This window comes from Corythoichthys intestinalis, chromosome 17, assembly GCF_030265065.1.
Source record: "Corythoichthys intestinalis isolate RoL2023-P3 chromosome 17, ASM3026506v1, whole genome shotgun sequence".
Classification (NCBI taxonomy): Eukaryota; Metazoa; Chordata; class Actinopteri; order Syngnathiformes; family Syngnathidae; genus Corythoichthys; species Corythoichthys intestinalis.
In genome coordinates, this window is record NC_080411.1 from 22085439 (window position 1) to 22207334 (window position 121896).

General features: G+C 37.8%; 3 protein-coding genes across 7 annotated transcripts; 1 reads left to right on the plus strand and 2 right to left on the minus strand.

The window, feature by feature from the left end:
* Positions 1–10794: 10794 nt before the first annotated feature.
* LOC130905690 (dynein axonemal intermediate chain 2-like) lies at positions 10795–18117 on the minus strand. 4 transcript variants are annotated; one of them, XR_009061143.1, is made up of 12 exons: positions 17816–18117; positions 17565–17726; positions 17349–17470; positions 16950–17266; positions 16744–16883; positions 15483–15605; positions 13982–14205; positions 13697–13832; positions 13481–13627; positions 13209–13379; positions 12209–12342; positions 10795–11117 (listed from the first exon to the last, which is right to left on the minus strand). XR_009061143.1 is itself a non-coding variant. In XM_057819293.1 (12 exons), the coding sequence occupies exons 1-12, from the start codon at positions 17996–17998 to the stop codon at positions 12331–12333; spliced, it is 1677 nt and encodes a 558-aa protein (XP_057675276.1). In that variant the 5' UTR covers positions 17999–18117; the 3' UTR covers positions 10795–12330. The 4 variants fall into 4 exon arrangements, 3 of the variants coding, with proteins under 3 accessions (XP_057675276.1, XP_057675275.1, XP_057675277.1); XM_057819293.1 differs by having other exon boundaries at positions 10795–12342; positions 16950–17063; positions 17124–17266; XM_057819292.1 differs by having other exon boundaries at positions 10795–12342.
* A 7672-nt stretch (positions 18118–25789) lies between these two features.
* On the plus strand, positions 25790–71858 carry lpar1 (lysophosphatidic acid receptor 1). Of its 2 annotated transcripts, none has more exons than XM_057819352.1 (3): positions 25790–26096; positions 48957–49712; positions 65918–71858. In XM_057819352.1, the coding sequence occupies exons 2-3, from the start codon at positions 48974–48976 to the stop codon at positions 66232–66234; spliced, it is 1056 nt and encodes a 351-aa protein (XP_057675335.1). In that variant the 5' UTR covers positions 25790–26096; positions 48957–48973; the 3' UTR covers positions 66235–71858. The 2 variants fall into 2 exon arrangements, with proteins under 2 accessions (XP_057675335.1, XP_057675334.1); XM_057819351.1 differs by lacking the exon at positions 25790–26096 and adding an exon at positions 32254–32804.
* Positions 71859–77877: 6019 nt separating this feature from the next.
* Positions 77878–116351, minus strand: musk (muscle, skeletal, receptor tyrosine kinase). The gene is made up of 17 exons (XM_057819056.1): positions 116198–116351; positions 111496–111622; positions 109658–109809; positions 109412–109539; positions 109198–109339; positions 108635–108759; positions 102967–103126; positions 102550–102556; positions 98393–98656; positions 98059–98252; positions 97182–97205; positions 97005–97093; positions 90221–90395; positions 87886–88072; positions 87625–87816; positions 84246–84394; positions 77878–80308 (listed from the first exon to the last, which is right to left on the minus strand). Exons 1-17 carry the CDS (start codon positions 116268–116270, stop codon positions 79608–79610), a joined length of 2889 nt encoding a protein of 962 aa, XP_057675039.1. The 5' UTR covers positions 116271–116351; the 3' UTR covers positions 77878–79607.
* Between the last annotated feature and the right edge of the window lie 5545 nt (positions 116352–121896).

Genomic DNA, 121896 nt, shown 5'->3' on the forward strand with positions numbered 1-121896 from the left:
ATATATATATTATATATATATATATATTATATATATATATTATATATATATATATATATATATATATATATATATATATATTTTAATCATTTTTAAACAGCGAAACCCTAACCGGAGCATGAGACAGCATAATTAAAGACGCCATAATTTTAACAAGATATTATCGCGTACTAACCTTGTTTCAATCCAAAAACTAGGCATGGGCGATACCAGTGATTTTGGATTCGATTCGATACCAAATAATACCAAGGCCAAATATTGCGATCCCGATCCGATATCGATACCGGAAGTTCATATTTTATATACACACAACCCTGCAGAGTTCTCAGCCATTCTGATGATATCTAATGTACAACTACAGCAAGCACTCAAAAACTATTAAAAGTCTCTTTGTGTCAAATATGCATTGCAATGAAAAAACTGCTGCTTTTAATAACTAGCAAAGCAGTTTCCCTACAAACTCACAAACCAATCTATTATCAACAAAATCTGATTAGTCAGTCTCACTCTTTAACCATGACCCTTAAATTCATATGCACAGAACATTTCCCTGCTACACGTTGTATTTGATCAAATTTTAATCTACCCAAGTTAAATATTTTTGATCCAATTAAAGAACGAATTAATAGTAGCATGTTACCGCCCTCTAATGGTGGATCATTAAAAACAAATCCAATAAACAATAGTCACTTGCTGTTTTTGAATTTTATTCTACTAACACAATTTTCAAACAGATTTTGAAATAATTGAAACAGACCTTTAACAAAATAAAAATAAATAGCAACAAAACATAAGAAATCAAGCATTTAATTGTTTGAAGCAAACAATATGGAAAAATATATTTCACAGAAAAATAAATAAAATATTAAACAAAATAAATACTAAATATAAATTAAGAAATAATAATAAATGAATAAGAAATAATAATAAGGTCAAGTAAAGCATTAGGTCAGTAAGTTTCCTCGAGAATCTTGAAGTCTGCAGCAGGATAGTTTAAATCTCTAAATATTTAACAAACCATTCACATAACACTTTTATTAAAGTCCCTATACCAGATTTTTTTTTTGGTGGAATAAGATAAAATATGTATTTTGTATTTTTGAGTTTGGACAGGAAAATAATAATTCCCAATTTGTGTGAGCCTGAGGTAAAAGTAGTACAAAAAGTGTGCACAAAAATATACCCAAAAAATAGACAAAGAAAATATAATATATTAATTCCAAATATCGATACTTTTGCTTGGGGATCGATACCTAAAAGTCAACGCGCTGGATCAAAGTATCGATCTGCCACAGCCCGATTTTTGATCAAGGACATCAAGGAGTGGTTGAGATTCTCTTCTTCACATATAGACCCTTTTAAATGTTTTTTTTTTTCCAATTTTCTTTGTTTGGATCAATTATTTATCATCTAACATATCGGGGAAAATGCAACAGTAACAAAAAAAAACAAAAAAACAATTAAGCGATAGTTATGGTAGATATCTGTGACTTATTTACAGACACCAATTTTTTCCATTGTCACGTAATTTGTTTAAAAGCTTAAAATATGCGAGTGATTAATTTTTTTAGTCTTTTTTTTTGTTTGTTTTGTTTTAAACAAAATATCAGACATTGATTAATGATTCTAAGCTAAAAATGACAGACGTTTTGCATAAAAAATATAAGTACTCACCTTCTTTTTACGGCTGGGTTGAAACAAAAGCGGTTGCGCGACGTCTGTAAACGGGGGTTTCCAGGGTAAAACGGACAAATTAAAAATAGTTTAACTTGGCTTAACGTGCCATGAATCTGCTATGGCAGCATATAGACATATTGTTATATCAAACACAACAGTTCTTTTGGCATATATATATATATATATATATAATATATATAATGCATGTCTAAATGTCAAACAAACCACAAACAGCTTCTGTAATGTTCCTAATCTCACTTTTCTACTTTTTGCCATTTCCTGTTTTTATTGACAAATAACTGCGTAAGCAATGATTTTAACATGCTTAAATAATGAAGACAAACCAAGAAGTGCAAGCGGTCACAAAAATTATGTGCAGCAGAGATGTGTTTCTACTCATAATGTGTAGTAAATCACTTCCGTATTGAACACTTTCAATTGACATTTCCCTATACAGGTATATATTTTTTCCATCTATGGAGTATGAAACAAAATACCACTTGAATTCTTTATAATTTATTTCAACCTGGAAGAATATGTTAGTAGCATAATGACCTCCTTGTTAGCATGTCTGCCTCACAGATCTAAAGTTGGAACTTTGAATCCAAACTTTGTCTCACCCGTGCTTTTGTGGGTTTTCTCACACATTTCAAGAACATGTCTGGCAGGACAATTGAAGATTCTAAATTGCCTATAGGTGTGAATGACATTGTGAATGGTTGTTGTTTATATGCTCCCTGCAATTACCTGCCATCCAGTGCTGGAATAGGCTGCTGCTCAACATGACAAATGGGAGTGGGGGGACAGGCACTATAGAAAATGGGTAAACGTCTGTTTTATGGCAATGCTGCCTGTGTTTTGTTAGTCTGGGTTTCAAGGGAAGAACATTTATTCTTTCTTAGCCTTGGGAAACCATGCTTACAATAATTGATATGTTTTATTTATGGTTTATGAGCATGTACAAGCTTCACAAAGTATTGTGGTTCAGAGGGCGTTCTGATGGTCAGAATAGCAGTGGAAACCATAATGACTGACATTTGTAAAAGTTGATTACAATACAGTAAATGACCCAAATGTACGTATAAGAAGAAAAGAAGTCAGCAAGGAAGACAGATTCAGTGATTGTGAGATAATGACAAATGATGGAAGTGGCTACAGGATGAAGAACACATCATGCACAAAGAAGAAAGTATGAATGGTTGAGGATTACAATATGCATGAAACGGAGTAGAATGTTCACAATGTATAACGCCACAGGGCTTTAAAGCAAACAGCTGAAAAAATATACCAGTATGTAGTTCAGTAATATTGTACAGTTAGATTAATATCTGGCGTTGTAGTTTTTGGATCTAGGCTTGTGTTTTCCAAAATGATCCCCCTGATTAATTTCCATGCACGCCGCCATATCAGGAATGGCTGCAACACCAAGTTATTAACAGACTTTCCCTCGGACCCACCAGTTGTTCTTAATATGCCGTATGGTTGGTATTGCCATATTTTACGCAATCAAAAGAATGTTCTGCATTAAAAGGTTTAGGCACGCAAAGCAGTGGTCATCCTTGTTTTTTCGTTTTTTATGAATGGCAGACTCAATTCTTGAGGCCGCGTCATGATTTCACCTCCTCCTAACCAAGACGCAACAAATATGGATGTGTGCTTAAACTGTCATGGTATCTCGGAGAGAAAATTCTAGCGAGCTTTTCGACATTAGCCACTAGAGGGCGCCATACACAAAACTCTACTCTGATTAGTCAAGAGGCACAGGCCAGATTGTAGCAATTAACAGATTATTTATTATTTGTCTGCAGCCAGGTAGTAAATGCGTACCCGTCCTCGGTCCGGTTGTTGGTGATCACTGCTTTAATGACGTGTTTAATTTAGGGCTGTCAAAATTATCGCGTTAACGGGTGGTAATTAATTTTTTAAAATGAATCACGTTAAAATATTTGATGCAATTAACGCACATTCCCCGCTCAGATTAAAATGACAGCATAGTGTCATGTCCTCTTGTTACTTGTGTTTTTTGGTGTTTTGTCGCCCTCTGATGGCACTTGGGTGCGAATGATTTTTGGGTTTCAGCACCATGAGCAATGTGTAATTATTGACATCAACAATGGCGAGCTACTAGTTTATTTTTTGATTGAAAATATTACAAATTTTTAAAACGAAAACCTTAAGAGGGGTTTTAATATAAAATGTCTTTAACTTGTACTAACATTTATCTTTTAAGAACTACAAGTCTTTCTATACATGGATCGCTTTAACAGAATGTTAATGTTAATGCCATCTTGTTGATTTATTGTTATAATAAATACAGTACTTATGTACAGTATGTTGAATGTATATATCCGTCTTGTGTCTTATCTTTCCATTCCAACAATAATTTACAGAAAAATATGGCATATTTTACATATGGTTTGAATTGCGATTAATTACGATTAATTAATTTTTAATCTCTGATTAACTTGATTAAAAATTGTAATCGTTTGATAGCCCTAGTTTAATTATGTTGATGTGCGTAGTTGACAGGTAAAATGATGTAATACTGTAATATCCATCCATTCATCTACAGTCCCTGACTTGTAACCCCAGACCATGATTTTGCCACCACCAAACTTCACTGTTTTGTGGCATAAGGTGAATTTTTCGGATGAATCTTCCATTGAATTACACAACAGTCCCGCAAATATTGCAGGAGACCTACTGGAGACCGCATGGATCCGAGATTCACTCAGAAAACTGTGAAGTTTGGTGGTGGCACCACTTTCTTTGATGTTCCTGATGACTTGTAAGAATTCTTGCCGAACCGCATGGAGGCAGTCTTTCAAGCCCATGGAAGTCATACAAAATATTAAATTTGGATCTCACAGCACCACTACTTAATTCGCTTATGTTATGTAACGTATTTTTGTATTTGAAGTACATTTTTTGTTCAATTTTCACACTACTTTCTATAGGCGACAAAACTTCTGTCTTGCCAAAATTTTACCTTTATGTCTTCAGGAAATGATAAATATTTTTTCTGTGAAACAAATATATTTGTGTACATTCAACATCATTTAGGAGAGTCTTAACTTTCATATGAGCCATTTCTGAAACCAATTGAATAATTAAAAGTCAGGTTATTAGCACTTGTTTCTACAAAATGGATAAGCGACAAGACTTTTGTCAGGGACTATATCCTTTTTTTTTTTTTTTTTTCAAATCCACATTAATAATGTGTCTGTGTGAGAATAGCAATGCATGATGATGTATTCCTTTCTCCCGAAAAAGAATCTGCGTACAGACCAGACAAGAATGTGCTGAATCTTAGTCCCTGGTGACAGGTCAAGGTATATTTTTCTTTCAGAGTGCAACACTATCAGTGTTTTTCTTCATTGTGCACAGTAAGCGAGAAGACGAGGTAAAGGGAGCTGTGGGAACATCCTGAAAACTGTGGCAGTGCCGCAAATAAAGCTCGCGCGAACAAAAAAAAAAAAAATCGGGGCGTTGAAAAAGCATTTGAATTGGGGGTCAGTAACTAGAGGAATGAGTCAACGAGTTTTTAAAAAAGTAAGGTAAGTTTAGCAGGAAAGGGTGGGGGAGAAATGAGCGAGAGGATATGGAGACAGGAAGGAAAAGGAGGGATAGCAAAAGTGCTGAGGAGCCTGTGTGATGCATTAAAAGCAGAGAAAGATGGAGAGGAATAAAAGGGGAAAAGACAAGGATGGTGCTAGCGGCCTAGGACGGAGAGAGGAGATGAGAAAAAAGGACACAGAAAAGGTGGGGGGTAGTCTCTTTCTTCAGCTGCTCTCTGAGGCGAGTACTTGAAAGTAATTGGTTCCTGATGTGAACCTAAGCTAGGATGCCCAAAGAAAAAGGCCCCTCTGTAACAACCTAATGTTTTTTCCATCCTGATCTACTGGATTTTAGTAAAGCCCTGGTTCTTTCCCAGCTACAGTAAACAACAACTACAGTGGGGAACAATATGTACTCTTTATTAAGCAGTCAAAAGCCGGTTAGAGTTACAAATACCAGAACATTAACATGTGATGTGACCTGCAATCTACACGGAATGTGCATTTTCAGGCACATGGCTGTGTGCCGTAACATAGAAGGTTGGCTTCTTTTCAGACATTCAGAGTGAGTAAGCTCACTTATTAGGGGTGGACTTTCAAACCAGGACATGACTTCATATCTGTGGCATACACCCAAGTTTGCCAAAGCACACCACGCTTTCAAATATGGACAACAGAGCAGCAGACATAGTGGCGAAATCATGTGGTCATCTGCTTGACAACCGAACAGATCCATTTCAATTACCAATTAAGTTCTGCTCGAATGGTGTTTGTGAATGCATTTGGATGTATAAAAGCATGTTGGAGTTGCTTGGCAAAGCTGAACATTTCATCAATGGCAGACATTTTGATTGCATGTTTTATTCTGCACAACATTTGGGAGATCAGGAAGGACAATTATTTGACTAATTAGGAATGTTGACAACTCTGAGTACTTACCTAGACCTGAAGCAGTGTCTGTATATGTAGCTCCACGTTGGAAGCACACAAAAGGTACAAGCAGTCATCATGCCAATGCTTTAGAAAAACTATTAATCTGTCTACCACATGAATCACTCACTACTTGCTGTATTTCAACAACTGAGTTGGTTACTTTATACATTCTGCACAAGTACTTACTTTACTCACTACTTTACTCACCTTATTGCTTAACCACACATTATTTACAAAGTGAGATATTGTACGATATACACTCGCCTCTTGCAAGATAGTGGCGTTGCAATGATAAACCTTTGTCCTTTCAATTCCTCAGCCACAAACCTGAGCAGTTGTGAGATTTCGTTGCCGTTCCAGTTTGCCATCTTGATAGTTTTTAATGCTTATCAAATGTTTCGTATTGCAGTGAATGAGAAGAAGAGTGCGTTGTTGTTGCATGATACTTACGTCATCAATCTGCACGCTCCCAAGCTGCACATTACAGTTTATATTCCGACAACACAGCATACAGTAAATGAACCGTAATTGTCACTGGGATATTACACATTACATTAATGTATAAAGTTGATGTAAACTGAAACAGCAGATTCTGTTCACACATTATGTAGGCTCTAATGCGCGAACCGAGTAAACACAAAATTACTTCACGGCATCTCTGAAAGAGGCCAAAGTTGAACCTGTCTTTTTGGTCAATTAGTAGTTTGGATAATGATGGCCAATTAATTGGGCAGTTAAGTAAACTCTTCTTAGCTTATATCACACACAATAACTTTAGAGAAGCAAATCACCACCATTGCTTATATACTGTATAAAAAAACCAAAAACGTATCTAGGGATGGGTTCCTATATAGAACCGGATCCGTGTGTTTCAATTCCATGGAATCGTTTGGCAATTTATCTAACAATTCTCTTATCAATTCCAACCAGCACGAATTACGTCACGTAACTTCTGTGTTCTCCACTGCTGGAGACACCATTAAGTCCAGAAAGATCACGACATGTATCCTTCCTGAAAAAGCAGGCATGCTTATTTTTCTGCAAAAGAATTGTTAATTTTGCACATTTGCACTACGAACTGTTCTGTTGTATTTGACAGGTTTTTTTTTTTTTTTTTTTTTTTTTTTTGAGTGCTATCAGTTCATGTCCTTTTGAAAAGGATGATTTTTAATTTATATTAGAAAAATGTTTCAGTAAAATGTTAGACATTCTTGTGTATTTGCCACATATTGCCATAGTTAACATTAAGGCTTTGGGCCTCTTTTCACCTCGTTGTGACTTGTGATTAAACAAACTCTATGCCAATCAAAATGTCTGTTCTTCTTTTCCCCCAAATTAGAATCGATAAGAGAATGGAATCGTTAAGCAATATCGATAATGGAATCGGAATCGTAAAAATCGTATCAATTCCCATCCCTAAACGTATCTGTACAACGCGATTGTGTGAAAAGTGTTTGTATTGCTGCAATAAATCCGGCAGCCTGACCGTGTTGACAAAGCTTAAAGGGTAATTGCACAACAGGTTGGAAAGTGTCGACAAGAGTGCTTTAGAAAAGGAACACTATCGCCGGCAGTGAAGCTTTTATCATCTGTCACTACCTGAGATGAAGGAAGTCAGCATGGCTCATCTGTCGTCTCCAGTTCATAATCTTTCCTGCTCATTAAATCAGCAAGAGCGACGCTGTCTGCTTGTCATCGTTTACTCTGGACTTTGAGACTGCTATAAGTCCAAATCAAATACTTTAGATGAAAAAGAATATAATAAATAAGGGCGAGTAAATAATTATCTGCACATTGGACTGTAGCAAACTTTTTTAAAGCACAATTTTTCTTGCACACGCCGACTTCTAGTCACGTGATCTGCTTGCTCATAAATGTTTACAGTTTTTTCCCCTTTGGAGATGACACAAATGGTCGCTCCACTAGCGCAATAAAGCAGAGAAGAGCAAAACGAAAATATCTGTTTTTTACTGTTAGAAAATGACAGGAGTCTTTTAGAACAATATGTGAACAACGTTTTACCAATTCATATCATATCATCATATTGTACAAATGATCAAGGGGGAAACAAGCAAATCATAAAAATAAACCGATATAAATCATCTGGTCTAATTCCTTGGTATTTTCACAGGCATTTTACTCATTTGACCAAAAGTTGTCCGATGATAAAACAAATGCCAGATTTAACATAAGACAGCATTCATAACATGCTATATGTCCAATGAAACATAGTTTAGACGTTTTGTCAGCTGTTTGTTATCACAAAACTCTAAATTAAGCTTTATATGAGCTTAGAACTCAAAAGAACCAAAATAAGTCTCAAATGTTTTTCTGAGCCAAATTCCATTATACTGTATGAGGTGATATGTTAATCAATACTGTGGTCCTCAGTTTAAATCCTCAATTCCCTGCATTTACAGAAATTTCTGAGGTTATTATATGGTCATTTCTGTTGATCATTTTAGGGTATTTGTACTTTGTACTCCCCCCAGCGTCAAACTGTCTACACCTATCCACACCGACTTATGCCATGGCTCCAGAAGTGCAATAAAGCTTGCCTGTCACATGCTCACTAACTGCTTTTCCCAATCTCTTTGAGCCCTGCCTCACACCCCATGTGAAAGGAACCCTGACCACCTCTGCTACAGACTGAACTGGATTTAATCAGCAATGCAGTTTGTATTTAGGTAATGGAGGTCCTTTGGTAGACTTTAGAACGGGGGTCAGCAGCCCGCGGCTCTAGAGCTGCATGCGGCGCTTAAGCGCTGCCCTAGTGGCTCCCTGAAGCTTTTTCAAAAATGTTCAAAAACAGAAAAAGATGGGGAAGGGAAATATATTTTTAGTTTTAATATGGTTTCTGCAGAAGGGAAAACATGACACAAACATTCTTTTAATTGATGATGTTATAACTAAGTTAAACTTGAGGCAGCATCATACAACAGAGTAGTTACATGCTGCGTTATTGTCTATAGGATTCACTGCAGAGAAAATAAACATTTACCATATTTTCCACACTATAAGGCGCATCGGAGTATAAGGCGCACTCTCAACGAATGGCCTATTTTAAAAACGTTTCATGTACAGTGGGGCAAATAAGTATTTAGTCAACCACAAATTATGCAAGTTCTCCTACTTGAAAAGATTAGAGAGGCCTGTAATTGTCAACATGGGTAAACCTCAACCATGAGAGACAGAATGTGGAAAACCCCCCAGAAAATTACATTGTTTGATTTTTAAATAATTTATTTCCGAATTAGAGTGGAAAATAAGTATTTGGTCACCTACATACAAGCAACATTTCTGGCTGTCAAAGAGGTCTAACTTCTTCTAACGAGGTGTAACGAGGCTCCACTCATTCCCTGCATTAATGGCACCTGTTTTAACTCATTATCGGTATAAAAGACACCTGTTCACAACCTCAGTCAGTCACACTCCAAACTCCACTATGGCCAAGACCAAAGAGCTGTCGAAGGACACCAGAGACAAAATTGTAGACCTGCATCGGGATGGGAAGACTGAATCTGCAATAGGTAAAACGCTTGGTGTAAAGAAATCAACCGTGGGAGCAATTATTAGAAAATGGAAGACATACAAGACCACTGATAATCTCCCTCGATCTGGGGCTCCATGCAAGATCTAAGAAGCAAAAATCCCAGAACCACACGGGGGGACCTAGTGAATGACCTACAGAGAGCTGGGACCACAGTAACAAAGGCTACTATCAGTAACACAATGCGCCGCCAGGGACTCAAATCCTGCACTGCCAGACGTGTCCCCCTGCTGAAGCCAGTACACGTCCAGGCCCCTCTGCGGTTTAGAGAGCATTCAGATGATCCAGAAGAGGACTGGGAGAATGTGTTATGGTCAGATGAAACCAAAATAGAACTTTTTGGTATGAATACAGGTTCTCGTGTTTGGAGGAGAAAGAATACTGAATTGCATACGAAGAACACCATACCCACACCGAAGCATGGGGGTGGAAACATCATGCTTTGGGGCTGTTTTTCTGCAAAGAGACCAGGACCACTGATCTGTGTAAAGGAAAGAATGAATGGGGCCATGTATCGAGAGATTTTGAGTGAAAATCTCCTTCCATCAGCAAGGGCATTGAAGATGAGAAGTGGCTGGGTCTTTCAGCATGACAATGATCCCAAACACACAGCCAGGGCAAAAAAAGAAAAGCTTCGTAAGATGCATTTCAAGGTCATGGAGTGGCCTAGCCAGTCTCCAGATCTCAACCCCATAGAAAATCTGTTGAGGGAGTATAAAGTCCGTGTTGCCCAACGACAGCCCCAAAACATCACTGCTCTAGAGAGATCTGCATGGAGGAATGGGCCAAAATACCAGCAACAGTGTGTGAAAAGCTTGTGAAGCGTTACAGAAAATGTTTGGCCTCCGTTATTGCCAACAAAGGGTACATAACTAAGTATTGAGATTAACTTTTTGTATTGACCAAATACTTATTTTCCACCAAGATTTGCAAATAAATTCTTTAAAAATCAAACAATGTGAGTTTGTTTTTTTCCCCACATTCTGTCTCTCATAGTTGAGGTTTACCCATGTTGACAATTACAGGCCTCTGTAATATTTTCAAGTGGGAGAACTTGCACAATTAGTGGTTGACTAAGTACTTATTTGCCCCACTGTATGTTGAAGATGGTCAACATAAGTGAATGTAGAATGTAGTGCATGTAGAATTTGTTTCTATTTATTTTAAAACAACTGCTAAGTGGCATATTAAGTACAAGAAAGTGTAACAGTGATCAGAAATAGTTCAATACTTGAGCAACTTGAGTGGTAAATGATCTTGAGCATTTACATCAGAACATACGGGTTACAGCATCGTGAGGACTTGTTTATAAAATTAAAATGAATTCATTTGTTCAACTTAGGGAAATATTTTATAATATTGACACAAACTGGAAGTCTTGTTCAGGAGTAGTGTTTCCACTGCAACAAAAAGGGAGGACAAACAGTTAAGCAAGTCAAAACAGGGAAAATATTTTTGTAATAACTTCGTTGACAACCATGAGCACTTCCTTCCTGGAGAGAATTGACTGTCAGGGTTATAGCAGAAGTTATTTTCCTCTTTCCCTTGTGTTTTCCTTGTATTCTGTAATGCCATCTCCTCTGCTTGCTTATCAAAACCCCAATATACATTGTTACTCTGTGGTCTGTCATCTATTTGTTGCCCTTAACACTCTTAGATGCTATCCAATGTTATTTTAAAGCTCTTCACTGAATACATAAGTTTCAAGATAATTACTGAAAATAAGTGCAATGACTGAAAACTGCTGAAATATGTCAATAAACCCTTTTCACCTCCTTAGTGAGCTGGATTTATTTTGGCCAGTGATAAAACAGGGGCTTCATGATGTAACCAGAGAACTGGTATGAGTTGGCCCTTCTCCAATATATATTCGGACTGAACGCTGCCATTCGTACAGTAGTTATGTGGAGCATTTACTACTTCCTCCTTCACAATAATTTTGCTCATCAAGCAGCAACAAAGTAAAATATCCATTTCATTTTCAAAATAGAATAATGTCTCTAAATTTTAAGACAATACATCTTGAATAGCTTGTTAAGCAAAAATGCATTGAAAACATCTTGTTTTGAGTCATTTCTCAATTGTTTATTCTCATTTTCTTGGGTGTTGCTAAACTTATTGATTTTACACAATACTACTACAATGATCTTAAGTACTTCCCAGTGAAGTTTCACAGACATCAGAGTTCTTCACTCTTGGGTCTTTTAAGTGTTATGTGATCTGAAATTAATGTATTCTAAACAGTCTCTGTCATGTTGCAATGTAAAATGTGTGGTTTGACATGAAACATGCGCTTTTCAATAAAAAGGACATATTTTTCTTAAAACAATTTGAGTCTAAGGCAGCATCTTTGTGTAACAGTCCTGAGATCAGATGTTGGACTTGAGCATGTTTTTTGCTGGACTTTTTTTCTTTACTTTCTTTTTATGACTTTTTAAAATGTAGTATACGTAGCAATAGAAGAAAATGTTAAAGAAAAAACTGATCTTACAGCATAACTAGTGGTCGACAAGAAGTTATGACTGCCTTGCTAAACACCACATTGCAGCTCACTAGTAGATCTACTTCTTGGACTCTTGCTGTTGTCTGTTTTCTGCTTTCTGTCCCACCAATCTACGGGTAATGCTGTGATAAGATAAGGAGAGAAAGATTACGAAAGATGAAAGCACAGTGTAGATGTGACAAACAAGGTAATAAAAAGCCAAATTGTATGTCACAGTGAGAAAGCAGTGAGTCAAGAATTTGGTTCAGTGGTATTTAAATTACTTCTTAAACTGACTCTAATCATTTATTGGGGTGTGTGAGGGTGGGTGCTGACAAAGGCATCTCGTGTTTTCAAGACCCCTAGTAAATCTTCCCAATTGTTCTCAATTTTGGTGCCCTGGTGCCAAAGATGTTGCAGCGAGAGGCCCAGTCATCTGTTAGAATTGGGTCTCAAACCAATTCCACAAAGGGACACAGTGGGTGCATGTTTTCATTCCAACAGAACAAGAGGAATCTTTTCGCCGATATGGTGTCTTATACAAGTGCAATCAGTTGATTTAAGTCAGGTGGTGCTTGTTTTAGGACAAACCTCATTGGTTAAACTATGCTGGATCTGTTAAAATGAAAACCTGCACTCACTGCAACCATTTGTGGAATCAGTTTGAGACCCCAGCGATAGAAGGTCAGAAGAGAGTCACTACTCCTCCATGTAAAAAAGTGCTCTGAGCACATCCCACTGGGAGCAGACCTTTAGGATGACCCGGGAAATACTATAGAGACTGAGCATCCTGGTCTGCTTGGGAATGCCTCGGATGATCCCGGAAGAGCTAAATAAATCAGATGGGAAGAAAGAGGTCTGGTTTCCCTGCTTAAAGCTGCTGCTCTGGCAACTCAAATCCAGACAGTAATGAGTAATGAAATGGAAGACAGACGGATCGATGATAATGTGGGACACATACTTTCTCTCAGGATTTCACTTTTAGGCAGTGACTTCAACATGGCCTCACCTGTGTTCTAGTCTCCCATTGCCTCCTCCTCTGCTCTGATTCCACTACATTGTGAAAGTCATACTCAGGTCGGAGGATCAACTCCTTTTGAGTATCCTCGCTGTTTCCACCCTCGTCCCCTCCTCTCTGAGCCCTGAGGACCTTTTCGCGCTTGGTCTCACGTTCCAACATCTATAACACGAGTATGGACATATCACAGTCAGTAGTTTAATTTAAAATCCATGCTAAACGTTAACTATTGAATAAATTATTCAACACTCGGTATATCACACCTCACCAAGGAGTTCCTGCTCATTATGCTGTGGGGTGCAAAGTCCTGATTTGATATCTATTAGTGTTGCAATACCCTGCTGAGAGCCACAAGCTAACCTGCATCCACCCTCATGCACATTGAGGCTACACAGAGCTTCATCACGTACCTGAAAACATCTGGTTGATTTAGCAAGAATAAAATACCATCACAGAAACATGAGAGATCTTCTCATCACCTTGAGACTTAGAGTGGGATCATTCTGTTTAAACAAGATGTCCCAGATATCCAGTACACCATCCATCTTCACGGTGAAGAAGACCGAGGGTCTGACAGGACTCCAGCAGCCATCTGTTAAGTAATCCGTCTGGTGCCTGATCACACCAGAGAAAGTGATCATAGATCTCTCCCCTTTATACTAGAAAGGTAATTAACTAAAAGGTTGTGAAAAGCAATGACAATGACAGATCTTTAAGCCAGTAAATATAAGATTCGGATATGATAACACAAAATAAAATTTTACTTAGTCCACATGACAGATGACTCCTTGATGTCCTGTGACCAAATGCGGGCTCCCCAGTCTCCCACGGTGAGGAAATTTTGGGAAAAGAAAGGGTTTCTTTGAATGGCATAGACAGGGCCATGGTGGCCATCGTATGTACGGACAATTCTCTCAGCCGGCGTTTCCGCTGCCTTGTTGCAGTATACAACAGCCCCCTGTTCCGTACCCACCAAGAATGTGTCTGGCTGTAGACAGAGAATGACTCTAGTGAGAGCTCACATTTTTCTGATCATGCAGGGGCAACAAATGAAAACAATGTCAGGTATTGGGTTTTATAGAGACACTAAGTGAGTAGGGCATACTTTACTCGGACAGTCCAGATCAGTTATGTAAAGTTTAACATGGTACACCTCATTCTCTCCTGGACAATTGAGAAATCTCTATTTGAACATGGTAAACTTCCAGAGGGCGGAAAACTCTCAGGTGACTTGAAGTTCCGCTCTGAGACCCCCAATTTGGCCAAATTTGAAAATTGTCCGATATGCATGTGTGATACATCATTAGAAATCTTAAAATGTCAATTTTCTGGGGGAATAAAAATTTTGAACTGGAGGGCATTTTTTAAAAATGTTTTTTAAACTGCAAAACCCTATCTGGAGGCGAGAGCATGCGAGAGCAGAATTACAGACCCCATGACTTTAACGAGATATTATCCCGCACTTACCTTGTTTCGATTCAAAAACTGCATGTAGCATGTATCAATGATTGTCAAGACACAGCTGTGAATGGTCAAAGCTGGATTTTTGGGGGATTTTATGGGTGAAACATGGTCATATAACAAGGGTCGCGATGCAGAAATCGCAGACATCAAGGAGTGGTCGAGATTGTCTTTTTCATATATTTACCCTTTTAAATGTTTTTTTTTTTTTTTCAATTTTTTGTTTTTTCAAAATGCGACAGTAGATATCCGTGACTTTTTTAGAGACACCATTTTTTTCATTATGACGTAATTTGTTTAAAAGTATAAAATATGTGAGTGAATAATTTTTTTGAGTCGATTTTTTTTTAAAAACGAAATATGAGACATCAATTAATGATAGTAAGCTAAAAACGACAGACATTTTGAATAATAAATATAATTAGTTACCTCCGTTTTATGGCTGGGTTGAAACAAAAGCGGTTGCGCGACGTCTGTAAACGGGGGTTTTCAGGGTAAAACGGACAAATTAAAAAAAGTTGGGGGGCTTAATGCGCCATGAATCTGCTATGGCAGCATATAGACATATTGTTTTATCAAACACAACAGTTCTTTTGGCTTAAAATACAGCAGTTTCTTTTACAGAGGAGCGAAAGAGAAGAAACTTCTTTTTCAGTCTTGTCTGTGTTTTCCGCCAGAGGCATGCAACGTAACCTGACATACTTTTTAGTCGAGTGTGAATACTTCTTAAGTTTGTGACCCACTCTTGTGTGCTTAGCTTCAAATGCAAATGATGCTGAAAATTGTGAAAAGACAAAAACAAACCATGGAAACGTTATGATCCAGAGAGATGGCTCCTAAAGCTTTGTCTTGGTTGTCCTTCCTACTAAGGTCCAGAATCAGTCTGTCTATTGGCTCATTCAACTGGCGGACATCCCACCAGAGAATCTATTAGAAAAGACAGTCAGTGTTCACTCTATCAGGCTGAATGATCCAAACAAAACATATGATTTATGTATGGAGTTGAGACCATATTCTATGTAAATTTTTTAAACTTTTTTTTAGGACTGTCAAACGATTAAACATTTTAATCGAGTTAATTAGAGCTTAAGCATTAATTAATCGTAATTAATCGCAATTCAAACCATCTATAAAATATGCCATATTTTTCTGTAAATTATTGTTGGAATGGAAAGATAAGACGGATATATACATTCAAAATACGGTACATAAGTACTGTATTTGTTTATTATAACAATAAATCAACAATATGGCATTAACATTATTAACATTCTGTTAAAGCGATCCATGGATAGAAAGACTTGTAGTTCTTAAAAGATAAATGTTAGTACAAGTTATAGAAATTTTATATTAAAACCCCTCTTAAAGTTTTCGTTTTAATAAAATTTGTAAAATTTTCATTCAAAAAATAAACTAGTAACTTGCCATTGTTGATGTCAATAATTACACAGTGTTCATGAAGCTGAAACCCATAAAATCAGTCGCACCCAAGCGCCAGCAGAGGGCGACAAAACACACAAGTAACAAGTGGACATTACACTGTGCTGTCATTTCAATCTGTTTGAGCGGAGCATGTGCGTTAAATGCGTCAAATATTTGAACGTGATTAGTTTAAAAAATCAATTATCGCCTGTTGACGCGATAATTTTGACAGCCCTACTTTTTTTCCCCTTCACTGTCTGACATGAAATCAGATTAAACACATCAACACGAGATCACATGGGATTACTGAATTTATTTCGATTTGCTGGATAATGGCGTAATGAAAGGATTTTTGACAGTTTCTTAATTTCTTTTTTCAGTGCATAAGTCAACATAGAGCAGGGCTTCAGGTTGCCCTCAAGTGGAGGTTTTCCTAATCCTAAATTCACTTCTGAGTCAATTTGGGGTTGAATTGTTTTCTGAAGGCATGTTTTTAATGACAAGAACTACAAAGTAGATGCTATTAGGGACTACTTTTTTTGTGACAAGATTAGGTAGACAGATGATGGTTGGACGGATGGACGAGATGAAAGATGGACGGACAGCCAGTATATGTGTATATATACAAGTATATTGTAACAACCTGTCCATCAGTGGAGGCAGAGAATGCGTCTGTCCCAGAAGAGGATTTCAACCACAAGACCTTGTAAACAGGATCTTTGTGAGACTCTTCCGAAGGGGTAATTGCCGCAGGACAATGGCCATTACGGGAATCCCATAACACTGAAAGAAACAAAACCTTACTGATGAGAAGCATGTAGAGAGAGAGACGTTCAAATGTGAACCCACCAATTTGCCCATTAACGCCGCCACTGATGAGAGCGTGCATATCATCTGGGTTGTATTTCAGACAGATGAGTTGAGTTGTCGAATTAAGAGTAATATCAGGTTGGGTAGGGTTCTCTGCAACACATACACAGTACTCAAAGACTGTATGATTTTCACTCTGTCTGTTGTACCCACCGATGTCCCAGATGTAAGACTCTTGGCTCATGTCTATATTGGCTTTCTGCAACTCAAGGCAGCAGTAGGCACCTGCCAGCTTTGTGCCTCCCTTTGGTTGCCAAGAAAGGCAGGTGACGTGTCGTTTCACCAGGTGTGGGTCTCTGAATTAAGATAATCAGTAACATTTTCAGAGACTGTAGATACAGTGTGAAATTTTGGTTAGTGCTCCTGCAAGAACTTTACCTGTATACATTAACGATTTTTACACATGGTTTTTCCTGAGTCTCATCCAGCAATTCTTCCTCCTCAAAATATTCTTGGTAGATATCCACAGCATTATTTTGTCCAACACATTGTCCTACAAGCTGTATCGAAGAATATTTATTGATATTTCATGATGCCAAAAAACACAATGATTGAGTAAAAGTGCACATAGACTCATGTTGTATTTCAACTTACTGTTCCTAGCACTTGGACGCTATTCATGTAGATTTCATCTTTCTCTATCTTCTTCCTAAAACGTATAGTTTGTTCCATTTCTAGGTGGTTGATATCTTTGGGCCAGCCCCCCTCCACGTGATTAATCCCTTCGTTGTCATACTCAAACCTTTCTGTATTGACCTTGAAGGAAATATCATCAACATGCCTCTTTAACATAGATATTTAAATAGGTCTATTCAACATGACAGCAGGCGAGGCCTTTCATTCACCTCATGCTCCGACATTTCCCAGCAGCCCTGGACACCCAGGTCTCTTGTTTCCTTAAGAACAAACTGCATTGCCAGCTTTTGATTTGGAGGAACATCGATTAGCAGCTCCGCAGGACGGTCTGAAAAGAGACACTGGCGGCCAAATTCACTGCGTAGCTTCACATATTCATGAATAATCTCCATTCTGTTGATTCCACTGCCTTGTGAATGCTGAAATGGAAAAGGGATTTATTTAGAGAATTACAAAAACAGTCAAATATTGTTACTTTCTAAACAAATACAATAAAAAAAGGTGTCCTTGTTGCAACAGCTAAAGCACTAAGAAGAAAATAACATTCATCAAAGGCACACTTACAAAAAAAAACCTATCAAACTTTGAAATAGAGTTATACATCACTGAGATTAACATCATATCAAAGACAGCAATTGTGACATGTTGTGATGTAGATGTTCTTTTACAAAATTCAGATTTACCGTCCACTGGTTTAGAACAGGTCGTTTATTTACCACATAAATTATCCGTGAAATATACTGGACTATAGACAAGTTTCCTGAGCGAAATATGGGCGGCGCCATCTTGGACAATGTCTGCCTGAACTTCCGGTTCGGAAAAAACATGAATTACAGTTGAAGTAAGCAGTGTGTTGACAACGTTAAAAATGCAAAATTAAAGCAGGGGAACTCACGGACTCTCCAAAAATGGATTCAGCATGATGTAGATGAGACGTACTGTAGATGTGATTGTATGATTGTTCTTATAATTTTGTTGATCATTCGAGGACAAAATTATAACAACCTGTCAGCCTATGTTGCCGTGAGATATAGATTGATATGCCGGCCACTTGAGTGACCAAAATGAGTTGAAATTACAAATTATATTACATTTGCCGAATGCAGAAGGGCTGACATGGATTTTGTTGTTACAAGGAAATACTACAAGGTATGTATTGTACATATAAAGAAAAATAGTATGTCATTCTTTTTTATTGCAGATATTGATCGCAATAAATTTGTCCAAGATGATTCCATTTATTGGTTTATTTAAAACAATTAGTGCATGTGCAAAACAGGTCAATAAATTACAATTTATGAAATAATTAGAAGAATATTAACCAAGGTTGAGCATACGAGGAATGTGTTATCAGACAACAGAGCCTAAGGGAGCCAAACTTTCACCCGATATTAAGTGACCCTTGGCGGCATTCAGACAGGCGTTCTCTCGCTGCCCTCGGTAATTCCAGCTCCAATAGCATATCTCAAAGTTGCTGCAGTTAAAAAGCTTGTAGTTGGATCTCGGGATCGAGCTGACGGTCCGCCGCGAGGCGAGCCACTGTCTGTCCCAGTCCCTGCCTCTTGGCCGCCCCCGGGAGTCAAGCCTTCCATCATCATAGAACGCACGTAGTCTCGATATATGTCCATCAACGTACAAGTCAAGTTGTCTTCCCTTGCCTAACAGCGTTTTCCAGCGGTAAACAAATGAACAAAAAAACTTGTTACACTTGCATTTAGCGTTGACATAATTGTGCCATCTACATGGACTAATTAGCAACAGGCTAGCAGCAGATACAGTAGTTGTAGTAAATAATATTAAAGATCATCATAATTAGGGAAGGGAATCGAAATCCGATTCCAATTCCGAACCGGTTCCTATTGTTTCGAGGCCTCGACATCACAATGAAAAAGCCTTAACGATCCCTTTAACGATTCTTAAAGACGCGTATTGCTTCCTGACGTGTCTTGTTGTCCAGACGCGTCAAACTAGCATGGCGCCAAGAACCACTCGCTCCAAAAATTGGCTACACTTCACCAGGAAAGAGGGTGAAAATGAAAGGTTACGATGGTTTAGCACGAGCATTGCAGCCGCAAACATAACAATGAGAACACATAGGTTCAAACGCTCAAAAGTGTGTCTTCACTTCATGAGGAAAAATTACAACAAAGCGACTTGCAGTCATTGCAAGGTGGAGATAACTGCATCGGGAGGGAATGCGACTGCACTGTCCTCACCGAGGACACTGGCTCAGTGGTAGAATAGTTGTCCCCCAACCCAGAGGTTGAGGGTTCAATTCTCAGTCCTGATGAACTCGTCAAAGTGTCCTTGAGCAAGATACTGTACCCCACATTTCTCCTGGTGTCACCAGTAGGTGGGTGGTGAGATAGTGTAAAGCGCTTTGAGCGCCTTGAAAGGTGGAAAAGCGCTATATAAGTATAACACAACACCACCACTGAGATGCTAAGGCTCAGTCCTGGCTATACAGCTAGCTAAACTCCCAAATGATGATGCAGAAGACGCTGGTATAATTTGCTGACTTTATTCAACCATCACTTGAAGAGTGAAAATAAAAATAGAAATGAAACAAATCAATATCGTCCCCAATAACAAACAGGATCGCATCAACGTAAATCAGCGATGATTAGCTGCTAATACAGTAATAACACAAACGGTTAGCATGCGTTCACTAGCATTAGCACATCGTTCAAACCACTACATAACTGGATTAAAGGTCCGATCGCGAGTGGAAACACACAACAACAACACAAAAGATGATACATACAGGCGTTGCCTCTGTAGATATTTTACAAACATTAACAAATGTTTGAACAGACTCGTAGCAGTGTTTCCCTCTCTCACTAACTCCCTCACTCACTTGGATGGGACACTTCTTCTTCGCGCGTTAGCGCGCTCTTCTTCAAGTGAGCGCATTCTTCTTCGCATCAGGAAGCTCAAGGGCGCCCCACTTGAGCGTGAAAGCACCATAAAAACTAAAAGGCATGCATTTCAATATAATGGCAAATAATACACTTTAACACATATTGCCAAAGGCAGAACAACGACCTATATGCCAATATTTTTTATTTCTATTAGAAAAATGTTTCACTAAAATGTTACACATTCTTGTGTATTTGACACTTATTGCCACTGTTAACATTGAGGCTTTGGGCTTCTTTTGACCTCGTTGTGAGTTTGTAAGGTTGTGATTTCTGATTAAACAAACTCGATGCCAATCAAAACGTTTGTTCTTCTTTTTCCCCAAATTAGAATCGATAAGAGAATCGATTAAGAATCGAATCATTAAGCAATATCGATATTGGAATCGGAATCATAAAAATCGTATCAATTCCCATCCCTAATCATAATAACAATCATCATTGTAATAACAATATCAAAAGCAGCAGGTCGTTGAATGCGAAAAAGATTTTAGCTTTAGTATTTTTTGAGCACAGGACATGAAAATCCATGGATAGGAAGAACAAACCTTCCATAACAACAGCGGCAACATGGCTACAAAAACACCAAGTCTTTGTAGTGGCACGAGCTTGGTTCCACATCTGCCTTCATGAACATGTCGTCCTCCCCTGTTGCGATGATGGCAGATGGATGCGGTATTTCCAAATTGTCTTTTATAAGGGATTTCAATGAGTAATGTTACTCCAGCTCCACTGTTGTTTTGAATGGAGAAATTCTAAAACGGAAACTGCTGGCAAACATAAGGAAGTAAAGCGGAAGTACCTCGGAAACTTGTCTATACAGGATGTCTCAAAAAGAGTGTGACAAAATCATCACACAAAATTGTATGTCAAACATGGAAAATATTACGAAACTAATTTGGACTCGTGTTGAACATAATGTAAAAATGTATTTCATTTTTTACAAGTACTCAAACACGCCCCTCAAACGGCAGCATGGACAACATTAAATAATATAAGAATTCGTCCCAAACACGCCTCAGCATATTGCAGTCCACGGTGTTGATTGCAGCTGTTATTCGTTCTTTCATGTCATCGATATTTGCTGGACGTCGCGGTGTTCCGGCAGGAAATGGTGTTGTATGTGTGTTTTGGCACATTCTTTTTGAAACACCCTGTATTACTTGACCACGCACTCAGATAAAAGTGATTTTCATCCAGATGAGGACTGTCCAACAGCAGCATTTCAAATGTTTTGCCGCTGAACAAAGTTCAGCCCCTGTTCATTGCTGGCAAAAATGGGCCTTCGAAAGACAGAAGCAGCATTTTTTTAAACCTAAATAATGTAAACAACATGTCTATTGTTATGAGACAAATGAGAACAGTACAGTACGTTGTTCACTGTTTTGTAGCTTTAACACTTTATTACATGAGAAAAGCAGCAGGTTCAACACCTCAGTAAGTGCTCACAGATGGTGCTGAGTTAGCAGATTTAAATGTCCAAAAGGCAAATACTTTCTTGTGGCACGAGGAATTGAATACAAGACCATTATACCAACATACCGGTAGTCACAGGAAGAAATATTTTACAGATAAAAAATGGAAGGTTAATAGGAAAGGAATATAGTCTCTCTTTTGTGTCTCTTTTTTTCTTCCATCTCCTTTGCTCCAGACTTCACTCCCTTCCTGTTGCTCTCGTTTAACAAGTTACTGAGGAGGGGGGAAATGTGTTTCCAATTAAGCTCTAGGGGAAAAAAGAACAACTTGCAACTGCTGGGCACTTGGAGAAATTCCTTTCCTTACCAAAAAAAAAATATTCAGATGAATTGCTTGTGAAAAGTCAAAAGCACAGAAGCACAGCATTTTATTGAATGAAATGTTGCTTATATTATTTTGACTTTTTTTGTTGTTTTTGTTTTTTTACAACAATATTGTGTATGTTCGGAAAAGCGCGTTTACTGAGATAACGTCATTTTCCCGCGTAAAGGCATATGGACCACGCGGACGCGTCAGGTATAAATCCGCCTTAATTCGATTGCAGCCATTATCTCGCAAAATCTTTAATATTATATTTCGATATTTTTATGCATGCAAAATTTCTTAAGTGGGTAAGTTTTCAAAAGGTGCTATAAAATAATACACTTTAAATATATTAATCACTTGCAACAAGGACAAGGGCAACGACATCGAACTCAAAATGGTAGTTCCATCGATGGATATTTGACCGGTGATAACTCCTGGTGGGCGTGGTGTCCATGCGCATGCTCAGTAGCGTTTCAGAGCACAATTCGACGGGGAGCTGAAATCGATAGAATACTGGCCCAAAAATACTGCTTAATGATTAAGTGAGAAGGTGTTAACGGCTCCAATTTAGCAATTTAGCAATAAATCTCGGTCTGAGCGCAATGTAAAATGATTTTAGAGGACCTTTGAGGTGGTGGTCAAGGAGAGACTGGTTAATACATATATAATTTATCCTCATGGACAATTTGTTGTCTTCTATTAATCAAACAGTCATATTTGGGTATTTGTGAGAGGAATTAAAAAAAAAAAAAAAATTATATTTAAGCTGGAACCTTTGATGCATTTTTTTGGTCTAAGTTTACTTCCTAAAAAAAGTTTAGAAGTACTTTTTCGCAAGGCTTTTTCTAATGAGCCTGGTCCGTAGGTGGAGTTTGACTTTTGGGGCAGGGGGTGCACAACATGCTGATGACCACCAAACGCAGTGTCAGCAATAAAATTAATTTAATTAACAAGAATATTTATAATAATAAGTTGAAAATGAGCGTTTTTTTCCCCCCCATCAATCTTAAATTAAATACGTTAAATACGTTCTGAATGTAAAAATGTTTTACTCGAGTTTCTCCAGTTTATTAAACATCGATGTCCAAAATATATAAGTGTGGTTCATTTCTCGCTTCAATTAATTGTTGAAGTCGACATAACTCATAACTAATGTGTGTGCGTGCGCTCCCGCGTCCAGGCCATACAATTTTTGACGGGGGTAACTACATTGCCAAGACACCGGTGGTGGCTCTGTTGTACAATTAGCATCTTTAGTGGGGCAAATTGAAACTCCGCTCACCATTTTGGCAGCGCTCTTTGGCGGTTCGTGGTCCACATTTTCAATCCTTGGTTCTTGCTCGTTACTTGTTGTCGCTTTTGAAAGCTTAGGTTTGAAAAAAATACGTATATCCATCTTGCCTCTTCGGTCCCTGGTTGGTTTTGGCTAAGCAAAGCAAATGACCGTCTAAGGTGCTAGTCATATTATCAGTTCGAAAAATAATTTCGTGAGAATGTGTGCCTAGTGCAGTTGCAGAAGCGATGCGTACACAGCGAGTCCATTTCTCTTATCCAATAGTTTATTTTTGCGGCGTCTTGTAACATTACTCAAATGCTCTTTATCCAAATAAAAGTAACAAAGCAAAAGACTCAAAAACGGAACAGACAAAATGAGTACATTGCTTTCGAGCACAATACACTAAGCCACGGTCAAAAACTGTTTTGCCATCCTAACTACCAACCCTTGTGTCATGATTAGCTGTCATTTTAAGTGTACCGTGGCTGACTCCAGGTGAGTGGAAAGAAACGTTTGACAGCCCCTAGAGGTAAGGAGTAGTATCACAAAAATAACACAATCGGGAACATGTCTCATACAAATTTTGACCCATTATAAAAAATTTTTTTGTTAATTTCATTCATTTTTGTTGATTATTTTATTGCTTTGCAACTTTTATATACAATTTTTACTGAAAAACTCTTAATTTAAAAATCATATATAGGAAAGTCAATTACATGCAATGACACTTTTCGGCCACCAGGGTGGGTCTGCCCCCTCCCCCACCCTTAAACTCCGCTTATGCCCAGGTCGTCTATATATTTACCGATGTGTTCTTCTACATGTTGAAAATATGCATGAAGTTAAGGCAGGGGTGAAAGTGGGCCAGAACAGTCAGGAACAGAGTATATCGGTATAACATTCAGGGCCAGAACGCAGTTCCAGTATAAGATTCAGGGCCGGAATGCTGTTCCGGTACACGGTGCTTTTATTCCGAAAATATGACAGCAACTGTCAAAACGCTATGTAAAAAAAAAAAAAATGCTAAACTGCCACACATGCAGTTCAGCTCCCAGAAGAAAACAATCTACCAACATCAGATTTACATACACAAGTGTTAACAACAAGAATAATAAAGTGTTTGTGTAGCGTAACCCGTTTCTACCAATATTTATTATTGATTTTATTCCACGGACGGCATGGAGGTTTCCCCAGCTGCTGCAGTTATCCGAGTCTGACGATGATGAGTCACGTCAATGTGCGAACGCACACAGAAAAGCAAAACGCCTGGACCCATTCATCCATTCAATTGGCTGACATACTGACATGTGATCAGCAGAGATGGTTAGCTCTGATTGGTTCAAGTGTGCATGTTTTCTGGAATAGCAAAAAAAAAAAAAAAAAAGAAAAAAAACATTGTTGAATTGATGCGACAAAAAAAAAAAAAAAGGGCAATGCAACATAAAATGGATCAAATCTTTAAGCACAACGAAAGAGTTGAGGAGGCTCATTTATCATATATAGTTTTATTTGCTCTGATGGAGGGGTTCAGAACATCTTAGCTGTCAATGTGCACTTTGGACTTTTATTAGGTTACTTATTCATTTCCTTATGATTCAAAAAAGTCAATGTTTGCACGATCTTCAAAATATATTCCATTTTACTCTGCATAATATAAGTCATTTGTACTTATTTCTATGAATGAATGTTACTTATATCTTTATTATTAAAAAACAAAAAGTAAATGTTTACATTAAATTCAATTTTAATATATATCCTATGTTCTTAAGTAGTTAAAATTGAGATTTGGCATTTAGAATGTGTGGAAATGAGGGGAAAAATTAGGAGATGGAAGTTGGGGTTATTGCTTTTTTTGTTAACTTTTATTTTGCAAATCATTGAAAAAATACAATTTTGAATGAAAAATAAATAAATACATTTTCTGGCACCGTGGCGACCTTCACGTCGGGGAGTTCCGGCAAGAAATTCTAGCCACTTTCACCCCTGGTTTTAGGCAAATGCACACATTTTTTTAGTATTACAGCATTGCACACTTGCACACACAGCAAACTGAGTACACTCTCACTTTATTTACCCGTGTCATTTTCCACTGTGCGCGTGTGTGCGCGTCGGTGACGTCATATGCAGACTACAGGGTCTCTTCGCGGGTCGTGTGCGCGCGCGCGCACGCAAAAGGGAGGGAGGGAAAGAGAGACAACGAGAGAGAGCGAGCAAGCGGCGCGCCAGGCACCAGGAGGAGAGCATCAAGCGACTTCATGTGAGAAGGAGAATTGCAACTTTCCGCAGGAAAAACAAGCGGTGCGTGTTTATTTGGACACACGATGAAACTCCCCGGCTTCATCCTGGATTTCGGCTCCACACCACTTTGACAGGAGTGCACCCCGTAGTAAAGAAGTTGTTAGAGGAATTTCAGGTTGTCCTGACACCAACTTTTTGGTTTGGACATCAAGGAGCCACTCGTGGACTATACTGATCTATACCATCTACCTACTGTCCTCACAGGGAAAATACACTGTAAGTATACAGTATGTCTTCTTGATTCATTTTTTAAAATTCCCTTAATTATTACAAATGAGGGAGAGGGGAAAAAACGGACATTCAGTGCCTCTATTTATGAATGTGGGTATTTTTACATAAGCATACCTGCCACGCAGACGTGTATGACAAGCATTTGATTCTGATAAAAGTATGCAGTATATTTTTTTCTGTAAATAGTTGCATAAGCAGAGGCACTATGCCCTGCACTGGGATATTTGGATAGATACCGCTCGTTTGTGCGCAATTCAGTAAAAGGGGGCGCAGCAGTGAGGGGACTGTTCTGCGCCAGGAGACTGGGATCTTAATCGTGGAACCAGATAAGTGGTCTCAAATCACCGAAATAGACATATAGAAGCCTTACTGTTTTGGGCTGTGTTTTAAACTCCTTGTAGGAAAAAAAAAAAAAAAACTTGCATTTTGATATTCGCCCCATTCTCTGCTGTCACCATCAATTTCAAAACACTTTGCAAGACAAAGTAAGGATGAATTAGTGGACAAGTAGATGTTTAATCTCAAAGGCATATATGTCTGTCAACAATCCCCTGCTGGTGCTTTTTGGCAATACACACATTTATCTTTTAGCGGGAACTTTGCATCAAACTGTTGTCTGCAGGCATACTTTTTTGTCAGGCAAATTAATAGTTTAACTGTTAAATGTTATCCTAGAAAACTGGAATCTTTAGTAAGGATCACACTTCAAGCATAGTGTTCCTGAAAATCGATGCTTAAAAAAAAAAAAAAAAAAGAATAATAAAAGTGTTATTTACATTTTATTTCTGCTTCAATAGGAGTATTAATAGGATGTATTTAGATGTGTTAAATCAAATCATTAAAAAAAAAACAAAAAAAAAACTGCCTTCCACCCACCTACACACAAACTGTTAGATGTATGATGCATTAAAATCGAAGAGGCTGGACGGTATCCGTACATCTTTATTGTAGTCCCCCCAAAATACCCTGGATGAAAAAGTGCGTGCTTTGAATGTAAATATTTACAGTGAGAGATAAAGACTGCATGAATTAAGAGGCAAGATCCTGTGGGCTAGACCCCACCCACCTGAATGGAAGACCATGAGAGAGGAAGGGGTTGAGGGGGCCCACCAATCCCACATCATGAGACATGACACCCACATCCCCCCACTCCCTAAAAAAAAAAAACACTACCCCAACCCAGCACCAAGGCAAGGCACCATGTGCCCACAAGAGCAATAGGGGACCGATCACACCCCCCCTCCCCCCAGCTGGAGGCGCCAACCCCCACCCCAAGCCTGAGAATCCCCGGAGCCCCCACAGGCCAACCTGAGGGGGAAAAGGGCAGAGGCAATACCCTGGATCCCAAACAGATGGGAGGAGGTATAGGCAGGGCATCAGGTATGGAGCACCTCCCTGGCATCCGTGACTGTCCAATAGTTGTTATTTAACGGTATTGAAAAGTAATTTCTCCATTCTGCAATTTTCGAGTGAGAAGTGTTTGTACATGAAATTAACTTGTGTGAAAAAAGTGTAATATGTCTTTGAATCGAGCAGATCAAGTATTTCAGGTATGAAATCCATAATGTCCAATTTATTTGGATGTAAACACACTGAATATTGGAATCTTAATCTAAATCATAGTGCATTCAAGGACTTTGGTCAAGATTTCTTTCGAGTCAAAAAGTTAAAATATACTTTGTATCTCTTAATTTTTTACATGATTAACTTTTAGTTTTTAGGTGTAAAAAATATCACTTGAGTGATTCAGAAACTATGGTGCAGAGGGAGATTAGTATAGTTACAAATGGCCTTAAACACCAAATGTAGGACACGTGTGCTGGTGTAAATATTACTTTATCCATATTGTACTGAGCAACATGACAAATGTGTAACACTTTTCTTTACATGTGCTGGTTCATTGGTTTATATAACATTACTGTGCGGCACTTTTTTAAATTAATTACCTTATCTTTTATAAAGCTAGCATCTCGTTGAATGTCTCGTGTGTCTCAGGGCACTGTTTACTTGCCACCCATGACCACAAACCTCAGGGGGTTTTGATGATCTGGTTGAGTGTTAAAATTTTTTTACACTTCTGCTCTGAGTGAGGGTTAGTGTAGTTTCAAGATGTTTTAATTAAGGAGATTATCTTAACCTTCCAGAACCTTCTTTTCATTTGTAAAGTCAACATTGATTTGCATGCTCATAAGCGGTTCAGAAGATGAATGAATGAATGAATGAAAAAGTCAATCACTTATCCATTCAACCTCCTGATACATTGTACATGTATATTATTCCATCCACAGAAAAGATTGCAACCACAGTATAGTTGTATTTGTATATGTGTGCAGAACTGCAGATATGATTCAAGATCATTTGTTGCATGATAGTTTGACAACATAAAATTGTCCAAATGGTGAAGGATTACAGTTTAACTTTCTTGTTCTAATGTGATACTTAGAGACTAAGACAACTTCACTGTTAACATGTTAAGGGTTTGAATCCAGGTTCTCCCTAGAAAATACAGAGCATTCATCCCACAATTTGAAAACATGTTGATAAAAGTTGAATATTTTAAATTGTCCTGTAGGTATGAAAATGAGCACAAATGGTTGTTCCCTGGTGACTAGTTGAGTTGGACCTCCCAAAGTGGGATAAGCTTCAGTTTTCCCGCAAATTTAGTCAGGATGTGTAGCACTGAGAAAAGCTGGATGGATGTTGTCATGATTGTATGAGTGGATACATACAGTGTCGCCATGGATATAACAGACCAACGGTCAAAATATGATGGGAGGCTTGTCTTCAGGACTAAATTGGTTTCCTTGGCAACTAGAGAAACTACACAGAACATTATTTGCGCTTGAAAGAGTTGTCCTAAATTAAAAGCCATGTTCAAAGAAAACAAAAATTTACAGTGCCATTTAATGCCTCTGACTGCTCACACTCTCAGTCAGACTTAAGTCCCTTGAAAAGATGTATTGACTCTTCTTGAGATGACTGTTTTATGTTTCCTGACATGAGCTCTGACATCGGTCATGTGGGTCTTGGAATCATCACAACACAGATGTTTCTAAGTTTCCTCCCTCTTTTTGAAGACTTACATTCCACTCATTCCTCTTCAGATTACTTTCTCATTCATGCAGGTAGTAGAGTTGCATTTTGTTTGCTAATGCAGCATTAAGTAATTGTGTTTCATGGGCATCTGCACTAAATGTTATTTAAAGGCAACATGACTCCTTAATTTTAAAACAATGCTTTAAAACCCTGGAAGTATTACTTTTATAAACACTTGAGTACTTACTTGGTTTGATTTCTCATCTTTTTCGTCAGGCTTTCTTTCAATGTCCCGCAACAGAATTTCTATGCAACATTAAAAGTTCAGGTCAGAATGTTCTTTTGCATTTTCATTGTGAAATGTGGAATTTTTGTCTGCCTAATGCTGTGAGACTGATAACAGTTGTGTGATGTGTTCATTGCTGGAGATGCAGTGTGTTTCAGACCCGCTCACATTTGGTGAAAATCCTCAATAAAACACAGAGGACATATTGAATTGGATTCTTTTTACCCTTCACACATTGAAACGTACTTACAGTGGTGTACTGTAATGTTTATTTGTTCCTGTACAAGGTGTTGGGCTTGGTAATGTGGTGTGTGATTTTGGGTTTAATTTACTTGTGTGTCTGGGCAAGAGCTGTGGTCAACAGTAGCATGTTGGTGACTAATTACATTGGGTTTGTGTATTATATTTATTATTACAATTATTTTATTAACTGCTGAAAATGTGAAGGCTATTGTGGCTTTGTGTAGACATTATAAAAAAAGAATCCATGGATAACAAACAGACAAAACCTTATTACGTCTTAGATGTGGCCAATAGATATTCATCAATGTGCACTGTTCCTGTCAAATGAATATATATATACATACACATACATATACATACATACATACACATACATATACATACACATACATATACATACACACATACACATACATATACATATACATTATATATATATATATATATATTAGGGCTGTCAAAATTATCGCGTTAACGCGCAGTAATTAATGTTTTTAATTAATCACGTTAAAATATTTGACGCAATTAACGCATATGTCCCGCTAAGACAGTATTCTGCCTTTTGGTAAGTTTTACAGCAAGGTTTTTAGTGCTGTCTAACAGCGAACTCTTGTGGTCGCTTTGCGACATGGTTTATTGCTTTCTTGCCAGTTCAATATGGCTGCACGACATCTCGGGCTGAAGCCTACGTTGTAATGTTGTGCTTATGTGATCCTTGGACAAGATTTGTCCGTAAGTATGGTTGTTGTAAAGAATGTACATATTATGTTAGTAAGCGAAATGTTATATTTTATGTATGAGACGCTTTTTGTTTATGTTTAGTGAACCTGTATAGCGTGCTAAGCTAACGTTGTTGCTAATGCAATGCTTGTGTACTTTTTTTTGTAGTTTCACTACGGTCTAAAGAGGACAGTGGTTTGAGGCCATTTTATTAATAAATCAGATGAAAAAGGAAGAAGTCTGATTATTAAGGCGTCGTTCACTAGCTGTCTAGCTTTGGAAAAAGTAGACGCTTCGGAGTGAGGACAGCATAGACAGATTTAAATGACAGTAGAGTGAAATGCCCACTACAGTCCTTATGTACCGTATGTTGAATGTATATATCCATCTTGTGTCTTATCTTTCCATTCCAACAAATTATTTTACAGAATATATATATAATTTACAGAAAAATATGGCATATTTTATAGATGGTTTGAATTGCGATTAATTGCAATTAATTACGATTAATTAATTTTTAAGCTGTAATTAACTCGATTAAAAATTTTAATCGTTTGACAGCCCTAATATATATATATATATATATATAATTCCGCTTTATAGCAGGAGCATGACTAATTACCAGCAATACAAAGTGGAATTTTATATTTACATTATTAATCATTATTTATATACATTTATTGTTCATCTCGTTAACCCAGGCCTATGTATAAATATTCATCATACTAAACTGAACCTTTGTCAGTAAAGTGGGGACACAGAGTATACTATATATGTAATATGTACAATTCTACCTATAAGCTCAACTACATTATGGGAGAAAAATGTGCACCTATGTAACAAAACAAACAAACAAACAAAATAAATATAATATATATATATATATATATGGCGGAAAACACAGACAAGACTGAAAAAGCAGTTTCTGCTCTTGCACTCCTCTTTAAAAGAAACTCATGGATTTTAAGCCAAAACAACTGTTGTGTTTGATAGAACAATATGTCTATATGCTGCCATTGCAGATTCATGGCGCATTAAGCCCCCGAACTATTTTAATTTGTCCGTTTTACTATTTACCCCCGTTTACAGATGTCACTTTTGTTTCAACCCAGCCATAAAACGAAGGTAATTAATTATATTTATTATTCAAAGTGTCTGTCGTTTTTAGCTTAGATTCATTAATTGATGTCTCTTTTAAACAAATTATGTCACAATGGAAAAAATGGTGTCTGTAAAAAAGTCATGGATATCTACCTCACAACTATCGCTTAATTGTATTTTTTTTGTTGTTTTTTTGTTACTGTCACATTTTCTTCGATATGTTAGATGATAAATAATCAATCCAAACAGAAAAAAACAATTGAAAAAAATGTTTAAAAGGGTAAATATATCAAAAAAGAAAATCTCGACCACTCCTTGATGTCTGCGATTTCTGCATCGCGACCCTTGTTACATTACCATATTTCACCAATAAAAATCCCCCCAAAATCCAGCTTTGGCCATTCACAGCTGTGTCTTAACACTCACTGATACATGCTACATGGAGTTTATGGCTCGAAACAAGGTAAGTACCCGATAATATCTCATTAAAGTCATGGTGTCTGTAATTCCGCTCTCGCGTGCTCTCACCTCCAGATAGGGTTTTGCTGTTTAAATTTGTATTTATTTTTTTTAAATGCCCTCCTGTTCAAAAATTTTCTTCCCCAAGAAAATTGAGATTTTAAGCTTTCCAATGATGTATCACACATGCATATCAGCCAATTCTGAAAGTTGGCTAAATTGGGGGTCTCAGAGCGGAACTTCAAATCACCTGAGTGTTTTCCACCATTTATATGAGTCACTAGTTTGTTCTGTTATCATATGTGAAATACTGTCACACTTGGACGAAATGGAGCGGACTCAGATGCAGAATTTGTTCTTTTATTAACACAAATGTTCAGAGTCAGGAACAAACTGAGAGCGCTCCGGAAGGATGGAATAACAGGCTATGAAACAAAATAATACAAACGAGAAACAAGGGAGCCAGGCAAAATGCACTGCAGTAAGTGACTACAACAAAGGAGTAGGCATGAGGAACAAAATGACAACAAAATGTAGAAGAACACTATGAACAAACTTAGTGTGGACAATTATCTGTGGCTATGTATGCTGGCTGTAGCGGCAACAAAGGGTGAAGACACTTTGGCACGAGACTAGGGAGTAACAAACAATTTAAGCACATGAGGAATGGGGCACAGGTGGCAACAATAGGTAATCACAATCAGAGACAGGTGATACTGCTGCAGTATCACGCAAGTCATCAGCGCACCTGAATAGGCCTGGGTCATGTATTCGGTTGTGAGTCATTGTCTGGTGCCCTTTCAAACCAACGTTTGACCATCTTCGCAGAAATTTTGGTCACACTTGAGGTAAGACTGACGAGCATGATAGTTTCTTCCTCATAATTCCTAAAAATATACTTGTACAGTCATCACACTCTTCAGATAGCAACAGTGTTTTGCTCACCAGTAAACAAAGTTTTTCCAAATAACTTCCCAACAGCATCCAGTATGTCATCATACATGTTTAGAAGTCGACCAATGTCGTGTGTGCTTAAAGGAGACTGATCCTCAAATGGTGACAGACACAGCCAAGTGAGCTACGCTCTGTGTGGCGCTGGCTAAGCACTGCAAAGATGGGCCAGCCACATTTAAGATGAAAGAAACAAAATCAGTAGCCAGACTCAGTCTTTTGGATGGTCTTCTATCAATTGGTCTGATCATGACTGCTGTTTGAATTTTGGCAATCGACATATCTGTCTCACTGTCCTCTTGGCACAGTTGAGTCAAGATTGTCAATTTTTCACTAACATGCTCACCTTATTTATTTTAGTCTTAATACAATGAAATGGACATTAGTTTTCATTATCATCAATCAATTTTGTAGCAATCTGTAAGTTATGGGTCTTCATCAAAATGGACACGCCCCCACTGCTCTTGTGGTCCAATGTGTGACATCAGAGCAGCCACTGGAGACAATGTTTACATTGGAAAACACTGTAAATTATGTCGCTTTCAATGTTTGAAAAATGCAATCAATTGACAATGAAACTTATAGTATGTAAACACTTTCACTAGTACCTACTTCTGCTTTATAAAATATCTCAACGATAAGCATCTCCATGTGTTCACTACAAAGGAAATGACAAATGTCTGGGTGAGCATCGGCCGAGTCACATCAAACCAGCCGGAAAACTTATGTCGCTTATAATGAATGAAAACAGTGATCACATGTCATTAAAATATCTGTGTGCATCTCTACTAATTCCCACTGCAAGTTCAAAAAATATCTCTTCGGTAAGCCTTTCCATTCATTCAACATAACATAATTCATAAATGCAGAAGTCAGTGCTACTATAACCAGCTGGAACGTCATTTATACTAATTAATACGTTGCCATTGAATGTCTCCAAAATATATGTGTACAACTCTAAATACTGTATACCCACTTCAGATTTGAATAGGAATTTTGATAATGATTGTTTACAGAATGAAACAGCCACATAAGCTAAGTACATCATCTGGCCCTGATTTGCTAAATTACTTTAACAAATGAGTGCTGTTCCTTAGCTGATTTTACAGTTATTTTATTTAAAATCAGGTACACACATTTATAAAATAGGTTTTGAAAAATATATTGCTTCATGCAAATTGTGTGCTTATATCATGATGCTCATATATTGCACTTGTATTGGTCAAATTTAAAGGACCTACCTAGGGAGCTTATTGTATGCATTCCTGGTTACGATGCTGTGACGTATTGCCCCCTTGCCATAAAGCTTATGTGGTTTTTGTAGTTTACTCACCTTTATCATTAAAGGTCATTTAACAGAAATCAGACAATATTATCCTGAGATGTAAAATTGAGTTATTAAATAGTGATTTCATCAAAGGAAATAACTCATCAAAACTACCTAGCCCTACATGAAAAGCAATTGCTAAACCATTAATATACTGTACCAAGCATGTTTTTTGAAAAGTTCATTTTCACTGACCGCACCCAAGCCTGATTACCTCCAAGACTTGTTCAATGGAGTACCGCAAGCAACATGTCACTTTTGCTCATGAATATTAATGACGTTAGCAATTGTTTCTAGGCGGGTCAACCTCCCGTTTCTCCCTAATAATATTAAATGCAAGGAAATAGTGTACGAACAAGATATTTACTGAGCTAAACCTACAAATTCCGTCCGAAAATGATGTCCCTGGGGCCAAATTCACTGGTAAAGATGTGGAAGATGGCTTGAGTGACAAGGGCTGAAAAAGACGGGAAGAAGAGCTGACCAGATCCAGAGTTAGCTTTTTAATCGACACCTTTTTCTTGTGTGCATTGTCTTACGCCACTGACAATGACATTCTCCTGTTTCAACAATCTATCCTTTACCACCATATGCCCTGTCTTTCATATGTATTATATCCTCTGGTTGTCTTACATCTCTGACCGTTCTTGGGGCAATTTACATAGCTATTTTTGTGTAGCGATCGCAAATGCTACTCAGTGACAGCCAACGAAGACTTTTAATGTTTTCATTAATAACAAATCTTAAATCTATAATTTATTTACACTTCCCCCTTACTAAAACAGTTTTTTCTTTTACAACAGAAAAGGTAACGGTAACAGTCAGATACCATTTTAATTTTTTTTCAGGTCATTCATTGTCTAGAAAATAAGTATCATATCAAAATGGCTTACCTCTTCATCCTCTGTAGGACCATGGCCCCCAACAAAATGTTTACTGCATATGAAATGTGAATAGCTTTACTTTGCTGGCGTTAAACTAGTCTTTTGGACGTCCGCGCAAGTTGATCCATTCTTCACATTTTTCCTCTGAGTTTTTGGTTTCGGGAAACGTATGAAGAAAACATCCTTCATATGTTGTAATGTCGAGAGGCTTTTCTACAAGTTCCATAGCAGCAGTGTTTGACAGGCATGTTCCTTTTTTGAAAGATTACCGAAGAAAACAAGCAGACATAACATGTGTCTATAATGACCCACTTCCGCGTTACGATGGCGACGTCACGGTCTAAAAATAGCTTTCGTGTTGAACGCTATTAAAATAAATCACTTAAATTGAATTTGTCAGGCAAATCGCAAATGAAGTGTTCCAGATGATATCAAAAGGGTGCAGCGAAATGCTACCATCCAAAGAAATTAAGAGATTATCCACCAATGGAGAAAACATAAAGCAGTGTTGAACCTCGCCAACAAAGAATGGCTCCAAGAGCTGAGGGACAACTCGTAAAGTCAATGTTCATGACTCAACAATTAAGAAAGGACAAAAATTGCATCCGTGGCAAAGTTACCAGGAGAAAATCACTCCTGACCCGAAAATAACAACTACGCCAATCCAAAATAACACCTCAATAATTAGGTAGTTTTGTTGCATAGCTGTACACAGTCACCCACAACATATATTCTCTAGGATTTGAGGTAACATGTTTTGTATTGAGATTAGAATGAATGCATAAGTTAAATGTTTACACAATCTATTATTGAGTCTGGCGTTCCTTTAAAAGATGAGCAAAAGTTTACTGTTTAGCACACAATGATTGGAAGGAAACCAAGAAAGCACTTTAGTGGCCTCAAGCTCTGTCCCTTAGTGGTCTGGCAAAAGCTTTGATAAACACTTGCTGTAAAGTACTGAAAAAAAGGCTTTTAGAAAATCCAATACTTTTGTATTTTGAAGAGATGATCCTATTTGTGCTTTTAGTGTAGTACTTTGTGATGTGCTTCCTTGCACTCATGCTGCACTGGAACATGAAAAAACCCATGTTGACTGACAGACTGGCTCGGGTGAGCTAATTGGGCCGGCTAGCCAGGAACATTCCATTGCCAGTCTCCGACAAGAAGACCCTCCTTGTGTTCTATATACAGTACATTTTGTAAAGTATTTAATTTGACAGCTAAAAAAATTAAATCTTTGGAATCCGCTTACCGTAGTTTCTTCTTTAGAAGAAGAGATGACACGCTAACATTAAACAGTCGTTAAATCTGACACGCTCAGTGAAGTTTATCTTGACCCAGGGGTTATTAAAATATCTGGAGCAGAGGTTGCGCTAGACATTTTCGTTGTCTGTCATTTTGACTGACAGGGTCATAAAAATCCGGTCATAATCTATTTTTACCAGTCACTGAAATTTTTAAAATGATAATATATATATATATTAGAGCTGAAACGAGTACTCGAGCAACTCGAGTAACTCGAGTTTAAAAACTGATCCGAGTAATTTTATTCACCTCGAGTAATCGTTTATTTTGACAGCTCTAAGCATCACGTTTTGCTAGGACTACTTTTAATGCGGGACAACGCGCTGTCACGTGCGGAGAGGAAGAAGGGAAAGAAAGAAAAAACTTACCGCAGCCGACAGCCGCCACAAACGACGCCGACGTTGCTAAATACTAGCCCGCACAATGCTACATTGGTAACAGGTAGCATCTGGTGCGTCTCATAGAGATCACATGTATGTTGAACTAGATGCGAAATGACCGACTCGGCCGCGTCTGGGCAGCGTTTGTAAATAGCCGCCATCTTAAAGCAGTACAGCGCTAAGCGCTAATAAAGAGCGCTAAGCGCTAATAAATAAGATTAACGTTACTGTCGCTACTAGCTCACGTAACGTTAGCCCTGCGGAGGGCTAGGTTTCAATTAATTATGACCACTGTCGATGCATGGCTAACGTGTCTTACATACAGGCTTTAACATAACATAGCATTGTGGAGTGATGAGGGTGTAAAATAAAAACTTAATCATGCTAACTATCAATTTTAGCTCAGTAGTCATTGCTGGATAAAACACCAAGTAGCACTGGTCCCTAATGTGCTCCAATACAGCCTGTATCATACATTTATTTTGAACACTGCAAAAACTCAAAATCCTATCAGGACTTCAAGTTTAGACTAACTTAAAACTTAACTAGAACTTAAAAATGGCTTGACACAAAGAGAAATTCAATTGAAACACATGGGGGGAAAAAATCCTAACTTTTAAGTGATGTGTGTTATCAAGCGTAACGGCATTTTTAAGTTAGATATATATATATATATATATATATATATATATATATTTTTTTTTTTTTTTTTTTTTTTTAATAAGATCTAAAAGTTTTTTGAGTGAAAGCAGTGAATTAGTCTTTTTTTTTTTTTTTATTCTAGTTACATCTGAGATGCAATTGTTGGCTGTTTTCAACAATATACATCGAAAATAAAGACATTGATTGACTGAAAATGGTTCAAGATTAGATGAAATGTCTTGTTTTCTCATGTATATGTATAATTGCTCTTCACCTAAAAATATATTTGTTTTATCCGATTACTCGATTAATCGATAGAATTTTCAGTCGATTACTCGATTACTAAAATATTCGATAGCTGCAGCCCTAATATATATATATGATCTTTATTCCGGAATCTCACAGTGGGTCCATAGCACACACACACCAACAAAGAAAAAAAAAAAAAAAAGATGATGACATAGAAGATAATGATGACATATTCAATAGTATTTAGTTTTCATTCATTTTTAATTTTGTAACGCTTGCTTGGCGGCGAAAAATTAGACACTGAAGTTGTATTTTTCTCCCTCTTTTTACTCTGCTTACCGCCAACAACACCAACAAAACAACTCCACTCCCAAAGAAAAAGAGGCAACCATATAGACCCCAATCACCAACGTCACACAATGATCTTAATTGTGGTTGTCAGCCCAAAATCTTCTAAATATATATTAAATGCATCTTACCAGATATAAAATGACTACTACATAGTCTGTGGTGATCGTTTGGTGCCCCGATTTCTTGTCGAATTACAGCAGTCCATCTCGCTCTCCTCTTCGGTAATTCCAGCTCCAATAGCATATATTTAAAAATGCTACCGTTCACAAGTTCGTAGTTGGATCACGGCGATCTCGGCGAACCACCGTCTGTCACAATTCCTGCCTCTCTCGGCCTCTCCCGGGAGTCGAGCTGTCATCATCATTGTGGAACGCAAACTATATATGTTCGATATATGTCCATCAACGTACAAGTCAAGTTGTCTTCTCTTTTATAACAGCATTTCCCAGCTGTAAACAAACGAATAAAAACTTGTAACACTTGGATATATGCGGTGCATTCAAACATGATTAGCAACAGACGGCTAGCAGCAGTAGCAGAAGCTAGTTGTTGTAAAAATGATTAAACTTCGTAATTACAATCATCATCGTAATATCAATAGCAAAGGCAACAAGTCGTTTCATGCGCCAGATTTTAGGTTTCGTATTTTTAGAGCACATTACCTTCCATAACAGCGGGGGCATGACTGCAGGAGCTGTCAGTTTTGTCCAACTCCTTATGACGAGTACGAGCACCCATGGTTTGGAAATCGACATGGTACGAAGCATGGAGGCCTTGGCTTGGTTCTCCACCTGCCTACATCAAAATAACATTCCCGGGATCTTGTATAAAGACCTTCCAACTTCGATTCCACCGCCATTGACTTCAATGGTAAACAGGCGGAAACGGAAGTGGAAGGAAGACATAAGGAAGTAAACCGGTACCTCGAAAACTTGTCTATACACAGGCGGCAATCTAGTCCACCAATTGGATCACGCGCTGGCACACCGGGTGCACCAATAAGAACCTCGCGTTGATGTGTCAATCACGGTGCCGCCGCCAGACCCCGGTTACGATACAATATTCTGACAGAATAGCCAACGACGTCATGCATTAAGAGAGACAATAGCTAATTAATGTGCCACCCTGTGGTCTGGGGTGTGACTTGCAACCTGTCAAAATGACTGACGGACTTCAGTTTTTTCCGTCACCGTTTTAAAAAACCGGTCAACGACGGAAAATTTCCGGTTAACGTGACCCCTGATCTGGAGATGGTGAGTTGTTGCAATGTAGCCATTTAGTATGGAAACGACGCACATGGCTCAAGTCCTTTGTGAACGTAAATGGCAATTAGAGTATGACCATTACTGTATCAGGGAAATACACTAGGGCATAGACTTCATAATGATATTGACGGGTCAGATTCGACCTTCAGTGTGCCACACCTTCAAGTAGAGGGCCATCCCACAATCTGCTTCAGCTATTCGCAGTCGGTCGCAGCGACACATGTATCGATCCGACGCCGGATTTATGTTGAAAAAGTACGAAAGCTGTACCGCATACAAACAGGAAGGATTGTCTCAGAAGTAATTTGTCCGAGGATTCAAAGTAATTATTTTTTTCGTACCATGCATGCATTTTGAAAGGTTGTGGAAAAAAATCAATGGGAGAAATTAGGCGCTACAGCATTGGCATCATACTTTGCAATATTTTCGTACAATATATGCTACCTGCACTTTTTTTTTTTTTTTTTTTTTTTTTTACATTTAACCAAGAATCGAGACTGTTTTACGTCCATATCAATAAAGAATTCAGGGATTTAAGCATTCATTCAGAAGAATTTTCACCAGAAAAGCTCTGTTTACAAATTGCGGCCACCACATTGACTGACACTCTCATCGTGCTTCGACATATGTACCTAAAACAAATGCTACCTGCACGTGTTTTTTGCTTTTAACCAAGAATCAAGACTGTTTTACGTCCATATCTATAACAAATTCAGGAATTTAAGCATTTATTCACAAACATTTTCAACGAAAAATGCTCTTTGTCTGTGATTCCACTCAGTCAGCTTTGACGGCCACGCCAACAATGCAGGCCCCCTATTAATCGGCCCCGCGCTCGTGTCCCATCAATATCATTAGGAAGTCTGTGACTAGGGATCATATTTTTTCATGTCTTTTTCTCTTAAGACAACCTACATCATACGGTAAATAAGTGCAGTATGTTTGTAGTATTAAAGAGATATGCAGTATAATACTTTAGGGAAAGCCGATGACATTTGTCTTGTCCTCTAAATTTCCTTGATCAACTAGTGGTGAAATTATTATTATTATTTTAATGTTCCCTCACTTCAGCCTAAGCTGTTTTGTAATAAAGCGAAATACAGTGGTAACTCTACGTACCAAGTTAATTCGTTCCAGGACCGTGTTTGTAAGTTAAAATGGTCGTATGTCGAGCAGGATTTTCCCATAAGAATACATTACATTAGAGAATACATTATAATTAATGTATTATTGTTATTATAATTCCATTAATTAACAGCCCTAAAACCTACACTAAATCCTTAATAAATACTACTGATACTATTACAAATGGCAATTTCACATAGCAAAATAAATAAATTATTGATAAAAAATGGGATAATATAATAACAATAATATTCATTCATTCATTCATTCATTTTCCATGCCGCTTTTCCTCACGATATTAATAATAATAATTCCTGTAATAATGTAACGAATCATGTTGTAATGCGGTGGACGTGTTTTGCGTGCTGTACCTCAACGCACCGCGTGACGGACGTGAGAGAGAAGGAAAGGAGCGCTCTAGATTTTACTTTCTCTTTTAATGTCTTGTTAGGAACACCGCCAACTGCGGTGGACAGCAGGCGTGTTGTGTTGGACAAGTTATGAAATAAATGATAAAAACCCGAGGAAGCTGGCGATTTGTTTGGCGATGATAACACAATAATACTTGTCACCTGAACTTATAAAGACCGGCGAACGGAGGTTGAAGGAGGAACGTGGAGATCATCGACATTCTATGGCCGTATTGTTTAGCCAGTTCACGGATGCGCACCCCACGCTCATATTTTTCTATCATTTCCATCTTCATTTCAATGGTAAGCGTCACCTTTTTTCCTTGTTTTACCACCAGCATTAACCTTCCTTTAACCTGTGTTGATTCCTTTCACAAGAAAATCCACCGTGCGTCCGTCTGCTGTGCTGTCATGTCCTCGTATTTCGAGCGTGTCGTCAGATGTAGAAATAAATGGCGAGTCAAATTTTACGTCGGATGTGGAAATGATCGTGTGTTGAGCGATCGTATGTCGAAGTACCACTGTTAAGCCTTTTGCACATTATACAGTACTGGCTATTTTTGCTTATAAAATAGAAGTATTTGTATGTTATTGCAAAAATAGTTAAGTTTGAGTGTATAATGAGTATTCTGAAACTTGACACCACCATGAAACCATGACATGCATGTTGTTTTTGTCATGAGATGTCTAGTAAACATGGGAAAGACAGCACTTTCCTTCAGCGTGATTGCTTTTCATTGTCTTGAATCTGTTGCTATTGGGAAAACAATGGCAGGCTTGTTGAATGTGTTTCTTCACATCCTGATCTGCGACAAAAAGGGGCAAACTGCAAAAGTGATGAAATACATTGGAAATAATTTGAAAAATGTGCTGACAAAAAAAATACCTTTTAGATGTATTTTAAAGCTCCTTGTATAAAGCAAATTGAATCTGTAGTGTCACACATATTTCATTGTATTTCATTCAGTACAAAACAAAGCAAGAGACATACTCTGAGGAATGGAAAGAATATACAATGCTTTGTTAATCCCGCCCCTGTTATCAAACAATTTTATTACTCATTCAAATTCTTCCACTTCTTTAAATCCGATAACATTTTTTAATGAAAAGGTCCATATTTGTTTACAGACTTTATACAAAGACAAACACTCATCCTCACGTACACATTTTTCTTGTGTGCTCTTTAATATACCAATTTACTAGTTAATTTGTATATGGCGGAAAACACTCAGGTGACTTGAAGTTCCGCTCTCAGACCCCCAATTTAGCCAAATTTCAAAATTGTCCGATATGCACGTGTGAGACATCATTGGAAAGCTTAAAATCTCAATTTTCTGGGGGAAGAAACATTTTGAACAGGAGGGTAATTTAATAAAAAAAGAAAAATTTTTAAACAGCAAAACCCTAACTGGAGGCGAGAGCACGCAAGAGCAGAATTAAAGACGCCACAATTTTACGAGATAGTATCTCGTACATACCATGTTTCGATCCAAAAACTCCATGTAGGATGTATCACCAAGTGTCAAGACACAGCTGTGAATGGCCACAGCCGGATTTTTTGGGGATTTTATGGGTGAAACATGGTGATATAACAAGGGTCGTGATGCAGAAATTGCAGACAACAAGGAGTGGTTGAGATTTTCTTTTTCATACAGTTGCCCTTTTAAATGTTATTTTTCCAATTTTTTTGTTTGTTTGTTTGTTTGCATTGATTATTTAAGATCTAACATATCGGGGAAAATGCGACAGTAACAAAAAAATAAATAAATAAATACAATTAAGCGATAGTTATGAGGTAGATATCTGTGACTTTTTTACAGACGCCAAATTTTTCATTGTGACGTAATTTGTTTAAAAGTTTAAAATATGCGAGTGAATAATTTTTTTTTAAGTTTTTTTTTTTTTTTTTAACTAAATATTAGACACCAATTAATGATTCTAAGCTAAAAATGACAGACATTTTGAATTATAAATATAATTACTTGCCTTCTTTTTATGGCTAGGTTGAAACAAAAGCAGTTGCGGGACATCTGTGTATTGTTCTATCAAACACAATAGTTCTTTTGGCTTAAAATATAGCAGTTTATTTTTTTATAGAGGGGTGCAAGAGCAGAAACTCCTTTTTCAGTCTTGTCTGTGTTTTCCATCATATATTTGGTCAAAAAGCCATCAAAAGCTTGGCTTTATAGTTATATAGCTTTCTCTTAGGTTGTAATGGTTGTTAGGAATGACTTTGCCTTTAAAACTACTTTAGCAAGTTGATCACAGCAGGGGAAAAAAATCAAAATGAAAGGGTGCGTCTTTGGCTCTTCCAAAGCACCGTTGGTCAGATTGCAGCTGTCACGACTCTTTTCCAAGATATTATCTTTGGGAAAAAAGTGAAGTAAAATTAAAGGGTTTGTTTAATATATGTATGATGTTGAATGTTGTTGTGAAATTAGACATCACTGTAAATGGCAATGGAGGAACAAAAATGAACTCCTAATTAAAAAATAAAATAAAACTAGTTTTCTGGTGCTTTGATAATTACCTGATTTAATACTTTAAAGAGGACATTTGCATTTATTTTCATCCAAAATGTTTGCCTTAACAAATTTAGAATGATTTCATCACAATACCCTAAGGATCAAGCTAAATATTTTTTCAGGTTTTTCCTTTCCCTGTTTCAGTGGGTCAATTGTGGGCGCCGCTTAAGTTAGACAAGCATGCTGATCTTGTCAGCCCATTTCTTTGTACTGTTGCTCATCTTCTCTTCGATCTACAGTAAATCACATTTGGATGCTTGGTTCACTGCATTTTTGATGGGAGGAAAATCATTTCTCAACTCACATCAAGTGAAATACTTTCAACAGTACAATACAATAGCTATACTACGGACATGCAATTTAACGACTGCACCACGTGTAGTTGTAGCTGGGATAAGTGTTTAGGTGTACCATACGATGACGAGCTGTGAAACCCGTCACGGTTCTAGTCACGCATGACTCACCTCAGACTCTCAATCCATCCCTTGTGCTGAACTCTGCCACTAATCAGCAGAGCCTATGTGCGAGTGTGAGGGTGTATGTGTGTGGTTTATGTGCATTTGGTTCAAGAGAAAGTTAGAGAATGAAAAGCTTGTATGAATGTATGCTACTGTACTGTATGTGTGTGTGTGTCTGTGTTTGTGTGCATTCTGGGTTGTTAGACGTCCACGTTTCTTGGTTTCTGGAGTAGGGGAATGTGAACAATGCGCACATTGTGTGGAGGGCGGAGTGGGCCGGGGATGAGGAGGGGGAGCGCCAGAGAGTACCAGAGGGGTAAAAGGAGGAAACACAAGGAGAAAGCTAAACGAATGTGAGGGACAAGATTGACATAAGCAGTGTTCCAAGCAGAGGTTAATGTTGTTAAGAGTGGTAGAGCGTCGTTGCAAACATAAACATAACATAAAAGTGAAGTTTGAGTTAAAAATCACCACTCTTCAGGATTAGCATAAATGAGTGTGTCTTATTATGCTTCTCATTGGAATACCTCTTGTACGTGAGGATGTGAGATAAAATTTGTTTTTGTACCTGTTTTTGTATTACTTTATCTTCTGCAGTGGTGTCAAATTTTGGGCCCACGGGTCAGAAGCTGCCCACTAGGGGGTCCAATCTGGCCCGCGGGTTGTTTTGCCTGACAAGCACATTGCAGCTCATTCATACTGTACATAAAAAAATCAGATGCTTTTTTTTTTTTTTACATTGGCACCGCAAAACTAGATTTGTGCGATCAAGTACATGCACTACTACACGTGGCTCACTTTTGTGTCCGCAGTTACATTTATTCATTCACTCCCTTGCAGTCAAGATGGATTGGACATCTAGCACTGTCACGGGCAGCCAATTTACAAGGAAGTAACCCAAAAATGCCCCAAAACCAACAGGAAATGACGCCAAATCAACAGGAAGTAATATGGAAATGCCCCCAAATCAACAGGAAGTGATATGGAAATGCCCCAAAATCACCAGGAAGCAGCCCAGAAATGGTCGAAAGCAAGTGTGTGGCCACAGCCTCCACACTTGTCTCCCACGGGGACAGTGCATTGCCCGGTTTACAGTTAAAATGCGACCATGAATCCTTGCGCTTGCAGCCACCATTGTTGTTGATAGATCACTGCTCATCTGCACTGCCTCAGGGGAGAGTGGCGGCATGCGCAAGTCACGTGAATGACTGCTCGGAAGCAGGCTGACTGACTACAGCACCCAAAAAAATATATATATATATATATGTATATATATGTAAATACAATATATACAGTGGGGAGAACAAGTATTTGATACACTGCCAATGGGTTTTCCCATTGACTGTGTATCAAATACTTGTTCTCCCCACTGTATATATGTGTGCACAACTATCAATGTCACGCTTTGTGAACATATGACAGGTATTTTCATGTCGTTGTCGTCTCGTCAGACGTAAATTGGCAACCTTTTCGTCACGTTTGTCATCCGAGACGCGTTTTCCGCTCGTCATCTTGACGTCATCATCATGAAAAAAAATGTTTGTTAACGAAATATTTTCGTTGTCGCTGTCGTTGACGAAAACAACACTGCAAGGAAGTGACACAAAATTAGCTCATTGCCTGCCATTGAACACGATAGATGTCCAATTCACTTAAACTGGCAATTAATGCTCATCTTTCAGTGCCAGTGGCAGCGCTAGAGGTCCAATCCAATTTGATTGGGAAGGGCGAATTCGCCACCTCTCAGTCAAAATGGAAGGACGTCAAGCACCATCAATGGCAGCCAATGAGTTAACTTATTTGGCCAAAAATAAACTGGCCCGGCCTACATGAGATCTAGTCGCCATAAATGTGGCCCGCAAACCAGAATGAGTTTGACACCCCTACTCTCCTGCAAAAGGAAAAAAAATGATTTAAAACAGTTACTGTAAAGTAAATGAAAACAACAATGTGAGGAATGAGGCAAGGTTATGAAATGGAAAAACAAGGTTAGATAAAGCAGGACAATAGGAGGCAAACATTTGAGGATACATAAAGGAAAGAGAGTCAATGAAAGATTGAAGACATCTGGTTCTCAGTTACACATGTCTTACAAACAGTATATAATCCATTTAGTGACAACACAGCCCAGATGGAATTTACAGATTATACAGGACACAAAGAACATTTGGAATACTTTGGAGATTTGACAAACAAGAAGACTTGATTCAAGTTTACAATGTGCATCCCACCCGTGGACATTTTAATTGTTTGTTCCAGTACAGTTTGAATTGCAAAACTAACTCAAACTAACTTTGGCTTTGTGGCCATTGTCACACTTTCCCCCACCGTTCTTTCTCTCTGGCACCCTTTATTGGTGACGCCACAAGCAAGAAACTATGGTCTCGTGAGACATGCTGGAATCTTGTAAGATATGCAAAGGTCTTGCGTGACGTCGTGCACCATGACCTTTTGAACTCCGGGGTTTTGTGAAAAACAAGAACATCCCACTCCTCAATTTTGGGGCTATTTTGTAATGATAGAATTTGCCACTTTTGACTTTAAAGACTCTACTGTTGAGGATTTTGGATGTGAATACTTGAATCATGACTTCATGCAATTTGTGGGTGGTCCTTTAATTTATGCTGACGGCTCAGACGCACACACACTCTATTCCCTAGACAGCCAGGCTTTATCACACATTACTAACAAGCATGCAGTGCGTGTGTTGACACACACTTGGGCACAGTGAGCATTCTGTTGCCTGTCTTTCACACCGATATTTCAGGTTATGCACACATACATTACATGCATTGCTTGATGTTCTGATCCATTTTGCTCAATCTAACTTGAGTGTTTGGTTTAATTCGTATTGATTGGTCTCCATCCTATGAGTGGAAATGAACCACTCTGCAATTGTTGAAACAGAGTAGAAGTGCACTTAGATGTCACTACAACTTCCTGTTCCACTTCAATATTGACATGTAACACCTAACTGCTCCCTCCAGATACTTAATGGCCACAACCCACAGATTAGAAGCGGACGAGATGGCCTTTCATCTGCCGTGGTGGTTGTCATAGACTCCGCCTCATTATGGATCTATCAGGCATTAGCCCCGCTGCTGTCATTCATCCTCTCATTTCAGTGCTCCTAATGGCAAGGCTGCAACTTCCTCTGGAGACACAAATGGAAATTACAGGAATATTGGATATTTTTCAAGTTAACTTCCATTAAGTACCTGAAAAATAACTCGATATACTTTGTTTCATGATTTTTTCCCCAATGACTGCTTATTCCACTACAAGACCTGGATAAAAACTCAATCTGTACAGGAAGTTTTCATTTGATTATATTTTAATTACATTGTTTATCTAGCTGGAGAAGAACTGCATATTCGATATGTCTATAAAAAAAATGTCAACTTAGTTGTCAATCAAATAAGGGAACGGTAGTCTTTGTCTCAGTAGTATTCGACAGGTTCACCTCAATTTGGAAACTATGCTGTAATTGCTGTAGTGTTGTACACTAGCCAATAGTCAGGATTTTCTGTCAAGACTAGCACTTGAATTTAACTGCGGTGATTTTTCAGGAAAAACTGAGTTTAAAAATGCATTTTCTTATATTGGTCTCAGTGAATCTTGGCCACGGATAGTGTGGTTTTGAACTCAATACTTACTTGCTGTGTCCCAGTGGTAATATTTTAACAATGTGTGTATTATTGTGGCTGAATCATTTGTTAATTCAGTGAATGAAACATGATTTTACATCCATCTCTGACAAACACAACTGATAGAGTGTCCTATCTGCCCAACTTGGAAACTGGATACATAAACAAACATGAATGAAGTTTATTTCATTGATTAGAAAGCCTTTACTGTTTTTGGTTGACTGCCATGCCAAACACACACTCGTTTTGGCTGACAAATAGTGGGCCGTAGTATGCTGCCAACATTCCTTGCCTGTATATTGGTCAGTACTGTATTGCCGTTGGCTTGAATTGGGGTTAATAAGTGAGTTACATTTGAACTTCATTGTTGTGCATAAAGTCTTACACTTTCATATGAGGGACACAGTTCGGGACCTTGAGTTTTTAGGTTTCCATTGCAGTCAACATGGAATATGGAACATAGGAATAAGAATTTGCTAAATTGAGTGAAAGGGAGGAGGAAAGGCGAACCGTCCATATTGTTGTAATAAAAAAAAAATAATAATAATAATAATTTAGGAGGCCTGAGCATTTTTTCGTCCTCTCCCTGAATGCTGGTTGAGCTCTGGGACCACCTGTGTCGTGAGGAGCTGACTGTGTCCCCATTCGCTAGGGCTGTGGGTGGAGGGATGTGCTGTGCTCACACACCACTTGGTTGGAGGGGCATTGCCAGGTCTTCCTGGCAACCCCCAGACAGCAGTTTCATTTTCTGCATGACTAACACATGCTAGAGTGGGTGCACGCATAACTAGGTGCAACCAGGCACATATAGGTAAATAAAATTGGATCGTCATGATTAGCAATCAGAGAGCAAAAAGCAGGATGTCGACTCATTAATGCTCACAGGTGATTTGTCCAAGTACTGTGTTCCCTACCTCACTTTACTGGCATTGCTTACACACTTACCTTGCCCTATCACACCCTTATCTGAGCTATCTTTCCTCCTCTTGTCCTTTGGTTGCTGGTAAAATGTGAAACTACACATGAAACATTAGCACTAAGTGAAACCTTGTTTTCCAGGAATGCTACTGTTCCGATTGTTCATGTTATCATTCTGATCACGCAATTAGATTCCCTCTGCCATATTAGTTAACCAATACAATTAAACATTGACTGACAAGCATACCTCCAGTTTCTGTTTCACATCCTGTTGTGTATTCTGGATGCAATTTGTGTCCGTCAGTGATTAAATGTATGTTTAAATGTGTTGCATTTTTCACTGGCCTTGGAAAAGTTATAGCATGAATTACACGTTTGTTTTGGCAAAACAACTACTACAAAAGATATATTTTCTCGATTAAAAAAAGGACAGGAAATAAAAATGTCAGCAGGGGATTCAAACATGTCAACCAAAATATGCAATTATGGTAGTCCACTGAGAAACAAGAGTGTAAATGCTGTGAACAAATGCAATGACTCATAAGGTATTCTCTTTTTTTCAGAGACTTTACAAACAATCATGGACGAAGAGCAGTGCTACTACAATGAGACCATTGCCTTCTTCTACAACCGCAGTGGCAAGTACCTTGCTACTGACTGGAACACGGTCAGTCGCTTAGTGATGGGACTTGGCATTACAGTCTGCATCTTCATCATGCTCGCCAACCTCCTAGTGATGATTGCCATCTATGTCAACCGGAGATTCCACTTCCCCATCTACTACTTGATGGCTAACTTGGCAGCTGCAGACTTTTTTGCTGGACTGGCGTACTTCTACTTGATGTTCAACACTGGACCAAACACGAGGCGTCTGACTGTTTCAACATGGCTACTCCGGCAAGGCTTGATTGACACTAGCCTGACAGCCTCTGTGGCAAACCTCCTTGCCATTGCAATCGAACGCCACATCACAGTGTTCCGCATGCAGCTGCACACGCGCATGAGCAACCGCCGGGTGGTGGTGGTGATCGTCATAATCTGGACCATGTCCATAGTCATGGGAGCCATTCCAAGTGTGGGCTGGAATTGTATCTGTAGTATCAAATCGTGTTCCAACATGGCACCACTTTATAGTAACTCCTATCTGGTCTTCTGGGCTGTCTTCAACCTGGTGACATTTGTTGTCATGGTGACGCTGTATGCTCACATCTTTGTCTATGTTCGCCAAAGAACAATGAGGATGTCACGTCACAGCTCCGGACCACGGCGTAACAAAGACACAATGATGTCATTACTGAAAACTGTTGCGATTGTTTTGGGTAAGCATCATCTTCCTATTATGAAAAATATTTAGTTTTTACAATGTTTCTTTTTATTTCAATCAGCAAACTCCGAAATACATTTTACTGTGTATTGGATGGTTTGGGATGTGGAGTGTTTTCAATTAAATTTCAACTCTGACATCATATGCCACATACCCTTTTATGATAGACTATGACTGTAGGGGGGTATAGTTATGTTTACAAAACCACTTCATATTCAATCATACTTACAGTATGTATGGCTAGTTGTGTGGGGGTGGGTTGTAAATTGCCAAAGCTGAGCTCTGATGGTGCCTGTTTTATCTTCCAGCTGAGCAGTGTGTGACGTATGACAGTTTTATGGTCAAACATTCCATAGGCATACTGTGTCTCCCATTTTGCAGGCTTTCAGCACTCTTTGGTTGCAGTGAAAGCTCGTGATTAAAAAAAAAATAATAACAATAAAAAAAATGAGGGCACACTTGCAGGCAGTACTATACGGTGGCCGAGAAGTGTCAGCAAATTGCGTGTTCAGAACACTTTGCAAAAAGAATAAAAATAACATGAATGCCATATGCGAGAACATAAACATGAAAGGACAACAATGGAAGTCGACTATATAATGGATAGATATGAAAACAAGAATGCCAACTGCCAAAACACAAACGCAAAAGGACGACAAAGGAAGTACACTTCAACAATAGAAGTAGACATGAAAACATGAATGCCAATTGCTATGACAAGAACACAAAAGGATTAGAACAGAAGCAGACTAAATGAACAAAATAAATATCAAGACAAAAATTACCACCACACACTTATATCCATACAAACTACTGTACGACTTACTAACAAATGCTAACCGCTAACGTCATACAACAGTCTTTGTTAGTTACTAAGGCAGAAAATGAGCAGCATTCAATAAAAGGGAAATATAACGCACAAATTAAAATTTCACATGTTGCTTGTGAATTTGTTAGGCTGGTTACCTTACCTCCACAAAGTATCCAAGAGGTTGTAGGGGGAGTGTGCTGTGAGTAAGTCAGTAACAGAAACTCGCAAGCAATGATTTAAATGGTGAAAATTGGCATTGCAGGTGATTGAAAAAATCGCGTTTGGTTATTAATGCACATGATGAAGTACCATGTGGCATTCATCGAGAGAGCGCCACCGTAGGTATGTCGCGACGCTGTCACTGCTTGAGTGACAGGTATATCTCAGTTGCCACGGTATGGCAATGAACGTGCTGATTTGCAATGGTCGCATCTCTCTATGCCCTGGGCAGGATCGTTAATTAGTCGATTAAAGACCAGCAAAAAGTAATATGTTAGCCAAAAATTCAAGCACCTAAATGCACATCCGGCATCCCTGGCCGTGGAAACATAGAACAAGCCAGAAAAAGTTAGTTTATCCTGTTTCCAAAATCAACTAAAACTAGGGTAAGATTAATGTGCTTGGTATTGTGTTGCATAGAATTGAGTACATCTATTCATTCATCCATCCATTAATCCGTAATTAAAAGCTTCAAAGTTACTCAGGGTTGGAATAATAAGAAAAACATAAAAATATTTGAAAAATGTAATACATAAAGTAAATGTCAAGTAAGTCCTATAAAATGTTTATTTGCCAAGAGATTCCCACCAATAGACAGGAATGTGGTTCCCGTTGCTTGACATAGCAAATAATACCACAGTAGAATACTGTACCCACTGATTGATTGTGTGTCCCATTTGAACAGAGCTAAACAATACTGCTTGGTCAAAGGGTTATTTCCAATGCTGTTATCTCGTTCAAAATAAATGGTTGAACAACACAGAAAACAATTATACAAGAGCAAAAATTGATATTCAAACACAAGTGCAGACCACGATTTAGACTAATACCAACTCTCCTCACTAGCCATAAAACTAACCGCTGAGCAATACAACTCGATAATGTGTCAGTGGCAAAATTGAGCTGGCAACTATTTAATATTTGCAACGTTTTTCCCCCCAAAAAACACACGTTAAATATGTAGTAGTTTTCTTTTTTTATGATAACGTTGCTAAAATAGAACTAGCATGCTCATATCTTCAATCATCAGAAGAGTTTCTAAACACAATTGAAATCTGAGTTTTGCTGATGTTTCCTTTTGAGGTAAAGGTTAAGAGGTTCTTGAAAATATACCCCTTACAGATGCCCTGTCATGCTTCTCCCATCTGTTGGCCAGATGATGTCTATTCGCCTGCCAAATTTACCACTTGTTGCTTTCAGGATGCTGTAAAGCCACCCATGACAGATTTTGGTCTCTGAAGCAATGAAAGAATGGGAAAGTAGTGGGCCAAGTAGGTTGTGCACACTTAAACACATATTGAAGAGTGGACATGTGCTGTAGCTGTGCCCTTTCACAAGTCTCTTTACTTTATATAGAACTGTAGGCCAGTAGATCTGCTTCTTTCACATAAACTCTGATGCAGATGTAATGTCATCCAATGATGGGAACACAAAACCACTTGATTGGTTTAATCATAGACAGATGAGCTTGCATCCTGTTCAAAGATATGCTTAAGGAACTGGAACAAATTGCATGACATTATCGGAGAAAACACATTTTGATCCAACTCTATAATCAGCTGGAGAAAGTGGAAATGCATTATGCTACAAACATGCTAAACGTTTGGATATTTAAAAAAAAAAAAAAAAAAAAATCCACTCCTTAAAATATATATTTTTAGTTGTTCAAAAATTTCAAGGAACTAAAATTATTTATTTATTACAGATATCCACCCTCTCTTCACTACTTACGTCATGTCACATAACTGTCTGAGTTACACTGTCGTAAGGTATAGTGGAATGAAAAAGTATCTAAAGCTTTTGGAATTTCTCACATTTCTGCATAAAATCACCATCAAATGTAATGTGATCTTTGTAAAAATCACATAGATGAAAAAAACACAATGTGCTTTAACTAAAACCACTCAAAACATTTATAGATTTTCATATTTTAATGAGGATAGTATGCAAACAAGGACTGAAGGGGGAAAAATAAGTATGTAAACCATCATATTTAATATTTTCCGGCTCCCCCAATTAATATTTTCCGGCTCCCCTCTTTGGCAGCAATAACTTACACCAGACGCTTCCTGTAGCTGCAGATCAGTCTGGCACATTGATCGGGACTAATCTTGGCCAATTCTTCTCTACAAAACTGCTGTAGTTCAGTCAGATTCTTGGGATGCCTGGCATGAATGTGTGTTTTTAGGTCACACCACAGCATCTCAATGGGGTTCAAGTCTGGACTTTGACTTGGCCACTCCAGAACATGTATTTTGTTCTTCTGAAACCATTCTGAAGTTGATTTACTTCTGTGTTTTGGATCTCTGTCCTGTTGCAGCATCCATCCTCTTTCTCACAGCTTCAACTGTCTGACAAACTGCATCAGGTTTTCCTGAAAAACATCCTGATAAACTTTTGAATTCATTCTTCCATTAATGGTTGCAAGTTGCCCAGGCCCTGAGGTAGCAAAACAGACCCAAATCATGATGCTCTATCCACCATGCTTCACAGTGGGGATGAGGTGTTGATGTTGGTGAGCTGTTCCATTTGTCCTCCACACATGAAGTTGTGTGTTACGCCCAAAAAATTAAACTTTGGTTTCATCAGTCCACAAAATATTTTGCCCAAACTTCTGTGGAGTGTCAAAGGGCCTTTTTGCAAACATTAAACGAGCAACAGTGTTTTTTTAGACAGCAGTAGCTTCCTCTGTGGAGTCCTCCCATGAACACCATTCTTGGCCATTGTTTTACATATAGTTGATGTGTGCACAGAGATATTGGACTGTGTCAGTGATGTTTGTAAGTCGTTAGCAAACGATCTAGGGTTCTTTTTTACCTCACTGAGTATTCAGCGCTGAACTATTGGTGTAATCTTTGGTGGACGGCCACTCGTTGGGAGAGAGGCAATAGTGCCAAACTCTCTCCATTTGTAGACAACTTCTCTGACTGTCGATTGATGAACATCCAGACTTTTAGAGATAGTTTTGTATTCTTTCCCAGCTTCAAATCAACAATATTTATCGCATATCTTCAGTCAGCTCTTTTGACTAACCCATGATGCACACCAGACAATGCTTCTCATCAAGACAATTCTTACCTGGTGTGAGTTTTATAGTGGGTAGGGCAGCTTTAAAGCACTCATCAGTGATTGGGCACACACTTGACTTAAAATGTTTGGTAAAATTGGTTTCAATTGCTCTTTAAGTCTCCTTAGGCAGAGGGTTCACTTACTTATTTGCTCCCCTTCTGTCATTGTTTGCATGCTATCCTCATTAAAATATGAAAACCTATAAATGTTTGGGTGGCTTTATTAAAGCAGACACTGTATTTTCATCTGTGTGATTTTGACAAAGGTCAAATCACATTTGATGGGGATTTTATTCAGAAATGTGAGAAATTCCAAAAGGTTCAGATACCTTTTCATACCACTGTAAGGTAAATGTATGTTCCAATAGAGTAAAAAAAAAAAGGCCAATCCTGAATCATTAAGATAGACATGCAACAGGTCAATGGGTTAAGAGGTGGCAAATACTTAAACGTATAACTCGTACAATAAAAAAGAAACACAAACCAATTCTAAAACACTCGATTCATAGTGTATCAATAAATCTATTCAGTCAACAACAACTAGAGGCTGCAATTATTCCTCATGTTGCACAAGTTTCCTGGCTTTGGGCAAAATCACAATGCTCAAAGGGTACAGCCTCTTTCCCACAGCATTGCCTGTAAATTGGCCTATTAGTGCTGTAAGAGGAGAGACTGGGTTTATCCGCTTGACCCTTTCAGACAAAAGTGGCCATGGTGGGATGATGAGTGCATGTTCACACAGTGGATGTGGCTTTATTCAATTAAATAATATGATTTCAATGTAATAGCTACAGACACTTCAACACAAAGTGGTGTAGACTATAGGTCTCTGGTGGTGTTCTGAAGCAAGCAAATTCACATGGACATCAACCCTCCAAGTTCTGAATCAGTTTTGAAAGTGTGAGGAAGAAGAAAAGTACGGTAGCAGTAGTAGAAGTGGTGTTGATACTCTTAACACACCCTACAAGGCAAGATAATCGTGTCTTCTCTCATTAGGGTGTATAACGATATTTCCAGACATATATTTTCAAGCAGAACATCATTTAGGGCAGTTCAAATTTCTTGACAGACAATTAAATTAATCAAACTGGTATCCACGACCACTGTTTCATCTATGACCGCCGTCTTCTCTTGCATTTTTCTTATAATTCACTTAAAAAAGGATGTGTGGATAGTCATAAAAATCAGTTTTTAATAACCAAAATCAGTTTTTTCATCATCAGTATTGACTGACTTGTGAATGTAAATGACCTTGAGAATCTTGAGTTAAAACCTTGCCTCTTTATTACATGAAGAACAGTTCTATCTATTGAAATCAACTAGATATTTTACTCTGTAGCCAGATAAAACTTCCACTGCCACATGTGCTGCGCCGGGCGGAATTGATGCATTTTGCTTGCGGCGTCTAGCAAAAATATAACTCTGCGTCTGGTGCAATCCTTCTGGGACAGACGCACAGCTGATGCATCCTGTTTTTTGTAACTACGCACATTAACAGTGTTGTTAATAACGGCGTTAGAATATAATGGCGTTACTAAATGGTGTTATTTTCTTCAGTAGTGAGTAATATAATTAATTGATTTTCTCATCTTGGCAACGCCGTTACCGTTACTGAGGCGGGAAAGGCGTGTATTACTATGCGTTACGATGTTGGTTGACTGACGCGAGAAAAGTCTGAAAAAGACGGACTCATGGAGAAGAGAGAGAGCAGAGCAAGAGTGGGGAGGAGCCAAGGGATGATGACGCCGTTGCAAACGCGATGTTACTATGCTACATCTAGACCCTTAAGGTCGTCTGGAACGGGTCTTCTGCATGTTCCAAGAACAAGAACCAAGCAGGGTGAGGCAGCATTTAGTTATTATGCTCCTCACCTCTGGAACAAGTTACCCGAAGGTCTGAAGTATGCTCAAACCGTTAGCTCATTTAAATCAGGGCTAAAAACGCTTTTGTTTAGCACTGCATATCCATAACTGTCTATATATTTCAATCTACCTGCCTTCTATTCCTCTTGTGCTTATCTCCATTGCTGATTTCAATGATTATTATTAGTAGTAGTTTTTGCTTTATTTCTATTTTTGTTTTATTTTTATTTATTTATTTTTATTCTGTGATTAAATGCGATCTTTTGTCTTGGTTTTTACGTTGTGTTGATTTAAATGTGATTTTTATGGTTTTCATGTGATGTAAAGCACTTTGAATTGCCTTGTGTTGAATTGTGCTATATAAATAAATTTGCCTTGCCTTGCCTATGCTAGGTGGCGCCAATACAAACTACGCCCACATGATGCTTCGGTAGATATCCCATATATACAGAACTAGATGCACATGACAGACACTGCGGCATTAGCAACATGTATAATAAAGAACTAGATGCGTTAGTAAACAGCTGCAATCTTAAAGCAGTAGACTTCTCAGGAAGGCTCTGTTGTAGAGAACCTTCCTAGCGAACCGAAATAACTTTTTATCTAAAATGCTCCTAAATTGGCAAAACTTAACTTAAATCTATCTTTAAATGATGAAACAGTTTTAAAACTTACACATGTCGAAAATAGACGGAAGGGAACTAATTCAATAACAGGAGCAATTTTAACAACTTTAACGGTTGATTCACAACATTAAATGACTTCCACACATAGCAAAGGTTACTATCTAGTTATCGCAATATCCGCAATACCCCTGTGTCTAGTTAAGTTTAGGGTAAAGAATTGGGCTAGGGCCACTTTTCCCAAAAACTCTTTGAACTTCACATTGTGTGACCTGTTTTTTTTTTTTTTTTTTTTTTGAGAAAAAAAACATGAAAATTATCACCAGTTACTTTGCCAAGTAACTAATTACTCTTACATAGAGATAACTGAGTTACTAACACAATTACTTTTTGGGAGAAATAATTTCAAAATGTAATTAATTACTTTTTTTTAAAGTAAGATTAACAACACTGCACATTAATTATAACAGTTGCAAATTTAATTCGCCTGGTGTTCGCCAGCGGATCGCAACCATTCCCTTTGCGATGTAATTTAGCTTTTATACTGTATACAGAACAGTGAGCTGTCAAAATTCCGTGAACATAATGGTTCAGTTTCTAATGTGAACAAATCTAAGTTGTGGCTCTCTAAGCACTTTATTTCATCATTGCTGTTTGCCCAAAGAAGCTTTTTCCTCTCCAATGGACACACTTGCTTGAAGTGCATTGAGCTGCTGGTACTTATTTTTGAGTGACACCAACAGAGTTCATTCTTTTCTTGTGTCTCCTCTTAGTCAAAAACTCAACAGCTTTTATCCATATGTTGTGTGTTGGCTCGTGCAGAGGCCATTCTGTGGATGAATCATCTGATTATCTCGGACAATGTCGCTGTATGCCAACACATTTGTTGTACAAGTGTTTGAACACTAATGCTATGAATGCTAGGCATGACCATGAAAGATATACTTTTACTCTGCCACTTGAAGGCATAACTTTGCCACCTACTGCCAGAGACGATAATGCCTGGTATACATTTGACACTGTCACCTGTTGTGTGTGTGCAATGTGCATGGACTGTATGGCTGCTTTCGGAAACAATAATATATTGTTACATTACAGCTATCACATGCAGCCTTGTTGAAGCTTTTATTGCAAGGGATTCATGCTCAGTGTGCTGCTTTTCTAATCCGGAACAATCATATCATATCCTTATGGTTTGTGTTTAAATATGCATCAATTGCTAATTTACTGCACACTCTGTAATCTTCCAATTTAATTTTTATAAAGCAAGTATTCCTGATATTTACTGCTTAAATATCTAAAATGCAGTGCGTTGCATGAAACTTAGTGTGCCTTTTTTTTTTTTTTTTAATCTGGCACCATGGCAACTCGGTGGTTTTGGTTAAAACTGGTGTAAATTGCTAATTTGCAGAAAACTATAATCTCCCTCAAAATGTATCATTAACATATTTCCAAAGCAATTTCTCACATTTTCTAGGCTCTGCTTCTTTATTATAGAAACACAGTAATCCTGCAACTTTTTTGAGCTGTTATTTAGTACTAAAATATCCTGAAGTATTATACTGTATATTATCCAGGTTAACTTGGTGAATGAAAGCCATAATTATCCTCTGATACCAAACTGACAACGCCTATGTAATATAAAAAAGGAACGCAAGCTTGAGTCACTTTCGTAGGAAATTGTACAAAAGTAAAACGTTTGTTTTCAGTTTTGTTTCCGCTTTATTCAGATTTGATTTGATTTCTCCCAATTTCTTATTTTAGGGGCTTTCTTATCAAGTACCGAATTCAAACTGAAAAAGTACAACGATGTTGAAGTAAAAGGTCATATCTGTATGTTAACATTGGATTGAGTTTTTATGTGAGGCTGTCTTTAAATTTAAATTTAAACTTAAAGGGACTGAAGCTTGATGTCCAAATTACATCTGAATTTTAAAGATTTGTTCAGATGTGAAAAGTCAGACTAAATGTCTGTATTGGTGAAAATCTTCCATCACGCAGGGGCCTTAAATATTGATTTGTTTTCAAGGAACTCGAAAAATGTGACTAAAAAAACAAACCTTAAAATGTGAAAAACTTTATTTTTTTATTTTTATTTTTTTTATTTTATTTTATTTTAAATTACTGGTGGAGCAGAAGCATTCTTTATCACAATTTACAATTAATTATTTGCGTGTCATAATCACACCAACGGGCTGTTTATCAATCGTGCTGAAAACTTAGAAACCATTTTGATTATATCTTATCTACAGTGTGTATGTGTGGAAGTTGTGATGTGGAGAAAAGGAAAGCGAAAAAAATATTTGCTGGGGACAAACGGGAAACCACAGAGCCATTTCAGGAGCACACAGTAATGCTTTCTGCTGACTGACTTTTTTTCAGTGGCATCACGGCCATGACCTCAGCTGATTACTGGCTTAAGAAATCACAGAATGAGATAAACACAGAAAGAGTACTACAGGGAAGAAGTGAAGCAATTAGGGAGGAAAAAAACATGAAGTGAGGCATGACCAAGCTTGGCCACTGCTTTAAACAAATAACATAGAGGTGCTAACAACGTGAATGATAGAAAATGGGGAAACTGTAGTGAAATACAGGGGAAAAACAACATGGCCAAGTTCATAGAAAGACTGATTTGGGGAATAATTGAAGACAACTAAGAAATTTTATCTGAGGGAAAAAGCAATGAGGCCAGTCATAAAAGTCCGATTGATGACACTGATACAGTCTAGATATCGTACAAACAAAATAATCAACCAGGTGGAAGGGTGTTTGGTGATTTCATGGACAGGCGTCAAATATGGTGGGACGCGTTGGATATGGGAGTGAACTCTAATTTGCACCAATAAGCAGGCATTCCATTCCCTTAAATAACTGGCACCTTATCGCAGCTCATCCAATACAAGACAGAATTGAGAAACTGCTTTGCTCAGTGGAGGGTAGACTTGCATTTCTTAATTTATCAGGACGTACAGCTGACCTACTTGTCAGAAAAAAATAATTTGGAGAGAGACATTTGTGCAGTGAAATGAGAACTTGGAGGCTGCCTTCCACCTGATTATTCATGTTCATTTGTACCTCCCCGAAACACACACACACCCTCAGCCTCGACGACTTTCATCCCCAATTGTGTCGTGGGCAGTGGGATGATTTATAAATAAGGATCATAATAGCATCTACAGTATTTTTCGGACTATAAGTCGCACCAGCCATAAAATGCCCAACAAAGAGGGAAAAAAACATATATAAGTCTCACCGGAGTATAAGTCGCACATAGAGCAGGTATGTCATCTTGAAAAGCAAATTAAAATAAAAATACAATAGAGAACAACATGCTAAATAAGACAGTACAGTATGATGACGTTACATGATGCATGAACAACGAAATGCGAGCGTGGCTGGTCTGTTAATGTAACATAGCTATAGAGAGTTATTCAGATAACTGTAGCATACAGAACATGCTAACAAGTTTACTAAACCATCAGTGTCACTCCAAAACACCAAAATAACATGTGAAATGATATAATATTGTGTTAATAATTTCACACATAGGTCGCTACAGAGTATAAGTCGCACCCCCAGCCAAACTATAAAAAAAAAAAAACTGCGATTTATAGTCCGAAAAATATGGTATGTACCTTCACCCAGAACCTGAGTGAGGACAAAGACACAGAAAAGTTTTAAGGAACCTAAACAACACGCAATCAAAACAAAAACCTGAACCAGTGTCATGACATCCCAGTAAACCACAACCCTAATGAGGTCAAGCGGTTGAATGGATGATATTTCATAACATTTCATGAATAACCAGAAGAGCTGTTTACCAACTTTTTCTGCATTTTGTCTTCCATGAGACCAAATTTATCCCAAACAGACACAAATTCATTTGGGGAAAGAGGCACATTTAAAACAGGAGGAACATTTTGGCTACACAGACTTGTTATCTAACAAAGGCCTTGACAACATGTGAATCGTGTCCTCTTTGGTAAGAAAAAAATAACATAAACAGGTTAACTCCAAGACTTAGCATGCAAGAACTAAATGTTTCCACATGAACTTGGGAAGCTCTATTGCATCAGTGCTATTATGTAATAAAGTGTCGGCATGTGTTTAGCCGGACACATGTCTATTGTGTGATCTTGTGTGTATACATTGAGTGATCAAGTCTTATTTTCTTCTTCAACTTAAACCGAAAAATAGTAAATACTGGGCCCAAATTATGCTGATTGCATTAAAAATTAAATCAGAGTTATACAAAACAGCTCATCAATCTGAGTACTATAAGGACTATAAGTCGCAGATTTTTTCATAGTTGGGCTAGGATGCGACTTATGCTCTGGAGCGACTTACAGTGGGGCTAATAAGTATTTAGTCAACCACTAATTGTGCAAGTTCTCCTACTTGAAAATATTAGAGAGGCCTGTAATTGTCAACATGGTTAAACCTCAACCATGAGAGACAAAATGTGGAAAAAAACAGAAAATCACATTGTTTGATTTTTAAATAATTTATTTGCAAATCATGGTAGAAAATAAGTATTTCGTCATTACCAAAAGTTCATCTGAATACTTTGTTGTGTACCCTTTGTTGGCAATAACGGAGGCCAAATGTTTTCTGTAACTCTTCACAAGCTTTTCACACACTGTTGCTGGTATTTTGGCCCATTCCTCCATGCAGATCTCCTCTAGAGCAGTGATGTTTTGGGGCTGTCGTTGGGCAACACGGACTTTCAACTCCCTCTGCAGATTTTCTATGGGGTTGAGACCTGGAGACTGGCTAGGCCACTCCAGGACCTTGAAATGCTTCTTACGAAGCCACTCCTTTGTTGCCCTGCCTGTGTGTTTAGAATCATTGTCATGCTGAAAGACCCAGCCACGTCTCATCTTCAATGCCCTTGCTGATTGAAGGAGATTTTCACTCAAAATCTCTCAATACATGGCCCCATTCATTCTTTCCTTTACACAGATCAGTCGTCCTGGTCCCTTTGCAGAAAAACAGCCCCAAAGCATGATGTTTCCACCCCCATGCTTCACAGTGGGTATGGTGCAATTCAGTATTCTTCTTCCTCCAAACAAGAGAACCTGTTTCTACCAAAAAGTTCTATTTTGGTTTCATCTGACCATAGCAATTCAATTCAATTTATTCACACACACATTCATATTTACAAAGTGTACATCATATCTCAGTGCTGAGCCAAGATTATGTGTGAGTCAGGTCTCCTTAAGAAGCTACTAAAAGCTTATCGTCAGGAGCCTGCATACATCAAGACAATCACAAGAAACATTATCAGATCATTATCAGATGAGCAGAAGGGTGAGTTGCAGTATTTTACAGTGTTCTCATACAAAACATACTAATGTACAATAACTCTATATATACACACATAGACACACACGCCCACCCACACACACAGAGAAAAAAAAGAAATACTTCCCTAGAAGACAATTTATAACCTACGTATGTTGGAATTGTTATATTTACTGATCAGAATGCTTTTTAGCATCATTTTAAAAGTGGAGATGGATTTCAACACTTTTAGATTTTCGTCGAGCTCATTCCAAATCTGAGGGCCTCTAGTTGCAATGCTCAGGCAACTTAGAACACATTCTCCCAGTCCTCTTCTGGATCATCCAAATGCTCTCTAGCGAACCGCAGACAGGCCTGGACGTGTACTTTCTTCAGCAGGGGGGCACGTCTGGCAGTGCAGGATTTGAGTCCCTGGCGGCGCCTTTGTCACTGTGGTCCCAGCTCTTTGTAGTTCATTCACTAGGTCCCCCTGTGTGGTTCTGGGATTTTTGCTCCCGTTCTTGTTATCATTTTGACGCCACGAGGTGAGGAGGGAGTTGAAAGTCCATGTTGCCCAACGACAGCCCCAAAACATCACTGCTCTAGAGGAGATCTGCATGGAGAATGGGCCAAAATACCAGTAACAGTGTGTGAAAAGCTTGTGAAGAGTTACAGAAAACGTTTGGCCTCCGTTATTGCCAACAAAGGGTACATAACAAAGTGTTGAGATGAACTTTTGGTATAGACCAAATACTTATTTTCCACCATGACTTGCAAATAAATTCTTTAAAAATCAAACAATGTGATTTTCTTTTTTTTTTTTTTTTTCCACATTCTGTCTCTCATGGTTTTTCCCATGTTGACAATTACAGGCCTCGCTGATATTTCGCATGTTCGCATTTCGTTGTTCATGCATCATGTAACATTACCATACTGTACACTTATTCAGCATGTTGTTCTCTATTGTATTTTTCTAAATTGCCTTTCAAGATGACATATGTGTTTTATGTGTTGGATTTTATCAAGTAAATTTCCCCTTATACTCCGGTGCATCTTATAAGTTTTTTTCCTCTTCGTTGGGCATTTTATGGCTGGTGCAACTTATACTCAGGTGCGACTTATAGTTCGAAAAATTCGGACTATAAATTCGGCTCTAAGTACTTTATGTATAGAAGCTAAAGTTAAAGAACCCCAAGTGTAATGCACCCAACTGAATCTGTTGTCACAAAGTCATGCAGACAAGACCTGGAAAATGTCTAAACAGTTTTCCAGACATTTCAAGATTTTCCAGTCATTGCCGGAGGGTGTTTATTTACATTTCTCCGCAGACTGTTCTGCTTCTCCAGTTTCTTTCCCTTATATTTTGCATTTTCTACCAGTGACAAGGCAAGAGGGGAAGGCACCTTTGTCCACAAAGAAGTCTCACATTGTCTCACATTCACACGTTTTTCAGCGTATGAATTGATTGCAAGGTTAGTGCTGTCTAAACTACGCCTTGTTGTGTGAACTAATAAAGTTGACTCTGGTGAGAGGCAAAACGCATTCTAAGACAACCAGAAAAGTCCAGTTGTGATCGATTCCAATATCCTGAGAGTTAAATGACTTGGATGACTGAGAAAATTCACAGGGATCCACACACAGTGCTTCTTAGAATATGCTGTGACAATAAACTAGATTTCAGATCTGACGTTACAGACATTTTTGAAGAAAGGAGATTATGTTGTGATCGGAGTTTAATATCAGTTACATGACAATGGAAATGAAGGATGATTGTGAGAGAAACTTCTGAGAGAGATGCAGACTCTTTGCGTGGGGAAATACAGTAGGACATGAGCAGCCAATTGTCCCTTTACTTTTGGTCTTGTAAAAGCAGGGAGGCATGTGGGAAAACCGTTAGAATTTATACACAGCCAAAGAAAATCTTATGTCTCAATTCCAAACCAGCACAGGTAGCAGTTGCTCATCTTGTAACAAGTTTGGCTTTGGAGGACATTGTTTTGATGGTATACTGTGTTGTCAATCTATAGCAGGGGGTTGCAGGTGTTGTCCTGTTTTGTAAAGAAATCCTGTACCCACTGTGGCCCGATGTGGAATAGTTTGGGGAACCCTGATCTATGGCCTGTCTTTTACACATCTACAGGACCTGGGATGAATGGCAGACAAAACACCCTAAATTGGTTGGCAGTCACTTGTAGGGCACTTTAAACATCGTACATTCTCTCAAGTTCTGTTTTTTGGAATTCAATGAGCTTCCGCTGAAAAAGTGTCCTTATTACTGTTTATCGTATCTGTTGATCTATTCTTCACCGTTTTATGACTTTAAATAAAGAAAAGTCTTAGAGATTTAGAAAGAGAAAGGTGATAATCCCATTACAAGGTTTAGGTGGTAATAGTCAGTGTTGTCACCGATTAATTGAAAAAGTAATCTAATTACTGATTACTAATTTCGCCTCAAAAAAGTAATCTAGTTACTTTATTGATTACTTCATTATCAAAGTAACAAAGTTACTTTAAAGTAATTTATCAGTTACTCCTTACCAATTGTTCTCCCTTTGCTGCCTCAACATAGGAATGACAACAGAAAAATGCCATCGCATGTATTTGACTTTCCGAGAATTGAATTTAAAGGAGAATATCAGAATGTTTCACATAAGGCTTAATCTTTGAGTTTCGCGGGTTTAATTAGTCAGTGGAGTTTATTTTAACCATCACTGACTCGCGCTAGCTTAGCCACTCCAGAGCCCTGAAACTAACAAATAACTGACAATCTGCACAGAATTTTGTTCAAATAAACTCTAGATTCATATTTGTTGTGTGACAGGGAATAATTGGCCCAATTTTTATTTATTACATTACCTGTAAATGCCTTTTTTCGTGTTCTGCTGATTTACTAACTTGATGCGTCATGTGCCAAGGATTGCCATGATCAGAGAAGGATGTTAAAAAAATATGTTTGCTGCTCAATCTCGAAAATGAATAAACTGTGTAGAGACAGCCTGCATTGCTGAAAAGTGAGTCAAACCTTTTTTGCGCAGCTGCTGCTTCCAAAACACTAACAGACAACAGGCGTGCCATCAAGGAGTTTGCTGTTCTCATATCTCATCAATATGTTTTTTGTGCTGCTGTCTCCAGAGGTTAATGTGCTAAAGTTTAGTCACAGTTAGGGCAAATGGCCTCTGTGGACTTAATTCACTAAACTTGACCTTGACATTCATGAAGAATGACTCAGATGCTACGATATTCTGCTCTCAGTCATACTTGTTGCCACCTAGTTGGATAAACATAATTCTACAGAATTTCATCAACTGATATTGTGGATGTCCTAAACATTCAATAAAGCATTCACTTCATATGGTTGGTTTTGGATGCCACTGAGAAAATCTGATTCACTTCATGTCAACAGTCATATGCTTGTAATATACCCACATTGAAAAGAAATACATTACCGTATTCGCCCGAATATGAGACGGTGTTTTTAGCATTGAAATAAGACTGAAAAAGTGGGGGTCGTCTTATTTTCGCGGTCTACACATTATACCCATTCACGATGCTAGATGGCGCCAGATATCATTGAAGCAATGTTCTGTCATGACAGATCTCAGCTACCCTCAAGTTTAACCAGTTTGCATTATTTTATTGCAATGTGCCTTATTCAGATTTGTTTCAAGACTACAGTTACAGTTAGACTTTGATGGTTAATGCAGTTATTGCAATTTTGTTTTATCACAATAGATTGGTTGATTTACATTTCAAAAACCAAAAGCCATTCATTTACGAATGGGATTGCACTTTAGTTTACATATTTAAATATTCAGATATTAAGATTTGAATGAGGCAAAATACCATGATTTTTCTTTCAAATATATTGTTATAATCATTTGTTTCAGATTTACTGTAATTTTCAGAATAAAAATTAATTTGGTGTCCAAAAAGTCTTTTTTTTTTTTCCAAACTTGAGTCTTGGAAAAATAGGGGGTCGTCTTATAATCAGGGCTGTCTTATATTCGGGCCAATACGGTATATGAGGGGGATTAATACTTTTTTTTGTACTTATTTCACATGTTGTTAAGTAATATAGGATTTTGTCAGGTTAAAGACACAATTAAACAGGGTGCATTTGGTCATTGCGCTATAATTAATTTGTATGTATGTAACCTACTTCTTGTCTAGCATAGCCTTTTGTTATTTAATGAGGACAAGCAGTAAAAAATTGATGGATTTTTGCCTCCAAATTCAGTAACTTAGCAGTTTTATTATCCATGCTTCAGTGGCGGATATGCAGCTTTTGTGGCCCCATTTGAATCCAATCTTCTGTTTTTGCATATCCACAGGTGCATTTATCATCTGTTGGACCCCGGGTCTTGTCATCCTTCTTCTCGACGTCTTTTGCGCCAGCTGCAATGTCCTCACCTATGAGAAGTTCTTCCTACTTCTTGCCGAGTTCAACTCTGCCATGAACCCCATCATCTACTCCTACCGAGATAAGGAGATGAGCGCAACCTTTAGGCAGATTCTGTGCTGCCAGCGACAGGAGAACGTCAACGGGACGGCAGCGGAGGGGTCTGATCGATCAGCGTCGTCCATCAACCACACAGTGCTCAGTGGCGGAATGCATCATCACCACAACAACGAACACTCTGTGGTGTAAAGGGTGAAAGTGAATGGTTGAGAGATAATTAACGGGACAAGAAGAATCTATAAGGTCAAGCGACTCTGAACATATGAAGACATGGTCTCATGTAAGAGATTGCGGAAGGAAGACGCTTTAGTGTTGGATCCCGGGAGAACACTAATTATGAAGGATGAGGAACGATTAGACATCCTCAATGACTCTAAAATGCTGTCAGTATTTTTGACATTTTCAATTTGTGTTACAAGTGTTTCCATGGCCAATGCTAATACAAACTATTCCTTATGTGAAACTACAATAACACCATAAGATACAGCCCCCTCTCCAGTTTACACTATCTTAATATAATTTAATGGCATTTGCGGATCCTGCATGCTCTGTGAATGCGAAACCCCACCGCTACCACATCTCTAATCGGGAGTAGAATCCACTGCCTTCTGAGCTAAAATCCCTGGCTGACAGCTCAGCCACAAGCGTTCTTTGTAAACGTAACGGGGAGTCAGGTTAGCAAAAATACTCTTGCACAGGTCAAGGTGGCATCTGTTGCAACAATAATGTGTGAAGGCAGGACTTGATGTTCAGATGTTGTTTGTCGTTTACTGGTTAGTTAACAGGATTACACAAAACAACCTGTCTACTACCACATATGTACAATAGTAAGGCGGTCCACTACGATTTTGTTAACAATTTGGCTTTCACAAAGGTCTATGGGTCACTGAGGTCATTTTTAGTTTCAAATCTGGTTTTGTCCATTGTGAACAAGGGAGTTCCATTACATCATCCATACATGTAAGGAAGCTATAGCTCAGCGAAACAATAACAATAATGATGACTTCATTGATTAAATGACTCACTTTTTGGATCGTAACCAGACAATTGTCTTAATTTGATGTCTTTCACCAAGTGGACCTAAATTGACACACAATTTGAAATGAATTGCTTATCTTGTGCAACAATAACAAAGTAAAATGTTGAATACTCAAAGTTGGTCATAACAGGGTTCATAGAGAATGTAAATGATCTTATGCTGATTCTAAAGTTCAACTCTTCATCTTTTGATCCCCAAGTAGCATCCAGAAATAATCTCATATTTCATAGTTTCAGGCTGTCATCCAATTTCAATACATAAAGAAGTCAAATAGCTGCAAGAAATGCTAACATGTTTATTTCCCTTCTAAGGCATTAAAGGCAACTTGTTTTGGAGATCTTACCAAAGAAGGGGGAGGAGGATGTTTGCAGTTTACCGCATGCAGGCTCAGGCCCACTGTGTTATGCTGAGAGAAGGTGAAGGCCATCTTATTAGTGTTGCGTGTTGGCAGACAGCCGATCATGGCATGAAATATGATGACCTCGGTGCTTTTTTGCAGTATTATCTTTTGTTTTTGTGTCCGTGAATCCATAAAATCTCTGAGGTCACGTTAATGCAAAAAAAAAAAAAAAATTACCAGTAAAAGTCTCTTTCCGTCAGTGAGATGAATGTTTTGATTCTGTTAGAAAAGAATGAAGTGTTTTTTATTTAAGGCCCTAATTTTGAATTTCACAAAATCTACATTCCTACAGCACGTCTCTTCTGTTGAATTTTTGTTTTAATGTAATCCTTTTATTTGGAGGAAAGGTCACTCATATGAGATCACAGCTTGGCTTTAGAAAACACCAGCACTGAGCAGGGCTAACGTATTTCTGACCTGAGGTTGAATGTTATCCACCAGTATTGTCAAAGAAAAGTTTTGTGTACATAGATTCATGAGCTATGAATTCTAATATATTAAATGGTTATAGTGATGGTAAAGTTGATCTTTACTTTTTGATTTTAATTGTTTACTGCAGCATTTCTATAGTCGCTGACAAAACATAAATCATGCAGGGATTAAAAAGGCACATTTCTGCCAGTACCATTTCTACAAGTACAGTTCAGTGCATTTAGCCTCAGTATAACCCACTACTGCTTCCACAGATCTGTGTAGGTCTGATTGTTGTAGTTATGTCCTGTAAAGGTAATCAAATAGTGTGAGATCACATATCTTCTTTTTGTTTCTATACCTTAGATTAATTCAAGAATGCTATTTTCTGTTGCTAAACTAATACAGTGCTGGCCAAAAGTATTGGCACCCCTGCAATTCTGTCAAATAATGCTCAATTTCTCCCTGAAAATGATTGCAATTACAAAAATGTTTTGGTAGTAATATCTTCATTTATTTTGCTTGGAATGAAAAAACACAAAAGAAAATCGCAAAAAAAAGAATCATTATCATTTTACACAAAACTCCAAAAATGGGTCAGACAAAAGTATTGGCACCCTTTGAAAAATCACGTGATGCTTCTCTCATTTGTGTAATTAACAGCACCTGTCATTTACCTGTGGCACATAACAGGTGGTGGCAATAACTAAATCACACTTGCAGCCAGCTAAAATGGATTAAAATCGACTCAACCTCTGTCCTGTGTCCTTGTGTGTACCACATTGAGCAGGGAGGAAAGAAAGAAGACCAAAGAACTGTCTGAGGACTTAAGAAGTAAAATTGTGAGGAAGCTTGGGCAATCTAAAGGCTACAAGTTCATCTCCAAAGACCTGAATGTTCCTGTGTCTACTGTGTGCAGTGTCATCAATAAGTGTAAAGGCCATGACACTGTGGCTAACCTCCCTAGATGTGGATGGAAAATAAAAATTGACGAAAGATTGTGCGGATGATGGATAAAGAACCTCGACTAACATCCAAACAAGTTCAAGCTGTTGAATGATCTCTGGTCAGATGAGACAAAAGTAGAGCTATTTGGAAAAAGGCATCAACATAGAGTTAACAGGAAAAAAAAAAAACAAGGCCTTCAAAGAAAAGAACATGGTCCCCACAGTCAAACATGGCGGAGGTTCCCTGATGTTTGGGCTTGCTTTGCTGCATCTGGCACTGGACTGCTTGACCGTGTGCATGGCATTATGAAGTCTGAAGACTACTAACAAATTTTTCAGCATAATGTAGGGCCCAGTGTGAGAAAGCTGGGTTTCCCTTAGAGGTCATGGGTCAATGCAGCAGGACAATGACCCAAAACACACTTCAAAAAGCACTAGAAAATGGTTTGAGAGAAAGCACTGGAGACTTCTAAAGTGGCCAGCAATGAGTCCAGACCTGAATCCCATAGAACACCTGTGGAGAGATCTGAAAATGGCAGTTTGGTGAAAGCACCCTTCAAATCTCGGAGACCTGGAGAAGAATAGTCCAAAATTCCAGCAGAGCATTGTAAGAAACTCATCGATGGATACCGGAAGCGGTTGTTCGCATTTATTTTGTCTAAAGGTTGTGCTACCAAGTATTATGCTGAGGGTGCCAATACTATTGTCCGGCCCATTTTATGGAGTTATGTGTAAAATGATCATGATTTTTTTTTTTATTATTGTCTTTTGTGTTTTTTCATTGCAAGCAAAATAAATGAAGATATTACTACCAAAGCATTTGAATTGCAAGAGAAATTGAGCATTATCTGAAAGAATTGCAGGGGCGCCAACACTTTTGGCCAGCACTGTAGCAGAGTACATCACCATTTATTAAACAGAGCGAAATGTATCACTGTGACTGGTGCTTGAATGAGTACAAACAGGATAGATAATTTGGGTGGGGTATTTAAAAGTATTTACCATGAAAATACAGCAGGATGCAGAATGTACCAAACTAAATTGTAGAGGTTGATGTAAACCTGACTTCAGTGTTCACAGTATAATGTACATATTTGCAAGTTGTAGGAAAATTTAACAATCATTAAGTTCCTATATGATTATTTGCTGCATGGTTCCCTGAACTGTACCTGCATTGTGCATATTTATGCACAATATGATATACTTACATTGTTCATCAAGCAAACAAACATGATATATTTTTTATAATTTCGAATGACCTACTAAATTATTGCCAGAGTTCGGTTTTGAAATAACAGCGTTATATTTAGCTTTTACAAGGCCTCAGTATTTTATGCCAAAATTTATATAAAAGTAAATGTGGAAACTTGCCTTCCTGTTGTTTTGTCCTCATTTAATTTTAAACACAAAAGCACTTAAGGTATTGTTTCAAATAGAGTAAATCGTTAAAAGGGTGCCACTGACTAAAACCTTCTTAGGAGAGAAACCTTGTCTATTTTTTATTCCAAGGTCAATGATACATTTTTAGTTGCTTGCCTTTTCAAATGTTTTCAAATAAATTCATTCATGCCGTTTGTTTGAAGTTTCAACTATATTATGTAACTACATCCATAGATAAGTAGTAAATGAAGGTTTTTGCTGTGTGTATTTGGATTAATGTTGCTCAGAAGGAATACTGTTAGAATCCTATTCGTGCCTCCAAATCCGACTCATTTTACGATATAGGCTGCTGTTTTTTTGTTTTTTTTTTACTGTTTCTTCTTTTTTGCTGTGCTGTGTAAGTTGTGTAAAAGCCTTTATGGTCACTCACTGATATTGTAACTATAGCAACAGATATCACCTTACCTTACTTAAATGCTTAGTTTTTCCACCGTATTACCTCGCTAATTTAAATTTCATCGACTTTGTAAAATATTCCATGGTTCCCTTAAAGTAAACAAAATGCTTATATTAATATTTTCTCACATACACAGAAACCCAAACTACCATGTATTGAATTGAAGAGCCACTGATCATGCTTCTGTACAATCTAAACCAGGGGTGTCCAAACTATTCTACATAGGGCCGCAGTGGGTGATGGATTTCATTCCGACAAAATAAGACTTGTTTTAGCAGAAACTTCATTGGTTAAACTGTCTGTGCTCGATTGGTAGGAACTAAAACCAGGACCCACAGCGGCCCTTGAGGACTTGTTTGGACACCCTTGAATTCTAAACCTTTGTTTCAGCAGCTTGCCACTTATTATAAGACTTATCCTGATGACTTTTACTTGAGTTGATCCGAATTATGCTCGTCTGTACCTTACCCTCTGTATTTGTTGTCCATTTCAAAAGAAAATATAACAGATATACAATATAGTCAACCAACTATATGTATTAGAGTTCGGTAAGTCAATGTGTGTACTGTACATATTCACGATGTACAGTGTGTGTGTATATATTATTCAAAATTGAATCAAAAAGGGAACTGACTTTTACATGTACATTTTAACTACTATATCCTGTCTACTGTAGGGGTTTTGTGCCTTGAGCTCTTTTGTAATTAAGTTTTCATAGACATTGTTGAAGTGACCAATCTTCTCAATTATTCTGTCCTTTCCGCAAACTCCATTAGAATTGCTTTAGTACAACAACAGATAAAGAACACTAATATTCTAGAGAACGATATTGCCTTCCTTACAATTACTAAAGATGATGCCAAATTTATGTCTTGGAGAAGCACCATTGTGACCATGTTTGTTTACATCTGGGTTACTGTTTACTAAACTGCACATTTGGTCATTGTAAGAATGTACTGTACTTACTATTCAAAATGATGATGAAATGATTTTGAAGTCTGTTCAAATATCAAGTTATGTCCCAAAAACTCTCAATTTATCAATACATAATGGTAATCAACATGCAAAATAATATTCCCATGCATACACTTCCCTGTAGGTTTTAATATAAGTGAATGTCATGTGGCGTTATGCCAGCAAAAAATAAAATGGGAAAAGAAACGTGTTTTGTATTTTTTTATTTCTGCTCTGACTAAACTATTACATTCATCAAGCTTGTCAACCCCCATGCTAAACAACTGAGCACGAGCATGCCAACTTTGTTCATTTTGCAAATGTCAATTTACCATACATTAAAGCAGTCTTTTTCAACCAGTGTGCCGTGAGAGATCGTCAGGTGTGGAGCGAGAAATTATCCTATATCGCTTTTTTAGTTTTTTTTAGGGTTTTTTTTTTCAATGGGCTGAGTTGCAGTAGGACGGAAGGATTAGATAGAAAGTTGCAGTCGTGTCCAGATGAGCGAAGTATTGCTCGTGTCGCGTTCAATAACTGCTCGGATTTCCAGCCTTCAGCAACCCAGCTGTCCGCACAATGTGGACCACAGCACATCTACTGTGCATCATTTGATTAGACTCGTCAAGAGTCAATATACACAAAAGTGTCCTCTTCATTTTATCCATATGTGTCGACCGTCAATCCTCCCCATGTATTCCAACACATTGTCGAGGACAGCAAAATGGCTAACGGCTACAAATCCGAGCAGTTTTGAACGCGACACGAGCAGCTATCCTAAACGTCATCTCCAAACGAAACACCCGTCACTTCAGAACAGGTCGATGGACTATTTTTATCGCGTCCGTGAAAACACAGAGAAACAGGCAACTTTTTTGAGAAAAACTACACAGGTAAATGAGAAAGCCCTCAATGCCAGCAACACTGTGTTGCTAAGTCAAAAAAGTCCCACACTGTGGTAGAGACCTTAATACTACCTGCCTGCAAAGCTATTGTCAGCGAGATGCTCAGCCCTGATGTGGTTAAAGACCTTGCTAAAGACCCCCTGTCTGATAATTCTGAGCTTTTCAAGCCTAACTGCAATAAAAAAAATAATAACAGAGAGAGACTGAGAGCTGTTGATGATGATCCCTGCTAGGATATCGGCTTTGTGTTGATCTAAACAGCCTCAAGTTTCACAATGAGTACGTATAAATATTGAGAAATTATTTTAAAATTAAATATACTGTACAAAAGTAATTTTGGAACATTTTTTGTTTGTGGTGTGCCGCGAGATTTTTTCCAATGTAAAAACGTGCCGTGACTCAGAAAAGGTTGAAAAACTCTCCATTAAAGTATAAGAAAACTCAATAGGACATCAACGGTCAAGGGGAAGTTGTGTAATTCTGACATCATTCTTTTCTTCCTTTTCAGTTGAATTCATTGATCGAAGGCATCTCCAATTTATTCTCTTGTTTTGTTTGTTTTTTTTCATGACTCAATTGAGATTCATAATTTTTTTTTGCTGCACTAGCGGATCACAAAATCGTTAATTCAGAATGTCTGTGAAAATTGTTGCAGCCTTTGTTTAAGTAAACCACACATTACTGAGTTGTGGCAACTTAGACGAGACAAAGGACTGCTCTTGTAATAGTATACCGCACGTAACACGTCACCTTTTCTCATTGATATTCATGACGTTAGCAACTGTTGCTAGGGGGGTCAAACTTGCGTTTCTCCCTCATGCTAGATGCATGTAAATCGTGTAAGAACGAGATGTTTTACCTGAACCTACCAATTCTGCCTGAAAATGATGTCCCTGGTGCCAAATTCACTGGTAAAGATGTGGAAGAACATACAAATGTTCAGTCAAAGAGATAGCTTGATTGTCGGGGGTTGAAAAAGACGGGAAAAAGAGCCGACCTGATCCAGAGGTACCTTTTCTATCGACACCTTTTTCTTGTGTGCATTGCCTTACGCCAGTGCTTCTCAATTATTTTCTGTCACGCCACCCCAAGGAAGAAGAAAAATGTTTCGCGCCCTCCCCAAACTCTCTGCCGCCAGTGTAAATAGTATCATTTGTCTATAAAATTACTATTATAAATACGCATCTGCCTAACATTGTGTCCTTTTTTTCTAATAAAGTAAAAAAGTAACATAGATCAACTTATAATAAAGTATAACTTTATTAACATTGTTTTGTTTGTAACAGAGAAGACTTGACGTGCATCAATTTGCCTGAATTTAAAAAAAAAAAAATCACATCCAACTAAAAAATACACTCAAGGTACATTTTTGACCATTTGATACAGAAAAATAAAATGTAATAAAATCAGTAAATAATAACAAATTAAAATTGATTAGAAACATTCACTCATGAGGACAATGTGGCAAAAAATTTGACCCAAAAAAACAAATCTGAATAAAAGAGAAAAAAAAAAGTGTCCTTGGACAGGAGAGTTTTTATTTTTGCTACTCACAGTATTTACCTCCTTTGCAATGGTGTGGAGTTATTTTGCAATTAGCATGCTAACAATGCTCACTGGTTTACTGATATAACACTGACAAAGCAGGACGATTGTTGGCTATATTCGGCACGTTTTCACTGAAAAAATCAAGCGGCTTAACAATGAGATTGGGGTCTAATGTCTTTAAGTGGCGTCTTAATTGATTTGGCTTCTGGCTGTCTGCTATAATTATTTTTAGACACAGTAAACAGTGGTCTTTCATCATCACCCACTGTATTAAAAGTCAAAGCTAAAAGGCAAACGGCACGAAAAAAGCGCATTCACGGCGGCCGAGGTAGAACCGTAGGTGAGGGCGGTCGTCGTGACGATCCCAAGCCGAAAATGGCACTTCTCGGGCGGCGACGTGAGAACCGGACAAGGCAGTGGGTCGCTGCATGAGTGAGTCCGGTCGGAAAACGGCTTTCGAAAACGGCGGTGGCACACTGCTCTTCATATCTGTTGTCTCTGTGTGCTGAGTGCTCTTCCTTAGTTCAAAAATACTGCGCGCACTCTGAAAATGAGAGCGCCACTGCCACCTACTGAGTGGATGTGCAAGTACACTTTATTCCAGTACGGCAAAAAAAAAAAAAAAAAAAAAAGAAAAAAAAAACATGTTCCCCGAGTTCACATGCGCCCCCCCTGGCATCGCTCTGCGCCCCCCCAGGGCGGCGCGCCCCACTATTTGAGAAGTACTGCCTTACGCTAATGACAATGACATGCTCCTGCTCCAAAAATCTATCCTTTACCACCATATGTCCTGTCTTTCTTCTATCCTCTGGTTATCTTCCGTCTCTGACCGTTCTTGGGGGTAACTTATATTGCTATATATGTGTAGCAATCGCAAATGCTACTGAGTGACAGCCAACGAACACATTTTAATTTTTTTCATTAATAACAAATCTTAATTCAATTAATTTTACACTTCCCCCTTACTAAAACGGAAAACTAATACGGGAAACGTATGAAGAAAACTTTATATGTCGTAATGTCGTTTGGTCGTTTCTACAAGTTCCATAGCAGCAGTGTTTGGTTGGCATGTTCTTTTTTGAAAGATTACCGACAGAAAACAAGCAGTACTAGCGTGGATTGTATGCGAGGGCGCTTCTATGTTGACTTCCTTCTGGTTTACGATGGTGACGTCACGCAGCCTTGCGGTCTTAAAATTAGCATTAGTTCGGTACGCTATTGGCTGATTGGTGGAGGGCAGGACATCTGTTGTAAACACAGAATCAAAACAATAACAACTAAAGTGTGCTAGGTATTGGCTTAATCATTGAGAACCATGTTAATAGTATAGCCAAAAAAAGATGTGTTTCTATTTAAATATTAGGAACATTTAATGAATGAAGTGCAGTTGTTACATAGGTAGCAAGCTAAACTTTTGTCATTACAGCCAAGCTGTTGTCCACAAGAGAGTGCTGAAGAGCACCTAAAGTCCCCAAATCTCATGGAAACTAGGGCATTTATGTATTTGTTACGGTATTATGGGTGAGTGGCTTTGAATATGCAGAAGACATGTATGGTGGAGTTTGTGGAGTGCAGAACAAATCTGTTCATGGTCGCTAATCTTGTTACGTGTAGATGACTGTCTTCAAGCAGGCGCCACTGTACTGGAGCCTATCCCAGCTAACAACGAGCAGAAAGCAGGATACACCTTGAACAGTATTGAATAATTGTGTGTGTGCATGCAAGATTAAGAAAGGTCATGGACACAGGTCTCCAACAAAGAGCCAGTACTTTTTACGATTACAAAATGTTCAAATACAAATGTCATTTCTAAAACTGCATTATTGAAGTCACAGCAAAGACGCCTCGGTACTGCATAACGATTCCCTTAAGGTTTTTACCTCTGGTGTGGAGTTTGTTTGTATATTTACTGGTTTCTTCTTTTATTGTCTCAGGCAAGGATGTCATGTTCCCATGACAGGTTTTTTTTAATGTTTCTATGCCTCACTAGGCACGAACTACACAATGTCCAAACATTTCAACACACTTCTTTTGGAACATTGCGCCATTTCTACGGAGACAATAAGTAGTCCTATTATCCAACAGGAGATTTTGATTACAAAACAGGAAGTGATTTTCCTGAACAATTCCTCTTATTGTTAAACAGTGACAGCCAGGGAAGTTATAGGAAGGTTAGACAGTTCATTTAGATAGCTGAATATGCTCCTGAAAACAAAGGATCTAATTGAGTGAGTGACTGATATTTTCAAATATCGTCAAAGCATCTTGCAAAGAATTTCAACAATGTTATTGTTATCTAAAACAAAAGGGCAGCCAAATAAGAAGATGTAAGCGGGAATCACCTGGAATGAAAATGTAGTAGCACTAAGGCTGCTGAAATTGTTACAAAACACATCAGTTTAAGCCACTCAGTTACTCACTTTGACATGATCTCCTGCATTCCTTACACTGAAAGAACAAAAGTTCACTATTAATAGCACTATACTTATGCAGTAAGACTTACCGTACAACGTCCACTGTACGTAGCTCTCTACTGAGGAAACAAAAAACAACTCGGCGTTACAGGAGGCCTTTGCAAATTATGTGGTCCGTGAACTAAATCAGTGGATGAGGTATTGTTACCCTGCTGTGTACAAAACGTCCCTCAGAGAGCACACAAAATTTAAAAAAAGCAAATAAGGGGCACCATGTTAATGTATGATTTTCTACCAACAGCAGTTCACATAATTGTGAGAAATTGGTATGAAATAAAGATGCTGAAAGGATTATCATTTCAATGATACTGAAGTAAAAGTGCAGACAGAAATGGGAGTCGGAGGGGAAACAGTGTGGACAACAATTTATGTCACAGAGAAGGGGCCAAACTGCACACTGCCAACTATATAAACAGTTTATTCCTAACATCCTTATTTCCCACCCCTTCACTTAAACTCACAAAGCAGCAAATGGGACACATGCCTGCCTTAAACATCACAAAAATGTTATTAATGACCTCTTAAAATGGTTCACTTATTACACCATTTTTGTTGTTTGCATTGTACTCTTCTGATACATCCTGTGGTGAAAAAAATAATTGTGCAAAATCCGCAAGATGTTTTTTCCTAATAAAAATTCCACCGTATTTAGTATGATAGTTTTTACATTCCTCTTCCTTCTCAAGAGAGATGAATCAATAACAGAGGTACAATCCCTATGAAAGTCAAGACATTCTGTATGTTGTTGCCATAGTATTATGTGCTTGTCTTGGCACACACTTCCAATTCAAAACAAAGCTGGAACTAGCTTTTTAAGAAATAACATTTTTGTTCACGTGTCATTTGATGTGGTCAGGTCTATGGATTTAGTCTTTTGTTCAGTTTCGCCACATGCTTACCACAAAAACCACGCCAGACAAAGCAGCAGAAACAGGGTCAACTGATTTTCATTTACTTTCTATGAGATGTAGCAAAGTGAAAACAATGTGAGGCAAAGGATAACAAACCAGACCAGAAAAAAAAAACATGCAATCTGCTATATTACTTTTATATACATTGAAGTATTAGTTTGACATCCATCTAGAATTGTGCAGGATTTAAAAAAAAAAAAAAAAAAAAAAAAACAATAGAATGACAATTCCCTACTGTTGTGTAGTATGAAACAGTTGAAAATCATTTTTTTTTTTTTGTAATATAAAAGAGCAATATGAAAAATGAATTCACATACCAAATGTAAAAAATTATTAGCAAACAATATAAAGAGTATCATATTTAATGCATAGTGCTGTATGCTATATTTGACAATTACAAGTGAATCGATACACATACAGTCGGCCAGAGGGTGAGAATCTTAATATGTAAAATTCATAAATTAAATATAATCCCAAATAAAATTAGGTTCAAATTTTTCAGAAGGAAAAACAATGAAACAACATAAATATTTTCATTTTCATTGAGAATAATTCAGGTACTATAGTAGTAGGTTAGTTAGCTGGGATAGGTCCCAAAACCCCACAACCCTTGAGAAGATAAGCGGAACGGAAGATGAATGAAAGAATACAAGTCTTGTGTGTGTTAAGTACTGCAATAACCGCGGCCAAAATCTTTTGTATGATAATACATGAGTCAAACACAGAAAAATAAATAATAAATATAATCATAAATATCCAAAATGGAATTACACTTATGATTATTACTTACTCACACTTTAACATAAAATAGCAGGAAGTAAAGTGAATCTGTGCCACTATATGTTATGTAGGTTGAACATTAGAAGGTTAAAGTTTGGCCTGCAACAATTTAAAAATCAATGCCTGATTTTGATGTTATGCATGCTATTTCTAAAGCCCCCATTCACAAACGCCGAAACACCGTTAAAATCCCAGGATTTAAACGGGCAGCCCTTGTATGTGCAAGCAATTTACCAGGTCGACTGACACGGAGATTACGCGGACATTTCACGGGTAGCGTCTTAGTATAATGTCCGGGAAAGTCCCGGGACGAGGCGTATGAGAAAACAAACGTTAAATTCACGGGTCACAGCACGATGGCTGATGACGTAAGTATCATGGCATGCCGATTGTCACTGCAGTTAAACGAAAAGCAGTAAACAAACATGGCAATTATCAACATTGCAAGCTGGAAATAGCTAAATTAAACTAAAAACATAATGAAATTCAATCGCTACTGGATCGTAGAGCCGAGGAAGAGAGTCCATCGTTCATCTTTGAAAATGTGTGGTTTATTTTGGTGCAGATGTTAGGGTCCGCAAGTGCGGAAACAAGGTTGTACCTCAAAGCATAAAACAATGGAGGGAAACGTTCAAGGGTTTTTTAAAAATACAAACAAGGGGGAATAACACAATAGGTCCGTGACAGTAGAACGCTCCCACAACTGGCTCTTTAACAAAATACGATTTAACCAGCATTGTGACTGTCGATGCCGACTAAAAATGAGGTAATGTCCGGGTTATAAAATCATGCCATCAGCCCTCCCCGCGCAGAGAGCACCAGTGGGCAACACGGACAAGTCTGTGTAACTGTCCAACACACATAATTCCCGGGATATCTCTACATGCGCGAAAGCAATGACGCGAGTAAATCCCGCGTCACCTTACACGGGAATTTACCAGGATATGTTTGTGAAAGGGACTTAAGAGCGGTAAAACGTGCTGTTCCAACAGATTTGCTCAGTTCTAATTCTAACTCAAGTCCAACTAATTTTGAGCAACAAAACAGCAACAGCAACACCCAAAAGGTAGAACCTTCATCAGGTTGGAAATTGTCGAATTTTTGCAGCGTTATCCCTCTTTAGTTAACATCATCTATATTCTCACAAATAAAGACATGCTGACTGTCCAAGCATCACAGAAGCAAAATCAATGTTGATTTTTTTTTTTCTTTTTTTCAAAAACCTCAGGGAAGTCAGAATTAAGAAGATGTTTACAGTGTCTGCACCACCAGTCTTGTTCATATACTTCACAATAAGTAGCTATGTTTCTTGGTTGGAAATTTTGACACATCGTAATGGTTTGTTGTAAATATAAAAAGTTAACATTCAACCTCATTATCAGCATTTGGGCTCTGCATATTTTGATGCATTCTCTCCAGAATTCGATGTATACTGCTGAATTTAGGCCGATCAGATGGGTGTGTGCTCCAACAAAGCCTCATTAGATTATATAAGTCCAGAGGGCAATTCTCAGGACAGGAAAGAATATGACCATCCCTGACATAGTAAATAACTTCCTCATGTCCCATGCCATAATATGGCTGCATGCCATGGGAGAAGATTTCCCATAACACCACACCATAGGCCCAGACATCAGATTCAGTGGTGTAACGGTTGTAGAAAATAGACTCTGGAGGCATCCAGCGGATTGGTATGGCATCATTCTCGTTGGCTTTATAGTAATCTGCTGAGTATATATTCCTAGAGAGGCCAAAATCTGCAATCTTGACCACCATTTCCTCTCCAACCAGGCAATTTCTTGTTGCAAGGTCGCGATGAACAAACTTGCGCTCTGACAAGTAGGCCATACCTGCGGCAATCTGTGTGGACATTGACAATTGCTCGGGGCAAGAGAGTTGCCCAGCTTCAATCTCTGAAGAAAAACTGCGAATGGATAGGCTCGCACGACTTAGTGTCCGCACGGACTGTGTCAGAGATCGACGCCGCAGGTACTCATTGAGGTCGCCATTGGCCATGTATTCAAACATGAGGCACATGGGTTTACCCACTGCACAGACACCTGTAAAATGAAAGCATATAGGATTTTTAGTCCACTTTTGATCATGTGTTTCAACTCTTGAGCTCTGTGAAATTCCCACCACAGAGGTTTGAAAGAACAAACAGTAATTCTCACCCACATAAGCACCTTAATGTTGTCATTAATCTCAATGACTAAAGTTACTTTATCCTCCCTGGTACATCATAGAATGGTTTCATTCATGGAGAAAAGGTAAATAAACATTTGGTGTAGACATAAACAGAGACAAAACCATCTGATATATGTGTGCAAGTTCACAAATAAACCCCAGCACACAGTGGCTCTACAGTAGTAGAACATATTAACAGTTCAATGAATATAACTTTATAACTCATCTTTGTGTCCGGTGAGACAGTCATTACATATAAGAAATAGAGACATTTATAAGAGCTATAACCAAAATATTGTTTGAGCGTTCAATGTCTTTGGGTTTAGCAAAGCTGGTTCCACCAAATCACTTCTTTAATTGCTCTCAATAATGAAACAGCTACCTAATGGATGTTTATGTAACCGCCCCACTTAAAGGGGATGGACAATTAAAGCCGTCTGGAAGTCTGAAATTCATAAATCTTAAAAACGTCTGTCTATAGCGAAGTATCAATTGGTATGAAGATACCATCAATTTACAGTGTTTTTGTTCACTGTGAACTAGAGAATTTAACTGTAAAAAGAAAACAAAGTTGCATAACAACGTTTCCTACCAAATAAACTTAAATCTTTAATGAAGTGTGGCAATGATATTCTGACTTAAAATTAGGGGTGCAGGATATCCATTTTTTGAAACCGATACCGATATCGATAACTTCCTGCTCCTCAAAGCCGATACCGATGTCGATAACCAATAAGAAATATATAATTTTTTAAATGTATAATGTGTACTCACCTGAGTTTTTAAACAACTGGAGGTTTAAGAAAACAAAATAAAAAACAAATAAATAAAAAAAAAGAACTAGTGGTGGATTCAACATAGATTTGCCTTTGACCTAACCAGATTTTTCATAATGACATGAACATTATTATAATGAACAAAACGAAGACGAGAACAGTCATGACTTCAAATAAAGTGTCAATATTTATTTTGTCAAATAAATATGTTTTGAGTCAATCACAACCAATTAGTCAATATAATTGAAGATATGTTTCCTGAACAATGAGCACTAAACTAAAACATAACCCAACAGGTATTTTGCTATGTCATCAGATAAAAATATTTGGTGCTACAGGAGAGAAGACTGTTGTGGTCTTGGTCCATGAAACAACTTTCTTAATCTGGGAGACAGGTTAGGACAACAAGCCTATCAAGAACCAAAAGGCCTCTCAATAACTTACTAACTTATAACTAACACTGTAAAATGCAAACATTATAAAGTAAGGTTCATCACTTATTCCTCATAACAAAAATATGGTAGAACAAAAAGGATTAATGGCTTGCCTTATAATGATCAATATAAATGGCAGTGAGTGAACCCATTTTCAATAAAGTATGAGGTTTCTTCTCTGCATAGTACGAATTCCTACCAAGTTTGCTGACAGGACTAACATTACACGTCTATACTGTATGTCCAGGGTGAAAACCTACTTGCCGTGCATGGTTGCCGATCAAAGTATGGAAGCGTGTGACAATCTCATCATACTTTGCCGGTAAGCATTCATCTGAAAAGTGGCGGCGGCTTGGAATGATGAACCTGGCTACAAATGACGAAGTAGCCGCCTGAATCATATATTTTCGACGAAGGAAACGGGTTGGTTGTCTAGCACCATAAGTGGATTTTAAGGGGGGGGGGCCCTCTGGTGGCCAAAAAGTGTCATTGCATGTAATTGACTTTCCTATATATATATATATATATATAAAAGTTGTAAAGCAATAAAACTGCAACAAAAATGAATGAAATGAACAAAAAAACAAAAATGAATGAAATGAACAAAAAAACATTTTTATAATGGTTCGAGATTATTTTTCGAGCACCTTAGACAGTCATTTGCTTTGCATATATATATATATATATACAAATTAGAGGAAAAAAAAGTTTTTTATAATAATTTTTTTCTTTAATTGAAAATATTTTTTTTTTGATTGAAGCAACTTTTTGGGGATTGAATGATTTAGACACAAATATCCTAATCATAATATGGCCCAAACACAAAAAGGATTGCTTCAATCAAAGAAAAGTTTTTCAATGAAAAATTAAGTGTTCAAATGCAAATTCTTCAATCTCAAATATTTTTTCGTTTTCAAAAAAAAAAAATTATGGTTGAAATGATTCTTTTTTTGATTGAATAGATTTTTTTTTTTTAAATCTTTATTTTTTTGAAGCAACTTATTTTTTTTGATTGAATAATAAAGAGAAAACTGTCCTAGCCAAATTGTGGCCCAAACACAAATCAACATTACTTCAATCAAAAAGTTGCTTCAATCAAAAAAAAAAAAAACTTGACTTCAATGAAAAAAAAATAATCAAAGAAAAATAGCTTTCACATGCATTTTTTTAGTTTTTTGAGTTTCAAATTTATTTTTGCATTCAAACACATTTTTTTTTTTTTTTTTTTTTTGATTGAAGTGACTTTTTTGGGTTGAAAATATATTTTTTGATTGAAGCAACTGTTTTTTTTTTTGTTTTTGTTTTTTATTGAAGCAACTTTTTTTGATTGAATAATAAAGACACAAATCTACCTCCATATGGCTCCGCCCAGGGGATACAATTTTTGACTGGGGTAACTACATTGGCACGACACTGGCGGGTGTACCAAATTCAATGGATGACAATCTTGTCGAAAAGTATTGCCCAAGCAGCCTGATTTAGAATTCCCCTCAAGAAAGATTGGAAACAAAAAAATGCTCATTGTCAACTTATTATTTTAAATATTTTTGTAAGTTAATTTTATTGCTGAAACTGCGTTTTGGGGTCATCAACATGTTGTGCCCCCCCTGCCCCAAAAGTCAAACTCCTCCTATGTCTAGCGCCATCATTTCTGTAATCATCTTTGTGAAACTTTTTAAAGGCCTCGTTAAATGGTACAACCCCAGCTGATTAGCTGGCTTTGGCATTGGATGGGCAGCTTCATTCGCAGCTCGCACGTCCTCGAACTCTTTTAAAACACCATCGAAGCGATTGTCATCTTTTAAGTGGCTTATTAAGATGTGTTTCTCGCCAGCAGTGCGGCACACTTGAGCGTGAAGTCACAGAAAGGGAGCGCTTGATTTACAAACGCACACATCCCAATCCACCGACACCGTGCCAAAAATATTACAGTACATATTATCGGTCCTATTAATAATGGTATTGGATTTATTGGGATGACGTCATGATTCCTATTATCAGACCGATAATTATCGGACCAATAATTATCATGCACCAGTACTTAAAATTAACTATTAGCCCACTGTCTGAATAGTTTAATGTAGGAAACCATGGTAAAATCACGTCTTTTTGTTCACACGCTATACGCTTAATATTTTGTTACATATTGACATGTTCTTTGTAGATCTACAATGAAAGAAACCAAACATTTTAGCTAACATATGAATTCTTTGTTATGTGTGCATTTAAAGCTCTGTTATTATAAACACGATGTAATCTGGATTTCTCGCTTTTGGAGTAAAAGCTTACTGAATAATTCAACAAGTTATACACATGTGGGCCTCTAATGGAGTTCTCGCTGATGGATGTAGTTATTGGTGCCTACACTGAGGGAATTAAATTGATGCATAGGACTTGATCTTCACATTGATATTGGGAAAAAGTGTGAGGCCTTTGTTTTCTAGCACAAGTAAAAATCAAGTACAAATTGGGTTTTGTGTTTACTCTACGCCCCTTTTTAGGTGAAACATTCAGATACAAAATGAGAAATCCAAGTGTGAATCTACCCTTTTTAAAACAGACAAACAAAAAAAAGTCTCAATCCACGTTCATACACTTACCCAGGAGTCGAACAATATTGGTATGGTCAAATTCAGCCATGAGTGCGGCCTCTCTCTGGAAATCATTCTGCATGTCTGTTGAGGCTTCTTCCTTTAGCATCTTCACAGCCACCATTGTGAAAGTTTCCATCGGAAGCAAGCCTGGGGCTCTGAAAAAAATGCCTGATTATGTTAACTCAAATATTCAAGAAGACGATTCATATACCTGGTAAGAGAAGAGTATTATTTTAATAATTAAACAAGCAGTGTTGTTTTCGTCAGCGATGACAATGATAACAATATTTCGTCAACGAACATTTTTTATGAGCTAAAAACATGTTTTGGGATACTAAAACATAACAAGCCTAATGCCAGTTTTCGTCTGACGAGATAAGAATGAGACGAAAATGCGCAATAGTTTCCATCACATGTTCACAATGTGTGACATTTTATGTGTAGTTAACCTGCATCTAGCAGTGTCTGGTTGTGTCACTCATTTGACATGCTGCGCCCAGGGGCGTGGCCGCAAGGGTGGCAGGGGGTGAAATTTGGTTGGCCACCCTAAGTTCCCCCCCTAACCCCCACCTCAGTAAAGCTACGTTCACACCAGCCACTTCATTTGCTTGTTGCGCCGCGGGTTCCCATTGAAAGTCAATGTAAACGCGTCACGCGTGATGCGTCGGGACGACGCGATGACGCCAAATCGACTGTAGCTCGTCAAATTTAACGCGCCGCCAAGGAGATGGTTTGGTTGAACTTTCTGCGACTGAGTTCGGCGTCGAGGAGCAAGCAGCCAATCGAATACTTTTTCCTCATTCACGTGACTTTAGGCGAATAGGACGCACAGGAACGTCAATTTCATGCATTCACAACAGAAGAAGTTGGACCTCTTGGTGTTCATATGGTTCCTGAGAACACTACCACTGCAGTGGTTAAACACTAATCTTAATTGAGGTAAGTGAGAATGTCCAAAGTGTGAAAAAATTGTGAATGTTAGTGTTTAATGTATTGGCATGTCGCAGGTGGTTAGGTAACGTTTGTGTTGCTGAAGTTAAGGCGCTAATGTTAGCAACACTAGCTCGACAGTATGTTATCAGTATTATTATTATTATTATCAGCATTTAGATGTGCAGTTATGTAGCCTACTCGCGTATGGGTCGCAAAAAAGACGGTTCAAGCAGGAAAATAGAAACACTAATAGCCTATAAAACATGTGTAATAAGGTGGAAAGTTGGGGTGCCCAATTTTCCCACCATCTCAGACGCATCAAATCTAGTTGACTGCCAGTTTAATCTTTTCATTGCTCTGAGGCCATAGCACTTTATTTATTTTTTTGTAAAATTGTGCTTTAAATGTGTCAAACAAAAATGTGTAATTATCTCACTAATTACTCATCAATAAAGTCATATTACTTGTAATGTAGTGTACTGGTTATTATTGTCATCACCTAAAATCAGAGGTTGTCATTGGAAACTTTAAACCATTTTATGTCAATACAATAGGGGTGTAAAGGTACATGTATATTTTCCGAACCGCTCGCATTCGAATGTTAGGTTCAATACAGTGCTGTATTAAACACTGGCCTGCAGTCAGTTCACATAGGCCATGATTGCATGCTGCCACTACATTTGAAGTAATATTCAAGAGGGTATTCATTCATGATTGGGGTGATTAGGGAAGAATTTAATGACTCATGGGGAAGCTTGTCCTTGATTTGTGCTACTGTGATCATGTGAGTTTTGTTTTAATAAACAATGTGATGAGCAAGCAAATGGTTTAACATGTTATTCCTGTACTTGACTGAAACTAATTGTGACCCCAAAACCGAGGTAATCGTGACTTTTTTTGTACCGTTACACCCCTACAGTAAAATATGCTACCCCTCTACAGATTGTGACCCTATCTGGCCCCCCCAAGAAAAAAATCCTAGAAACGCCCCTGGCTGCACCCCCCACCACAACTCACCAGTGTGTCCTCTCCAGTCTCCAAACTTGCATACACGGTAAGATTTGTTTTCTTATCTTGGCCAGAGAGAATATGCAATGTTGCTTTGGCCTCTAAAGGTCTGTGTTGAGTGAACATCGCACACTAAATGTAATTCATGGTAATAGCCTAGTTTTCGGCTAATGATAATGGCGAGCGTCCTCTTAAATCTAGGACGTTTTTTTACATACAGTTCGTGGCGTCCGGGTGGGTATACAGTGTATCACAAAAGTGAGGACATCCCTCGCATTTCTGCAGATATTTAAGTATATCTTTTCATGGGACAACACTGACAAAATGACACTTTGACAGAATTAAAAGTAATCTGTGTGCAGTTTATATAATAGAATTAATTTATTTTCCCCTCAAAATATAGCCATTAATATCTACAGCCCTGGCAACCAAAGTGAGTACACCCTTTAGAAACTACATATATCCCTAAATGTTCAAATTAAGTACTGCTTGTCATTTTCCCTCCAAAATGTAATGTGACTCATGACAGGAGTGCTGTCAGCATTGCTGCACTGTAATTAATTGAAAATAATGGACTGTTTTCCTGCTGAGTGTGTATTATCACCAAGTTGGCGTTGTCCTTGTAGAAGCTACAATATGTGCTCGTCTGTCAATGTTCATTTGAAATAGTTGGAAACATTTATTTATGTATTTATTTTTGGAGTAATTTTGCTTTATTTTAAAGACAAAAACATTTATAGTAAACGTCAACTAAAACTAGGCGAAATTAGTCTTGAGTTTTTGTCAACAAAAACTAGACGAAGACAAACACATTTTCAGATGACTAAAATATGACTAAGAGTAATAAGTCTTGTCACCCAAAAGACTAAGACCAAAATTAAAAGGGCTGCCAAAAACAACGCTGGGTGCAAATTTTGTAGCTCCAGTGCAAATTGCGACACATATTTTCAAACTAGCACAGACTCCGAAGTATGTAATTTTGTAGCTTGTAGGTGTGCCCTCGCGGACAAAACAATTTCATGGACAAAAGGCACAATTTTACTTCACCACTGAAGAAGGGGTCTAAATTTTAGCGTAAGGTAGACTGCAGGTCACTGACATGACCGTGCAAGGCGCAGACCGACTTACGTCAAAATGTTTACATAATACAAGGACAGCGTGTATTGATCCTAATGTATCATCGTTAAAGTCAGTTCATTTAATGCATAATTGTAATCATTATTCATATTCTATTGAATAAAATGCACAGGTGTGGCGAGGTGGCCACACACGTGTAATCTGGGTGGAAGGTAACCGCTCAGTGCTTATTTCACCTCATTTGTGCTCATACAACACGTCTTCATACCAAGAATGAATCAAACTCCCACTGCGCAAACCAGTTTCTCCTTCTATCAAGCATACTTTAGAAGGAACGTTTTTGGTTATGCTCATAGTTCCATCTTACCTGGCTTGAAAAACTCTTCCAAAGGCTCCCTCTCCAATATCCCGGACATACTGAATATTATTCCTGGGGTATTCTAAAGCCAGCAGCTTGGAGTTCAGAAGCAAAGGAACACGTTGGTACATTGGATTTGGGTGCAATCGATCCAGCAGGAGCTCTGAAGGGAGAGCTGTCATTGTTGGGGTCTCCATTTCCCTGTATATAGAAAGAGTTAGTCGGGAAGACATTGTGTTGTGAATAGCACAATCTCACATTTTTTTCTACCGTTTGTGCTGTCTCCATTGTTTTCTTCGGCGCCGGCATGCAAGGATCACAATGGTGATGAAGACCGTAGAAGCAAGTACAGTCAGAATGATAACAATGACAGACATGGAGTATGCTGGTGATGATGCTGTTGTTGGAGGGAGATGACGAGGGCCTGTTGGCTCTTGTTTAACCACTGAAACAAAGCCTAAAGATGATTAAAATCAAAATTTAGCCAAAAGGATAAATCTGAATATTATTTAAAAATTAGGAGACTGTTTGTGATAACATAAAGATTGTGAATCTACAAATATGACAGGATGATATAGACAAGTTTAGTCTGTCTCAGAGTAAAAAGTTCCAAATCTCCCCAAACTGGTTATGTATGGTTTTGTTATTTTTTTCCCCAGTTCACATCCTTTCGCATTGTCGCGTGCTTCATTGTTGTATACAGTGGGGAGAACAAGTATTTGATACACTCACAATGGGAAAACCCATTGGCAGTGTATCAAATACTTGTTCTCCCCACTGTATAAAGTCCCATAACTGACAACTGAAGCCATATGATGGAAACATCTCTAGTAACTTAACGACACCTTACCCCTCTCACTCTCTCTCATATTTACAATATGTATGTATGTATGTATGTATGCACAGTGGGGAAAATAAGTATTTAGTCAACCACCCATTGTGCAAGTTCTCCTACTTGAAAAGATTAGAGAGGCCTGTAATTGTCAACATGGGTAAACCTCAACCATGAGAGAGAATGTGGATAAAAAACAGAAAATCACATTGTTTGATTTTTAAAGAATTTATTTCCAAATTAGAGTGGAAAATAAGTATTTGGTCACCTACAAACAAGCAAGATTTCTGGCTGTCAAAGAGCTCTAACTTCTTCTAATGAGGTCTAACGAGGCTCCACTCGTTACCTGTATTAATGGCACCTACGAAAGACACCTGTCCACAACAGCCAGTCACACTCCAAACTCCACTATGGCCAAGATCAAAGAGCTGTCGAAGGACACCAGAGACAAAATTGTAGACCTGCACCAGGCTGGGAACACTTAATCTGCAATAGGTAAAACGCTTGGTGTAAAGAAATCAACTGTGAGAGCAATTATTAGAAAATGGAAGACATACAAGACCACTGATGATCTCCCTCGATCTGGGGCTTCATGCAAGATCTCACCCCGTGGCGTCAAAATGATAACAAGATAACAACCACACGGGGGGACCTAGTGAATGACCTACAGAGAGCTGGGACCACAGTAACAAAGGCTACTATCAGTAACACATTGCGCCGCCAGGGACTCAAATCCTGCACTGCCAGACGTGTCCCCCTGCTGAAGCCAGTACACATCCAGGCCCGACTGCTGTTCGCTAGAGAGCATTTGGATGATCCAGAAGAGGACTGGGAGAATGTGTTATGGTCAGAATAAACCAAAATAGAACTTTTTGGTAGAAACACAGGGTCTCCTGTTTGGAGGAGAAAGAATACTGAATTGCATCCGAATAACACCATACCCACTGTGAAGCATGGGGGTGGAAACATCATGCTTTGGGGCTGTTTTTCTGCAAAGGGACCAGGACGACTGATCTGTGTAAAAGAAAGAATGAATGGGGCCATGTATCGAGAGATTTTGAGTGAAAATCTCCTTCCATCAGCAAGGGCATTGAAGATGAGACGTGGCTGAGTCTTTCAGCATGATAATGATCCCAAACACACAGCCAGGGCAACAAAGAAGTAAGAAGCATTTCAAGGTCCTGGAGTGGCCTAGCCAGTCTCCAGATCTCAACCCCATAGAAAATCTGTGGAGGGAGTTGAAAGTCCGTGTTGCCCAACAACAGCCCCAAAACATCACTGCTCTAGAGGAGCTCTGCATGGAGGAATGGGCCAAAATACCAGCAACAGTGTGTGAAAAGCTTGTGAAGAGTTACAGAAAACGTTTGGCCTCCATTATTGCCAACAAAGGGTACATAACCAAGTATTGAGATGAACTTTTGGTATTGACCAAATACTTATTTTCCACCATAATTTGCAAATAAAATTCTTTGAAATGAAACAATGTGATTTTCGTTTTTTTTTTTTTTTTTCCACATTTTGTCTCTCATGGTTGAGGTTTCCCATGTTGACAATTACAAAACTGGTGGTTGACTAAACACTTATTTGCCCCAAATTATGTATGTATGTATATACACTGTATGTATGTACAGTGGGGAGAACAAGTATTTGATACACTGCCAATGGGAATACCCATTGGCAGTGTATCAAATACTTGTTCTCCCCACTGTATGTATGTATGTATGTATGTATGTATGTACTGTATATGTGTAAAAAAAAAAAAGTAGTAGATACCTGTTCCTAAGCGTACTTCCCCACACTGCGGTACAGCACAGTACTCCCAGCGTATGTTGGGATTTGAGGTGTAGCACCATGGCTTGTCGCTGATTCCTGCTGGGTTTCTACAGCTGTTATCAGAATTTTTTAACTCCGGAATGGCATCCACAGATAAGCGGTGCTTGTGAGGAACCTATTGTGTAAGACAAGACATAGAGCATAAACATTTTTATTAGTTTTTTTTTTTTTTTTTTCTGCCACTCTCTGTTTATGAAACCAACTATTTAAATTGTCTTCACTCAGTAAAGAAGCAAGACACCTCTCTATCTTTGCAACAACAAACATGACTCTCCAGCCTTGTTGCTCATTAAGGAAGTCGGGCCTGTTCCATATTTTTGCTTTTCATCGTATATACAGCCAATACATTTGTAACTGTGATCACGCCAAATTTTAAATAATAGGGAAAAAGAGGTGGAATTTGTCAACATTTATGAAGCTAAAGCTTCAGCTCTTTTATACTTGCAACATTGTTAAAATGAAGAGAATACAACATATACAAGTTATAATGATGAAAATATCAACATCAATGCCATCAGTCTTTTGATATCCTTTTTTTTTTTATCTTTAAGATTTTTTTTTAAATCTGCAACCACCTGATATGGCACAGGCCAAATGCTCGTCAATGTTTCATGTTTTCCAATTTACAAGCATCCCATTGTTAGTATTGTTATTGAATTAATGTATTGTATTTTCATGCATATTGTGCACCCGATTATTACGTACATTAATGTATGAATGTGCTTTTTGCCATTTGCTTTTTATCTTAAAAATTGTAATTATTATTATATTTATTAATTTATTTATCAGTTTTATTGTTTCATGGTTTGATAAATGATGAATGTGTGTCTTGAACACTTCACTGAAGCAGTAAAATACAGTTATACTCCAAAAAAATAAGGTTTGAGGTCATTAAGCACAAACAGAATTCATACATAAGGCAGACTCGATTATAAAGCATACTGTCAATTGGGGGGGTTTAAAACTGAGTTACAGTCTGAAAAGTGTGGTATTTAATGAATAATTACGGAATATAAAAAGTGAATTTTTCACCCCATCCCTAGCTACAGTCATTAAAAATAGGCGGTACAAATCCTAGTAAAGCGTAAAGATGGTAGACAGATGTAAAACATTGCCCTCATGTCACAGCATTTTAGAGCTAACAAGGGATGAATAATTGTGAAACTGAATGTAACATTGGCAGTAGTTTCAGGACTTCAAGGAGAAGTTTGGCCGCAGAGCCTCTTCAGAAACATAAAAGTCACTCAGACATGAATATGCTCTATATTGGAACCACACAAAGGAGTGTGGTGCAAATTATACATTTTTAAATGCATTACACTGTTTCATATATGTAACTACATAATCTCCTTTAAAAACATATTTATGATCCCGCGTAGGTAAATGTTTACTTAAAATGTAGTTGTAACTCATTTGTAACAGATGTCCATGAAGAGAAATAAAGGCTGCAATCTGCAGTCTATTAAAGCCAATGTGGGAGTTGTACATAAAAACAGATTTTACAAAAAAAGAAACATTTTACTAATGGAAAAGGATTTCTCTAGTCTATTGCAGCACTCAAAACACTTCACAGAGGCTCACACCCACACCCACTCACACCAGTATACAGTGCTGGTGCAATATCCACTGAGAGCAATTAAGGGTTCAGGATCTATGCCAAGAAATACTTCAACAGTGAGCATTCAAAGCCAGGCAACAGATCGCTGACACTTTTGTCACTGGACAACACGCGCCACCAACTGCTTCACGGCTCCCTCAGCATCCTGGTGCTAACACAAGTCCTTGATTTTCACCCATGTATAATTTACTATATGTTGCTACCATATAGGTTTTAACACTAACATCAAATCATAGTTGTTGTTGAACAAAATGGTTTTGATTAGTGCTGGCACGTACAACTATTCTTGATTTAGTCCACCTTCCTTCAAGCTTGGATCAAAACGTCATGGAAAAAAAAGATAAATATTTCCTGATATTTTTTTCATTACAAAGGGTGTTGTTAAAGCCATACACATAGTAAATGAGATTCTGTGATAGCGATAGTCGGTGACTTGCGTGTAAAAGCTAATTGCTTCCAGAAGCAGTATGTGTCAGAATGAGACCCTCCCACTATGCTGACCTGACAAACACACTCACACATAAACAGACACACACAAGCCGCACAGGAAAGAAGCAAGAGTTAGTTCGAAAAGACCATTTTTTTTAGAGTAAAGCCATAAAAACATAAAGGAGCTTTCATACCATTGGGAGTATTTGTACATGACACATTTTATGTCTTTTTTTTTTTTTTTTTTCAAGAAAGAGTCACATGTATGATGGAAAACACAGACACACACAAATCAGTCTGACTACTCAAAGAAAACTAAATTGATTTTATGCTTGCTACAAACATAATACTTCGCATCCCTGGATAACGGAAGTGAGTGTTTCCATATTCCCATACACACAGCACACAGCCTTCCAAATGTAGTGCAACAGTGAGGAAAATACTATATTTTTCTATAGACCCTACCCACGTGACGTCACAACTCCGCCCTCGTGACTGGTGCCGCCCAATTGTCCGTCAACACATCGTGTTTACCTGTTACGGCTACGTACATTCCTCCTATTTACGGCGTGTTTTTCTGCTCGTTAACATTAATAATCAAAATGGTGAAGGCGTGTGTGGCGGTCGGTTGCAATAACAGAGAAGATAGACGGAGAGACTTGAAGTTCTACCGGATTCCGAGAGACCCGGAGAGGAGAGAGCGAGATGGGCTGCTGCAATTCAACGAGAAAACCGGGCTCCAAACGATTACCACAGATTATGTAGTAGTCATTTTATATCTGGTAAGATGCATTTAATATATATATAGAGGGTTTTGGGCTGACAACCACAATTAAGATCATTGCTAGGCTAATCGCCGACAACATACACGTATGTATGTAGTGAGAGTGCTATCGCTAAACCATATAAACATTAAAAGCCCTAGCTCCATTGACAAATGACATGAAATACATTAGACTTGACAGTGGATGTTAGCAAGAACAAAAGATTTTGAATTGAAAATTTCGTAACTCACCTTTCCAAGCACAAGATAGATTCCTGCCAAATTTTCGTGGACGAGGACCTGTTTCACCCAACCAGCAACGAAGTATTTATAAGCCTCCAAGCTCTTAAAGTTTTTCAAACTTTCGTGAGAATAGGCTGATTTTGTGTGGACAAGATAGTTGTAAATATCAGGGTAGCTAGCAGATGTCAGGCAAATACGGCGAAGACAGCGGGTCGAAAAACATCGATTTAGGCATCAAATATGGATCTGGCGAATGGATAAACTGAAGCTTTTCCACATAACGCCTTTTATGCAACGCATCCAGTGAGTTTACGGCATCCGAAAGCACCGGGTCTTCCATGAAATGCATTATAAATTGCTCGATCAATTGAGACCATTGATAATACAGACACAAAATGACGGACAAGGGGGCGGAACAATACAGTGATCACGTGATTTTGTGACTTCAGTGGGTAGGGTCTATAGAGTGAACACATTCGACTTTCAAAAGATGAAGCTTGACTTCAGCCTACTTTCTGTTGCATTCCTCAGCTTCAACACAAGAAGGAGCTGGTCACCTAAATAGTTCGTATCTATTAGCTTAGGGGTCAAATCTTTACAACATGTTGGAATCAGTTGCACCGATACCACTAATACTAATATCGGCATCAGTACCAATACAACATTGATGACGTCATCACATTCAGGCAGTACAAACGAGTTCCATCCCTACGCTGACGACGTAACCTGAATTTCAGCTTAATCGGAATTAACCCTTTAAGTGCCACTAATTACCCCCTAAATCTCAAAATAACTATCCAAAATCATGCATTAAACGTCATTGTACTGTCCTCGCCAAGACATTAGAGCTAAATCCTTGCTAGACGGCAAGCTAAGCTGTAATCTTTCCCCTCTCTCTCTCACTCGGCTGCGTGACTTCTTCGTGGGAGCAAATATGTTCTTCTTCATGTTTACATGCGCTCCTACTAGCACGCGGTAGTACAACCTGGTCTTCGCTTCCTGCACCAAAATAAAAGCATGCATCACAAAACAAAAGTCATCATTATAATCAAATACACATTTTCCCAGAGGGCAGAACAGTCATATTAATCACATAAAGTAAACGAGACTCCGGCGTCGTAAAGTTGAAATCACGTAAGTCGGGTACGTCCGAACCCGGGGAATACATGTACTAAAAAATGTGCCGATGCACTGCAATAAAAAAATAAATTAATTTTTTTTTTTAAAAAGCGTCTATCGCCCTTCCTAAAATGACGGTAGACATCCAGTGGTGTGGCATTCATTCTGACTATACATACATAAATAGTGCTGTACATTATGAAGATGCATACAGTATATCATCGGGTTTAACAAATTAAAAACATTTCAAGTTGGCCTTTGCATCCTTCTATTTTTTGAAACCAGCCCTCAGAGAAAAAAGCTTGAACGCCACTGTTCTAGTTGTGTGCGATATGCAGTGATGTTAATCTTACTTTTAAAAAAGTAATTAATTGTAGTTACAAATTACTTCACCCAAAAAGTAATTGCGTTAGTAACTCAGTTACCTGAATGTAAAAGTAATTAGTTACTTGGCAAAGTAACTTGTGATAATTTTCATGTTTTGTTTTTATTTTTTTTGTTTTTTTTTCAAAAAAAAAAAAAAAAACATAGGTCACACTATGTGTGCCCAATTCTTTACCCTAATTTACCCTTTACCCTGAATCAACTGTTAAAAGTTGTTAAAATTGCTCCCATTATTGAATTAGTTCCCCTCTGTCTACTTTTGACGTGTGGAAGTTTTACAACTGTTTCATCATTTAAACATAGATTCAAGTCAAGATTTTGACGATTTAGGAGTATTTTGGATAAAAAGTTACTTAGGTTCACTAGGAAGGTTCTCTACAACAGACGCTTCCTAAAAAGTCTACTGCTTTAAGATGGCGGCTGTTTTTTAACGCATCTAGTTCCTCTACTGTACATGTTGCTAATGCCGCCGTGTCTGTCATTTCGCATCTAGTTCTATATATATTAGGGCTGTCAAACGATTAACATTTTTAATCGAGTTAATTACAGCTTAAAAATTAATTAATCGTAATTAATCGCAATTAATCGCAATTCAAACCATCTATAAAATATGTCAGATTTTTCTGTAAATTATATATATTCTGTAAAATAAATTGTTGGAATGGAAAGACAAGACACAAGATGGATATATACATTCAACATACGGTACATAAGGACTGTAGTGGGCATTTCACTCTACTGTCATTTAAATCTGTCTATGCTGTCCTCACTCCGAAGCGTCTACTTTTTCCAAAGCTAGACAGCTTGTGAACGACGCCTTAATAATCAGACTTCTTCCTTTTTCATCTGATTTATTTATAAAATGGCCTCAAACCATTGTCCTCTTTAGACCGTCGTAAAACTACAAAAAAAAGTACACAAGCATTGCATTAGCAACAACGTTAGCTTAGCACGCTACACAGGTTCACTAAACATAAACAAAAAGCGTCTCATACAAAAAATATAACATTTCGCTTACTAACATAATATGTACATTTTTTACAACAACCATACTTACGGACAAATCTTGTCCAAGGATCATATAAGCACAACATTACAACGTAGGCGTCAGCCCGAGACGTCGTGCAGCCATATTGAACTGGCAAGAAAACAATAAACAATGTCGCAAAGCGACCACAAGAGTTCGCTGTTAGACAGCACAAAAAGCCTTGCTGTAAAACTTACCAAAAGGCAGAATACTGTCTGAGCGGGACATGTGCGTTAATTGCGTCAAATATTTTAACGTGATTAATTTAAAAAATTAATTACCGCGCGTTAACGCGATAATTTTGACAGCCCTAATATATATGTGATATCTACCATATCTACCATATCATGTGGGCGTAGTTTGTAGGCTATCGGCTACAGTCAGGTATTATTGGAGCCACCTAGCATCACATTTGCTCGGTGTCACAACTTTTTGGCTACCTCCCCACTCCTGCTCTGCTGTTTCGTCGTTCGTCTGTTATTAGGTGTGCAAACACAATGTAAGTGCAATTTGTTCAGTGGAGATTTTTCAACGGTCCATGTCTTCACAGACTAATGTACTTGGATGTTATACAGCCTAGACCGACAACTGTTTCAAATTGATGTTTCATTACACCTTTACCAAGCATCCTGGTTTGGAGCTATCTAGAGGTCACTTTAAGCATAACGGATGTGCTGAACTGTGACCAGTAACTGCACAAGGGCTGCAGGCTTGTAATTTTACTGTGTGCCAAACGGCAATATAAAATACTCTTGACGGTAAGTCATTTTATATCGTTTTGATATTATATCGTACATCAGTGTTTTAAACTAAACTCAAATGAACATTATGCCCTTCACATATAAATGTTTTTCGTTTTTCCCTCCTTGTGGCTCTTCTTGATAGCATTTATGTTTTAATCTGGACAATTTTATAATTCAACATTGGTAGATTAACAGTCATTTAAAAAAAAAAAAAAAAAAACTTTCAGCATATGGCCACTTCACTTATTACAGATGTCACTACCGTGCACTGGTAAATGTTCAAATATTCAGTTAGTGTTAAATACATTTTTCACCCAGTGTTAATTACATATGGACATCTCATTTCGATTTCAGCATTCCTAACACATTACACAGAGTACACACGTACAAATGAGTACCTGTTGGTCCCATGGTTGACACGGTATCCCTGACCTTGTCACGTTAATGTTGCCTTGGTAAAAACGTCCTCTGTCAGTGTAACATGTTGCTGTTGATACCAAACAGAAATAATGGAAGATTTTTTTTTTTTTCCAAATAATGGTAATTAATATCTATTCAATATCTTCCATACTTACTTGTCATTTGATCTGACTTGATGTCTGAAATATAAAAAAATAAATATATAAAAAAGATGAATCATCTTGAATCATAAAGAAGGTATACAGTCTGGGATAAACACTTTTTTGTAGAAATGGTTATTTTAGGCTCGGGGGGGGGAAAAAAAAAATATATATATATATATATATTAGGGCTGTCAAAATTATCGCGTTAACAGGCGATAATTAATTTTCTTAATTAATCACATTAAAATATTTGACGCAATTAACGCACATGCCCCGCTCAGACAGATTTAAATGACAGTACAGTGAAATGCCCACATGTTAATTGTGTTTTATGGAGTTTTGCCGCCCTCTGCTGGCGCTTGGGTGTGACTGATTTTATAGGCTTCAGCACCCATGAGCATTGTCTAAGTAATTATTGACATCAACAATGGGGGGCTACTAGTTTATTTTTTGATTGACATTTTTACAAATTTTATTAAAACGAAAAAATTAAGAGGGGTTTTAATATAAAATTTCTATAACTTGTACTAACATTTATCTTTTAAGAATTACAAGTCTTTCTATCCATGGATCGCTTTAACAGAATGTTAATAATGTTAATGCCATCTTGCTGATTTATTGCTATAATAAACAAATACAGTCCCTATGTACCGTATGTTGAATGTATATATCCATCTTGTGTCTTATCTTTCCATTCCAACAATAATTTACAGAAAAATATGGCATATTTTATAGATGGTTTGAATTGCGATTAATTGCGATTAATTATGATTAATTAATTTTTAAGCTGTAATTACCTCGATTAAAAATTTTAATCGTTTGACAGCCCTAATATATATATAATCTCTAACCACAACAGGCTGAAGTGCTTTAGTCAACGAGAACTTACCCACAAAAGGGACACGAGTACAACCGTCAGGGTCTGAATGGAGACTTGGCAAAGTTTGACATTTGGGCAATGACAAACGGGGTATGTTGGAGTTTGTGGCTGAACTGTTGGGTTCAGGCTGGATGGACATGCTACCGTCAAGTATCAACCATTCTTTCTGACAATACAGTTCCTTCACCGCAAGGCAATGCTCCCTGCAGTAAAAGACCAAGTTGATGTTTTATTTTGCATTCTCTCCACTTTGTTTAAAAAAAATAATCGACAATCATACTAACAGTTACTGTACATATCCAGTTACCTAAACAGGAGGAAGAACTTTCACACAATGTTTTACCTGCAGACAGGTTTAGGTGCAGGTCCCAATCCTGACGGATTACAATCAGGGAAGGAGGTATGACACAGGAGTGAATGCACTGCAGGGCCACATAGTTTACTGAGTCCGTCGAACTCCGTCCACCAGCTCTGAACCAGGTACTCCTGCATGTCCTCCGGATCAGAGATGGATGTGTTGAAGAAAACCAATGAATCTTCATGTAAAATTGTGCGGCACACATCTCCACGATACGCACTACAGAAGCCTCCAACTCCCTTGTACAGTCTGACAAGAAAAATGAAGAAGAAATGGCATGCATACTAAATACATTATTTGCATGAGTACCTGAAAGTCATATTTAGTATATTGCTACACTAAATTTCATTCACATTTGTTTGCATTTTTGCCCTTTGCTTGCATAGGTTTTGCTCAAGGTACTCTGGCCGTCTCCAACATTCCAAAAATCATGCATGTTAGGTGACTCTTCATCGTACATTACTTTGACATACTGTAATATAAGTTGGAGCGGTTTGTTAGTGCTCTGTGATTGAGTGGGTGGTGGCTTGTACCTGTACTAGGTTGTACCCGTACATGGAAGCCTTGGCTTCATTACTTATAAAAATATTTTTTATCGACCAGAAATGGGGACATGAATTTTTCAATAATGTTTAAAAACTGTTAATTGTTTTTTAATAAAAAAAATATGTATTTAAAATTAAACTGCCTATGACAGAAAAAGGCATGTTTATATCATATTTCACGTGGTATTTTATGCTCCTGAATTAAATGGACCGCTTGGATGAAGCGATCGATATATTTATTCAACTTCCTGGATTTACAAAGAATGCGAATGTGATGTCAGCGGGATAAACATCTTCAGTATACAGCCAATACTACAGTTTGCAGAACGACTGCTGATTCCGCTGAATTTGCGGATTGTTTCGTTTATTTTTCCATCACGTCAGCCCAGTGTGCTGCAGGCTTTTGCTGCTGCACCAAGGACAGGCGTGTGAGCCTTTTGGTTTCAAAAAATTCCAATTCACCGCTGATAATGGCCAAAACAAGTCAGACAACTGTGGGACCATTGTGAGGTGAGTAAGCTACGTGTTTTATAGTATGTCAAATACTGTACTGGGAAAATGGCACACGTTTTAACAAGGAGGTGGGTTGCATTTTGTGGGTGAAGTGAAAATACTCCCTGTCCACCGAGAAAGCCACACATCCCTCACCGGCTGATAAAGGCATGTTCGCCGAGAATGCACTTTTCATGGCTTGGCCACGAGCAGCACCCCGCTCCGACATTGGCTGGTTTGACTGGTTGATTAAGCCCGCTAGGTCCTATTCGCGTGCCCACCGAGAATGCGCTTTCCTCGGCTTGGCAACGAGCAGCACCCCGCTCCGACATCGTCCGGTTTGTCCACCGAGAATAGGCTATTTTCGGCATTCATTCCCGACGACGAGCTCTGCCGTGGCCACAGCAGAACGACGCTCTTTCCTCCGTCTCCGAAGCCGGGGCAGGGAAATGATAATAGTCGGACTAACTCCGGTGGCATAAAATACGAGCAGGAGAGGAAGAAGTTGCCAGTTCTGACCATTATGCAGTAATTTTGCCCAGACGTACTTAATAAATGCTTTTTTAATATTTCATATTCCATTTAGCACAAGACTGTTATTTGTCATGACCATACCATTTATTTAGCAATTGGGGAAAAAGACTTGGATAAAAAGACTATCCTGTAAAAATATTGGAGTAGTGAGATTGAAACATTCATGACATTTTTCTCCTCTCTGTCGTATTTTCCTCGTTCTGAATCTTCCCCCCTCAATGGGCTGAATTCTAAATCAGATGAAATCTTGACCCTGCCATCGTCATCATCCAGCCTGGGACGCGAGAGCGCTATAATGACTAGCGGGTGTCACGTCTCTGAGGTCTTAACGTTTTGTGTAGATTCATGTCAGATCCTTTTATTTTATTTTGGTAGTGGTGTGCCTTCATGAGTTAACTTTACTTCCTGCCCTTGCCAATCAGGCTAATCATGTCCACCTGTGACCCTCTGTATAAATAGCCTGCTTCTAACCTTGCCCAGTGTCGGTTTGTCTGCTATCCTGCCATGTCCTACGCCACGTCCTTGTGTAAGCCCCTTTTTGAGAACGATTCATGTTTTTGAACCAATGCCTTTTTTGTTTCTAGTGAAATCTACTCAGTTGATTGATGTCCAGCTGTTGCTGTGAATTTTCGTTGATTAATATCCAGCCATTGCTGTGAATTTTTGTTAACTTCCTATTTTGGACTTTATGAACTGGAAAATAAATCTTTGTTTGGATTGAACTGTCGAGCATTTGGGTCCTTTAGTGCATCCTTGTCAACGGGTGTAAACGGCAGATTGAAAGACTAATTTCTCGTCATCTACGCTTTGTCAAATTGTTGTATATAGTCAAATTGTCTCAAAATATGATTCTAATTCGCATAATAATGCTATTTAAGATTTTTTTTATGCTATCACAGGCACTTTAAATGTTATTACTATTGGATACTATATTGAATCAGTAATAGAATAAATATGGCAGCAGGCTATTGTCTGCATTTGCTCCACACATGATGTCCTTCTGAGCTGCCCGTTAGGTAATTTTCACTCTGTTTCCTCTCACCCTGCATCTACAGTTACTCTCACAAACTCCAGATGCTGCCTTCAAGGGAGGCTGGATCTCTGGTCAGTTATTAAATCAAACCATCAACATAAAACTAACACGTAAATCTACCAACTCCCACCATGACTATTATCTCCCTAATTTCTTTCTCATGACTGTCTGCATCAAGAATCCAGATGTAGCCATACATCAACAGGCTTTCAAACCTGGTCTCCTCATATCCTTTGAATCCTGATCCCATGACGCTACAACCATTTTTTTCTTCTTTGATTCTATTTCAGAATCACATAATGCAGCTGTACAAGGAGCAATTGCCAAAACACATACTGTAAAAATATTGTTTGTGTAACTATGGTAGAAGGCCGGTTGTAGAGTAGGATAAATCAGAATGTAGTCACAAAATGTTTCACTTCACTTTACTCCATAGATTCACTGTCCACATGTGGTAATTGTGGTCATGTTGAGGTTTAGCAAAGTTCAAATTCATCTCCCACCACATGATTACATCAGAATCAGCCACTGCCTGTGTATCAGATTGGTGATAGGCAGAAAATTGTATTAGAAGCAGATTCTCAACCAAGCATCTTTAGACTGAGTAAAAACAGATGGTTTCATGTGATGGTGTCGTGGTATATTCCCTGACACTGGTGCAGGCAACATACAATAGATTCTGTTCCAAATTGTCCGTGAATTATCTACCTGGGTATTTGCCCTGCTACTTACAGTATAAGCGACAAGTTCAGGGAGTTTGTCTGCCTTCTACTGGAAGTCATCTGACTCAAAGTAGTCCAATAATTATATGGTCATCATGTATAAATTGTTCTAAGATTACGCATCATACAAAAGTGACACAGTTGGATAGCTTGGCTCCTGTTGCTTGTTTCTGTGTGGGGCCACAACATACTAATAGGTGAAAATAGTTTGAGCCTGATACTTAAAATTGTGATTTAACTGAATTGAGATAGCTGCAATAGATACTGTAAATGAAATTGGTTCCAAATATATGACTTCATTGTCATATAATTGAGGCACCATAAGTTAACATATGACGAGAGACAAAGGTAGTTTTGTTGTAATACAACACATTACAAAATGATATAGATTATTGCTGCATCCATAGTTAATGTTGCCATAACAGAAATGTTCTCAAAAGAGGTATCAAATGGACCATACGACTTCAAAATAGCCTTAAGTCCTGAAGCAAGCACTAATAATTGCACAAAATATAAGTTCTAAGGTCAAATAAAGGAAATGTTAAACTCACAGAAATAATACAAAGAAAGCAAAATCAGAAAATGCGTTTTAGAAAGTTGATACCCTGGTTGGAAGTTTAGAAAACATTACTTAGGTGACCTGATAAAGCAGCTTGGATAATTTATTCCAAGACCAAATACATCACAAAACAAAAATTTTGAAGAATATATTGAAATACAGGTTAGTTCTGATGTTTTTCTTCTAGTATAAATTCAACCACTGTATTGACTTTAAGGGCTCAAGTGTTTCAAAAAAGACACATTCATATGACTTACCTCCATTCTATAGGAAAATGGCAATATCCAGATGTGGTTGGTTGTAGTAGACCCAGCATGAATAAAAGAGAGAAGGAAGAAGGCAACGTCCTTATATTTAGTCTCGCATGGAAGAGAAAATCAAGCATGATGCTGATCTAAACTAGTCATACGTTTAACATAGTACTGCGAAAAAACAGCAACTAGGAAGTGATTTGCCAATGTGTGTGGTCAGCATGCATGTTGTTCTTAGGTGACTTGTGGTGTTGAGTGGGGTGAAGTTTAAAAAGAAACATATGGGCCTAGAAATGGACAGCTGACGCCATGTTAACAGACTGACAGCTAACAAAACACAGGACCCAGAGTTAAGTAGTTGATTCTCCTTTGATAAATCCAACAATTGATTCAAAGATTCAAGTGTAGAATATAAAGACTCACCTGCGACGGTCACTCTAGCCGTTGCTTTGACAGTGTTAGCTCCTGCACTGTGTCTATTAGAGGCCAGACATGTATAAAGAGCTGGTTTATTCACTGTGACCTTAAGAACCGACAAAACCACTTCTCCCACCAAGGTCTCATCAATTGATGCACCCGAGATCTTTAGGGAGGAGAAGAAAGATGGAAGCACGAGTGTCATTTTCAAGTGTGTTGCACAGTTTATTGGTTTTCAAAAAAGTAGGACTCCTGTATAATTATCTTTTAGAACATATGTCCAATTTGAAAAGGTTGCTTTACACTCAATAATGAGGAAATTACTGTCAGTGTATTTTCGGTCTCTCAAACACCCACACAGAAGTAATGGGAGTTTGAGATGTGAAAAAAAGAGAATTCGCATTCTTAAATGTGGTACATTAATAAAACAATGAACGGGCAAATATAAACAGAGTGCAATTTTCGCAGATTAACATTTTAACAGCTCAAATGTTTAAGACATTAATGGCACAACTTCATAGTTGCACCAAAAGTCGATGTGTATTATATATTTTGATATTACTGTATATATTAAAAAAGGATCCCCAATATTATATGACATCGGTTCGTACATGTCAAGGCAAGTTAAATTCTAAACATTTAAGACTTTAAGGCCAACTCAACAATAAACCAACATTTGGGGATGAAAAAAAAAACAAAAAAAACCACACACACAACAGGCCACCCAGTAATGTGGTCGTTGCTAAAAGTAACACACAACCGCATGTCATAACCAGAAGTGGAGATACAACAACGGAGATAATCAGGAAGTAACATCACTTAATCGTTTCGGTTTTATTCTGACTGCAAAAAAAAATATATGGCGGAAAACACAGACAAGACTGAAAAAGCAGTTTCTGCTCTTGCACTCCTCTTTAAATGAAACTGCGGTATTTTAAGTCAAAACAATGTTTGATAGAACAATATGTCTATATGCTGCCATAGCAGATTCATGGCGTATTAAGCCCCCGAACTATTTTTAATTTGTCCGTTTTACCCTGAAAACCCCCCTTTACAGACGTCGCGCAACCGCTTTTGTTTCAACCCAGCCATAAAATGAAGGTAATTAATATTTATTATTCAAAATGTCAGTCATTTTTAGCTTAGAATCATTAATTGATGTCTAATATTTAGTTTTTAAAAAAAGACAACTTTAAAAAATTATTCACTCGCATATTTTAAACTTTAAAACAAATTACGTCACAATGAAAAAAAATGGTGTCTGTAAAAATGTCACCGATATCTACCTCATAACTATTGCTTGTGTTTTTTTCTTACTGTTGCATTTTCTCCGATATGTTAGATGATAAATAATCGATCCAAAAGAAAAAAATATTGAAAAAAAAACGTTTAAAAGGGTAAATATATATGAATAAGAACATCTCGACCACTCCTTGATGTCTGCGATTTCTGCATCGCGACCCTTGTTATATTAACATATTTAACCATAAAATCCCCCCAAAAAATCCAGCTGTTCCAGCCATTCACAGCTGTGTCTTGACACTCAGTGATACATGCTGCATGGAGTTTTAGGTAAGTACGCGACAATATCTCGTTAAAGTCATGGCGTCTGTAATTCTGCTCTTGTGTGCTCTCACTTCCAGATAGGGTTTTGCTGCTTAAAAAATATACCAAAAAAAAAAAAAATTTTAAATGACTCCTGTTCATAATTTTTCTTCCCCCAGAAAATTCAGATTTAAGCTTTCCAATGATGTATTACACATGCATATCGGACAATTTTGAAAGTTGGCTAAATTGGGGGTCTCAGAGCGGAATTTCAAGTCACCTGAGTGTTTTTCGCCATATATATACAATATATGTATACAATGTATGTATATATATTTTTCAAGGATCTGTGGAAACCCTGTAAATGGTAATATTCCTGGGGTGCACATATAATCAACAATCCAAACACATGAGTACACAATTCAAGTAGCACATGTCTGTTCTTTCGATGAGCTTGTACCAGCGCTGCTAAAATCAAATAAATTAACATTGTGCCAGGAAACATTTTGATACATTCACATGCATGCACGCGCACACAAGTATTTACAAGTATTACTGTTAATCATTTTTATAATAAGCACCAACGTCTGCCAAGAGAATATGAATGTTTTTGTCTGCCCGCAATATCACACTTAATGCCTCTTGCCGTGCTGGCAATGTCATTTTTAATTGCATACTATGCTCAAATAACTGTATATTATGATAGACCGTAAATAACGACTGTTCAGTTTTATCTAATTGCATGCTCACTACCGTTGAACAATGTCCCTTGTAAAAATGAGTGAACAATTTGAATTACAAGCTTGTTGTTGCTATAATTCTTGAAAATGACTACATCTAGATGAACGAGTTCCAAATGTTGATCAATCTTGTGATGATTATAACAAATCACCCCGATTGTGAAAGAATGTGATCAACCTGTCATTATATTAGATACACGCATAAATCGTTTCACATTCCAGCTTAATGAGTCTTTAAATATGATTTAGTAATTTTAAATTGTATTTCCCAACTATCCACTCATTATTCACGACATTAAGAACACCTGGATCAAATTTTAATACCGTAATTTCCCGAATATAAGGCGCACCCGTGTATAATGCGCACCCCAAATTTACTTGTAAATTTTGGGGGAAATTATTGTACCCGTTTATAACGCGCACCCTAATTTTAGCACCAATAAATAGAAGAATACAAGAAAACAGAGCTCGTGTACAGATACAGAGATGTCATTTTACTGACTGGTGAAACACAGCACAAGCATAGCACATTGGTAGTTCAAAACATTTCCGTAAACTGACAATATTTACGGTAATAATATGATTTGACAACTTCTCCAACTTACCAGAATCTAGGAGAAAACAAAACGGATGTGACTTTTCTTTTAAAGGCTGCTGTATAACTTGCTCATTTCCTCATGATGAATAAATGTTTCTTCCATGGATTGATACGGTAAAACTACTGAACTATTGTTATTTGGGTTTGAGTTTCCCGAGGGACCGATATAGTTGACGGAGACAGGAAGTGTGTGTCCTTACATTTGTTATGCTCCGAATTGTGGAGCTGCAATAAACGTCGACTCAAATGAGTTCAAGAAACTAAATTCTGTGCTTTATGAAGAGTGAAAAAAGCAGAATTTCACACAGACGAAATCATTCGGCCGATTAGTGTGAAGTATTACCGAAACAAAATGGTGACGTCACGTACCGTAATGGTCGGCAACGGGTCGCCGCATACGTTTCTTCAACACAACGTGGCCGTGTCAATGAAAAAAAATCGGTTTATATATATATATGTAATACATATATATTTCTGTCTCCATCCATCTACCCGTTTATAATGCGCACCATGAGTTTACAAGTTGATTTTGGGGAAAAAAAGTGCGCGTTATATTCGGGAAATTACGGTACATTGCTGGCCAAATGTACTGGCACCCCTGATATTCTGTCAGATAATGCTCAATTTCTCCCTGAAAATGATAGCAATTACAAATGCTGTGGGAGTAATATCTTCATTTATTTTGCTTGCAATGAAAAAACACAAAAGAGAATAAAAAATGATTAAATCGTTATCATTTTACACAAAACTCCAAAAATGGGCCAGAGAAAATTATTGGCACCCTCAGCCTAATACTTGGTAGCACAACCTTTAGACAAAATAACTGCGAAAAACTGCTTTCGGTATCCATCAATGAGTTTCTTACAATGCTCTGCTGGAATTTTAGACCATTCTTCTTTGGCAAACTGCTCCAGGTCTCTGAGATTTGAAGGGTGCCTTCTCCAAAGTGCCATTTTCAGACCTCTCCGCAGGTTTTCAATGGGATTCAGGTCTGGAATCATTGCTGGCCATTCTTGGAGTCTCCAGTGCTTTCTCTCAAACCATTTTCTAGTTCTTTTTGAAGTGTGTTTTGGGTCATTGTCCTGCTGGAAGACCCATGACCTCAGAGAGACCCAGCTTTCTTACACTGGGCCCTACATTATGCTGCAAAATTTGTTGCTAGCCTTCAGACTTCATCATGCCATGCACACGGTCAAGCAGTCCAGTGCCAGAGGTAGCAAAGCAACCCCAAACATCAGGGAACCTCCACCATGTTTGACTGTGGGGACCGTGTTCTTTTCTTTGAAGGCCTCGTGTTTTTCCTGTAAACTCTGTTTTAATGCCTTTTCTCAAAAAGCTCTACTTTTTTTCTCAGCTGACCAGAGAACATTCTCCAGCCTGGCTTTTTTATGTCTCTGGGTCAGAAGTAGGGTCTTCCTCGGTATCCTCCCATAGAATCCCTTTTCATTCAGATGCCGACTTATCGTACGGGTTGACACTCAGACCGCAGGACAGCCTGAACTTGTTTGGATGTTAGTCTAAGTTCTTTATCCACCATCTGCACAATCTTTAGTTGAAATCTGTCATCAATTTTTCTTTTCCGTCCACATCTATGGAGGATAGCCACAGTGTCATGGCCTTTACACTTATTGATGACACTGCGCATGGTAGTCACAGGAACATTCAGGTGTGTGGAGATGGACTTGTAGCCTTGAGATTGCCCATGCTTCCTCACAATTTTGCTTCCCAAGTCCTTAAACAGTTCTTTGGTCTTCTTTCTTTTCTCCATGCTCAATGTGGTACACACAAGGACATGGGACAGAGGTTGAGTCAACTTTAATCCATTTTAACTGGCTGCAAGTGTGATTTAGTTATTGCCACCACCTGCTATGTGCCACAGGTAATTAACAGGTGTTGTTAATTACACAAATTAGAGACGCATCACATGGTTTCAAAGGCTGCCAATACTTGTCCAGCCTATTTTTTTAAGTTTTGTGTAAAATGATAATGATCTAATTTTTTTTTTCATTCTCTTTTGTGTTTTTTCATTGCAAATAAATAAAAATTAAAATGAAAATATTACTACCAAAGCATTTGTAATTGCAATCACTTTCTGGGATAAATTGAGCATTATCTGACAGAATTGCAGGGGTGCCAATACTTTTGGCCAGCAGTGTAGCCTACTGATGGTGTCAATCAAACCAAAGCCCTCTTACATTTCTCAAGTGTTTATACTACGCTTGTATTGAATTCAAATGTATCGCACGGTTCCAAATTATGTAGTCTACTGTATGCGTGTACTGAACATTATATACCAATAGGTCTATAATGACTCATGAGTACCAATATATTGATGAAGCGACACAAAATCATAAAGTTTTTAATCTTGGATATTCTTTTGGTTTCATAGTTAAGAAAATGTTTAATACAATTGTTGTGTTTCCAGACAAAAAACAGCCTTGCAAAATTTTTGATACAAATCCTTAGCTTTCAACCACTGTACGTGGTTCTATCATCGTTTTTGTGACAGAAATACGCTACCATGTGGATTTTCCACAACAAACTGGTGCCAAACCCTTTATGTAAATATTTTCTTTTATATTTTCACAAAAAGAAGCATACAAATTGACACCGCCCAACAAACCCCGATGATTATATAAAAATGAATTAGTTCAATATCATACTGTAAAAAGTTTTTTTTTCAGTTATGTTATGATTATGTGCAAATGTGTTAAAATTATTAAAACGACATATTTGTTCAAACCATCTAACAGTCACCATGTTAGTCTGGAGACCCATGCAGTACACTCACAGTATTCCCATTTTCTAACCAGGTGACAGTGGGAATTGGATTTCCAGTGGCATTACACTCCAGAGATATTTGGCTCCCATACACTACTCGCTTCTCCTTGGGAACTCTCAGGATTCGTGCTGGAGCTGCACATGTCACAGACAGACCACACACACACAAGTAGAAAAAAAAAAGAAGAGGTACAGAGTGTTCAGTTTTTTTTCACCATATGGAAACAATTAAGAAGCACTTGCTATACTGCCTAATTTTCAGCCCCCTGAAAAGTTGGCTATGACAGTAAAGGGAATTAAGCAACCTCATTCTTTATACAGCACCATGTGTTATCTGCTATTTCCTGCTAATTAAAGCTCAGTTTAGGGTATAGCTGGAATGAGATTTCTATGAGGTTTCCAAATGAATTTACAAATGGCACAATTACTGTATAAGATGCCAAGCCCTAAGATATGCAATTCAATTTACAGTTAATACTATACATTATCCATCTACCACTGAATATCTTCAGAGCCCCCCCCACCCCCCCACCCCCATTAACTTGGACGGACAAATCTGGTTTGAATTCTTACCTTGTACTTCAATGGTGGCAGGTTTAGAAAATGCCAAACCAAAGCTATTCTTAGCGACACATCGATACTGTCCAGCATCTTCCTTCTGAATATAATTGATCTTCAGTGCGCCATAGTCCAGAATATTAACACGGTCACTGACCTGTGAAATGTGAAATAGCATTTGTTAAACTTATATCTTGACAAAGACAAAAGTATGGAAGTCACATTTTACCTTAATAAGCTCATCATCTTTCAGCCATGTAATGTCTGGTTTTGGGTTACCAAGGGTAATGCATGGCAATACTGCTTTGGACTCCACCAAAAGAGTCACATTTGTTGGATGCCGCTTGATTTGTGGTTCTGGTTCAAAAAGACATTTACTTCAGGTGGCTAAAAATGTTCTGGAATCATTTTAGATTGATAGTTTGAACTTTTACAATCAAGTGTTTCGGAGAGTTTTGATACAAAGCAGACATACTCATTTTTAACTGCAGTGCTCCACAACTTTTGGCTGGCTTTCCAATACCGTTACTGGCGAGGCAGCAGTACTCCCCGTTGTCATTTTCTCTTACATGGGGAATTATAAGAATTTGTCCCTGCTCCCGAGTAAGGTACCGGGAGTCATAGTACCTAGTAGGGCAGAAGTCAACAATTAATAACATAAAGGCAATGAGGAATGCATTTGTCAGAAGAGAATTTTTGGATTGGTTTGAATATGATTCGTTTGAATTATTACTTTTAGTGGTGCTTGAATATACGTACAATAACAAAATAGCAAAAGAAAGATGACAGGCAGTCTTGAGAGCAAAAAAAAAAAAAAAAATCACAACGGAATGTCTGTTTTGTCCGCATGGATACAGATATGTGTAGTAACGCGTTACATTTACTCCGTTACATTTATTCTAGTAACTTTTTAAGAAAAATGTACTTCTGAGAATAGCCACACCACACGTTTTACTTTTACTTGATTAGATTTTTGAAGAAGAAACACTACTCTTAGGCAAGGTTGAGGCAGACACTGTTTTAATAACAATTCAAAAAGATTATGTTGTGCTGAGGAGAATAAAAAAAACATTGTTTTGAGTAGTAAGTAGTTGCAGTAAGTCCTAGTATTCTTGTACTTGAGTACATTTTTTGGATGACTACTTTTAATTGAGTAATATTATTTTTGAAATAACGCTACTCTTACTTGAGTAAAATTTTTGGTTAGCTGACGCGTAAGTGCGGGGCGATGGCCTACGATGGCCGATCGAAAGGGAGTCGGGTTCAGATTGCCGAACCTGGAGGGGCGGAGATGGGCGCCGGCGCTTGGACATGTTGCACAATGAAGTTCTTAACAAGTGTTACAGTCTGCCATGGCAGCCAATCACAGTGAAATATCCATGACTGGCAAGACTTTTATGCTTTTCTCTCCATCTCTGAGCACAAACTTAGCCATATCATGTGACATTTGCCTTTTGTGGTTCATTGCACCAGTCTTCTGATACCGGAACAAGTTTTGATACAGCGCATTTGTTTTCCGTTTCCTACCAGCTGTTGGGGATTGTGCTATGAAGACTATGGCTTGTGAGTTCTTGTTGTGTCCTTCTGTCCCGGACTTGTTGACTAGGACGATAAATGAGTGTGAGCAAAAATCCCCAACCTTCAAAGTCTCACGCTCTGGGCTGGAAAGTTACCTGATCCATATCCTGGCTTTGAAGTGTCTTATCACAGTTGAACAAAGTCATTAGAGACATTTCCAATTACCATATTTTTCGGACTATAAGTCACACCTGAGTATCAGTCGCACCATCCCAAAAATGCACAATGAAGAGGGAAAAAAAAAAAACATACAAGTCGCATTTTTGAGGGAAATTTACTTGATAAAATCCAACACATAGAACAGATATGTCATTTTGAAAGGCAATCTAAAATAAAAGATACAATAGAGAACAACATTCTGAATAAGTGTACAATATAATAATGTTATGTGATGCATGACAAACAAAATGCGAAGGTGGCCGGTATGTTAACGTAACATTGCTATTAAGAGTTATTCAGATAACTATAGCATAAAGAACATGCTAACAAGTTTACGAAACCATCAGTGTCACTCCAAAACACCAAAATAACATATGAAATTATATAATAATGTGTTAATAATTTCACACATAAGTCGCTCCAGAGTGTAGGTCGCACCCCCAGCCAAACTATGAAAAAGACTGAGACTTATAGTCCGAAAAATACGGTATTCAGTTTGTTCAGCATGCAGCTTGTCAAAGCCTGCTAACATATAAATGGTGTATTGTGGCAGATGATGTTTTAAAAGTTACTTACATGATAGGTTGGTTATTCTTGATCCATGTAATGTCTGCTGAAGGTCGGGATTCTACCTCACATATGAAGGTTGCATTGTGATCCAGTCGTACGTCTACTGTCTCCAATAATGTGATAATACGAGGTGCTAGAAAGAAATGTTTTTTTAAAAAAAGCAATTCTAAGCAAAACCTTATATGTACTTGCAGTGAGTAACATACAGTATCGTCTAATAAGTAAATATTATTTGTTCATATTCCAAGCTGCTTATACTCCCAAGTGTTGCAGTAGGTGGGGTACACACTGAATTGGTTGCCAGGCAATTGCTGGCATTAGCCATTAATAATGAGAGTTTTTTTTTTTTTATTCAAATTAGCTCAGTTATGTTACACATTTTAAAAAGCAACTAGTAAATAAATTTCAGTTGTATTCAGGGGCGTTACCGGGGGAGGGGGGGGGGGGTGTCAGTGGCCACCCACGGACACCCTCTGCCACCAAAAGAAAACTGAATGTAGTACTAACGGCAGTCAGGGCACTGCTTATTGTATTCCATTCATATAGTACTGAGGTGTTCTAAGTTTTAACCTTTGCGTTGTTACCTCCTCTTTCAACTTTAAAAAAAATAAAAATAAAATAAAAATTAAATGAAATGTTGGTTTTGTTCCTAGGGGGCGCTACACACATTTACGCATATTTTGATTTTTTTCCCCCTACATTTTATCAAAGTTTTCACCAGTGTTCACCTGACTGTTGAGTTTGGTGAGTTTTGAAGCATTCTGAGGGGGTCAAAGTAGGGCTCAAAGCGTCGGCGGGACAAAGAATGACTGCTAGGGGGCGCTACATAGTGTATTTGGAATTTGTCTTTACATGTTATCAAAGATTGCACCTGTCTTGACCTGTCTGCCGATTTTGGTCCATTTTGAAGCATTCTAAGGGGGTCAAATTGAGCTCAAAGGGGCTGCGGAACAAAAAATAACTATAATAATAATAATAATAAAACCAAGGAACCACAATAGGTTACCTAAAAAAAACATTGTCACCTGCATGTCCATACTGTTCAGTTATGGATGTGTTCTAAGTCAAATAAAATCAAATCAACTTTTATTAGTTTATACCAAATCACAACAACAGTTATCTCAAGGTGTGTCATATCTGTATGCCTTCTCAGTTGTTTTTTCTTTCCAGCATCTGATTCAGCTGGATGGGCGGGGCCGTGGCCGCACACCTGTGGCGCATTAGGAGCGCTCATTATTTAAGGACTCCTGTCACCGTCTGAGAGTGTCGGACTATTGCATATGCTTGTTCCTGCCTTGCTTACCGCTGTGTGCTCATCGTCATCCTCGGTGCCTTCCGACGTTCTTCGGTCGTGTTCTGGTTTGATCTTATTTACTTTTGTGCTCTTCTGGATTTTGTAGTTAGGATTTTGTACTCTGTTATATTCACGCCATCTTGGGTGCTCTTTTAGTTATATCTTGTTATATCCGCGTTTTCTAGCGTGCTCCCTAAATTGTACTTGTTACATTCGCGTTTTCTAGCGTGCTCCCTAAGTTATACTTGTTATATCCGCGTTTTCTAGCGTGCTCCCTAAGTTGTACTTGTTATATCCGCGTTTTCTAGCGTGCTCCCTTTGTTGTACTAATTAAACACAAACATTTGCTCTATTGATCTCCTGGTCTGTGTTTTTGGATCCACATTAACGGCTTGCCGTCATAACAAGGTGAAAACAAAACATGTTTTAAGGTGCAGTAGCCCTAAGCTGGATTTCGACCTACTTTAGCATTGTAGTTTTTTTTTTTTTTTTTTACCCCCTCGGTAAGACTAATGCCCACCCACACCTGGCATCCTGGTAACACCACTGGTTGTATTGTGTTTTTCTTCCTTCAAAGCAATCAAACAACTTTTACACAGTCACCACATTGAACTACTGATCATACAGCATCACTAGCAACATGTGCTTCAGTATCTCGATGAAGGATACCTCTTGGGAGACGACTACTCATGAGCCATGCCGCCTCCAGATCAGTTCTTAATACATACTATAAAGTTGAACTAAGTTAACTATTCCAAAAAATAACTAGTTCCCCCCACCACCACCCCACCCACACACATAATCTTGGTTTACATAATTGGCCTTTATCAACTCCTTAGGTGCTCAAAGTTCACAGGATCAGACATGTTTGTAACTTCATGAAAATGTATCGTTTTAGACAATTAAAAAATATGAAAAACATGCAGAAGAATAGGATTGGAATTAATCCTGGATTTAATAACTCATGCACAAAATGGTTGAGGAAAATTATTTTGATTTGGTTTTCTGTAGTATTTAATTCAACCTGTAGTTATTTCAATAATACAGTGCCTTGCAAAAGTATTCGGCCCCCTTGAACCTTGCAGCCTTTTGCCACATTTCAGGCTTCAAACATAAAGATATAAAATTTTAATTTTTTGTCAAGAATCAACAACAAGTGGGACACAATCGTGAAGTGGAACAAAATTTATTGGATAATTTAAACTTTTTTAACAAATAAAAAACTGAAAAGTGGGGCGTGCAATATTATTCGGCCCCCTTGCGTTAATACTTTGTAGCGCCACCTTTTGCTCCAATTACAGCTGCAAGTCGCTTGGGGTATGTTTCTATCAGTTTTGCACATCGAGAGACTGACATTCTTGCCCATTCTTCCTTGCAAAACAGCTTGAGCTCAGTGAGGTTGGATGGAGAGTGTTTGTGAACAGCAGTCTTCAGCTCTTTCCACAGATTCTCCATTGGATTCAGGTCTGGACTTTGACTTGGCCATTCTAACACCTGGATACGTTTATTTTTTAACCATTCCATTATAGATTTGGCTTTATGTTTTGGATCATTGTCCTGTTGGAAGATAAATCTCCGTCCCAGTCTCAGGTCTTGTGCAGATTCCAACAGGTTTTCTTCCAGAATGTTCCTGTATTTGGCTGCATCCATCTTCCCGTCAATTTTAACCATCTTCCCTGTCCCTGCTGAAGAAAAGCAGGCCCAAACCATGATGCTGCCACCACCATGTTTGACAGTGTGGATGGTGTGTTCAGGGTGATGAGCTGTGTTGCTTTTACGCCAAACATATCGTTTTGCATTGTGGCCAAAAAGTTCAATTTTGGTTTCATCTGACCAGAGCACCTTCTTCCACATGTTTGGTGTGTCTCCCAGGTGGCTTGTGGCAAACTTTAAACGAGACTTGTTATGGATATCTTTGAGAAATGGCTTTCTTCTTGCCACTGTTCCATAAAGGCCAGATTTGTGCAGTGTACGACTGATTGTTGTCCAATGGACAGACTCTCCCACCTCAGCTGTAGATCTCTGCAGTTCATCCAGAGTGGTCATGGGCCTCTTGGCTGCATCTCTGATCAGTTTTCTCCTTGTTTGAGAAGAAAGTTTGGAAGGACGGCCGGGTCTTGGTAGATTTGCAGTGGTCTGATGCTCCTTCCATTTCAATATGATGGCTTGCACAGTGCTCCTTGAGATGTTTAAAGCTTGGGAAATCTTTTTGTATCCAAATCCGGCTTTAAACTTCTCCACAACTATCTCGGACCTGCCTGGTGTGTTCCTTGGTTTTCATAATGCTCTCTGCACTTTAAAAAGAACCCTGAGACTATCACAGAGCAGGTGCATTTATACGGAGACTTGATTACACACAGGTGGATTCTACTTATCATCATCGGTCATTTAGGACAACATTGGATCATTCAGAGATCCTCACTGAACTTCTGGAGTGAGTTTGCTGCACTGAAAGTAAAGGGGCCGAATAATATTGCACACCCCACTTTTCAGTTTTTTATTTGTTAAAAAAGTTTAAATTATCCAATAAATGTTGTTCCACTTCACGATTGTGTCCCACTTGTTGTTGATTCTTGACAAAAAAATTAAATTTCATATCTTTATGTTTGAAGCCTGAAATGTGGCGAAAGGTTGCAAGATTCAAGGGGGGCGAATACTTTTGCAAGGCACTGTATATTGTGCGACACCTAAAAAATATAATAAATTATGATCCTGACACAGGCAAAGAAACGATAAAGAAAACAATACCATAGTAGAGGAATATACTGTGAAGGATACCAACACAAACATGGACAATCATAATAGCTGAGGGACTAAATCACATCCACATATACAGTATCTGATCAGAGACATTAGGTTTGCATTAAACTTTGTATGGGATGCAATAACTGTTACAGTATAGATTATGAGGTTTTAACGTGTTTTCCTACAGTAGTAGACTGCTTAATGAAATGTTTAATATATTAAAAATATATTTTTTAGTTTTTTAAAACTTGACCTGTATAAGCACAAACAAACGACTGTTTACTCGATGGAGTACCAAAATAAACACACTGTTTACATTCAAGTGAGAAAGCTCCATGAGTAGGCAGCTGTTTTCTTACTAACCCTACCATGTTAATACACATTGTCATTAAGTTCATATTCTTGCCCCCCTCCCCAAAAAAAGCATTACATTTATGTCAGTCATTAAACACCATCTCTCTTGCCCTTGCATGATGTGCTGATCAGCAGGTCATTTCAGGGTGACATACTGTACACGCATTTAAAGTCTTTACAAAACAGACTGTCGGAAAACAGGGTAGAGCTTATCCGTTTCATTTCTGCTTTTCCGTTTTATAATTTAATTATTACAAGAGTCAGACATTTAATGAGTGCAACTTTTCTATGCTAAAATGTGGAGACTCCACTTACCTCTCTGTATGCCATTACTCAAGCTGGCCAACGAGAGGATCTGTATGACTGAAATGAGTCCAATAGTCTTCATTTTGGCCCAAAAATGAGCCACTTCAGTCCAGTTTCTTCTGCTCCATAGACTGTGTTTATAGTCTCATACCTTCTCGTTACTTCAGTGTGTACCGTAGTAGTCAGACAGCCATGCTCGATAAGGACTAGCTCTCTCAATGTGTGTTAACATTATGAGTGACACTGGCAGGTGCTAGCTATGCTCACATGCAGTCACTCAGAGTTTGGAGCTACACACAAAGCTCCAAAGGCTCCTGTGTTGCAGAACCACATCGATGAAGTTGAGTCATGAAGTCAGAATATTATTTCAGGACAACAACAATAAAGAAGGAGTAATACCACACAATGATGACCAAACCTTATAGTTGTATGACCAAGAAAAACTACAGTGCACAATTCTATTTTTAGAACACAGGGACATTTTGTACAATAGGTATCAGGAGATGAATTGATGGACTGTTTAAAAATATACTAATTATAGATTAATGTATGTTTGTTACATGTCACACATTACGTACAGTGTATACTCTTAAAAAACAAATAGACCTACCGAAAGCATTTGTTTCACAATTTTACTATAGGACACATAGCACATACAGTATACACAGGATGTAGACTTTGTGTCCACCTGTTGCCTGCAGATTGCACAGATTTATTTTAGGAAAGGAATGTCATTTCAATGGCTTTTCATCCTTCCTGCTTTGGATGTAGTCAAATATTGTTATACCTTTGTAAGTGATAGTCCTGACTTACTTTGCATAGTGATGGGATGCAGCTACTACAGCTCATCTTCTGAGTGAAGTTGTGCACTGCAAAAATACACCTCACTAAAACTAGTTAAATTTACTTGTTTTCAATGTAAATCTACTAGAAATAAGTGAACTCATCTGCCCATAGACTTACGAGACTTATATTCAAGGAGACGGCGAGGAACAGGGACTTGTACAAGTCGAGGAAGCTGACCGGAAAACACAAGGCACATAAGGAGGCTATGTGATTGTAGAAAGATGAAGGCCAGATAGCTGACAATAGTGCTGAGCCAATAGTGACATTGGAATTCAATAAATAATTGTCTGTCCTCTCCCCTCCCTGATTGACATCTACTTCTCCCGGTGCCTCAGCAGAGCTCTAAACATCCTCAAGGACAGCTCACATCCTGTTAACACTAGAGGTGTGCAAAATTTCTGATTCTTAGATTATTCGCGATTCGGCCGTGGAAGATTCGAGAACGATTCGCAAACATCCAAATTCCGATTATTGAAATATGCCAAGTAAAGCAGAAGTACAACACACTCAGCGCACCGCGCGGTCTTCGGGAAGATGAGGAACGGAGCGAGAGTAGCTAAACATCATGCTTCTCATCACCCGGCCCCTCGGGTAATGCCAATGCTCAACTCACGGCTCTGGCTCAACTCATGCTACGAGATAAAAAAAAAAAAAACACAACAACATACCTGACTGCTGCCGAAAAGCTGCTACAAAGTACATCCACATAATGTTACGGTAGATATCATTTATATAGGACTAGATGCTATATAGATTCGGTAGCGTTAGCAGCACATCTACAAAAAGCTAGATGCGGGCGTTAGTAAACGGCCGCCATCTTAAAGCAGTGCACTTCCCTGCAAGGGCTGTTGTAGCGAACCTTCCAAGCGAACCTAATTAACTTTTTATCTAAAATACTCCTAAATCGGTAAAATATTGACTTGAATCTATCTTTAAAATAGTTTTAAAACTTTTACATGTCGAAAGTAGACAAAAGGGAAATTATGGAATAACGGGAGCAATTTTAACAACTTTAACGGTTGATTCACAACATTAAATTAATTGAATGTAGTTTAAAGCTGCTGATACAGAATGGGGACTGGAGTTTTTTATTTACTGTTATTTTTGTATATTTTTTTTACTGCTATATGTTAACTTGATACTGAAATAGTAGTTTGGTGTAGCCTGAGAGTATTTTTGAACAAGTTTGGAACTAATGTACAAAACATTTAAGAAAAAAAAAAAAAAAAAAAAAGGAGGGGGGTGCATCAATAATCGTTTTATATTCGAATCGGAGCCTCTGAATCGTAATCGTAATCGAATCGTTAGGTGCCCAAAGATTCCCAGCTTTAGTTAACACCACATCACCCAATGTCCAATATTCATTTACATGCAATATTGTATGTGCAATACATACTCACGTGCAATATTAACGTGCAATATTAAACGCCTCCACTGTGAAACTGCTGCTACTTCACTTCTATTCACACATATTCTATGTGGAATACTTACTTACGTGCAATATTAACGTGAAATATTCAATTCCTTCCCTGTCAAACTGCTGCTACTTCACTTCGATTATTTGCACTGCCTAAACATAGGACAACCTCATATCCATTTTCTATTTATTTGTATTTAGATTTTATACTTTATACTTGCAAGTCACTTTTAAATTTTAACTTATCCTGCACTGTAAAGGGAGATGCCCCATAATTTAATTGTACATTTGTATAATGACAATAAAAGGCTATTCTATTCTATAATAAGTTGTGATAGTATATTGATTTTATTAATAATCTATATATTATTTATAATTGATTCTGCATATTTACCTCAAGTATTAAGCTTCTGATGTGAAAATTGAGTGATTTATTAGCTGTTAAAAATGAAGTAAATTAAAAAAAAAAATTAAGTTGCTATTTTGGGGAAAGACGTATATGTTAAATATTGCTATTGATCCTGAAAATATAGGTGATATTCTCTGTATTTGGTGATTTTTGTACATCTAATGTAAAAACTGAGAATGTTATAGCCATTTTAAGTTTTGTTATACTTATATTAAAAAATAATTATTCGGGGTTTTATTAGGGAACGACTTTTAATTTTTTGATGGCGTTGCTCATGGAGACTCATATATGCCTAAGGTAGGTGCCTGTTTTGGTTTTAGGTCGGTAGCAGTTTTGGTATTGAAAATATTTGTATTCTAATTTTTTTTTTTTTTTTTTTTACATACGCCCCCTATGAATCGGCCCCAGGCCCCATGTCTCGTCAATATATTATGAAGTCTATTATCTACCAGTGCTTTAAGTAAATTTTACTCAATTAGTTTTCTTGAAATAAGAAAAATAGCTAGCTGAAAATAAGGTTAACAGATTTATTTAAAAAAAATAAAATAAAAAAATAAAAAACTTGTTTGGAATAACTTTAAGCATTAGTCTGTTAACAGGTTTTTAGCACACAAAACAAGATGAAGAGAATTATTTGACTATATTTAAGAACAATAATCTAATTAAGACCTTATAAATTTGTAGTGTGTGCAACACTATAAGAAATTTTGCCTTTAAATAGAATCATCCTGTCTTGGTTGTATAATGTTTCTTTGTTGGGATGAGGCTTTTCATAAATACTGTATTTATATGTAGTGCTCCAAGTCCCAAAAGTGCCCTGTAGCATGTTCTTAAAACAGTTTAAACACTGGATGGTGCTATTATCCCAAACATTGACGGTGCTGCACATGATAGTGTAAGGCTAACTAAGGATTACTGCAATATGGCGCCATTGTCTTTTATTAAGTCTATAGCCAACACAGTTGCCTACCAGGAATTTATAGAGCCCTTTCCCTTTCCAACAAACGTTTTGACATGAATTTTCCACCAGAATTTAGCACCTACCCACAAAGTCAAAACTTCCAATACTAATGGAATAACAGTACTTGATTGGCTGGCAAACTTCCTTGATATTAGTGATTTTATTTATTTTAATTTTATTTTATTGAATAAATTATGGGGTATTGGCAAGAGAGACATGAGGGAACATGAAAAGCAGACAATCTGAAGGCCAATATCACACAGATTTGACTATAATATGCGACTATAATATGCGACTATAATATGCTCAGCCACTGATCACCTAGATATCCTGGCTCCTTGATGCATTTAATTAAGTCAAAAGGAGGGCCAACAAAGTGTTGAGTGCATAGTAAAGCAAACCTTTTCTTTGTCATGTGAACTATTTTAATTTTTTGAAGAACGGGATTCCTGCAGGATTGTTTTTTCTTTTTGCCATGATCATCAAAATTGAAACAAATTTTGGTTAGAAATACATGACTTTGTGTGTGCTGAACAAAGTTTCTCTTTTTTAAAAACATTGTTAAAAATTAATGTACTTTTCCTCGCTATTCAAGCGCATGGATAGCCTTGAACTTCTAGCTATATTGTATTTCATGAATTTTCCTGCAAGAATATTATGAATCTGTACTTGACTATGGATGAAATGTAAATACATTGCACACAAGCATACATGTGCATGCACATGTGCGCATGCATATACACAGTTTGAGCACAAAGTTGTGTTTGATGTCAGTAAAGCTCTATCTTTTTTTCCCTTCCTCCTCCTACAATAATTAACCAAGTGCTGCATTTTGATACCTGAGATCCTATGACCTATACAACTAAATGTGCTGCACTCTGGACCCATCAACACTTACACAAACACACACCCACACACGGTAGAAGACTTCAACCGTGAAAAAAAAAAAAAATCATAATCAACCGTTGAGAGATTGAATTGTTAACCAGGTAGGACTGATCTTTTTATCATATGCTCTTTTGTGCCTTGTAAATGTGGGTTAAACCTCAAAGACAATAAAAATAGTAATGTAAACTTCTCATTTCCCATGCAGACAATAATAATCCATCCTGTTTTAAAATAGAATAGTTAATGCCCACATAGTTAATTATAGCAGAGTGTTTCCATCATTCAGAGATGTGCAGTTACATTTCTGTTGAGTGAAATTCGTGGGGAAATGATACTAACATTATCGCCTTGTAAGAGAAAAATGAGAGGGATAAAAATACTAGTAATGTAAGAAGAATGTAGTAAAGAGAGACTGTAGGTGTGTCACCAGGTATTTTCCTTCTTTCCTCCTGGGTGCATCAACCTTCTCCTTTACAACTTCATAATAAACACCTTTTATTTTGCCGTGTAAAAATATGGTAGCACAATCAGCCAGTTCAAAAACACTTTAAAAAGGGTACATTTGTTTGCATACAGTAAGAATTGTAAAAGACCAATTAGTGAAAACAACATTTCTACAAAAAAAAAAAAAAAAAAGATTGCATTTCTTTACTGCTGCACCATGTCACATGTAAACAAACATGCCTTTGTATAAATAACAATATCAATTGCACACACACACACACACTCACACAATGAAGGTGGCAATTCCCTGCTCCCGGCCTTTGAACAAACTTCACAAGTCAGGACTTGACAAAAGGCAAACAACAAAATTCACTCACACTTCAGCTCAAGCTTGTAGAATGGTCTTAAAGCTTTAAATGTACATAACCTAATTCACATGTTTACCTCCTGTATTCATTCTATTATCAAGGTCTAAAATAAGATTTAGGGAAAATGTCATCTGACTTTGCTGAAGCCTGGTCATTATAATTTTGATCTGATGCTACTACTCCCTCTGCTGTCAACACAGGGAAATCCATTCCAGTTCCGTACACAGTACTGTAGTATTGTAATGTATTTTAATATTAATTGAAAAAATATGAAATGAAATTAAATGTTTATTGCACTTGGAAAAGAGGAAACGAGTATTAAAAAGTCATCATAAATTAATGAAAATCACTTCTTCCACAAGTGTTTATGAGTTT

Excerpts from the sequence above, each read along its gene's own strand:
- LOC130905690 (XM_057819292.1), bottom strand. The coding sequence starts at position 17,998 with ATGGAGATTATTCATGAATATGTGAAGCTACGCAGTGAATTTGGCCGC. Across the intron at positions 17,267-17,348 it reads AAAATCGTTAATGTATACAG|AGACCCACACCTGGTGAAAC; the intron begins GTAAAGTTCTTG and ends ATCTTAATTCAG. Across the intron at positions 13,628-13,696 it reads ATCCCACTCTAAGTCTCAAG|GTACGTGATGAAGCTCTGTG; the intron begins GTGATGAGAAGA and ends AGATGTTTTCAG.
- lpar1 (XM_057819352.1), top strand. The coding sequence starts at position 48,974 with ATGGACGAAGAGCAGTGCTACTACAATGAGACCATTGCCTTCTTCTAC. Across the intron at positions 49,713-65,917 it reads AACTGTTGCGATTGTTTTGG|GTGCATTTATCATCTGTTGG; the intron begins GTAAGCATCATC and ends GCATATCCACAG.
- musk (XM_057819056.1), bottom strand. The coding sequence starts at position 116,270 with ATGAAGACTATTGGACTCATTTCAGTCATACAGATCCTCTCGTTGGCC. Across the intron at positions 109,340-109,411 it reads AAGATGATGAGCTTATTAAG|GTCAGTGACCGTGTTAATAT; the intron begins GTAAAATGTGAC and ends CACATTTCACAG. Across the intron at positions 87,817-87,885 it reads CAATGGAGACAGCACAAACG|GGAAATGGAGACCCCAACAA; the intron begins GTAGAAAAAAAT and ends TTCTATATACAG.